A 144,179-nucleotide genomic window follows, 5' to 3' on the forward strand; every position below is an offset into this window, starting at 1 on the left:
AGTCTCCGGAGAGCTGGGTCCTAGCCATTGGCGCGGTCTCATGTCAGGTTGTGGGACACGGGGTCAGCCAAGGCTACTGTGAAGAGTTTCGTCGTGACATCTCAAGGGACGTCAAAGTGAGATTTGATCACATAGGTCCGCAAAAGTTCTACAGCGGGTCCAGAATTTCCATAAGGAGGAGGTTTGGGAGCGGCAGTCTGGTGGGATGCTGGGCCAGGGCACTGGCCATGAAGCTCTGTTTGCACAGCACCCTATGTTTTTATTTAGATGGTTTGTGGGGAAGGGGCTACAGTTCTTCCAGCTACTCCTTGACAACCGGCAAGATGAGGTATTACTTTGGTGACCTGGGAACCTAAATCGCGGTTGGAGAATAAATAACACTTGGAACTGCTTCCAGATTCACAAAGCCTTTTAACAAATATTCAGTTACTACGATACAGCCATTTGCTGAGCTCATGCTATGTGTCAGGCTCTGGGTATCAAGGAGCCAGAGTAAGACAACCCTGACTTACAAAAACTCATTTTATTCTAAGCTATTTCACGAAAGTAGTGAGGTAGGATTTATGTTCTTACCCACTTTTTACTAATAAAGAAAAGTGAGGCTCAGTGAGGTAATGTGCCTCTCTGCCTCTCGGAATAGGAGGTAGGGGGTACCTGATCTGGGAAAAGATAGACAGTTTATTACTATCAGGAACAAAAGGCCCAAATCCTAGCGGACCCCTGAGTCAATGAAAGTATTTCACTTACCCTTTTTGGGGTTGAAAAACGGATACTTGAACTTTCTAAAGCCATGGATACTGTGCTCTCTTGGTAGGTCTGTATGAGCAATCAAGAGAACAGTGTAGTAACCAATAGGAGAGTCTCAGCTTACATCATTATCTACCCAGAATGAAATGGAATGGAATGTGATGTCCCAGCGTTAGGATTGGCTAAAGCCCATCTGTACTAGATAATACCTATATTAAATATATTCTAGTGGTCACCTGTGCTTATGGCTAAGGTACCAGGATCCTTATATCTAAAGTTCTTCTGCAAATTTTGACTCTATTGACCCCTCCCTCATTCTTGAAACTGGATTTCTCTTACAGTGTATCATAGAGGTGTCTTTTCACCTGTAAGATTGTTCTTGGTCTTTTTTTTCCTATGATAGTTGACACTTTCAGTCACCTTTTCTTGCCACTCTTTCTGTATCTATCCTACAGGAGGAAGCTTAAGTGTTGCTTTTCTTCAATATTTCCGTTCCCTACCCTCTCCTCTTCTTACTCTTCACTTGTGTTTCTTTGGGGTACTTGTTTAAAAATCAAAACTAGTTTTGGGGCGCCTGGGTGGCTCAGTTGTTAAGCGTCTGCCTTCTGCTTCTCCCTCTCCTACCCCCCCCCCCAGCTTGTGTTCCCTCTCTCGCTGTGTCTCTCTCTGTCAAATAAATAAATACAATCTTTTAAAAAAAATCAAAACTAGTTTTAAAATGTCCTTTAATAGGCTCTATGACAGCTCTTTCCTCTGAGCTCCAGATCCATATCGCTCTGCACATCCCCAGTTAGATATTCAGTGGTATGTTGGGCCCTAAACTCAACAAGTCCAAAACAAAGCTTCCCAAATTTCTGTGCCCAATATCACTGAAACCATGATATTAGAGAGAAAACATTCAGTCTTTCATCCATAAGCTGTAGGTTTTTCATAGATTCCCTTCATCAAGTTGAGGAAGTTCTCCTCTATCCCCGTTTTGCTGAGAGTTTTGATCAGGAATGGATGTTGTCAAATGCTTTTTATGATGTGTCTGTTGACATTATTATATGGTTTTTCTTTTTTCAGTTTGTTAATGTGGTAGATTACATTGATTGGTTAATTTTTAAATGTCAAACCAGCCCTATATTCTTGGAATAAGCTTCAAGTAATCATGATATATTTTCCTCTTCGTTTTTTAAGATGTATTTATTTTAGAGAGAGGAAGAGAGGACCTGCATGCAAGCACGAGCATGTGCGCAAGTGAGTGGGGGGAAGGGCAGAGGGAGAGAATCCTCAAGCAGACTCCCTACTGAGTGTGGAGCCTGACATGGTCCAGTGTCATAGCCCTGAGATCATGACCTGAACCAAAACCAAGAGTCAGATGCTCAACCAACTGAGCCACCCAGGCACCCCCATACATTTTCCTTTTTATATATTGGATGTGATTTGTTAACTCTTGCTTTCAAATTTTTGCATCTCTATTAATGAGGAATATTAACTGGCCATTTTCTTGTAATGTCTTTAACTGGATTTGGTATCAGGGTAATGCTGGCCTCAGAGAATAAAGTTGAAAGTTTGTGTAGAATTATTCTTTCCAGAAGAGTTGGTATAGAATTGGTGTTATTTCTTTCTTAAATGTCAGGTACAATTCACCAGTGAGGACATCTGAGCCTAAAGTTATCTTTGTAATAAGGTTTTTAACTACAAAGTAAATTTTTAAAAGATATAGGGCCCTTCAGGTTATCTATTTTTTCTTGACTGAGCTTTGGCAATTTGTGTCTTTCAAAGAATTTGTCAGTTTTGTCTGAGTTGTCAAATTCATAGACAGAGTGTTATTCATAATATTCTCTTATCATTTTAATATCTAGACTCTGTAGTGATATCAAATTTCTCATTCCTGATATTGGTAATTTTGTTTTCTGTTTTTCCTCAACAGTCTGGCTAGAAAAAAGTTTGCCAATTTTATTGATCCTCTCAAAGAACAGCTCTTAGTTTAATTTATTGCTTTTCTGCTGTTTCATTGATTTCTACTTTAGTCTTTTTTATTTCCTTTCTTCTTACTTTGTGTTTAGTTTGCTCTTTTTCTAGTTTTTTAAGTTAGAATCTGAGATCATCAATTTGAGATCTTTCTTCTTTTCTAATATAGGTATTTAGCTCTATAAACTTCCCCCTAAGAACTACTTTACTGATATCCCACAAATTCTGATATATCATATTTTCATTTCCATTTGGTTCTAAACAGTGTCTAATTTCTCTTTTTGATTTCTTCTTTGACCGATGAGTTATGTAAAAGCATGTTATTCCATTTCCAAATATTTGAGGATTTTTCAGAGCTCTTTCTGTTATTGGTTTCTTTTTTTTTTTTAATTTATTTTTTTTATTCTTATGTTAATCCCCACACATTACATCATTAGTTTTAGATGAAGTGTTCCATGATTCATTGTTTGTGCATAACACCCAGTGCTCCATGCAGAATGTGCCCTCCTCAATACCCACCACCAGGCTAACCCATCCTTCCATCCCCCTCCCCTCTAGAACCCTGTTTGTTTTTCAGAGTCCATCGTCTCTCATGGTTCATCTACCCCTCCGATTTCCCCCGCTTCATTCTTCCCCTCCCGCTATCTTCTTCTTCTTCTTTTTTTTTTTCTTAACATATATTGCATTTGTTTCAGAGGTACAGATCTGAGATTCGACAGTCTTGCACAATTCACAGCGCTTACCAGAGCACATACCCTCCCCAGTGTCTATCACCCAGTCACCCCATCCCTCCCAACCCACCCCCCACTCCAACAACCCTCAGTTTGTTTCCTGTGATTAAGAATTCCTCATATCAGTGAGATCATATGATACATGTCTTTCTCTGTTTGACTTATTTCACTCAACATAATACCCTCCAGTTCCATCCACGTCATTGCAAATGGCAAGATCTCATTCCTTTTGATGGCTGCATAATATTCCATTGTATATATATACCACCTCTTCTTTATCCATTCATCTGTTGATGGACATCTTGGCTCTTTCCACAGTTTGGCTATTGTGGACATTGCTGCTGTAAACATCGGGGTGCACGTACCCCTTCGGATCCCTACTTTTGTATCTTTGGGGTAAATACCCAGTAGTGCAATTGCTGGATCATAGGGTAGCTCTATTTTCAACTTTTTGAGGAACCTCCATACAGTTTTCCAGAGTGATAATGCCTTCTTTTTTTAAAATTTAAATTCAATTAGCCAACATAGAGTACATCATTAGTTTTGGGTGTAGTGTTCAATGACTCATTAGTTGCATATAACACCCAATGCATATCACAACACGTGCCCTCCTTAACAATCCCATCACCCAATTACCCCATCCCCCCACCCACCTCCCTTTCCACAACCCTCAGTTTTTTTCCTGGAGTCAAGAGTCTCTCACAGTTTGTCTCCCTCTCTGATCTTCCCTCCCTTCCCCTATGATCCTCTGCATTGTTCCTTATATTCCACTGCCTTCTTAGGCTTACAATGAATACAATAAAATATAGTTCGGCAATGATATGTAGATTGTGGGAGTAGTAAATGAAGTTATTCTAGTGTCCTCATATTTTCTGGGAAAAGATCAGAGGCTCTAATTTATATTTGTCTGTAGTAAGTCAAAGGCATACTTTTTACCTTTGATTGTAGTTACTAAAAGAATAGTAAGTGAATGTATTACTTCTGTAGTGCATTGAATGGTGGCCCGCAAAATGATATGTCAACATCTTAACTCCTGGAGCCTGTGAATGTGATCATATTTAGATATAGAGTACACAGATGTAATTAAGTTAAGGATCTTGAGAGATCATCGTAGATTGCCCAGGTGCACACTAAATCCAGTGATAGGTGTCCTTCTAACAAACAGAAGAAGATGGACACACAGAAGGGAAGACTATGGGACAACAGAGGCAAAGATTAGAGTGATAATGTCACAAGCCAAAGAATGAGAACAGACACCAGAACTGAAGAGGCAAAGAAGGATTCTCTCCTAGAATGGCTGGAGGGAGCATGGCCCTGCTGACTCCTTGACTTCATGCTCTTGGCCTCCAGAACTGTGTTCAAGCCACCGTGTTTGTAATAATTTATTATGGCAGCCATAGGAAATTGAGAAGTCTTTTATTTTAATTTTTTTCTCTTTCGTTATTCAACCAATTTCTTACTTTATCAACTCTTTTTTTTTAAATCTTTTTTTCATTTTTACACTTACATTTTATCCTTTCATTGTATTTAATTTCATTTTTGTATATCTATAAGTTTTTCTTTCTTTACAATTTTGGGATGCACTTTCTTCTAACAAACAGACAAAAATACACCCAGAATCTAGCATATGGTTCTGTTCTCTTCACCTATCTGATCGTATTCTCTCTCTTTTTTGTCTTTGTTTTGTTTTGTTTTCTTAAAGTCATTTTTTTACTTTCATCTTTACACTTACATTCTATCCTTTCAATGTATTTAATGTTATTTTTGTATATATATGTTATTCTTTCTTTATAATTTTGAGATGTAGTTTCTTCAAACAAACTGAACAAAATACGCTCAGGATATAATGTATAGCTCTGTTCTGTTCACCTGTTTATATTCCTGTCTTCTTTTTTTCATTTTTTTCTTTTTTAATTTTCATTTCTACAGTTACATTCTATCCTTTCACTGTATTTAATTTTATTATTGTACACACATAAGTTTTTCTTACTTTACAATTTTGGGATCTAGTTTTCTAACAAACAGACCAAAATACACACAGGATCCAGTGTATTGCTCTATTCTGTTCACCTCTGGTTATATTCTCCTTTTGATTCTTTAATTTCAATTTTTTTTTTTTTTTAGTTTAAGATCTCTTCTGATTTGTTTAGTGTATATTTCTCTGGGGTCATTGCTGTCATTGTGGTATTTTGTTCTTTCATTCATCTATTCTTCCTGGACAAAATGGTCTAAGACAGAAAAACTCACCTCAAAAAAAGAGAACAAGAGGCAGTACTGACTTCCAAGGGCCTAATCAGTATGGGGGTAAGATGTCAGAACTAGAGTTCAGAATAATGATTATAAAGATAATAGATGGGCTTGAAAAAAGCATAGAAGACACTACAGAATCTCTTTCTGGAGAAATAAAAGAACTAAAATCTGCTCGTGTTGAAATCAAAAAGGCTATTAATGTGATGCAATTAAAAATGGAGGGAGATCCCTGGGACATTTGCAGACAGGACCAGGAGTCCCTGAAGCCAAGGGAAACTTCAGATCAGGAGAACGGGCCTTGCCCGGGAAGGAGGCCTGAACACTCTGCCCTGATTGTCTTGTGCGCACGGACGGACGTGACCTGGCCCTGCCTTGAGCCCCTAGGTTTGCTGTAGGGCCAGGTGGGCCTGAGTGGCTGAGCTCCGGGCCGGGATCAGCCCTTCCCACCGCCCCCAGGGCTTGTGTGATTGAGACAACTTTCTACTTCATGGCAAAGTCAGGGGCAACTGTTTTCTGGAACCTGGCTGGCCTCCCCTCCCCCAGCCCAACTGCTCTGCCCTGGTTGCCGGGCACCGTTGACCTCATAGGTGGAACTCTCCACAGGGTTCTGAGTGGTCCGTTGCGGCCACAGGACTCTGGCCCTTGGAGACAGAGCTGTGGAGCCCGACGCAGCCATGGAGGGCCCCCTCTTGGCCGCCAGATCCACTTGCCAGCTGGTGTTGGAGCACCTGTGGGGGGCGCTGCAGCTGATTTCTGAAAGCTGGGGACAGAGCCCGAGTCTCCCCGTGTTGCCCTGCGTGGTGCTCATATGGACTGTGCTGCTGGTTCTCCTAGTGAAGACACAACTCACTCGAAGAAGCGTGAAGGCGCTGGGCCACAGGGGCTCTGCCCGCCACGAAGTGTGTGGAGCCCGCCGTGAGGAGAGTGGCCCAACCACACAAGCCGAGGCCACCCTCAGGCTGCCCGCGGTGGTGGCCAGTCCTCCCTTGTTACAAGCCCTGTGCTTGTCGGCAATGAACACAGAACTGAGCAGGCTGGTGGATAGGGACACTGTCAACTTTCTGAGGAAGGCACTGAAGGAACTGGACCAGCCTCCCGACCTGCCCCAGGTCCCTGGGGAAAAACCCATCCTCAGAACATCGGAGAAGGATGGAGAACAGCTTCTGACGAAAAGAACGAAGGATCAGAGTGAAAACACTCCTTTTCCAGAAGGACCCAAACCGCTCAACCAAGAAGTTTCGAGATGGAGGCAGAAAGGGCAGGAGAAGGAGGGGGAAGAAAGGCTGGAGCCGTCGAAGGCATGCATGGAGCTGGTCCCGAAAGATCAAGCCAGCCAGTCCCCGTCCAGGGCCGGACCCGGGCTGCAGGCCATCCCCCCGCCTGACCTCCCTGCAGAGCACGACGGTGCCGGGACCCGGGGAGTCCAGCCAAAGAGGGGAGCAGGAAATGGTGATCAGCCCGCCCATCAGGCAGCAGTGGATCTGAAGGGCGTCCCTGAGGATGCTGGCTGCCCTGGGTCCCCTCCAAGTCCCGAAGGGGAACAGCAACACAGAGCCAGACTGTGGGCAGAAAGGCAAGAGATCGTGGAGCTGACACGACAAATCCACAGCCTGCAAACCCAGGAAGCCTCTTTGCAGAAGGAAACTTCACAGCTGGACAAGGAGATTCAGCCGCTGAAGCTGAAACTTCAGAACCCCCTGGATGAACAGGACCAATACATCCTGCAACTTGACCGAAAAGTGTTTCAAGCGGAAGCTCAGTGCTTGGAAATGAAGAAGAAACTGGCCAGCGCGCACAGAGAAATGAACTTCACGTGCCAGATTCGCAACCTCTACAAGAAGATGGCCCAAGACCTGGGCAAGGAGCTGGAGAGAACCACCTCCTACTATCGCAAGCTGGTCCTCTTCCATCAGGACAGAGTCGCAAAGAGCTGGGTGGGAGCTGCATCCAGAGAGAGGGAGTTCCAGGAGCTAAGGAAAGAGAATGATCACTTGAGGCGGATGCTAGCCGGTGTGGAGTCCAGCTGCCGGCCTGTCCTGAGGGACCCTCTTGGTCCTGCTGCTCCGCCCACAGCCCACGCAGGCTGGGAAGTGTCAGGGGGTCCCCGGGGTCATCGGGCCCCCAGGGGGGATGGAAGGCCCACCGTGAGGGCCCCGGGACCCGGAGTCGCCTGCAAGGGTGACCGGGCTCAGGGCAGCTGAGCTCTGAGCAGCCAAAGCCCGGCTCAGCATCTGCGCGGAGCTCCGTGAAGAACGTCTGATGGCTCTCTCTCTAGTGAAACGGCTACTATTTCGGAACTGACGCCACAGTGACTCTCTGCAGGATAGCGGTGGAACCCCATCACGGACTGTGTAACTAGAGCTTCATCCACATTGTCATGAATACACAGCTTCCCCGCCGGACGCTTTAGAACTCTCTGCTGTAGGTATGGTGGTCGGATTTAAATTAATGCCACTGGGACTGAAGACATCCTCTATTGTGGACATAGACAGAGACTTTCAAACAAGACCATTTCTGTGCTCTAGGACTAGGGTTACAGTTCCACAGAAATAACTCAGTATTTATGTGATTGCCTTCCTCCCCCGGGAGGAGCCGCGCGGGAGTGCACCGCAGGGATCTGCTGGGTTTGGAGACTCCACCCGGGGTCGGGTGCCAGAGATAGAGGCGCGTGGTCGCAGGCCGGGTGAGCACGGAGTGTGGCCGGAGACTGGGGAGACGGGAGTGACTGACGGCTTTTCTCTGGGGGCTCACTGAGGAGCGGGGCCCCGAGTTCTCGGCTCCTCCGGGGCAGAGATTGGGAGGCCGCCATTTTCACTCTCCGCCTCCAAAAACCTGTTATTGGTTTCTAAGTTAATTCCATTGTGATCAGAGAATATATTTTGTATGATTTGAATCCTTTTAAATGTATTGAGGTTTGTTTTATGGCTTAGAATATAGTCGATCTCGGTGAATGTTCTGTGTGTACTTGAAAAGGAGAATGTGTATTCTGCTGTTGTGTGGAGTGTTCTATATATGGCAAATAGGTCAAGTTGATTGATAATATTGTTCAAGACTATTATATTCTTGATGATTTTCTGTTCATTTATTCTATCAGTTATTGAGAGAGGGGTTCTAAAATCTCTTTGTGATTTTATCAACTTCTTACAGTTCTATCAGTTTTTGTTTCTTGTATTTTGAAACTCTGTTATTAGGGTCATACATGTTTAGAATTGTTATTGATCACTTTCTCATTATGAAATGACATTTTGTATCCCTGGTAATATTCTTTACTCTGACATTTGTCCAATATTAAAATAGCACGCCTGGGGTGCCTGGCTGGCTCAGTTGGTAGAGCATGCGACTCTTGATCTCAAGGTCTGGAGTTCAAGTGTCACGTTGGGCCTAGAACTTACTTTAAAAAAGAAATAAAAATAAAATAAAATAGTATGCCTGCTTTCTTGACTGGTTATTCGTATGATATAGCTTTTGCAACTATTTAACCTGTTTCTGCATTTATGTTATGTCTTAAAGTGTTTTTCTACAGGCAGCAAATAATTGGATCTTGCTTTTTTGTCTGATCTGCCAATTTCTTTTAATTGGAGTATTTAGACCATTTATATTTAATGTGTTTATTAATACTGTTAAGTTTATGTCTATAGAGATTCTCAAGGCAGTAAGCTGGGGCAATTGAAGGGCTCATCTCTGTCCTTTAATGCTTGATATTCAGTATTTCAAAACCATTGTTTCATATATTTTGTCTGATTTTTGTTGTTGTTATTGTTGTTGTTTCAGCAAGAGGGTAAATCCAGTTCCTGTTACTGCATCTTTGGCAAAAGGGGAAGTCTGGAAACCTCTCTTAATGAGTAGTTGAATAATCTTAAACCTGTAAGTCCTTTACCTGTCTCATACGCAGTTTTGTTAAGGGTGAAAATTGCCCTAAATTCAGAACAACTTAGGCAATATAGACTAGTGATGTTGATATTTATTAATGTAATTTTGTGGTTTCTGAGACCAACACATTTTTTAGATAACATTTGATAAAATCCACAGATAGAAATTTCACATGACTTTTCAGATTTGGTGAGTATCATATCATAAAATACTTCAGGTATAATCAAAGGTCATTTCATCTTTCAAACTGTAAAATATTTTAAACTTCCCATTAAAAAAATTAACTTTAAAGCTTATAAAAAATATTAGATGCCAACTTAATCCCAATGTGGGAGGAAGTATATAGTATTTCAAAATCCTTTTAGGATGGTATGTGAATTGTTTCTTTTTTAATTGAAGACAACTGTTCTAAAATGATTTTGGGGGGCGCCTGGGTGGCTCAGTCAGTTAAGCATCTGAGTCTTTGTTTCGGCTCAGGTCATGATCTCAGGGTCATGGGATCAAGCCCTGCATTGGGCTCCATGCTGTGTGGAGTCTGCTTAAGATTCTCTCTCTCCCTCCCTCTCTGCCCCTCCTGCTCATGCTGTCTCACTCTTTCTCAAATAAATAAATAAAATCTTTTAAAAAATGATTTTTGATCATATATCTCTTGCTTGGAATCTTCTTAATAATTCTCCGTTGCTCTCAGGATAAAGTTAAAACTTTTAACATTGTTCATTTGGTCCTTGTCTTGAGATTTGGCTATCCCCTGTTTACCTTGTTTCCTGCTCTCTTACTGCTGCCCCCTCACTCTACTCTAGCCATACTGCTTTAGTTCCTTAAACATGACATATTCTCTCTTGACTCAGGCCTTTTGCACATAAATATCTCCTGTCTAGAATATTTCTGTTCCCCTCCCCAAAATTCTTAAGCCTTAGGTTAGATGTCTTTTCCTTTTTTGTGCTCCCTCCCACATCCCTTTCCCTTTCATTAGTACTCACTACCCTCTACTGTATTTACTTGTCTCTGTCCACAGAAAAGCCCGAGAAGCCACCAGATACTGTTTCTAAATACTATTCTCCAACAAGAGGAACCATGTTTTCTTGGAGAAAAGGCTGATTTCGGGGGCAAAGCAGGGACAGGATGACCAGGAACATCTTTTTGGGCCAGGAAGTAAGGAAGTATTCAGAGAAGAATGGGGACATGTCAGAGGGATACAGAAGTCAGTTTGAAAGGACTTTTACTAGCCAAATCTGGGATAATATATCAAAATAAAAGTGATGGTAAACAAATCACATCCACTGATTAGATTAGGGGCCCATCAATCTTTGATGATATAAATAAATGGATGATTAAATAGAAAACCCTTCCTTGTAATACAATGTCAACTAATAAAAGTCAAAGGAATAATTGAATTATAAAATCATCATTTTGCAACCCTCATAGAAATAATAAATTCAGGCAAGAAACATCAATGGATGGCAAAACTTACAGATGAAAGATAGATCAAGAACAGGTTTTATTTACATTGTCTCAGAGTATCTCTCTACAAAATAATCATACACGAAAAAAAGAGTAATTTTATTGTGGAGAAACCTGAAGGCACATCCTTATTCAAGTGATCCAAGTTAACATCAACAGTAGTGGAACAAATCAACATCATACATTATCTGATGGATGCAGTGAGCCAAGCACAGAATTACTTCAGTGGTCTTGCCTAATATATAACCCAACTGTGAGTAAACATCAGGCAAACCCAAATGGAGGAACATTCCACAAAATAACAGGTCTACAATTGTTCCAGTTATCTACTGGTTTGTAACAAACACCCTAAAACCTAGTGGCTTAAAACAACACTATTTTGCTACAATTTGGACAAGGTTCAGCGGGGATAGCTCTTCTCAGTTCTAAGCTGTCAGCTGGTCCAGCCCAGAGCCTGGCTCCACTAGGCCTCACCTAGAGTGGCTCAAAGGCTGGGAGCTAGAATCATGTGAAGACTTTTGCACTCACATGAATGACACCTGATCTGGAAGACTCACACAGCTGAGGGTTGGAACAGCTGCAGCTCCTTTGACATGTCTACTTCTCTATGGTCTCTTCATCACCACAGCCTCAGGGTAACTGGATTTTTCTATATGTCAGCTCAGGAATCCCAGGGAGTGTGTATATGTGTCTGGGTGTGAAAGAGAGCCAGGTAGCAGTTGTATGGCCTTTCTAACCTAGCCTCATAAGTTACACAGGTCCACTTCTCTATATTCTGTTCATGAACCGAGGCACAGGGTTTGTCTAGATTAGATGACAGAATTCTAGAAGAGCATGTGGAACTGGAAATGTGGTGCAATGCTCAGAAAAATACAATTAGCACAGTAATCTTAGAAAATGAAGGTCACAGGAGGGCTAAGGAACTGTTTGAGATTGAAGGAGAGTAGAGATATGATAGCTGAGTAAATACATCCTCCTGGATTGAATCCTCTTGCTATAAAGGGTATCATAGGATAATGGGAAAAACTTGAAGGCCCTCTGTAAGTGAAGGGTATATGGGAGCTCTTTGTATAGTTATTGCAACTTTGCTATAAGTTTGAAATCACGTCAAAATTTTAAAAGATAATATACACCATAAAATCTCATTGTTTAAAAATCTTGCAGTTAGAGGTGCCTGGGTGGCTTAGTCAGTTAAGCCTCTGCCTTCAGCTCAGGTCATGATCTCAGGGGCGTGGTATCGGGCCCTGCATCAGGCTCCCTGCTCAGCGGGGCGTCTGTTTCTCCCTCTCCCTCTGTGTGCTCTCTCTTGCTCTCTCACTCTCTCTCAAATAAATTAATAAACTTTTTAAAAAATCTTGCAGTTAATCCTTTCATAAAAGAACAATTATATGATAAAAATAACCACCCATATATGATACATTCCTATTTTTAAATATCCTGTTTTATTGAAGCAGAAGACCATTGAATAAACCTGATAGAACACTTCATGTGCCAAGGCACTATTGTAAATTATTACATATATGAGCACATTTAATACAATGATCTTATGACATGGGTACTATCATTATCCCCTTGGCATCTTTTCATGATTGAGAAAACTGAGAGAGAAATTAACTAGCATAAGGTTATACAGCCAGTAAACCAGAGGACTGAGATTCAAACCTAGGCCAACTGGCTCTAGCCTTTTCATTGTTCATTAAGCATTCAAAATACACTTTGCCAAATAATCTTTAAAGCCACAATTATCACTGGGTATATATTAAAACAGTAATGGCCCTATTACCACTGTTTCTTCCATCTGTTTGCAGTGCTATAATTTTGATGGATTTTTTAAACTGGTATTCCTTTACAAAATTCATGGGTATAAATTCACTGGGTATTTATGTAATGTATTTAATTGTGGTAAAAACATGTGATGGAAAATTTACCATCTTAGCCATTTTTAAGTGAACAGTTCAGTAGTGCTAAGTATATTCACATTGTATACAGCAGATCTCTATATTTCATCTTGCAAAACTTGAACAATTCTTCATTTCCCCCTCTCTCAGCCCTGGTGGCCACCATTCCATTTTCTATTTCTATGAATGTGACAGCTTTAGATACCTCATATAAGTGAAATCATACAGTATTTGTCTTTTTATAACTGGTTTATTTCACTTAGCATAATGTCCTCAAGGTTCATCCATGCTATAACCTGAGACAGGATTTCCTTCCTTTTTAAGCCTGAATAATACTCTATTGTGTGTATGTATCACATTTTATTTATCCATCCATCTGTCCATGGACATTTGGGTGGCTGCCACCTTTTGGCTGTTGTGAGTAATATTGCTGTTGGAGTATTTGTGTATTAAAAATAAAAAATAAAAGAATGAAACACAGTAACTCATAAAACAGCTTGCAGTGAGGGTGAAGAAAATGAAGTCCTCCGGGTTTTGAATGCGGTATGCTTTCTGTTTTTGCACAAGTAATGATAACACTTTCCATGGAGTTTTTAATTTTTTAATTTCTTTAAAAGATTTTACTTATTTAATGAGAGAGACAGAGAGAGGATGAGCGGGGGAAGGAGCAAAGGGAGAGGGAGAAGACTTCATGCTAAGCAGGGAGCCCAGTGCAGGGCTGGGTCCCAGGACCCTGGGATCATGACCTGAGCTGAAAGCAGATGATTAATTGACTGAGCCACCAGGCACCCCTCCATGGAATTTTTAAGTTTAGGATTTTAAGCTGTTTTCATATATTTCATATATTAATATATTAAAATTGCATATATTAATTTTACCTATATTCACATAACATCCATGAATTTAGTATTCTGGCAACAGGCATCATAATACTTATACAAATGCGGGGTGCCTGGGTGGCTCAGTTGGTTAAGCAACTGCCTTCGGCTCGGGTCATGATCCCAGGGTCCTGGGATCAAGCCCTGCATCAAGCCCCGCATCGGGCTCCTTGCTCGACGGGGAGCCTGCTTCTCCCTCTCCCTCTGCCTGCTACTCTGCCTACTTGTGCTCTCTCTCTGTCAAATAAATAAATAAATAATCTTAAAAAAAAATAATACTTATACAAATGCAAAGCTCAATTTGTAACCAATAGTTTTATGTTTTTATTTTGACCTCTTCCTAGGAATCAGCTCTGCATTCAGAGCCTCAGTTCAACCAAGATACCACAAATTTGAGGTGACTAGAAAAAAGCAGCATGACCCCACTTTACTTAGGACATGTTACAAGAATAGACACTTTTCCTGAAATGAGAGACTTCACCAAGTTTGCCTTTCCATACCTACTCCCGTTTTATCTAAGATTTCTTGCCTTATTGGTAGTGTTAGTTGCCCAAAGTAAAATTCTCTCTCTGGGAATAACTTGTCGGAAAAGGTAGGTAACCAGTTAATTAGCATTTCCAAAGACCATAAAAAATGTGAAGAGACATTGTAAGGATACCCAAGGGAATTTCAGGGTGGGACAAACATGGTAACCCAATCTAGTACTCACTGAATGTCCTTCCTTTCTCCACTTCCCAACCTCCCCCTCACACATTTGTTACCTCTTTCTCCAACTTTCTCCATCTCTTAGCCAGTTAAACTCATCTTTTGTCTGTCCTATCATTCATTCTCATATTTCTCTCTGTACACACACACACACACACACACACAAAGAATGTTTGGTTGTGGGTGGTTGTATTTCTTTTTACCTTCATAGAATTAAATAATATGTATGAAAGCACTTTTTAAATGTTAAAGCACCATAAAAAAATATTGGTTATTTTCAGAATATGGTCCCACGACTAGCACATTGTGAGTACCCAATATATGATTGTGAAATGATTCACTAAAGCATTATGTACTCTGTCCTTATTTTGAAAACCATGTACATTAAAACATGACAAGATATGGGGAAATTTTTACAGAAAAATAACAGATATGTGACTCTCTAAAACAGAATTAAAATGAAAACAAACAACATCAAGACCCCAATCATGAAAGGGAGAGATAAAATTCAAAAATTAGGGGCACCTGGGTGGCTCAGTTGTTAAGCGTCTGCCTTTGGCTTAGGTCATGATCCCAGAGTCCTGGGATTGAGCCCCACATCGGGCTCCCTGCTCCGTGGGAGGCCTGCTTCTCCTCTCCCACTCCCCATGCTTGTGTTCCTGCTCTCTATGTGTCTCTGTCAAATAAATAAATCTTAAAAAAAAAAATTCAAAAATTAGTCACTACAAATAATTAATAAACATAGTATGTTACTTAAAATATTTTGGTATCATCTTCCCAATCTTCTAAAAATCCCACAAAATCACAGAAGAAAAAATTTAGGAGTAAAACATGGCAATATTGGAAAACCATGTAAGATGTCATGAGGAGAAAAAAAAGTGTTGCTGGTTGGAGTATAAAATGGCACAACCACTTTAGAAAACATTCTGGCAGTTTCTTAGAAAGTTAAAATATACACATATCACACAACTCAGCAATCCTATTCTAGGTAATTGCCCAAGAGAAATGAAAACATGTTTACACAAACACCTGTACACAGTATTTATAGTGACTTCATTCATAACTGCCAAAACTGGAAATAATCCATATGTCCTTGGACTAGTGAATGGATAATAAACACATGCTGGTAATCCATACAACAAAATACTACTCAGTCAAAACACAAAAAGGGGGTGAGGAGAGGGGAGAACTATCAATACAAGCGACAATTTCAATGCACTTTGCTAACTGAAAGAGGTCAGACTCAAAAGGCTACATATTATATGATTCTATTTATATGACATTTTAGAAAAGCAAAACTAGGGAGAGAAAACAGATCAGTGGGGGCTTGGGGACTGGAGGATGGGTGGAGAGATTGTCTTCAAATGAGCGCAAAAGACTTTTTGGAGTGATGAAACTTCCATATTTTGATTGTGGTGGTGGTTACATAAATATTTGTCAAAACAGTTTGTATTTATCAAAACTTACAGAACTGTAAAGTAAAATTTTACTTCTATAAATTATACAATAAACCTGATTGTTTCCCCACCCCCCAAAAAAAGCAATGAAAAAATTCTGAGGGATATATAGAAGATATAATTCAGATGATAGTGAGCTGGAAAACCAGTCAAGAAATCTGCACCCACACATAGGTGTAGGAAAGGGCCACTAGATGGTGGTGTTCATTTTTGTAACGGAGCCCAGGAAAAACTTCAAGTTCAGAGATCAAAGGCCTGCCAGAGGAGGTTTTTTTGGCAAATTTCCTATAACCCATAGCTGTAACACCTTCTGTCTAGCCTTGAGCTATAGTTCCTGTGTTTTTGCTAGGCCAGTTCCTCCATCTTTTTACTGATTCTGGGAGGCCATCAATATCCTTCCAGTAAAACTCTGTTTCTCTCTCTGCTTTTGTTTTTGTTTTCTGAAACGGACCGAATAGAAGTATTAATGGTTATTAACCAATTTATTTTTTGTTTGTTTTTCTTCGTTACGGAGAATTTTGAATATATACAAAATAAACAAGACTGGTAAGATGATCCCCCAATAAACCCATCAGTTTTGAGTCATTGATAATCTGATGTTCTTAATTCAGCAAGCTTCCACCACCCCCAATCCCCATGCAAATAATTTTCTACAGTCCTTCTTTTTAATGAGATAGAATTCACATATTTTAAAATAGCCTTATTTTTAAAATTTATTTTAGGTTCATAGCAAAATTGAGCAGAAAGTACAGAGATTTCCCATATATTCTTGTCCCCACTCATGCATAGCCTCACCCATTAACAACATCCCCCATCAGAGTGGTACATTTGTTACAACTGATGAACCTACACTGACACATCATTACCACCCAAAGCCCATAGTTTACATCAGGGCTGACTCTTGGGTTTGGACAAATATATTATGACAAGTAATTACCATTTTCGTATACAGAGTAGTTTCAGTCCCCTAAACATCCTCTGTGCTCCACCTATTCATCCCTACCTTCCCCTGAGCCCTACCAAAGTACACAAATTTTAACTGTACAATTCCAATTTATCAGGGCACCTGGCTAGCTCAGTTGGTAGAGCACGCGACTCTTGATTTTGGGTTGTGAGTTTGAGCCCCATGTTGGGTGTAGAGATGACTTAAAAATTAAAAAAAAAAAATTCCAATTTGTCTTTGAAAGACTTAGTTTGGAAGTTCCCAATAATGTAGAACAAAAAGAAAAAAGAAAGTTATGAGAGAAAACTTAAGAGAGAAATCCAGTCGTGGTGAAAATTCTGACCTCTAAGAAAAGGAAAATCCCATAAGCTTCCAAATGGAAAAACAAGATACCAGCAAAGGAACAAAAACTGGGTTGATATTAACAATAATATAATCATATGTGATAAGAACTTTTTTTAAATTTGAATTCAATTAGCCAACATACAGTACATCATAAGTTTTTGATGCAGTGTTCATTGATTCATTAGTTATGTATAATACTGTGCTCATCACATCACGTGCTCTCCTTCATGCCCATCACCCAGTTACCCCATCCCCCCACCCACCTCCCCTTCTGCAACCCTCAGTTTGTTTCCCAGAGTCAAGAGTCTCTCATGCTTTATCTCCTTCTCTGATTTCTTCCCATTCTGTTTTCCCTACCTTCCCCTATGATCCTCTGCGCTATTTCTTATATTCCACATGAGTGAAACCATATAATAATTCTTTCTCTGACTGACTTACTTCACTCAGCATAATATCCTAGAGTTCCTCCATGTCAGTGTAAATGGTATTCATCCTGATAGCTGAATAATATTCCACTGTATATGTGAACCACATCTTCTTTATCCATTCAGAACTTTTCTGATGTAATTCATATCTTATTTTTGAGAGCTTCAGCCTCAAATTGCAGGAAAAATAAATGAAATTTTAAAAATGAAATTTTTAAAAATATGTATACATATAATAAATGTGAACATATGCTTTTATCATTAAAAGAATACAAACTAAAATAACATCACATATTTGTACTTGTCATATTGGTGTAGACTGACAAATTTGACACGTAAAGGGTTAATGCGGGCAAGCAGACATGATTAATCACAGTTAAACAGTGTAAACTGGCACAAAAAATTTTTGTAGGGCTATTGACAATATTATCACTTTTTTTTTTTAAATATTTTTTAAGATTTTATTTGACAGAGAGAGAAACAGCCAGAGAGGAAACACAAGCAGGAGCGGGACAGGGAGAAGCAGGCTTCCCGTGGAGCTCTATCCCAGGACCCTGGAATCAGGACCTGAGCTGAAGGCAGATGCTTAAGGACTGAGCCGCCCAGGTGCCCCTATTATCACATTTTAAATATACATTTCACCCAGAAATTTTATTTCTAAAATATATGTGTGTATGTTATATATATATATATATATATATATATATATATATATATATATGGAGAGGGATAGTGAAAACAAACCATCAAACTAGAAAGAACCTAAATGGACCGTATCATCAATATGAGACTGGTTGGTAAATTTTAGCAAATCCATACAGTGGACTCTGATAGGCCTAGAACTGACCCTGTGTTCACCCTTCTGGTCATTCAGGCATCTGCAATGGAGAATGGGAAAGTATGGAGTGGAGCAATTGAAAGCAAGAAGGGATTGTAGCTACCACCAGGAAGGGTTTGTGTTTGGCAGCTTCACCAGCTTCACCAGAACACCTCAATCAGAGAAGACCAGGAAAAAGAATGATATTACCAGAAGTGAGTAAAGGGCATTGAGTATTCAAAAGGAACAGCTGTTCGTAATAGTAGTGGCTAAAGGTCCCATGCAGTGCCAGTCTTGTTTTCACGGTGAGAGTTGCTCCACATTTGCTGAGGTACCCTGAGAGCCTAGTGGGAGAGCATGCCTCAGTTGGCAGGGAAGTGTTTCAGTCTGTCCCATGAGATTACCATGAGGTCTTCTGAGAAAGAAACAACGATCTGGGCATGGCTTAGCAGTGAAGACTTATTTCTGCTCCATGTGGCATCAGCAAGCAGAGCTTAACTTGCGACTGGAGGATTCACTTCCAATGTAGCTCACACAGGGCAACCAAGTTGGTGCTGCTGACTGGCAGCTCAGCCAGCAATGAGAGCCATGGGCCTTAGTTCCTTTCCAAATAGTTCTACCCTTAGTGCATAGTACTCAGTTCCAAAAGAGATTGTCTCAAGAGACAGTAAGTGGAAACTGCCAGATTCTTAAGACCTGGACCTGGAAATTAGTTCAGCATCATCTCAGCTGTATTCTGTTGGTCAGTGGGAGAGCCTAGATTCCAGGGAAGGGACACAGTCTCCACCTCTCAAAGGGAGAAGTGATAAAGTGATAAAGACTTTGGAAGCTATGTTTTAAAACTGCCACATCAGGTTTAAGGAAATCAATTTCAGTTATTTATGGATCCTCCAGAAAGCCTTGAGAGTTTAAATATGGAGAATATATTATGTATGACCAGCATTACATTGTTACTTACACGTTAGTTAAACCAAGATTACCCCATATTCCATATCAGAATTTCCTGACCCGTCCCTCACCTCCAACCTCCTTTTGGTCAAAATAGGATAGGAGAGCACTTGACTGAAAAGGAGATGGTCTCTTTTTGAATGTCAGCTCTGGGTAGACATGTAGCAATATTTACATGTCTGGCATGGGGCACCTAACTAGCTCAGTCGGTAGAGCATGCAACTCTTGATCTCAGAGTTCTAAGTTCAAGCCCCATGTTGGGTGTAAAGCTTACTTAAAAAAAACAAAAACAAAATCAAAAACAAAACTCTGGCAGATGATGGGGAAAGGCATAAAGAATGAAGACAATCATAAATATCATGAGACATTTGGAAACTATCTTGTATTTAATTTTTTAGTCATTCTGCACCTAACTTGAGAATAAATATCAAGGATCAATTTGATCAACTTTAACCAAATGGCCTTTTAAAAAATTGACTAATTGTTTCACCTTTTTTTGATGGGTACAAGATATATTAGCTAGTGTATGGACTCTCTTGTCTGGCCTGTAAAAAGTCAAGGGCAATTGTTTTATTTTGAGTGATTTTAGATAACAAATTTTTATTAGTCTGTTGATTTTCTTAGTTGTGTCATAGTCAGTATGATCACAAGTTTTAGTTTAGAAACTTTTAGCCAGTGTTGACTCCTGTGTCCTGGACTCCTGGTAAGTTAACTGGGCTTTTAAAAATGATGAGTTACTGGGGCGCCTGGGTGGCTCAGTTGGTTAAGCGACTGCCTTCGGCTCAGGTCATGATCCTGGAGTCCTGGGATCAAGTCCCACATCGGGCTCCCTGCTCAGCAGGGAGTCTGCTTCTCCTTCTGACCCTCCCCCTTCTCATGCTCTCTCTCTATCTCATTCTCTCTCTCAAATAAATAAATAAAATCTTTAAAAAAAAATGATGAGTTACTGAGGTTTGTTTTGAATATCGGAAAGGCAGGATGACCAAAGTACAGTCATGGTTGGTGTGGTACATATATGTGATTTATAATACACCAATACCCTTCCATTGGCACCTCCACCAGAGCTGCACTATTTCCTTCATGAGAACTTCTCAATTTAAAAACCCTTTAAAATCTGCATATAGAAATAAAAATTACATGTAATTCTTAAAATAATAGAATACTTCCCTGACCTTGAGAAAAGATTTTTATATTCAGATTGAAATAATTCACTGATTCCCAGTATGACAATTTTAAAGTATATCTACAAGTTCTTTGATATTCCTCCCTTCAAGAAGTAAAACTTTATTCTCCTTCCCTTGAGGGTATGATGGGCTTAGTGACTTGCTTGTGATTGATAGAATATGATGAAGTATGTGACTCTTGACACTGTGTCTTAAAAGCATTGTAACTTCTTCCTTGTTCTTTCCCATAAATCACTTGCTCTGAGGGAAGCCAGTTGCCATTTCAGAAAGACACCTAAGCAGCTCTACAGAGACTCACATAACAAGGAACTGAGGCCTCCTGCCAACATCCATGTGATTGAGCCATGTTGGAAGTGGATCCTCCAGCTCCAGCCAAGCATTCAGATGACTAAAGCCCCAGCTCACATCTTTACTGCAACCTCATTGGAGATACTTAGCCAGAACCATCCAGCTAACCAGTAGCAATTATGAGATAAAATGATCATTGTTTTAAGGTGCTAAAATTTGGAATAATATGTAACCCAACAATAGATGATAAATATACCCAAGAAGGATTAAGATTTTAAAAAATAAGGACATATCTAGAAGTTAGAGGAAAAAAAAAAACCTTACAAACACCAGACAGAACAAGCTACTTACAAATAAATAAAATCTGATGAAAACTTAATAGTAAAAATGAGGGGCACCTGGGTGGCTCAGTTGGTTAAGCGACTGCCTTCGGCTCAGGTCACGATCCTGGAGTCCCAGGATCGAGTCCCGCATCGGGCTCCCTGCTCAGCAGGGAGTCTGCTTCTCCCTCTGACCCTCCCCTCTCTCATGCTCTCTCTCTCTATCTCTTTCTCTCTCTCAAATAAATAAATAAAATCTTAAAAAAATAATAGTAAAAATGAAAGCTGTAAGTCAACAACAACATTTGGACAAGCAAAGATTCAGTTTGCCAATACATCCTATTTACAAAAATAATGGAACTTATTTTTCTTCTCTAATTCTCTAATTATATAAAAATGGAATAGAATTTAATCGTGACTAACCCAAAGATACTAGGACAAGATAAATAATACAGAAAAATCTATTTTACAATATTTAAGTGGATGAGACAGTATGAATAATTTGTAATGAGTTTTGAAATAAAAATAATTCCCACTTACATAGCTCAGTAGTAAACTTTCTAATATATAATACATCATTCAACAAGTATTTACTAAAACTTACCATGCCTATGTACTTTAAAAAAACATTTCAGCAAGTTTGTGGACTTTGAAGCCATTCTTTAAAGAATGAAGTTTCAGGCCATCGGGGTGGCTCAGTCAGTTAAGCACCAGATTCTTAATTTCAGCTCAGGTCATGATCTCAGGGTCATGAAATCAAGCCCTGCTGGCCTTGAGCCAGCTTAAAATTCTCTCTCTCTGCCCCTCCCCACCACTTGCTCTCTCTCAAAAAGAAAGAAAGAAAGAAAGAAAGAAAGAAAGAAAGAAAGAAAGAAAGAAAGAAAGAAAGAGAAAGAAAGAGAATTAACTAATGTGTAACTTTTTTCGAGATTTATTTATTTGAGACAGTGTGCACACCAGTAGGGGAGGAGAGGGAGAGGGAGAGAATCTTGAGCAGACCCCCCCACTGACTGTGGAGCCCCACAGGGGACTTGATCTCACTACCCTGAGATCATGACCACAGCAGGAATCAAGAGTTGGGTGCTAAACCACTCACCTACCCAGGTGCCCCATAAATGTGTAACTTTTTGTATTCAAATTTTAATGTCCATCTTCAGGAAACCAACCTTTTCCTTCTTAAATTTTGAGATGGAGAAGTTATTGCAACATTTGACTATTTGGGAGAGGCCAGCAATAACATGTTTTATCTTTTAAATGGTGTGAGGTTTGGTATGTTTAACTTTCAAGCATATGTTGTTTTCAGTATTCGTTATCCAATGGAAAATAGTATGTAATATAAATAAACATTATATATAAAACTTTATAGGTATTTCCTATACAATTAATGCTATTGGTTCCCCAAGGTTATTTTCTCTTATCATTTCAATACTGCATATATATCGAGTTAACATGAAACAAAACTTTAATATTTGGCTCTTACAAGACCTTTTATCAACAGTAAGAGGGAGGGGAGGAATCTTATGATTCCAATCGACCCAATGTAACGAGTTAGTTACCCAGATCCCAGTTCCACTACATTTCTTCCACCACACTGGAAAACACGGACTACAGAGAAATCTAGCACCTCTGAGCAGTTTCAATCATGCCATAAAAAAGCAGGCACTGTTGAGACACGTATTTCTCCATTTAACCAGGTCTCTTCCTACCCTTTTGGGGGCACCCTTGCCTGCTGATAAAGACGTTGCGTAAACTTCAACCCTTCTCCTCCCCGTTTCTGTCTGGCCCACGCAAGCAGGGGCATCACACAATTCCCGGCCCCGAGTTTGGGCATTGCCCTATCCCAGGCTAGCGACCAGCGCTAAGCACGGCAGCCCCCACCTTCAGAAGCTCGACGGTGTGCTCACTCGACCACCTGCGCAGGCCTGCCTCAACCAGCCCTCACGTGGCCGCGCGGGCCCAATCACCGAGGCCCACGCTTTCCAGACGGCCGCATGCGCTCATAGAGTCGGAGCTCGCGCGGCGCCCCGCCCAGGCCGTACGGTGCTTCCGCTTTAATCCTCCCATGAGGTCCGGGTCGCGGGAGTAGCGGGTTCCTACCAAGCGTGGTTTCGGAACTCGGCCTCGGAAGCATGCCCTGATTGGCTTGCCCTGGAGGCGGGGACAGGACTCATTTGAGTCTAGGACCACTTCCTGAGAACACTGAGGCGCGAGGCAGGAAGTTATCTGGTCTCTCTGGAGTCCTGTGGAGAAAGTGCTGTCTGCTGCAGTGGTGGCGGCGAGAACTGGAGGTGGGTCGGGAGACTGGCCGTTCGGTCTCGCCGCAGCCAAGGACCCGTTTCCATCGTAGCACCACGGCCCTCTCCTCCAGCCCCGAGCCCGGCGCGGCTGCCCGGGGGGCTCTTTCAGGCTCCTTGACGCAGCTCCAAGAGGCGCCTATCTGGGCATCGCCTGGGCCTCCAGCCAGGGGACTGACTCCCGGCTTCAGCTCTCCGGGCCACTGTAAGAAGTGCCCTTATCACCCCTCGCCCTGTCCTCCTCCTCCCTGAACCATCGAGACCCTGGTCCAGAGCGATAGCCTTGGACCTGGGACTAGGCGGATCCAAGACGCTCAGCCCCGGCACTCCACAGACGGGGCTCTGCATCGTCTCTGATATGTCACCCACCATCTCCCACAAGGACAACAGTCGGCAACGACGACCAGGGACTTTCAACCACTCTCTGGATATGAAGAGCGGTCCTCTGCCGCCAGGCGGCTGGGATGACAGTCACCAGGAATTGGTGGGCGGGGAAGGGGACAAAGAAGCTCTGCGGGATACCGGCACTGGTGACTTCTCAAAAGCCCCACGGAGTTGCCGGGCCGAATTAAGCAGCATTCTGCTGTTGCTTTTTCTTTACGTGCTTCAGGGCATTCCACTGGGCCTGGCGGGAAGCATCCCTCTCATTTTGCAGAGCAAAAATGTTAGCTATACAGATCAAGCTTTCTTCAGTTTCGTCTTTTGGCCCTTCAGTCTCAAATTGCTCTGGGCCCCGTTGGTTGATGCAGTTTACTTTAGGAACTTTGGTCGTCGCAAATCTTGGCTTGTCCCTACACAGTACATACTGGGACTGTTCATGATATATTTATCCACTCAAGTGGACCGATTGCTCGGGAACACTGATGGTAGAACCCCCGATGTGATTGCTCTCACTGTGACATTCTTTTTGTTTGAATTCCTGGCCGCCACTCAGGACATCGCTGTGGATGGTTGGGCGTTAACAATGTTATCCCGGGAAAACGTGGGTTATGCTTCTACTTGCAATTCGGTGGGCCAGACAGCGGGCTACTTTTTGGGCAATGTTTTGTTTTTGGCCCTTGAATCTGCGGACTTTTGTAACAAATATTTGCGGTTTCAGCCTCAACCCAGGGGAATCGTTACTCTCTCAGGTAGTGTATTTAAACTATTATGCGGTTAGGTTTATTTTACGTTTATGAATCCTTTTGACAGAGTGCGTGACGTTGGAGGCAATCTCATAATTTAATTTGCTGGAAATTATTTTGAGGGAGATTATCCGAGGTTAAGTTTTCTGCTAAAATGAGCTTCAGCCAGAATGAGTACAGGAGAGCACGCATAATTGATGAGTACCCTGCAATGAGCAGGGAGAGGCAGCTCATCGGATTACATTGTTGTGTAATGGCAAACAAAACTCTCAGTCTAGGGAGCTGTTGATATTTGCTTAATACACAGATGCACATTTTTTAAAAGTCTGACTAGTGTGAAGCAATGAATCCAACCTGAATCCTGTGGCTTACATTTTCCTTTTACTGGATTGAGATTTCTAGTTCCATGCTTTCTGGTTCATTTCTGCCTCTGCTGATATACCAAGAGTCCTAGCCTTCTGGTGAATAGAATAGGGTTAATTTATTCAGCATTAATGAGTTGGCCGAGTGACAGAGTTCTAAGGGCCTTCTATGAATAAAGCAGAGTCCAACCCACAAGTAATGGGAGAAATGAACATTTATGGGGAGCTCAGGGTTGTTAGTTTGTGAGAGTCAGGCTTCACACTGCAGATAACATTTGACCTTGCTGAATTATAAAATTCCATGAAGTGGGTAAGTGGAATTCCAGAAAGCACAACACCAGGTGAAAGTGCACTGAAGCTGCAAAGTACAAAAAGGTGCAGGACAGTACCTACCGTGTTCAGAGTGCCTGAAGCAGTAATGTGGGGACCCGGTTTGGGAAATAGTGATGAAAGAAAAGTTGTGACCCAATTAGTAAGATTTTCTTGAATTGCTGTGAGAAAGAGTTTGAAGTTTATCTGGTAAGCAATTTTGTGTAAGTTCTATAAAATTTCCCCTTTTTCTGAATAAGTAAAATACATGTCCTTGGAAGGTTTTCTGAGTTTTTGTTTTTTTAAGCTTTCCTAACAATTAGGAAACAAGTAAAATTAGCAATATCAGGAATAACCAACATGAGGAAAATGGTAGAATCTTCATTTTGATAATGATGATGAATTTAAGTGATTCTCTTGAAATGTAAGCAGTTCAACTTTCTCCCATCTTCCCAGTACTAGCTTGGGGATTCCAGACAGAGTAAATGTCAGGGGTAGTTGTGTAGTGAGGGAAGTATAAGGATTATATAATAATATTTGGGGAGTGTGGAGGATGGAGGGATTCACAACTGCACTACTCATCTCTTGAATCTTACCTCCTCCATACCCCTACGCCCTGTAAGAGATCCCCTTTTCTACCTCCTCAAACTGCTAGTGAGCTACTATTACTGATGAAATGATAATTATACTTTTCCTTAATTGGGTTGGGGCCGAAAATGGTTGAGAGATACTGCTTTGCATTTAAACAGATTGGTCTTGAAGTGTTCTGGGGTCCCACTCCTGCTCTATGGATAGTTCTCTGCCTAGAAATATTTTGTGAATGCATCGTATTAGCACCTCATTGCTTTTTATGCATTTTTTCATTTTGTACTGGAACTGTTCATGTCAGCAGGAAGGACTAATGAAATGGTGTATTACTTAACATGGGAAAGCCTCAGAAGAGATGTCAAGATTTAAGAGGTTGTGGAAACTAAATTACTAACTAGGTAAATTAGAGCTTTCTCTAAGTACAGGAGTGATTGATAAAACATCATTCCACAGAATGCCATTATGCATTCAGGAGCCATGTTAATTATATCCTTTCTTAGCCACAACTGTTCCCCAATGGGAAGATCAAAATTGTGCCGCATTGGATTTTTATTTACACTGATTTGTTATTTTGAATAGCTGTTTGTTCTGTGGAATTTGAACTTTGTTTATAGGAAATTGTAAAAATAGCTTAGTATTTAATTTTTTCTGTGTGTAGTTTTTAGTTCAAACATTTTAGTAAGTTAAGAGTTGAAGAGTTTTCATTCTCTTCTTTATGATTGTACATATCATATTTATAGCTTCGATCTTTCTGGAACTTAGTAGCAGTATAACAAAAAAAAAGAAAGAAAAAAAACAGCGGTTTTTAGGAATTTTAAGAGCAAAGAAAGAATGATGAAATAAAATTGCTTAGGTAACAAAAGAGCCAAAACACTGAGGCAGATGTTTAGAAAATCAGAAAATTAAAAGCCTAATTATGAATTATAAATATGAATTATGACGTATTTTAGAATTGTAAAATATATTCTCTGATTAATACTTTGTTTTGAGTTACAGATAAATAGAAATGGAATATATTGAGAAAAGACAGTTTTTGCCATTTACAAAGCAGTAATCTAAATAATAAATTTAGAACATGAAGGATAAGATGGGAAAAATCCCTTAGAAACAAAACCTTGATTGTGCTGAGATTGGCTTTTTGGTGCTTCAGGGATCCAAGGCAGTCCTGAACTCAGAAGGGAGCTTTTTCTGTCCTGCCCCCTTTGGTTTTCAAGGATCTTTAGGAGCAAAAAGAGACAACCTTTTGAGCTGTAAGAGATGATGAAAGTAACCCAGAAGAACACAGATATTAGAACATAGTTTTATGACTTGGAAAGATAATATATTCCTTCTTTTTTTTTTATAATTTAGATTCTGATTTGTATTTTTGGGAGCTGATTTTTTTTTTTAATTGAGGTAAAATTGGTATATAACAGTATTAGTTTCAGGTGTACAACATAATTCAGTTTTTGTGTACAATACAAAGTGGTCACCACAGTAAGTCTAGTTACCATCTCAATTCATTCTTTTCTTTTTTAAAGATTTTATTTATTTATTTAGAGAGAGCGAGCGAGGGTGCACACACACAGGCTGGGGGAGGGGGGCAGAGGGAGAGGGAGAGAGAGAATCTCAAGCAGATTACCCACTGAGTGTGAAGCCTATCATGGGGCTTGATCCGATGACCCCAAGATCATAACCCAAGCCAAATCAAGAGTCGGACACCCAACCAACTGAGCCACCCAAGTGCCCCAACCATCTCAGTTCATTCTTACAGATGAAGAAACTGAGGTCAGCTGCCTAGTTGGAGGTAGAGATACAGGATTTCCCCCACTATCTGAATGTAGATCATTCTTAGAAAACTTGTAAGCTAAAATGGCATAAAGCAAAGAGTATCCACACTTTATTTTACAAAAGACCTACTGGTGTCTTTCTAACAGTTGGTAGGAAACTAGGAAAAACCTCAGGGAAAACCTTGAAACCTAAATATAATTTGTGCTGATTGGGCTTTTCTACCAGAGAAAAGTAGCACTCTAACTGCTGATGTCTAAAAACATCAGCCCACTTCTGGAATGCCTAATGGCATAGAAATGACAAAAAAAAATTTGTTTTGTTTTTTAAGTGACCTGTGGCATTTAATCACTCAGTGCCTGTTTGGTGCTAGCCATGTGATAGGTGTTAAAATTTGAGAATTCTCTGCTCCAAAGGAATTTATAATGGTACTTTGCAAACCAAAGTGATGGAATGGGTAGGTGGACAGTGTAAATGAATCAAGTGAGTTGGTACAGGACTGTAGGGTTTGGAGGGGACAGTAGTGACCTGAAAAACTCATGCCCATCTGAAGGTGGGGAGCTTCAATTTTCAATAAATTGTTGTCTTGTGGCAGTGGGATCTTAGGATTGCTGAATCTTATCGGTATTCAAGAGAAGCTAAAGCTTCCTTCTCTGTTTATTTTATAATTTTAAAAACATTTATTAGACTCATGAAATATGTCTTTAGTCTAGATCCAATCTGTGAACTGGTAATTGAGGCCTACTCCTCTAGAAGCAGTAATAACAATAATGAATAGAAGAAGTGATTGGGATAAGGACCAGGGTATTTGGGTTGGGGCAGGTTAGATTTGATACTGGAGAAGAGCGCTAAACATATTAGAGCTTAAGAATTAGTTTGTCATATAGATAGGCATGAACATATAAGAGTCAATGAGAAAAAAGTATTTTGAAAAAAACTGATGGTGAAAGAAAAGCTAATCAAACTGGCAATGAATATAGTTAAAACAGTATTTGTAAGATATTCTTAGAACTAGGAAGAGAGCAGGACCAATTAATTCTTACTTAGTGACAAATTTCTTTGTCGTGCTTTCTGAAGCAGGACTCAATATATTTTGCGTGACCAGAAATGCTATTTAGAATGTGGCCAGGACTAATTGACCCATTTCTAGATAGACCAGTTACTTTTAAATAGACTGTAATACATTTTTTAGCATGTACATCTAGACTTAAAACATTCTGCATTCTCAGAAGGTAAAATTATAGAGGTAAAATTATAATAGATGGGCAATTGCTAGAGATTGGATGAGGGGAAGGTGAGTTTAAGTGGATGATAGCATGAGGGAGTTTTGGGGAGTGATGGAACCATTCTGTATCTTGATTATGGTGGTGATGATTTGAAATTTATACATGTGTTAAAGTTCATAGAACTGTAAACCAAAAAAAATTTAGTTTTACTGTATAATAATTTTGAGTCTTTTTTTTTTTTTTAAGATTTTATTTATTTATTTGACAGAGACACAGCAAGAGAGGGAACCACAAGCAAGGGGAGTGGGAGAAGGAGAAGCAGGCCTCCTGCTGAGCAGGGAGCCCGATGCAGACAGAGAGAGATATAGCCAGAGAGGGAACACAAGCAGGGGGAGTGGGAGAAGGAGAAGCAGGCTTCCCGCTGAGCAGGGAGCCCAATGATGCGGGGCTCGATCCCAGGACCCTGGGATCATGACCTGAGCCGAAGGCAGACGCTTAACGACTGAGCCACCCAGGTGCCCCTAGGAGTCTTTATAAAAATTAAAAAAAACTAATCCATTACCTTAAAAGCGAATCTCTGGGTAAATATCATACAAAATATGTGATATAAAAATCCTTGAATTTAGCTATCTTTTTGCCTTGAATGGGACAGGTTCATAAATCTGGTGGATCTTACATCTCCATACACACAAATGGAGCAAATTTGAACTTACTTTCAAATATTGGGACCCTAGTAGTAAAGTGAGATAAGTGGAGGAATACTGGGGCTAGTAGATTCAGGAAGGATTAGATATTAAAAACTGGAGCCCACACTCCAGAAAAGAAGGTCTTAAATCCTTTTTTTCTTTTTAAAACAAAGCAAAGGAGAAATGGTACTAAGTGCTTTCTTTGCCCAGTAAGGAACTGTGAGATTGCTTTTTTTTTGGAAAAGTCAACTTATAAAATATACTCTAAACCAAAAAATTATTTGATTTTATTTGGCATATATTTTACTCGGAATTTCACTTCTGTTTTTATTAAAATTTATGTACAGGCCAATTGAATTAGCCTTTATTATAAATTTATCAATGATAGAATTATAGAACCTCTCTAATTATAGGCAGTCTCCTACTTTGATTTATAGTGTTCCTGAAAACTATAATTTGAGAAAGCGAAATAGACTTACCTTATAAAAGGAGATGTTCTGTTCCTAGAAAATTAGAAATAAAGAATATAAAACTTCCGATTTCACCTATTTTTTAAAGAAACAATCTTGGATAAATCTGGTATTTTATACATGTTCTTTATATATTTTTTTAAAGATATTTTTAAGTAATTTCTACACCCAGTGTAGGACTCAGACTCACAACCCTGAGATGAAGAGTCACATGCTCTACTGACTGAGCCAGCCGGGTACCCCATATGTGTTCTTTAATTTCATTCTTTTAAAAAATTACTTCATATTTTTTAATTTGGGGTTTATATTTTACATTGTATATACTATATTAGTATAGGAGGTCATAAGTATATAATTTATACATGAGTGTGCATGCTATAACTTTTTTATGGATGGGGTGCACATTCAAAAAGCAAGATGTTAGTTCTCTTCCACCATTTCTATTCCTTGGTTTAGTGTTGTCTAAGAATTTTTTTTTCTTTTTTAAATTTCATTCTTTCCCCTCACTTTTGAACAGAGTTCTTGCTGGCTGAAGTCCAGTGGTGATCAATTGAAGCTACAGAATGGGTGATTTCAACATACCTAAAGATTTCTATCTTTTGGGCGCCTGGGTGGCTCAGTTGGTTAAGCGACTGCCTTCGGCTCGGGTCATGATCCCGGAGTCCTGGGATCAAGTCCCACATCGGGCTCCCGGCTCAGTGGGGAGCCTGCTTCTCCCTCTGACCCTATCCCCTCTCATGCTGTTTCTCTCTCTCTCAAATAAATAATAAATAAATAAATAAATAAATATATATATATATATATATATATATATATAAAAGATAGAAATCTTTTTTGGTTGCTTTATATTATCTTACATTTGAGACCTACATTTCTTATTCCTAGCATGTTTTAGAATTTTTGTGTTCTAAAAAAAAAAAAAGAACTTGTGCATTCTTAAATTTCCCATTAATTTTTTTTAACATTTTATTTTAAAATAATTATAGATTCACAGTAGGGCAGAGAAATGTTTAGTGAAATCCCATGCACCCTTCCCCAGGCTCCTCCAGTGTTAACCTCTTACATAGTATAGTTCAATCTCAAAACCAAGAAATTGACATTGGTACAATTCATACTGTTATTCAGATTTCACCAATTATACATGTACTCATTTGTGTTTGTGTGTGTGTGTGTGAGTAGCTGTATGTAATTTCATCACATGTGTAGCCTTGTATAATCACCATTACCACAGTGATGAACCTCAACTATACCATCACCACAAGACTCCTTTTTTTTGTTGTTGCCTGTTTATAGCTATACCCATTTCCTCCTCTCCATCCCTAACCCCTGGCAGCTACTAATCTGTTTACCATCTTTATAATTACGTTATTTCAGAAATGTTAACAGGAATGAAATCATGCATATGTATCCTTTGGGGATTAGCTCTTTTCAGTTAGCATAATTTCTTTGAGGTTCATCCAGGTTTGTTGCATCGATCAATGATTTCTTGCTGAGAAGTATTCCATTTCTTACACATACCATAGTTTATTTCACCACTCTTCCATTGAAGGGGATCTGAGTAGTTTCCAGGTTTTGGCTATTTTTATGTGAAAATAAGTCTTCATTTCTTTGAGATGAATGCCCAAGTATGCAAAGGCTGGGTTCTGGTAAGTCTATTTTAAAAAGGAACTGCCAAACTTTTTTCCAGAATGGAATGAATATACCATTTTATCTTCCTATCAGAAATATATGGGGGCGCCTGGGTGGCTCAGTTGGTTAAGCGACCACCTTCAGCTCAGGTCATGATCCTGGAGTCCCGGGATCAAGTCCCGCATCAGGCTCCCTGCTCAGCAGGGAGTCTGCTTCTCCCTCTGACCCTCCTCCCTCTCATGCTCTCTGTCTCTCATTCTCTCTGTCTCAAATAAATAAATAAAACCTTTAAAAAAAAAAAAAAGAAATATATGAATGATCCAGTTTCTCTGCATCCTTGTCAGCATTTGATGTTATCATTATTTTTCATGTTAGCTCTTCTGAGGTACTCTTCATCTTCATGTGGTAGTTTGGAGTGTACATTGTCTGCGGTTTGATAAAAGTCTAAATTCAGCTTACAAAAAATGATTTAGTGGTGTCAGGATATAGGTTATATAAAAGCTGAATGCAAGAACCTATCATAGCATCAGAGTAGAGATATATCATATATGTTTAATATTTTAATTAAAATCCATTTTAGGATTTTGTGCCTTGTCAGAACATATTTTTAAAAATTAGGAGTGATTTACTTCCATCCATTCAGTGATAGAGGCGCAGAGTTAGCATGAGGTGAGAGCATTAAATCTGTTGGCTTCTCAACCTCGCATCTTGGACTGAGTTTGAGCCCAAATTTTGGGACAAAATGGCCCTTAATAGTAAGATAGCTGCTTAATCCAATCCTTAATTGCAGAAACAATCTCTTCTACCCCAGAGGAAAACCTAACATTGTTGGAGTTAATGAAAAGGTATGTGATCGCAAACATGGCTTTATCTTCCTAAGGGATTAGGAAGATTTCAAAATTTGCTTTATATTTACTTGATTTTTGCATTATATGCTATCTTTTAACATCCTAATCCCCAGATCAGATATGACTATATATATTGTATAATCAAATAGCATTTTCTGTGAGGGCTGTACAACAGCATGGATATTTTGAGTAAATGCTTCAGAGAGAGATTTGTGGCACAGAAAAGTCTGTTTCTTTTAAGAGTCAGCCAGTGACCCAGGGCCAGTTACACTATTTCTAGTTCAGTTTCCTCCACTGTGAAAGTGAGAGTCTCAGACTGGATGGTGGGTGTCTAAAGTCCCTTCATGCTCTAACTTGTGAAATAGATTGCTGTACCAAAAGCAAGATGGCGAAAGGAAGACCTGACATTTAGAACAAACTGGAAGTTTGCTTCCCTGTCACTGACTTCTGAAAAACTAAAGTTCATTTCCATAGTGTGAGAGTGCCAGGGAGAGAGAATTTGATCTGAGCCAAGGATATCAGACAATGCTTCTTAAATCTTCTGTCTTTTCTGATGGTGGCAGAGAGTGAACCTACACCTAGTCCCAAGGGTTTGGGGACCTAGTCCAAAGCCTTAAAAGCATGAAAGCTTTTTGAAGTCTGATGTTTTATCTTTAAAAATTCTTGGAAATTTTGCCTTCCCTGTAATGTATATTTTTTTTCATTAAAAAGGCTTCCCTCTAAACTATTGAATAAAATGAACTCTTTAAGAAGATGCGCCATGTTTATTTATCCTATTTGTTTGCATACCCTTTGCCATACTACCATATGGGGAGATGGAAGTGGGGAAGGGGAGTACAAGTATGCTGAAGTATCTGTGTTCCAGACTTTGTGTGGTTGGAGCTAAAATGGATATCTTCTCAGGCATATCTGGTTGATAGGAAAGAGAGCCTACTTGCTGTAGATAGGTATATCTGAGCATCTTGGTAGTAAAATGGAAAACATTATTGCTTTAGGATCAGATCTGAGTTTAGACCCACCTCTGGCATTTTCTGAAGTGTAATACTGTTTCACTGTGTGTAAAGTAGGAATAATAATACTTGTCTTGGAGAGTGAGATTTATTGCACTGTCCTGTGTTTTGCTTTGGCATGATAGGCACTCAGGTGCTAGCTATTATATCCTTCTTGGTTACTGGTGAATTGGCACATGCTCTTAAATTTTGCATTCATGGGAGCACTAGATAAGGTCTAGTAGCCACTTACGAATATTTAGTTTGACCTATGGTCTTTGACTAAAAATCATGTTTATGAAACTTGCACATCAGCTTTGACATCTTAACTATATATATGTATACACACACACATATACACACATATATACACACACACACATCATATTGTTTTTACAGATGAAACACATAAATCAAAATTAACCAAAATGTTAGTAGTGAAATACTTAGATCATTTTTGGTAACAATATCTTTAAAATGGTTGGTATATCAGACTATGGATGTTCTCTAGCATCAAAGCAGTGTTAATAAATAATAACCAGCAGTCTAATGATTATTACTGTTTATGGTAATTGTGTTCATAAAACTTAATATATTTTCTACAGTGGCTAAGCCTCTTTTTCTGAATTATTAGCTTCATTCTTCTTTCTGTGTGGGCTATTGGGAAAGCCTTTGAATTAGGGCTCTGAAGTGATGCATTGTCACTCCTTCCTTCTTTTATGTGTACTGTTAACTTTATCCAAAGAGCACAAAGAAATTAGAAATAATCTTATCTGCAAACAGTATTGAAACCTGTTTAACTTGTTCTTACATTTTTCTCCTGGTATTGGAGTTTAGATTCTAGATGAAGATTTTGTTCATGAAAATTAGGAAAATATACTAAGCAAACTTAAAGATGTTTTACTTAGTGAACTGGATCTGAAGTAGTATATAACTTAAAATTAAAATAAAAAAACTTTAATTTTCACTTAACGTTTAATTAGAGACCATTAATTGAAATTTCTAGTGACAGTGAAAGTAGCATAGTTTTTTTTTTCAGGGTTTCTTTAGTTCCTTTTTTTTTTTTTTAAGTAGGCTCTATGCCCAGTGTGGAGCCCAAGATGGAGCTTAAACTCAAGACCCTGAGATCAAGACCTGAGTTGAGATCAGGAGTCAGACTCCTAACTGACTGAGCCACCCAGCTGCCCCTCAGGGTTTCTTACATCTCTAATTTAAACCAAATGATGAACAAAAATTTTCTGAATGAGAATAATATTGTAAATGAAATACTGTAAACAAGTCATTATTTGTCACATTTCACTGTGACAACCCAAACAGTACTCTTCACAGAATTAATAATGCAAAAATAATGAAAAGTAGCCTCATTTAAAAGAATAATCTTTTTTAAAGATTTTATTTATTTATTCATGAGAGACAGAGAGAGAGAGAGAGGCAGAGGGAGAAGCAGGCTCCCAAGGAGAAGGGAGCCCGATACGGGACTCGATCCCAGGATTCTGGGATCATGACCTGAGCCGAAGGCAGACGCTTAACCATCTGAGCCACCCAGGCGCCCTAAAAGAATAATCTTAAATTGTTGTTCATTCCTTTTGAACCAGATTGCAAAACACTATATTAACATAAAGTAGAAATTGTTATTTTGATGAACCTTTTTTTTTTTTAAGATTTTATTTATTTATTTGACAGAGAGAGACAAAGCGAGAGAAGGAACACAAGCAGGGGGAGTTGGAGAGGGAGAAGCAGGCTTCCCGCTGACCAGGGAGCCCCATGAGGGGCTGGATCCCAGGACCCTGGGATCATGACCTGAGCCGAAGGCAGACGCTTAACGACTGAGCCACCCAGGAGCCCCTATTTTGATGAACCTTAAGCATAAGACTTGTATATATTACTGCATTTTTTGAAACGGATACCTTTGTGTTTAAGAATGTTTCATATGAGTTTTTCTTTTCATAACTAAAATTAATATAAAAAATAAAAATAAAATTATAGATTTCTCATGGTGGAGAAAAGAAATCACTCCAGAATACAAATTTCCACATGTGTTTAAAGACTTTGAGCTTCTTTAATTTGCATAATTTGAATAGCAGAGACTTGGTTTTGGTTAGGCTTGTGAAGACTAATTAGCCAATACAAGTAGATTCTTATTTCAACATTAACTTAAAAAAATCATTATATAGGCAGTATGAAATAACGGAAAGAATATGAAACCCAAATTCAGAAGAGTTAGGTTCAAATTCTGCCTCTTAATTATTTGTTCTTTGACAAAGATTTAAATATTCTGAGCTTCTTTTCCTTATGTCTACTTTCATAGCAATAATACTTGCCTTGCCTGTTTCACATGTTTGCTATGAAAATCCAATGAGATAACACACAAAAAAGAAGCATTTAAACAGTAAGATGAGGGGCATCTGGCTGGGTCATTTGGTAGAGCATGCAACTCTTGATCTTGGGGTTGTAAGTTCAAGCCCCATGTTGGGTGTAGAGATTACTTAAAAATAAAATCTTAAAAAAAAAGGTAGGGTGAAATTGGTCTAAACAAATAATTCCATATACCTCCATCGAAAGTGAGGTTCAATTCTAGAATGTTAGAACTAGCAAGCATCTGGGATTTTCTAGCCAAGTCCTCTTATTTTACAGATGAAGAAACTAAGACAGGGTTATCCAATAAGCTTTGTAGTGGCAAACTAAGATGCATTTCTCAGGGTGGTTAAGGAGATACAGGCTTTGAAATTAGTTGTATAAAGGTGTGAAATCACAATTTTACCATTGACTTAGAATAGCTTCAGGCAATGTAACCTAAGCCTATTTCTTTATCTGTAAATTGGGGCTTAGTATTAACCTAATCTATTGGATTGTTGTAGTAAAGGAGATATGCATATGCAAAATGCTTAGCACACTTATGAACATGATATACACCTAATAAGTGGAGCCTCTAATATTACTATTATTTTTAATTATTGCACAGAATCTTTCAGAACATTATTCACTCCCTGTGCTTAATTTGTTCAAAAAAAAAAAAGGCTAATGGCCAAGCTCTCTTTCGCTGAAACAGCCCAAACAGTACTCTTCGTGTGTCCCCATTGTGCATGTACAAGTATGAGGAAATTCCTTCTCTGTCACACTATTGAAGGCTATTCTAAACAGATTAAAAACATTAAAAAGCTTAAAAATAAAAAGTTGGAAGATCTAATATAAATGAGCATCTGTTTGTTGTCTAAGTGATAATTTAATAAAGAACTGAAATAGCTTATGCGCTTAAGAAGTATGACTGATGGGGGCGCCTGGCTGGCTCAGTTGGTTAAGCGACTGCCTTCGGCTCAGGTCATGATCCTGGAGTCCCAGGATCGTGTCCCGCATTGGGCTCCCTGCTCGGCAGGGAGTCTGCTTCTCCCTCTGACCCTCCTCCTTCTCATGCTCTCTGTCTCTCATTCTCTCTCTCTCAAAAAAATAAATAAAATCTTTAAAAAAAAAAAAAAAGAAGAAGTATGACTGATGGAGAAGAGCATGTGACTCCTGATCTAAGGGTTGTGAGTTTGAGTCCTACGTTGGGTGTGGAGATTACTTAAATAAATAAATAAACAAACTAACTTAAAAAAAAAAGTATGACTGATAGATCTTACGGGATATGAAAGTCATCAGTCACCCTTAGCACTTTCCTTGAAGAAAATGACACAACAGACTTGTTTCATTCAGCCCACAAATGTCTGTATTCCTTTTCTTTTTCCTTGTTAAATATCCCTGTCTATTTTGGTCTATGTAATGTATGTTCAACAGAGGCAGGACTGTCTTGTTCATCTAGTATGCTTGGTATGTTGCCTTGAACATGATAGGCACCTAAATGTTGATCTTTTAACATTTAGTGGAAGAAAAGTTGTATACAAAATTAAGTATCCATGCAGATATGGCATTTCAAAAGTTAGTTATAGATGTTAACATTTTTAATTTCAGATTTCCTTTTTTTCTGGGGAACTGTATTTTTGATAACAACAACTCTAGTTGCCCTTCTGAAAAAAGAAAACAAAGAAGTATCAGTAGGAAAAGAAGAAACCCAAGGGATCACAGATACTTACAAGTTGCTTTTTGCAATTATAAAAATGCCAGCAGTTCTGACATTTTGCCTTCTGATTCTAACTGCAAAGGTAAGATATTTATAAAACAAATGTACCACCCTGTTATAATTACCAATATCATGGAATACTTCCATTGCCTTTTCATATCATAAGTCCCTTTCCACTACTATTAGAATGTAACAATAAAAAACAGTATTTTCTGTTTATTAAATTTGTTTTAAAAGGTGTGATAATTTCAAAGTAACCGAAATGTCTTGGAATCTTGAAAAGAATTAAGCAAATTTGAAGTACTTCTAATAAATGTGAAATTTTACTTAATGATATTAATGCTTGGGATGGAAATGAATGCCTTGAAAAAAACAGCTCTGTACTGTTATAATGAGTGTACATTTAATGTCAGAGGTATCATAATTACTTAGAAAGTGATTTACAGACATATGGAAATATTTAAGTTTTAGAAGTCTATTTAAAAGTCAGTTGACTTATTTTTTTTTTAATGTTGGAAGGAAATATACCATAAATAAATGGGGGTTTTGGTAACTTTTATTCTTTATGTTTTCTGTATTAAGATGTCCTAGTTTAAAAAAAAAAAGTCCTAATCCTATAGTACAAAAACATTTCAAAGATACTATGCTAGAGGAAAGGTAAGTTTATTTCAGTATAGTAAGAGATTGCTAGTGTTGGAATTAGTATTGCTAAAATCTAAAATCCGGGGGCGCCTGGGTGGCTCAGTGGGTTAAGTGTCTGCCTTCAGCTCAGGTCATGCTCCCAGCAGGGAGCCTGCTCCTCCCTCTCCCTCTGCCTTTCTGCCTACTTGTGATCTCTCTCTCTGTCAAATAAATAAATAAAATCTTTTTTAAAAAATCTAAAATCTGTTATAGGAGTTTCATATTATAGCTCTAAAGCTATCTTTATAAATACTCTACAGCTGTCTTTACCCTGAAGTAAAAATTGGTAAAAATTATAGCCTCATTGTTTTTTTGTTTTTGTTTTTGTTTTTTTACGAGCCTCATTGTTTTTGAAATAGTGAATTTTTTTCCTCTCTAATGATAGGGTTACATTTTAAGGAAACATTGGGAAGGTTAAACTTAAGAAACTTAAGATTCAACTTTAGGAAATAATGAAAGGTTCAAGGAAGAGAGTAATATTCTCTAATTACATCATTTAGAGGTAATCATTGGTAACACTTTTGGTATATTTCCTTCCAGCCTTCTTTTTCCCCTTCGTGTGTGCGTGTTATGTGTGTGTGAGTGTGTGTATACACACTTTATATATATAAATATAATTAATAAGTTATAGTCAACAAATTAATATTAATACTATATATTTACATACAGATATGCATGTAAATAAAAATGGAATTGAATCATACCATATATAATTTTAATCTCATTTTTGTCTTATTACTCCATATTCCTTATCATTAAATAATTTCTGGAAACATACTTTTTAGGGGCACCTGGGTGGCTCAGTCAGTTAAGTGCCCAACTCTTGATTTCACCTCAGGTCTCCATCTCAGGGTCGTGAGTTCAAGTCCCACATTGGGCCCCACACTGGGAGAGGAGCCTACTTAAAAAAGAAAAGATACTTTAATAGCTATGTAATTGTCAGTGTATAGATTTGCTATAATTTACTCATTTTTCTATTGTATATTTGCTTATGTTTTTTAATTATAAAACTGCACTAGTGAATATTTTTGTGTATTTCCTTTCAATAGATTCTTAAATAGGCAATTAGTGGGTCAGTGAATATGATTGCCAAACTGCTTTTTAAAAGATTACAATTATACTGTTGATAGCAATGTATAAGGAGGTGCTTCAGTTACAGAATCTAGAATCTTGTGTTCCCCTTTTAAAGTAAATCTTGCCAAAAGTAACATCTCTCCTAACTTTTTTTTTTTTTTAAGATTTTATTTATTTAAGAGAGAGAGAGCATGAGAAGAGGGAGGGTCAGAGGGAGAAGCAGACTCCCTGCTGAGCAGGGAACCCGACGCGGGACTCGATCCTGGGTCTCCAGGATCATGACCTGAGCCGAAGGCAGTCGCTTAACCAACTGAGCCACCCAGGCACCCTCTCCTAACTTTTAATGTCATAGATTAGTTTTCTCTACTGTTTTTTTTTTTTAAGATTTTATTTATTCATTTGAGACACAGAGATAGAGAGAGAGAGAGAGCATGAGCCGGGAGAGTGGCAGAGAGAGAGAGGAAGAAGCAGGCTCCCCGCCGAGCCAGGAGCCCGATGTGGGGCTCCATCCCAGGACCCTGGGATCATGACCCGAGCCAAAGGCAGACGCTTAACCATCTGAGCCACCCAGGCGCCCCTATACTTTTGAGTTTTGTAATAAATGGAATATCCAGTATGCATTTTTATGTCTGGCTCTTGTATCCTTTCACTTAACATTATATTTGTATAATTTATCCATATTGTTACTTACAGCAATAGTTTGTTCATCTCATTGCTTATAATATTCCACTGTATATACATATGCTATAATTTATCCATTCTATCAACAAATGTTTAGTTATTTCTACTTTTGGACTATTATGAATAGTACTTCTATGAATATTCATGTACATTACTTTTGGTGAACATGAATGCACATTTCTGATGGGAAGAGAATTGTGGGTCATAAGAAATGTTTTATTAGATACTGCCGCACAGTTTTTCAAAAATGGTTGTTTCCCTTTTCCCTACTGTCGACAGTGTAAGGGAGTTCCAATTGCTTCACAGCCTTGAAAGACATATATTGTCCTTTCAAATTTAGCCTTTCTGGTGGGTGTGTAGTGGCATCTCATTGTGGTTATAATTTGCATATCCCTGATGATTAAAGCGGTTGAGCATCTTTTCTTATGGTTATTGGCCGTTTAAATATCCAGAGCTGCCTTTTTTTTTTAATTTGTAGAATTTTTATATATCCTGGCTGTTTTGTGTCTACAAATATCTCCTACTATGGCACTTTTAAGGTCAAGTAAATGTTGAAGTCAGTTTGTATATTTAAGTTTTACAAAGAGAATGGGTGAAATAGTAGTGAAATTCTTCTGTGGATTTAAGTAAAATATCATTGGCCTTTAATTTTTCTATGGTGAAATTTGCCCTTTGGCTCCATTCCAAGAAGTTAAAGTACATACTATTACCATTTCTTTTTTTTTTTTTTTTAAGATTTTATTTATTTATTTGACAGAGAGAGACAGAGTGAGAGAAGGAACACAAGCAGGGGGAGTGGGAGAGGGAGAAGCAGGCTTCCCGCTGAGCAGGGAGCCCGATGTGGGGCTCTATCCTAGGACCCTGGGATCATGACCTGAGCTGAAGGCAGATGCTTAACGACTGAGCCACCCAGGAGCCCCTATTACCATTTCTTTAAAGAATGTTTTTTAATATAGTTTCACACTTACTGAAAATTTGCTTATATAGTTGAAAGAATTCCCATATATCAAATCTCTAATTGTTAACAGTTAGTTCCACTTTCTGTATTCTTTTTTTTTTTTTTGAGACAGAGAGAATGAGAGAGAGAGAGCGCACATGAGAGGGGGGAGGGTCAGAGGCAGAAGCAGGCTCCCTGCCGAGCAGGGAGACCGATGCGGGATTCCATCCAGGGACTCCGGGATCATGACCTGAGCTGAAGGCAGTCGCTTAACCAACTGAGCCACCCAGGCGCCCTCCACTTTCTGTATTCTGTAGATTTATGCTCTATTACATATTTCTTCTGAAATATTAGAGTATTTGTACATATTATGCCCCTTTACCCATAAATACCTTGAGTATATATTTCCTAAGAACAAGGGTTTTCTTTTGCAATCCACAACTTAATCAAAAATTTAAGAATTTTAATTGATAAAATACTATTATCTAATCACAGCCTATACCCAAATTTCACCAGTTGTCCCAGTAACAGCCTTTATAACTTTACTCTTCCCTGGTCAGGGATCCAGTCCGAATCACACATTGGATTTAGTGGGTATCAGCCTTTTTTTGTCCTTCATGACCTAGATGTTTTAAATTTTTCTGTAGAATGGCCTTCCATTTATGTGTCTGATGTTTCTTCATGTTTAGGTTCAGGTAACGCAAATATGTCAGGAATATCATCCAAGTAATATAGGGATGACTTTGGGGAATTCTATGAGGAGCCTTATCATGTCCCTTTATCCCATTAACTGTTGTTAACTTTGATTACTTTGTTAACCCATTGTAAAGTTACTATTTTTCCTTTTGTAATTAAAAACTAATTTAGGGACGCCTGGGTGGCTCAGTCGGTTAAGCGTCTGCCTTCGGCTCAGGTCATGATCCCTGTGTCCTGGGATCGAGTCCCGCATTGGACTCCCTGCTCCGCAGGGAGCCTGCTTCTCCCTCTGCCTCTGTCTCTCTCTCTGTCTCTCATGAATAAACAAATAAAATCTTTAAAAAAATAAAAAATTAATTAAAAAAAAAACTAATTTATGGAGAGATACTCTGAGACTCTCTAAATACCTTATTTCACCCCAAACATTTACTCACTACTTTTAGCATCCTCCTTTTTGTTTGTTTTTAAAAATTAAACTACAGTTTTTCTTCCCTTTTATTTAATCCTTCAGATAGAATGTTTTCTCAAAATTACTTTTGAAATGTTAGATGATTTTTGGAAATTTTATTGTGATCAGTCAGAAATCATTAAAAACGTGTATATGTGGCAGTGATGCTTCATTTTAACCAGATTTTATTTGGAGTCAATTAAAGACTCTTTTTAAAACTTAAAACATAGAAATCAGTAAGTTTGGATTTGAATACTGTTTATTGTAAGAGATTGAACTTTTTGAAATTTAGTTGTAATTACAGCCATCTGCTGTTCCTAAAAGTGCTGAATTTTCAGTTGTTTTCACCGAGTATTGTCAGTAGACCATAGGACAAAGTATGCCTTCTGTAACTTGATTGTTGTACCAGGTAGAGTAATATATTTACTTGTAACTGCCGTAAATCAATAATGAGATTGAGGTTCTTGGAGAACTTACATATGCTTGAGGAAAATATTTTGTAAATCACAAATTAAAGTTTTGTTTTGTTTTTATATTGCAGATTGGTTTTTCAGCAGCAGATGCAGTAACAGGACTGAAATTGGTAGAAGAGGGAGTACCCAAAGAACATTTAGCCTTATTGGCAGTTCCAATGGTTCCTTTGCAGATAATATTGCCTCTGATTATCAGCAAATACACTGCAGGTCCCCAGCCACTAAACATATTTTACAAAGCCATGCCCTACAGGTAAAAATGAAATAAAACCTTACTAAATAAGAAAGGTTAAATGAGGAACATTCATCAGTATCACTAATAACTGTGTGTAAAGTATATATGGAAAAAGACTTGAAAAGCATCTTTAGCTTCAGCATCATTTATATGCACTTTTATCTCTTTTTAACCTCCTAACAGGTTTTAAATAACAAGCTACTTTCACATAGTAGGCATACAGATTTCTGTTTTTGTTGTTATTTTTTAACCTAAAATGGACGTCAACTCCATGTTTCTTTCTTTTTCTATAGATTATTGCTTGGATTAGAATATGCTCTACTAGTTTGGTGGACTCCCAAAGTAGAACATCAAGGAGGATTCCCTATATATTACTATATTATAGTGCTGCTGAGTTATGCGTTACATCAGGTAAGCTTGCTGTGGTTTTCTCAGAAGTAAACTTATTTTTGGAAAATAAAGAAGACATTTTTCTACAGTTGCCTTGAAATAATGATAATAAATTTTAAGACTTAAACATGAGTCTGACACTGAAGAAATTATTTGACAATGAACTTTAAACATTGTGGCTTTTGATTTATTGAGCTCTATTCGTAGAGAGTTTCTTCATTTCATTTATTTTGTTCATTCAACCAGTATTTGTTATATACAGAATTAATTACAAAGCTAGTAATTCTACCCTTCCTAAGTATTCCTCAGTCCATCCCTAGACTTGGGTTCTTTATTTCTTCAATTCCAGATGCCTTTTCTTTCTGAAAGTCTTGAAAAATAATGATGGTGGGCACCTGGGTGGCCCAGTTGTTAAGCGTCTGCCTTCGGCTTAGGTCAGGATCCCAGGGTCCCAGGATCGAGCCCCATATCGGGCTCTCTGCTCAGCGGAAAGCCTGCTTCTCCCTCTCCCACTCCCCCTGCTTGTGTTCCCTCTCTCTCTGTGTCTCTCTCTGTCAAGTAAATAAAATCTTTAAAAAAAAAAAAAAAGAAAGAAAAATAATGGTGGCTACTGGGCAACAGATCCCAGGTTTTTGGTTTCAATTCTGTACTGAAAGTTAAGACTTACTCTTTGTGATTTTGAAAATTGTGTGTTAATCTGCTTTCTCTTTCTTTATTAGCTATGTTTGTAATCCCTCACCTAAGCTGCTGTTGCAGAATGGGGTTGTGTTCTGGGGGCAAGTGATTTCAAGTAAACTTGTAGACACCCAGCAGTAAACTTTGGGACTTGAGTGCAGTTATTACAAATGTGTATCTAAGAGTCACTTTGGATTTTTCTATGGAACATAGTTTAAACTTATAATTACAAACTCCTCACTTGTTTTTAACTGAAACCTAAAAATGTGGCTACCAAGTAATCTCAATAATTTTTTACATACAGTTATATCATTTGGGAGAACTCCATAATGGATCTGTCCAACTAACTATATTTAAAGAAGTGCTTTAACTTAATAAATGTTTCGTTATCTGTGTAAGTAAAAGAAAACTACAGTGTAGTAGTCCAAAAATCGTTTGTTTGGCTTTGGATTTGATTAGAAAATTTTCTTAAGTGTAGCTATTGATGCTCAGACAGCCAGATGCTTTCTGGGAAAAACTGTACAAAGCCAAGTAAATTTGAGAAATGATACCTGACATAACCCTCCTTTTGTAGCATCTTAGTCATCAACAAATACTAATTGGACACTTGTTCCATGCCAGAAACCATTCTAAGCGCTAAAATAGAACTAAATAAATCATGCCAAAATCCCTGTCCTTAAGGAGTTTATATCCTAAAGGCTTTCAGAGGCCTACAGTGAAAGGGACCTGTTTATTATTTTGTGTAACTTAGTGTTTCTCAGTCTTTTTTGACTCTGGAATACCTTTTTCTATGAACGCCCCATGGAACAGTATTCAAAGGAAAGCGATTTTGGAAACATGGTTTGTTTCCATGTTTCTAAATGGAGAGTTAATTCTTGCCTCTTAAGTACTTTTTGCCTCTTAAGGAGATTTTTCTGTTCAGTTTGTCTCATAAATTTTGAAATGTTATCATTCTTCTGTATATGTAAAAGAAAAAATACATATACTTACATATTCATTCACATATATACTTATATATACACACAGGATATATTTAGGGACAATACAAATATGGGGTTTTGCTAATTGCTGTATGCATCCTTCAGTGCTACCCTGTTTGTCATTTTCTCTATTGAGCTTTCTTTGACTACTTACTGTAGAATTAATCTCTCATTTATTTAGATTCCAGTGGCATAATGTGTGTACTTCTACTTTCAATACTTACTGCATTTCATCGTAATTATTTATTCCTTATTTTCCCAGCCTAGAATAAGTTCTTCAAGGGTACATAGAGAATGTGTCTTTTTTTTTTTTTTTTAAGATTTTATTTATTTATTTGACAGAGAGAGAGACACAGCAAGAGAGGGAACACAAGCAGGGGGAGTGGGAGAGGGAGAAGCAGGCTTCCCACTGAGCTGGGAGCCCCATGCGGGGCTCGATCCCAGGACCCTGGGATCATGACCTGAGCCGAAGGTAGACGTTTAACAACTGAGCCACCCAAGCGCCCCGAGACTGTGTCTTATTCATCTTTTTATTGCCATGATCTGGCCTGGCCTATAGTAGGTGCTCAATATATCTTTGTTGACTTGAGTTTAATAAGGGTCATGAAAATTAATTTTCAGATTTATGATTTTGATTTTTTAAGTCAGACTCTTTTTTATAAGGTCTAATTATGGTAAAGGTGTTTTATATTTTCCTTTTAGGTTACATTGTACAGCATGTATGTTTCCATAATGGCTTTCAATGCAAAGGTTAGTGATCCTCTTATTGGAGGAACATATATGACCCTTTTAAATACTGTGTCCAATCTGGGAGGAAACTGGCCTTCTACAGTAGCTCTTTGGCTAGTAGATCCCCTCACAGTGAAAGAGTGTGTAGGAGCATCAAATCAGAATTGTCGAACACCTGATGCTGTTGAGGTAAGTATGTTGTAATTTGATTTATTTTTTATTATTTTTTAAAGATTCCACCTATTTATTTGGGAGAGAGAGAGCACGAGCAGGGTGAAGGGCAGAGGGAGAAGCAGAGCAGGGAGCCCAACGCAGGGCGCAATCCTGGGATCGTGACCCCAGCCGAAGGCAGACGCCCAACCAACTGAGCCACCCAGGCACCCCAGTAGGTTGTAATTTTAGATAACATTAAGCTAGTATTAAGATATCAATTTTCAGGGATGTCTGGGTGGCTCAGTTGGTTAAGCATGTGCCTTCAGCTCAGGGCATGTTCCCAGGGCCCTGGAATCGAGTCCCACATCAGGCTCCTTGCTTAGCGGGGAGCCTGTTTCTCCCTCTGCCCGCCGCTGCCCCTGCTCCTGCTCTCTCTCTCTTTCTCTGACAAATAAATAAATAAAATCTTAAAAAAGAAAAAAGATACTAATTTTCAGGGGAACCTGGCTGGCTCAGTCTGTGGAGCATGCCACTCTCGATCTTGGGGTTGTATGTTTGAGACCCACATTGGGTGTGGAAATTACTTAAAAAAATAAAATCTTAAAAAAAAAAGAAAGATTAATTTTCTTATTTTGCCTCTAGAAGTACTGTATCTTTTTAAAAAATCATATCTGCCCATAGTTTCTTCTTTTTTTTTTTAAGATTTTATTTATTTGACAGAGAGAGAGCACAAGCAGGGGGAGCAGGAGAGGGAGAAGCAGGCTTCCCACTGAGCAGGGAGCCTATTGCGGGGCTCCATCCCAGAACCCTGGGATCATGACCTGAGCCGAAGGCAGACGCTTAACCAACTGAGCCACCCAGGTGCCCCCTATAGTTTCTAGTGTAGAAATCTCTGTTTGGTTTTTTTTTCCTATCAGAACTGAGGGTTATAACACTTAAATCAGTAAGAGTAGCTCACGAAGATGCTTCTCAGCAAGGAAAGAGCAGTCTCTCTCCCCTTTACCTTGAGGATCCTATACAGTACGCACTTAATAAGTGCATAATTAACAGCTAAGTTTTATAATGATAAAAAAGGGAAATTCCATTGACTATGTAACAATTGTAGCTAAACCTGAATGGTTAGCAGTCTATTGTTAAATTATTTCAAATTAACATTAGCCCACTTCTAGAGTAGATTCATTGGAAATTTCTACACATTTCCCAAATATGAAAAGCTATATCTTCTTTTTTTTTTAAAAGATTTTATTTATTTATTTGACAGAGGGAGACACAGCGAAAGAGGGAACACGAGCAGGGGGAGTGGGAGGGGGAGAAGCAGGCTTCCCGCGGAGCAGGGAGCCCGATGCGGGGGCTCAATCCCAGGACCCTGGGATCATGACCTGAGCTGAAGGCAGATGCTCAACGACTGAGCCACCCAGGCGCCCCTAAAAGCTATATATTCAAAATGGAAAATGAGTATTGTTTACAGCAAGAGCTGAAAAATATTTTTAATCCTGTTAGTAGCATTAGAGAGATTAAGACATATTAGCATATTCACCATTTGAAATGAACAAAATGATGAAATGATTTAACAAAAATACATTTTGAAGGGAGCCTGGTTGGTTCAGTCAGTAGACCCTATGACGCTTGATCTCTTGGTCTCTGGGTTGTGAGTTCAAGACCCATGCTGGATTACTTAAAAAAAAAAAAATAATAATAATAATAATTAAAATACCTTCCAAAAAATTTTTTTTATTAATCCCTTAAATTACAAAGTAAAAACGTCTAAATTGCTGAATACTTCCGTTTTGAAATTGTGAAATATTTATTATAATTTTACTTTTACAGCTTTGCAAAAAGCTTGGTGGCTCATGTGTTACGGCGCTGGATGGTTATTATGTAGAATCCATCATTTGTGTTTTTATTGGATTTGGTTGGTGGTTCTTTCTTGGTCCAAAATTGAAAAAATTACAGGATGAAGGACCATCTTCATGGAAGTGCAAAAGAAGCAACTAATGCATTCACTACTGGACATTCTAGGAAGGTAACTGTAGTTTCATTTTAATTCAGACAGCTATGATAATCAGTGCACGGGAGTATAAAATAATATTTTAAACAAGGAAGTTACTAATATAAAATGCCAAATGATTAAAAAATAGAGACTCTCTGTATAGTTGATTATATTTTCCTTGCCTTGTCAGTGTATTTGAAGTTTACTTAAGGTCAGGAAATGGGTTCTTAAAACAAGTTTTCTGGCCTTGTTATTTGATTTATATCTTTTTAATTTACTGACCAAAATATGTTTTAACCTGCAGTGCAGTAGTCATGGGCGGTAACCATGCAGTCAAATATTGTTATCAGTACCTATCACTGAGCTGTATTTAAAATTTTAGTACAATATATTAAGTGGAACAGAGCTTGATATTCAGGTGCTAATTACAACTAGTCTGGCCTTGTTGGCAGTTAAATCTTATTTTGAATTGCAAATTGGTTAAATTCTATGTGGAATTTGCTGAGAAGAGAATGCAGACTACTGAAATGCCATTTTAGTTGTTATTTTTCTGACCATAACCACATTGTACTAATGAATCTGTGTTAAGAAGACTATTTTAAATGTATTTCCTGCTTTTGTAAGCATTAAAGATTTTTAAGAAGATTATTCAAACTATTTTTTTATAAAATGAAAGCTATGATTTTTAGTTTAATGATTCCCCTGTCCCCCTTTTTTGGAAGATATTCTGATTCCTTGTTAACTTTTACCCTAAAACTTACATGTGTTTTTGTCATAAGTGCTTCATGGCATACAGACAGCTCATGAAGGGATCTAATTTAGTGTTGTATGTATGTTCATGGCAAAGTTTTGAAAATAAAAAATGTTTTTCTTCAAGCAGTTTTTTTTATTACTGAGAGAAAAAAACAGTAAAGCTTTTCGATTAAATAAAATCTAAATGATTAATACCATAATTTTAAAGACTAATGCTTAGAGAGAGAGACAAAGACATTTTGTGCCTTTGACAAGTTAAATTATGTTGTGGAAGAATGTTTCTTAATTAAGCACTTTACTAGAGAGAAAAGATCTCACAGTTACTTTATATGAAATCAGGTACTGTATTCCCACTTATTAAAACACAACGTTCTGTTTGTAAACTGTAATGTCTGGTAGAGGATTGATATCCCAGGAAAATTAAACTTTTGAATACATTAGCAATTCCCAACATATTATGTACACCCAGTAATAAGGTTCTTTGCATATTTTGTGTTGTGTATTACTCTGACTCTTTAGGGATTATGTAAGTCATTCCAAAGTTATAGAAAAAGAAAGATTAAGTTGAGTCTGACTTATTTTTATCCTGTGGGAAAACATATACTAATTTTTGATTTTGTTAATTTTATAACATAGGTGGAATTTTAGAGTGGGGTTTTATATAAGTAATGGAGGATAAAATGGGTGGGAGAAAATGGCACTCAGCATCTGAAGATAGAGGCAGTTCTCTAGAACTCATGCATTGCCATTGGAAAGCCTGTGTTGGGCATCGATGTCAGATTCTGAAGAATCACCTGGAAAATCATCCTAGAAACAAGGAAGCTACACCAAACCATAGTCTCCCATACTTTGTCACATGGGTTGTCCATTATCATGTATTATAATCAAAATGTTTACTTGAATAAAGAAAAAAACCCACTTACTCTCATATGTGAAATGTATTTTGCTTTTTAAATTTTGGATTAAGAAGGTGACATTGCCATAATTACCTTTTGTTTCTTACCCATTCATATTAAAAATTTACATACTTTCAAACATACTTTGAAGTCAACAAATCTTTAATGACTTGAAGTATTAAAATATATTGTAAGCCTTTAACTATAAGGTAAAAGCCATTATTAATTGCATTTGCTCTAGAAATGAACATTTATTTTGAATTATAGTCCTTTGGTTATTTGGGTACACGCTTGTAACACATACCAAAAATGACTTCTTAATAGCTATGTGCAACTATATTGCATACATTGATTACTGATGGCATCTTACAAATGATCTACCTGAATCTGAGGATCTGTTCATGGTATATCAGTAGTACTAGAAAATACTACCTTTTTTGCATATGTTTTTCTTTACTGATAGATCCTGATAAACTCTGCCCTCAAGTATGAACGTTAACTCCTCCAGTTAATGTATTATACATTTACTAGCTAATATTCTTATAAATCTTACAATCTTATAAAAGATTAGCTAAGACTAAAACCAAAAATTCCTTCCTTTGTAAATATTTTAATTTTGCCTGATCAATCATAAAAAAAATTTGTTCAATACCTAAAATAGATTCCTCTATTTTTTTTAATATTAAACCTTTGAGATACAAATCTATTGTTTGATTTCATCTCTTTATTACAAGGATTTTTATCCTAAACAGGTGTCAGTGGGGCCTTGAAACCCCTGAATTGCTAGCAAAACTGGACATGTAATTATTTGTCTTTCTGGAGAGAGCTCTTGTTAAAATCATAAATGGTCTGTGATCCAAAAAAGTGTAAAAGCCATGACCTTATTGAATGTGGGCTCTGAATTGTAAACATAACTTTGAAATAATAATTGTGAAACTAATTGTTTAAAGCATCCTAAAAACAATGTTAAAAGAAAAATCTTATGATGAAAACTGGAAAATGTCTGCATTTGTAGTGGTGAAGTTGAACCTTGAACGGATTAGAGCAGGTAAGACATTACTGGTAGGGGAGAGTTATAAGGGTGAGTTCTGTCCCAAAAAAGAAATATCTTAGTCATTTAGTACTTCTTTCCTATTAATAATTTCTATTTTGTCCTGTTAACAGAAACCCAAAAAAGTATGTTGTTTTATATTAAATGGTTGAGCTCATTATTTAATATAACAGAAGACCAGGCTTGTTTTTATATTTTGGGGGATCATCTTTTTTCATGTGGTTGAAAGAATGAATAAAACTGTATGACACAGACCCTGCTAAAACTAAAGAACCAATTTGTTGGGGACATTCCATGCATATTTCCAAAATGTATTTTACCTTAGTATTAGAGAAAGAAAATAAGTTTTAAGAAATGATTCCATTATAGCTAGGATTAATATATTTAATAGCCATTTTCATTACAGGAGGAAAGGTGACAATAGTGTGTCGTACTACTGAGACTTCTTTTAACCAATGTCTTTGGTAGATAGCAAGGCGTAATTAATTGATTTTTCTCTTAGCAGATTTAAAATACCTATTATAGGCCTTATTTCTTTTTCCACTACAGCTTAATCTCTGCCTGATTTGACAGTGCCAAATGTTTAATGTAATCGCTATTTAATTTGGGACTGGGAGCCTTTTCATTTCCTACCTGTCAAAACTGCTATTAGAATCTTCGTTTTACTCCTTTAAATTGTTAGCAAGGTAAATGGGCACGGAAAACTTATATTTTTTCCTGGAATTCTGTTTTGGTAGAGTAAAGTCCTGATCAGGATGGAATAGTTAATGTGCAGGGCTCATGCCCTCTCCTTAAGTGAATAGAAACATTTTTTTATTTATCAGATTATAAATATTGCTTTTAAGGAGGGTTTTTTTTTTTTATGGAGTGGCAGATATTTTATAGGAGGAAATAGTTTTATGTAGCAAATGGAAAATTTTATGATTAATTATAATTTCTCTTTTAAAGAATTTGTCAGGTATATAATTTAAAAGATATTAAAACAGCAATATTTGCATAGTTTATATGAAGTCTTGAAGCATTGAGAAAAGGTTGCTACATTTTAATAGTTTTTTATTGGCAATATATAGAAATAACTTTTTATAACAGTTTTGTGTGAAGAGTAACAAATAACATGACTGAAATGAACAAGGTACCGGTATAATTCTTAGGGAATTATAAATCTCTCAGATCTAGTACTCTAGTCAATTACAATTAATCAGTCACTATTGTAAAATATAAAAATTAAAGACTATCCTTACTTTCATCAAAATGACCTTATATGTTGGAGAAAGTTTACTTTTTATAGCCTTATAATTAATGAAACTGAAATTTTTATCACGTGCATCTATAAAATTAGGAAAATAAATAATCGAGGCAAAAATCTGATATTTTAAAAAGTTAGTTTGGCATATTTGGTAAATTGATAGATTACCACTGTCAAGTTATATCAGTGAATCTAGATCTATTGTCCTCAGATACTGCTTTATGTAAGAATTAGTGTAAAATTGAAAAAATACGCAGTGTTAAAAGTTGTCATTGTTGGGGTCTTTATGAAATCACTGTATCCATGTACAGTTTTGAATTAAAAATGAACAACACAAAATAATTTATCATTTTTGAAAGATCTAACATTGACTTTGATAGTTTAGCATTATTTAAGTGTTTTAGTATATGTGAAATGTTTATTTGGTTAATTTATTTTCAAATGTTAATAATATTAAATATTTATGCAATGTTTAAATATTTGGAGTATATTTGAAATAAATTCTCCAGATTTTTGCATAAAGGATTATTTAAGTGCTCAAAATGATTGTTTTCACAATTGATCTCTAAAAAATAAAATATTGACAAAATATATTTGTTTTCATGTTTATTAAGTACTAGCCAAATTTACCTGCAAATGATTCATGTTAAAATTATACTAGATTGACATTATATAATTAAAAGCAAGGTAATTTCAAGAGGTGTACACCTACCACCAAACCGTTGTTTTTTTGTTTTTTTTTTAAATGAAGCCCTCCTGAATCATTGTATCTTCCATTAGTAACCTGGGTAAAAGGGACAATAGATGGAGGCATAACACTGTATGGATAGTTTGGGGTTATAAAGAATTTCACTGGGAAACTTTATTGTAAAATCTCTCTTTTTTTTTTTAAGATTTTATTTACTTGAGAGAGAGAACATGAGCAGGGGAGAGGGGCAGAGGGAGAGGGAGAAATAGACTCCCCGCTGAGCAGGGAGCCCATGTCTGGCTCAATCCCAGAACCCTGGGACTGTGATCTGAGCTGAAGGCAGATGCTTAACTGATTGAGCCACCCAGGCGCCCCTAAAATCTCTTATTTTTTAAACATTTGTTATTGGATATTGGCTTCTTTAGTAGTTACAATTTTAAAGAATTTATTTAAATTAAAAGACAGTTTGGGATTATAGAGAAAATACTGTTTCTCCACAGTTAGAACTTTCTGAGCAAATTTTACTAAAACTTGGGACCTGTGCTGAAAGAGAAGCCTTTGAAGCTAAGTTGTAACTGAATAGAGAGAAACCAGAGTGTATTAGTCTGCGAGGGCCATCATAACAACATACTACAGACTAGGTGGCTTAGACAGCCGAATTTATTTTCTCACAGTTCTGGAGGATGGAAATTCCAAGATCAAGGTGGCAACAGGTTTGGTTTCTCCCAAGGCCCATCTCCTTGGTTTAGAGACTGCCACTTTCTTACTCTGTTTACATGACCTTCCTCTCTGCACACACATTCCTGGTGTCTCTTCCTCTTATAAGGACACCAGTCCTACTGGATTAGGGCTCTACCCTTATTACTTTATTTAACCTTAATTACCTCTATAAAGGCCCTGGCTCCAGATATTGTGGGTTAGGGCTTCAACATATGAATTTGGGAGGAACGCAATTTAGTCAATAACACAAGAGATACTTCTCTGGTATGCACATTTCAAGGGGAATGAGACTTGGGAACATGGAAACATCTATGGGTTATAAATCTGGAGACATGTCTTGTTTTTCCCCTGAAGACATATCTATATTCCAAAAGGTAAGAACCCAGGATCCTTCCTAAGGAGAACTTGTTTATAGTAAGGACATAAGATTTCTCTTCCAGGCTCCTGGGTGGCTCAGTCTGTTAAGCGTCTGTCTTCGGCTCAGGTCATGATCCCAGGGTCCTGGGATCGAGCCCCGCATCAGGCTACCTGCTCAGCAGGGAGCCTGCTTCTCCCTCTCCCACTCCCCCTGCTTGTGCTCTGTCAAATAAATAAACTCTTTAAAAAAAAAAAAAAGATTTCTCTTCCTTTCTCTGAAAGAGAGGAGAACTTCCATATAGCTGTCCTGTGTAGTTCCCAGATTCATATTTTGAGGCTCCTCACCTATAGTGCAAACCCTAGAATATATAGTCTCATCAATCTGATAAGCTGTTATCAGTCTGGTTCTCATTTGTCACCACACAGGTGAGAATTGGTCTGTGGGGAACAAGTGTGGTTATTTTAAATAGTAATTAAATCTATTCCTGCTTAAGAAACGACATGTGTACTTCAGTACAATGTGAATAAATATAATAGTCATGTTTTATCTGATGCTTCTTGAATTGTGTTCTGTTTAATCCACATTTTTTTGCTTCTATTATGGTCAGAAGCCTAGAATAATGAAAGTCTGGGTGTTATTTTTTAAGTTTTATTTTTATTCTATTTTTTTACCCTATTGGCTATTCTTTATTTCTATTTTTTTAATTATTTTTAAAACATTTTTTTTAAGATTTTATTTATTTATTTGAGACAGAGAATGAGATAGAGCATGAGAGGGTCAGAGGGAGAAACAGACTCCCTGCCGAGCAGGGAGCCCGATGTGGGACTCGATCCCGGGACTCCAGGATCATGACCTGAGCCGAAGGCAGTCGCTTAACCAACTGAGCCACCCAGGCGCCCCTATTTTTAAAACATTTTTTAAAGATTTATTCATTCATTGGAGAGAGCAAGTGTGAGCATCGTGGGAGGGGCAGAGGCAGAGGCAGAGAGAATCCCAAGCAGACTCCCTGCTGATCATGACACAAGACTCTGAGATCATGACCTTAGCCAAAATCAAGAGTCTGACACTCAACTGACTGAGCCATCCAGGTGCCCCTTTAATTTTTTTTAAAATATTTTATTTTTAAGTGATCTCTATACCTGTCATGGGGCTTGAACTTAAAACCCCGAGATCAAGAGTTGCATGCTCTACCCACTGAGTTAGCCAGGTGCCCCTCTTTTATATATATATGTATATATATATGTGTGTGTGTGTGTGTGTATAAAAGTTTATTTAAGTAATCTCTACACCCAACATGGGGCTCAAACTCACGACCTGAGATCAAGAGTCACAGGCTCTTCTGAGCCAACCAGATGCCCCTTTATTTTTTATTTTTATTTTAATTCCAGTATAGTTAACATACAATGTTATATTAGCTTCAGTGTATAATATAGTGATTCAACAATTCTGTACATCAACCAGTGCTCATCAAGATAAGTATACTCTTAATATCCCCTTCAACTATTTGACCCATCCCTCCACCCCCCTCCCCTCTGGTAACCATCTGTTTGTTCTCTAGAGTTAAGAGTTGTTTTTTGGTTTGTATCTTTTTTTTTTCCTTTGTCCATTTGTTTTGTTTATTAAATTTCACATGGGAGTGAAATCATATGGTATTTATCTTTCTCTGATTTATTTTGCTTAGCATTTTATTCTAGATCTATCCATGTTGTTGCAAGTGGCAAGATTTCCTTTTTTGTGAATGAATAATATTCCATGTGTATATATACCACCTCTTTATCCATTCTTCTATTGATGGACACCTGGGTTGCTTCCATAATTTGGCTATTATAAGTAATGCTGCAATAAACAGGAGTGCATTTTTCATTTTGGATTAATGTTTTTGTATACTTTGGGTAAATACTCAAGAGTCAGTTACCGGATTATATGGTAATTCTATTTTTAATTTTTTGAGGAACCTCCATACTGTTTTACAAAGTAGGTGCACCAGTTTGCATTTTCACCAAGAGTACACGAGGGTTCCTTTTTCTCCACATCCTCGCCAACACTTGTGTTTTTGAAAGCCTGGGTTTTAGAACCAAGAGTTCTGTCTCAAGTGACTAGATGTTTCCTTTTATATTTTCTTCTGGTTCAAATGGGACAAATTATCCAAGTAGTTCAATTTAAAGTGATAATAGAAAAGTATACTCCTGTGGGTAGAAGACATTTTATATCTAGTATTTTAGTAGTAAGGTGTGAGTTGAAGCAAAAATTGGAGGTTTTTTTTTTAAAGATTTTATTATTTATTTGACAGAGAAAGACACAGCAAGAGAGGGAACACAAGCAGGGGGAGTGGGAGAGGGAGAAGCAGGCTTCCCGCTGAGCAGGGAGCCCGATGCGGGGCTCGATCCCAGGACCCTGGGATCGTGACCGGAGCCGAAGGCAGATGCTTAACGACTGAGCCACCCAGGCGTCCCCAAAATTGGGGGTTTTATCTGAAGGAATCTGACCCTATAAGTCAGGAAATGGAAATTATTATAAAAGCAGAAAGAAACAATTCTGGGTTAAAAAAAATGGTAAAAACCATTTCAAAATAACACTTTCACAGGTTTTTGAACATTTTTGTTTATTAGGTTAATAACTTCTGACAAAAGGAAAAATAAAGGTTTTGTATTTTTTTTGTCCTTTATTTCTTTCTAGTCCTCTAAAGAAAAAACAATTTTTTTAAGATTTTAGTTTTAAGTAATCTCTAAACCCAATGTGGGGCTCAAACCTACAATCCTGAGATCAAGAGTCGCATGCTCTACTGACTAAGCCAGCCAGGCACCCCCCAACATTTTTTTAAAATGCTGATCATGGGACATCTGGGTGGCTCAGCCTGTTGAGCTTCTGGCTCTTGATTTTGACTCAGGTCATGATCTCATGGTCATGGGATTGAGTCCCATGTTGGACTCTGAGTCTGCTTGTCCTTCTCCTTCCCCATCTGCCCTCCTCCCTCCCCCTGCTGTGTTCTCTCAAATAAATAAAATCTTCTAAAAAAAATGCTTATCAGATATTGCCTGAACTAAGAGACCAACTTATAGATGGGTAATGATGTATATATAGTCAGAGGTATACAAAAGCTATGGTTTTGCAGATTATAAGCATTGATTTATTAGGGATTACCTTTTTAACTGCCAATTTCTAATAAAATGAAATTGGAGGAGAAATAAAGACCATCAAAGTAAACAGGGTCTACACTAGAATATCAGCATTGGAAAGGAAAAGAAGAAATCGATTCTAGAGATTATGAAGTTGAATTACAAGGACAGGTGGTTGCTATAGGAAGCAAGGACATGAGCTTTTGAGTGTAGATGATTGTAGGAAATGGGGGTGGAAGAGTAGCTTTGAAAGAGGCAATTTTAATCAGAATATGGTAGAATGAATGTGAAAAGGGACTTGTTTCAAATTTATTTTCCTAAGTAATTGAGACTTGTCCATGGGAGGAGGTGAGTTCAGGATCTCCCTATGTCACCATCTTGAACTAGAACTTCTTGTGATTTTAATTTGCATTTTCCTAATGGCTAGTGATGTTGAACATCTATTCTTCCTCTAATACCATGTTCCCATTGCTTTTGTGAAGGTAGTATCCCATTGACTCTCCTGGAAGACATGTTCAGATAGAACATTCTCTGGTTTTATGTAGTAAGTCCATTCTAATATTGCGATCTTTCTTTTTGACGCATTCCTCATATTCTGCTAAGGTAGTTCTAGCATCTCCACCCTCATTTACTGTAGGCAACCATTGTGTCATTGCTTTAAGGAACCATCCCACTTGTGTAGTAGACTTGGCTTAGGTGTCCTTCCCAGAATGCCCACTAGCCATATATTCTGCTTCCTGGGTCCAACATCTATAAGAGTCACTCCCAAAGGTGTTTTCACAGTCCCTACTGGTACATTAAACCTAGTTCTCTAATTTTCTCCATGAGCAAGATTTTTCCTCCTCTCACAGGTTTGGTCTATCTCCACTCGGGTTATGCTGAGATTGACCATCTTATTGGCCTGGAAGCAATGAGTGGAGGCTATACAGGCCCCAGAGGCATTTGTCACTCCTAGTAAGCTGAAGTTACATGGAAGCAGAAACTGTGAGAGCTGTGATATGCATAAACTATGAGGTGGATAACATAGTTACTGAATTTCCTGTGTTGCTAGAATGATGCAAGTTTACATTTGTGGTCCCAGCAAAATTATTACCGGAACTTTTTTACAATGAAAAAATGTCCTGGTTTTGATCTTAAATTGTACGGTCCACCCTAGTGATAGAGAAGAGGGTAAGGAAGCCAATTTCGTAGTGGGAAGAATAAAAAGGGAAGTGTAAATGGAAGAAGAAAAAGCAAGGTCATGTTGGTAATGAAGCACTAGCATGAAGAGTGTCATGATGTGAATCCTAAACCTTTACTAGAGATATTTTACAATGTCTGAAGCCCTGCTCTGTTTGGAGTCCTAACATTTTGTGAGGTTCCTTTCTCTCCTACTTCTACTCTACTTAACACTGACAGTGCAGCTCCCCTTATTTGAGGTAGACAAAGCAAATCTCTGTTCGTGGCCAAGAGACGAGCTCAACTAAAACAAGTATTGTCATACCACAAATGCTGAACTAAAGGATATATGTTAATATATTTCAGATTTTGTCTGTTAATGGCCAGATGAATGCCCTGAAGTGAAAGTAAACTGTGCATGTAAATTTAATAAGCACTAAGTATTGTGGTGATAACCAGTAGGCAAATATTTCGGGGTTTTACCCTCCAGTTTTCTAAATCAGGCTTATAGGTAGATAGAGTGGAATGGCAGAGAAGTGGGCTATACACGTAGGACAATACTGTAAGGAATATTTAATTCTGTTAATGATATAAGGATCACAAGAATTGCAAGATGACGTTACAAAAATACATATATCCTCCTTATTATGTGGGTGAATCTAGCATAATCTTTGATTCTTACATTGATTCAACAAATTTTTTTATCGTCTTTTCTACAAAATGTACACTGAGGAAAGAATAAAAGTGTCTTGACATGTCTTTCTCCTTTAGAGATTCATAATTTTCTGAGCAAAGAAAGGGCAATGAAAGAACTGAGGAGACAAAGATTAATTGTGTTTAGGAGAACACTCTGGAGAGGGGGTTGTATCTTTTATATGCTTGCTTCATCCCTTTTTTTTTTTTTAAGATTTTATTTATTTGACAGAGAGAGACACAGTGAGAGAGGGAACACAAGTGGGGGAGTGGGAGAGGGAGAAGCAGGCTTCCCGCCGAGAAGGGAGCCCAATGTGGGACTCGATCCCAGGACACTGGGATCATGACCTGAGCCGAAGGCAGACGCTTAACGACTAAGCCACCCGGGTGCCCCTGCTTCATCCCTTTCTGAAGGCACGTGTCATGTTCAGCGCCCCAAGCTTAAGGCAACTCTAGCTTTTTTCTTAAGCTTAACTGGCCATGTTTTTGGCCACTTAACCTTGTCATACTTCAGCTGGTTGTGTTAGAGGAGTGAGCCCCTGACTGAAAGACAGCCAATAAATAGATCAGCTATCAGTCCAATAGGTGGGTGGGCATGAAAACTTTGCTTGATAATGTTAGGGAGCAAGAATTTCTGGACTAAGAATCAAATTGTTGTGAGACAGATTAACAGGATAAAATCAAATTTAATAGGCATATGTAAGGGGAATCTGCATAGACATGGAAATTCCAAAGACAGACAAAATGAATTATGTATGTCATTCTGAACTGAGAAGGGGGCAGGGGTCTGGGATTTTAGAGGAAAGGAATGCATTTCATAGGGCAATAAGAAGACCAGATGTTTGGTAATTAAGTGTTTGCCCTACCATACAGATGGGGCACTCAGATAAAATTTATCTCTGTTAATAACCCTTATTCTGGGAAAGACTCCCAATTTAGAATTTTCTGTGTGGTTAAGGGAGGAACAAACATTTCTCTTGTGCCCACAGAGTCTCAAGGTCCTTAAGCTCAAAATAATCCACGTGCCAAAGTGGCACATTCAGGGGGTCACGGGGGTGCTGCCCCAAACCCCTTCAATAAGGATGATAATGCCTGGACCACTCAGTTTTTTAGGAGGTTATGTGGGAGACAGACAAAGCGTGTGTTGGTAGTGGAAGGAGGGTCAGAAATACACAGTGAGGCAGAAATTGAGTTGCTGGCAGTAGATTAGTAATATTAGTAGGGATCAATGAGCTGGTCCTGAGAAAGGGGGCAATGTTGGTGGCTAACTCAAATAGAGCCATATTAGTGTCTGAATAACTTGGGCTCTCAAACTACATTCTAGACATAAGACCTAGCTATAGTAGAATTCCTGATCATTGCCTGGTAATTGGCTTGAGATTCCAGGGTTCCTAATTTCTGCAAGTTTCATTATGCTTTCAAAACTTCTCCCTCTACCCCATTTCAGAAAAAGCAAGGTACAATTTACATATAGTAAAATATACAAATCAATGTCAATGGTATTCAGTAACTTTGCTCCAATATAGTTCTGTTCCCTCATCTCTTTTGTGCTATTATTGTTATACAAACTGTATCTTTATATATTATAAGCACATCAACACAGTTTCATAATTATTACTTTGTCCAGTTGTCTTAATCATACAGGAGAAGGAAAGATTATAAACAAAAATACATTTATACAGTATTTTATATTTACCTATGTAGTTACCTTTACTGGTACTCTTTAATTCTTCATGTGAATTCATGTTACTAGTTTTACTCCCCCTAATAGCTGTGGGATTGAATTGGTCTGGAAGAAAATGGAAAGGCATGAAAGGAAAGAGTATGACAAAATAGAGGAGGAGGGAGGATAGGTAGAGATTTTGCCTTGTGGAGAATTAAAGAGGTTACCTCTCATTCAACTAATACTTAACAAGATTTTCCTATATATCAGGAACTATGCTCAGCACTGGCTCTTCAGTCATAGACACAGACATAGTAAGGAGACACAGTCCCTGACCTACAGGCCAGTGAAGAAGGAAGGGAATAAAAAGAAAGCCTATCTGTCAATCCATTAAATTACAAATTAAATTTTGTGTTGTGTATGGTGAGGACTACCTGAGTTAGAGTGTTTAGAAAAGACCTCATTGTGGATATGATATTTGTTTGTTTGTTTTTCTTAAGATTTTATTTTTGAGTAATTTCTACACCCAACATGGGGCTCGAACTCACAACCCTGAGATCAAGAGTCGCATGCTGACTGAGCCAGGCACCCGCTTGATATGATACTTAAATTGAGATTTGAAGGATAAAGAGGCAGCTTGGTGGGTGAGAGGGATGAGGATTTAGGGCATTCTAGGCAGGGCAAGCAGTAAATGCAAAGGCTCTAAGGCAGAGGGATGAACTTGCTATGTGTGAAGATCAGAGAGATCAATGTACTCAGGGTGCTTGAGGCAAAATGAATGAAGTGGGGGGTAGGAAAGAAGAGCTTGAGAGATAAGTAGGTCCTTGATTATGTAGCACCCTGGATATGAGCCTAAGGTTTTTTTTTTTAAGATTCTATTTATTTATTTGACAGAGAGAGAGAACACAAGCAGGGGGGAGCGGCAGGCAGAGGGAGAAGCAGGTTTCCTGCTGAGCAGGGAGCCCAATGTGGGGCTTGATCCCAGGACCCTGGGATCATGACCCGAGCCAAAGGCAGATGCTCAACGATTGAGCCACCCAGGCACCCCGAGCCTAAGGAGTTTTGACATTACTTGAAGCATAAGGGAAAGCCATTTAAGCAGAGGTAATAAACTGAAAGTCTGTAGTCTCTGCCTCAAGACATATTCTATACCTAGTACAGTGTTTTGCCAAAAATTTTAATTTCAAAACAGAGAAATTTCATATAAAAGTTTGAATTTGCAGCTTTTCTTGAAAAAAGCTGAAGATCTCTCCATATTGGACTCTGTTTGGTGGAGGTTGGGTGTAATGCAATGTTGGGGTTTTCCCAGGCAAGTGTAAAGGAGGCAGAGGGGGGTTGGAGTTGAAGCTATTTTTAAGGGAGTGATTATTATGCTAAACCACAGAGTCCAAGCTGAATAAGGTGGAAATCAAAGACTAGATGGGGCTAATGGTGGATGGACATGGTGGTTCAGTGGATTGGTCATCCTAAATGAGCTCAAAGAGTTATTGCCATAAGTTTCACTAGTGAACCAGAAAAACAAGAGGTTGTGGTGGGAGAGGGTGGTCTAGGGCTTTGATTACAGATGTGGCAATTTCTGGCAAGACAAGATCCAGAGTATAACCATGGGAGGGGATGGCTAACTTGGGGTAGAGGAAAAAGTCACTGGGTATGAGACAGTCAACCACTTGAGAAATCAGAATAATAACAGGGATTGAACTGAAGAGAAAGACTTTAAGTCAGATTCTAGTCTTCAATGAATAAGAGAGAGTGACCAGGAGATCGCAAGATGACAATCTTTTTTTTTAATTAATTTATTTTTTTTATGTAGTGTTCCATGATTCGTTGTTTGCATATAACACCCAGTGTTCCGTTCAATACGTGCCCTCTTTAATACCCATCACCAGGCTAACCCATCCTCCCACTCCCCTCCCCTCTAGAACCCTCAGTTGGTTTCTCAGAGTCCACGGTCTCTCATGGTTCGTCTCCCCCTCCAATTTCCCCCCATCCATTTTTCCCTTTCTACTATCTTCTTTTTTTTTTTTTTTTTTTTTTACCATATAACGTATTATTTGTTTCAGAGGTACAGGTCTGTGATATCAGTCTTACACAATTCACAGTGCTCACCATAGCACATACCCTCCCCAATGTCTATCACCCAGCCACCCCATCCCTCCCACCCCCCACCACTCCAGCAACCCTCAGTTTGTTTCCTGAGATTAAGAATTCCTCATATCAGTGAGATCATATGATACATGTCTTTCTCTGATTGACTTATTTCGCTTAGCATAATACCCTCTAGTTCCATCCATGTCGTTGCAAATGGCAAGATTTTGGTGTTCTGTTTTGTTTTGTTTTTTTGATGGCTGAATAATATTTCATTGTATATATATACCACTTCTTCTTTATCCATTCATCTGTTGATGGACATCTTGGCTCTTTCCATAGTTTGACTACTGTGGACATTGCTGCTATAAACATTGGGGTGCATGTACCCCTTCAGATCACTACATTTGTATCTTTGGGGTAAATACATGGTAGTGCAATTGCTGGGTCATACGGTAGCTCGATTTTCAACTTTTTGAGGAACCTCCATACTGTTTTCCAGAGTGGCTGCACCAGCTTGCATTCCCACCAACAGTGTAGGAGGGTTCCCCTTTCTCCGCATCCCCGCCAATATCTGTCGTTTCCTGACTTATTAATTTTAGCCATTCTGACTGGTATGAGGTGGTATCTCACTGAGGTTTTGATTTGGATTTCCCTGATGCCGAGTGATGCTGAGTACTTGTTCATGAGTCTGTTGGCCATTTGGATGTCTTCTTTGGAAAAATGTCTGTTCATGTGTTCTGCCCATTGTTTGATTGGATTCTTTGTTCTTTGGGTGTTGAGTTTGATAAGTTCTTTATAGATTTTGGATACTAGCCCTTTATCTGATATGTCATTTGCAAATATGGGAGAAGTGGAGAAAAAAATGGGAGAAGTCCCATTCTGTCGGTTGTCTTTTGGTTTTATTGACTGTTTCCTTTGCTGTGCAAAAGCTTTTTATCTTGATGAAGTCCCAATAGTTCATTTTTGCCCTTGCTTCCCTTGCCTTTGGTGATGTTTCTAGGAAGAAGTTGCTGCGGCTGAGGTCGAAGAGGTTGCTGCCTGTGTTCTCCTCTAGGATTTTGATGGACTCCTGTCTCACATTTAGGTCTTTCATCCATTGTGAGTCTGTTTTTGTGTGTGGTGTAAGGAAATGGTCCAGTTTCATTCTTCTGCATGTGGCTGTCCAATTTTCCCAACACCATTTGTTGAGGAGACTGTCCTTTTTTTCCATTGGACATTCTTTCCTGCTTTGTTGAAGATTAGTTGACCATAGAGTTGAGGGTCCATTTCTGGGCTCTCTGTTCTGTTCCATTGATCTATGTGTCTGTTTTTGTGCCAGTACCATGCTGTCTTGATGATTACAGCTTTGTAATAGAGCTTGAAGTCCAGAATTGTGAGGCCACCAGCTTTGCTTTTCTTTTTCAACATTCCTCTGGCTATTCAGGGTCTTTTCTGGTTCCATACAAATTTTAGGATTATTTGTTCCATTTCTTTGAAAAAAGTGGATGGTATTTTGATAGGGATTGCATTAAATGTGTAGATTGCTCTAGGTAGCATTGACATCTTCCCAATATTTGTTCTTCCAATCCATGAGCATGGAACGTTTTTCCATTTCTTTGTGTCTTCCTCAGTTTCTTTCATGAGTATTTTATAGCTTTCTGAGTACAGATTCTTTGCCTCTTTGATTAGATTTATGCCTAGGTATCTTATGGTTTTGGGTGCAATTGTAAATGGGATTGACTCCTTAATTTCTCTTTTTTCTGTCTTATTGTTGGTGTATAGAAATGCAACTGATTTCTGTGCATTGATTTTATATCCTGCCACTTTACTGAATTCCTGTATGAGTTCTAGCAGTTTTGGGGTGGAGTCTTTTGGGTTTTCCACATAAAGCATCACATCATCTGCAAAGAGTGAGAGTTTGACTTCTTCTTTGTCGATTCGGATGCTTTTTATTTCTTTTTGTTGTCTGATTGCTGTGGCTAGGACTTCTAATACTATGTTAAATAGCAGTGGTGATAGTGGACATTCCTGCCGTGTTCCTGACCTTTGGGGAAAAGCTCTCAGTTTTTCCCCATCGAGAATGATATTCACTGTGGGTTTTTCATAGATGGCTTTTATGATATTGAGGTATGTACCCTCTATCCCTACACTCTGAAGAGTTTTAATCAAGAACGGATGCTGTACTTTGTCAAATGCTTTTTCTGCATCTATTGAGAGGATCATATGGTTCTTATTCTTTCTTTTATTAATGTATTGTATCACATTGATTGATTTGCAGATGTTGAACCAACAATAAGATGACAGTCTTGATCACTCCTGATAGTCCTGAAGAGGGTAAGGAGGCAGTAGGTATTAGTTTGGACAGCAAGGAAGTGAATGAGCTTTACCTCCTGGTGCTGTGGTACATGGGTGTTTTAGTTATCTCAGGCTGCTACAACAAATTACCATAGCCTGGGTGACTTAAACAACAGATATTTATTTCTCACAGTTTTTAATGCTGGAAGTTCAAGATTAAGATGCTGGCAGATTGGATCCCTGCTGAGAGTCCTCTTCCTGGCTTGCAGACTGCCACCTTCTCTCTAGGAGAGAGGGATATCTGGTCTTTATTCATTTTTTATAAGGACATTAATCTCATCATTGGGGCTCCACTCTCATGACCTTATCTAAACCTGATTACCCCCCAAAGACCTCACCTTCTAATACCATCACATCAGGGGTTAGAATATCACATATTAATTTTGAAGGGATACAAACATTCAGTCCATAACACAATGGAATGGTTGACTTTGACTGGAAACCAATGCTAGAAACTGAGGTGTTCCTGTGAGGGGGTCCCCGTTAAATATTCATTTTTTTCTTTTTCTTTGGATCCTGGGAACAGTCACAATAATACTCAGCTAATTTGTTTTTGTTTATGTTTTTTGTTTTTAAAGATTTATTTATCCGAGGCACCTGGGTGGCTCAGTCGTTAAGCGTCTGCCTTCGGCTCAGGTCATGATCCCAGGGTCCTGGGATCGAGCCCCGCATCGGGCTCCCTGCTCCGTGGGAGGCCTGCTTCTCCCTCTCCCACTCCCCCTGCTTGTGTTCCCTCTCTCACTGTGTCTCTCTCTGTCAAATAAAAAAAAAAAAAAGATTTATTTATCCATTTTTATTTTTTAAAAAGATTTATTTATTTATTTATTTATCTATCTATTTTAGAGAGGCAGGGAGGGGCAGAGGGAAAGAATCTCAAGCAGACTCCCTGCTGAATGCAGAGCCTGACACGGGGCTCGATCTTATAACCCTGAGAACATGAACTGAGCTGAAATCAAGATTCAGATGTTTAACCGACTGAGTCACCCAGGCACCCATATCTATCTATCTATCTATCTATCTATCTATCTATCTATCTATCTATCTATCTATCTATCATCTATTTACTTAATTTACTTTAAGTAGGTTCCACACCTGGCGTGGAGCCCAACATGGGGCTTGAACTCACAACCCTGAGATCAAGACCTGAGCTGAGATCAAGAGTCAGACATTTAACTGACTAAGCCACCCAGGCACCCTCCAGTTAATTTTAAAAATTACCATTCCACATAGTTAATATCAAACTTTCAATAAAAGTCAAATATGGACTCAGTCTTTGTGTTCATGGTATTGTGGGAAATTGAGGGGTGGGCAATGAATGTAAGCGTGGCTTTTGTGCATACCTCTCTATTCACATAAGCAACATATCCATTGAGTTCTCAGAGGTCACCAGCATCAAAAAGAGCAGGGGTCCTTGGTGAAGCTACCCCAGGAGAATGTTACATCTCTGAATCGGCAGAAATCCTGGGGCAGGTACTACCCTTTCCACATCAGTGGTCAGTGGGATGATGCTGAAATGTTGAGAAGGACACTTTGAGATATCTGGAGGACTTGGAAGCACCCAGATGGCTGATACCTGGGGTATAGAAAAGCAGACTTTGGGGTGGAAAGTAGGGAAAGTGGACAGAGCTGTCTTCAACTTGGAAAGTGAGAGAGAGCAGAAAGGACATTGAAACAGCAAAGAAGAATTGGGGACAGAATTGCCCATGAAGAAATCTTACTTTTTTCTACTTACTAACTAAAGCTATTCAAAATCTCTTAATTTACAGAACTTTTGTTTTTATTTGAAATAGTAATTAAGGATTTTGATAGTGTATCTTTTTAGTTGGATTTTCCCCAATATCATTTGCATTGCACCCTCACTGGAAATTTATATGGATTTATATGTGTTAGCTGATTGCCTTTGTGGGAGGCAGTGTCGTGGTTAAGTGCTCAGACTGAGGCAATTGGCTGAGTTGAATCCCAGCACAACAGCCCAGCTCACCACTTCTTGGCTGGGTGACTTTAGCTACTGGCTTAATCACTCTACATACTTACTTTTTAAAATTGGGATTAATAATAGTGTCTGTCTTATAAAGTTGCTGTGAGGATCAAGGGTGTTAATACAAGAAAAGCATATAGAATGGTGCCTGGCACATAGTAAGGAAGGTCTAAGTGTTAGCTACTGTTACTAACCTTGTTTCTATTAGCTATAGTACTGAGGCACTATATTCCTTTTTTTTTTTTAAGATTTTATTTATTTATTTGACAGAGAGAGACAGTGAGAGCAGGAACACAAGCAGGGGGAGTAGGAGAGGGAGAAGCAGGCTCCCCGTGGAGCAGGGAGCCCGATGTGGGGCTCGATCCCAGGACCCTGAGATCATGACCTGAGCTGAAGGCAGACGCTTAACGACTGAGCCACCCAGGCGCCCCATGAGGCACTACATTCCTTGAAGGCACTACTTATAATATGTGTTAGGAATACAACATATTCCATTTTGACTACTAAAGGTAATATGTGCATAAGGTAAAAAAAAATTTCCAACAGTATACTTGCACAGTCCAATATCATAGCCGCTAGCCACATGTGACTACTGAAATTAACTAAATTAATAAAATTAAAAATTTAGTTCCTGAGGCTCCTGGCTGGTTCAGTCAGTATAGCCTGGGAGTTCAAGCCCCAGGTTGGGCTTAGAGCTTACTTTAAAAAAATAAAAATTCAGTTCCTCAGTTGTACCAGCTACATTTCAAACACACGACAGCCACATGTGGCTATTAGGTATGAAACTGAACAATGCAGATGCACAACATTTCCATCATTGCAAAATGTTCTGTTAGAGCTTGGTAGATAGTTAAACCTCTCAACCATTCCTACCCCAATCCCTCTCCCGAGGGGCAATCACTTGTATAGCTTTTCATGCTTCACACACACACATAATTTTTTACACAAATGTTACCGTATCATTTTTTAAAGGATTTTATTTATTTATTTGACAGAGAGTACATGAGCAGGGGGAGCAGCAGGCAGAGGGAGAGGGAGAAGCAGGCTCCCTGCTGAGCAAGGAGCCTGACCACCTTTTTGCACTGAAGACATCTCAAGAATTCTTTCTTGACCATTTGCTCCAAACCCCAATAGGTCCTCATCATCTCTCATTTATTCCTGCTCTTTCAGGTGACTCTGAGAATAGTAAAGATCCCAGCCAGTACCTCACACCGACCTGGTACATTTGCAAAACCCGCTTAGGAGAATTAACCACATCTGAGGCAAACAGATAATGTGCTAAGAGTTTTATCTTCTTCTGGATTTCTCCAGCATCATTTGGTTCCTCACCAAGGTGAAGTTTGTAGGGGGAAGGAAAAATAATTTTCCTTCTACTCTTCTAGGTTCTTGGCTGAGACACACCCGTAATAAAAAGACAGATTAACAGAAGAAAAACAGAATTTAATAACATGTATACCTCCTGTATACCCGGGAGATACCAAGGAAAACTGAGTAACTCCCCCAAATGGCCTAAGCCATCCCCTCAAATAACAGCTCCAGCTAAAGACTAGAAGATGTTGGGGGATGGGGAGGCCAGTTATGAGAAGTTACCCTGAAAAGCCCAGTAAACAAGGGTAAAGTGGTTATGCAGATTTAAATCCATGCCTTCTCCACTGATAAAGTTCTAGAGATTTAGAGTCAGATTTAGTTTCCCTGGTACACAGAGAGACACCTTTACAAATGGAGATGTCCCTTATAAATGTAAATTGTTCTGATAAAAGAGCAACTGTTACTTGGTTTTTAGAACTTCTATCTGCAGTTTCTTAAAAATAATCAGCTCAAGGTAATCTTTATGTCAAAGAGCCATATTTTGGGGTGACATATTTTGCTCCCGTACATTTGCATCTTTGAGACTTGAGTCTCTCCATGTGTTGTCAAGGGGCAGATTGTGGACAGTTTGTCCTAAATCCAATGGTTGTATATGGCATTGATTTGAACAGTGACTTTTCAAAGAAACAACATGATTCAGGAAGCCAAGAAACAACAGCACTTCAGAATTCATGGCACCAACGGAATGATTATTACTTAAGCCACCATTAATAGGGATGGCATACACTAAGGAGTTGAGCTACTGGGGGGATAGCTGGGGTGGATATGGTTTCCCGACTCTTCTTTGTGGTGTGGGGAGGAAAAAGTTTTCCTCTACCTTCTTTGGGTCCCTGGCTGGGTCTGAAAATTAAACTGATAAAGACAGAGTAACAGGAGAAAAGGATATAAATTGATTTAATACAAGTTTTATGTGACACGAGAACTTTCATAAGGAAATAAAGACCTGAAGAAACAGACCTCCAGCTATAGGGAAGGCACTTCTCTCAGGAGGATTTTGTGACCAGTTTCAAGGAAGAAGGGCAAGGGAGGGAGATCAGAATGACCTTCCTGCTCCTGCTGTTTTCTCAGACTCCTTCAGCTTAAAATACTCACTCTGCCAAGGTGCCACTTTTGGGATAGTGTGTCCTGAATCCCATCAGTGTTTTGGAGCTTTCCTAATGTCATTACCAATGCAACTATTTCAATGAAGGCAAGTCACAGGAAGAAAGTAATGCAAAAATTTTTTAAGATTTTATTTATTTGAGAGAGAGAGAGAGCACAAGCGGGGGGAGTGGCAGAGGGAGAGAGAGAAGCATATTCCTCTGCTGAGCAGGGAGCCCGATGCAGGACTGGATCCCAGGACCCTGGGATCATGACCTGAGCTGAAGGCAGATGCTTAAGCAACTGAGCCACCCAGGTGCCCCTAATATTACCATAGCATTACATTGTCCTGCATCTACATGTTGTTTAAAAATATACTAATATATACTACTAATAATATACTAAAAACTAATGTAGTCAGCTTTCTACATTTAATTAACAGTTTAACAATTTAGAGCACGTGATATTAGGCTTACAAAGCAACTGTGCAGACTTCAAAGCACAATTCAAATATAATATGCATCTCGTTATATTTGGGAGCAAGTGCAAGTAATGGACTACTTCAATTTCCTTTCTGCATTGCAGATGCGGAACCCACACTAAGGCTGGGTTAACTGAAGTCACGACCTGACCATCTCCCCTCCCCGCCAGGATGGCCGGGAGGCCTTCAGCCTCCGTCCCTGCCCCCCCTAGACGTCCAGCGCGACGGAAACCCCCTGCATAAATGCTGGGGTGGGGGTCACTGACGCACGTCTCCAACTCAGTTGCGAGGCCCGCCCACAGGCGACGAGCGAGGGAATAGCCAGCCGTCAGACCACTCCCAGGCGGCGGAGACTGGAGCCCCGCGGTCAGTGCGCGCGGCGCCCCACGGGAGCCCGGATCCGCGCCGTCCGTCCGAGGAGCGCGGCGCCCCCTGTCGTCCGCCCGAGGAGCGCGCCGCTGGCTCGCGGGGAGCCGGGAACATGGCGGGGCGGCCTGTGGCCCCGGCCTCGCAGCCGCCGGACCGGGATGCAGCGGCGCCCAATGTGGTGGCGCGGGTCTCGCAGTGGGCGGACGACCACCTGCGCCTCGTCCGGGTACCGGAGACCCGCTGGCCGGGCAGGCGGTTGGCCTGGGGCCGCGCGGAGCGAGCCTGAGGGAGACGGGCTGCGGGAAGCCCCGCGCAGTGGAACCGCTGGGGCCCGGGCGGGGCGGAGGCCCTTGTCGCAGGGCCTTGTCGCAGGGCCTTGTCGCAGGGGTCAGCGAGTGAGGGGCGGCGGTGGGAGGAGCGCGGCCGGGCTGGGCTCGCCGCGTGAGATGGGCGCGGCGGTCCAAGCAGGCCAGCTCTGCCTCGTTACCGCCAGGACCGTGGTGGGTCCCGGGGACACCTCGGAGACTGAGACGCAGCACAGCTTGGGGCGTCAGCGGCCCCCGAGAGCAGTTGGGGACGGCGAGGCACAGAAGACCGGGGGGGGGGGGGGGGCACGTGGTCCTGTAGGCCTTATGTTTTTTTTTTTTTTTAAGATTTATTTATTTATTTGAGAGAGCGAGAATGAGAGAGAGAGAGAGAGCACATGAGAGCGGGGAGGGTCAGAGGGAGAAGCAGGCTCCCCGCTGAGCAGGGAGCCCGATGCGGGACTCGATCCCGGGACTCCAGGATCATGACCTGAGCCGAAGGCAGTCGCTCAACCGACTGAGCCACCCAGGCGCCCTTTTTTAAAGATTTTATTTATTTTTATTTGAGAGAGAGAGAATGAGAGACAGAGAGCACGAGAGGGGAGAGGGTCAGAGGGAGAAGCAGACTCCCTGCCGCGCAGGGAGCCCGATGCGGGACTCGATCCCGGGACTCCAGGATCATGACCTGAGCCGAAGGCAGTCGCTTAACCAACTGAGCCACCCAGGTGCCCCTGTTTTGTTTTTTTTTTTAAGATTTTTATTTATTTATTTGAGATAGAGAGAATGAGAGACAGAGAGCATGAGAGGGAGGAGGGTCAGAGGGAGAAGCAGACTCCCCGCCGAGCAGGGAGCCCGATGCGGGACTCGATCCCGGGACTCCAGGATCATGACCTGAGCCGAAGGCAGTCGCTCAACCAACTGAGCCACCCAGGCGCCCCTGTAGGCCTTATGTTTTGAATGAAGTGAGAGAGCACTGGAGTTCGACCAAGAGTGGGACATCTTAGGTGACCAGGCGAGACAGATTGTGGCTAATCCCCCGGGGGTGGTGTGGTTGATTTGGGGTGGGGTGCAAAGAAAGAGGAGTCAAGGGGGCTGCCCACTGGGTGGATGGTGGTCAAAGTCGCTTCTGTGGAGGAGTTAGGGGTCAGCGATTTGTTGGGAAAATCTAGAGGACTCTTTGGACATGGGAACTTGAAGGTGGAGATATGTGAACTTGAAGATGGTCACTAAAATTCTAAAGAGAGTTGTAGATGTTATCTAGGCAACCAGATATAGGAATCTGACCTTGAAGGGAGATTGTAACTGGACATAGAACTTTAGGAGTGAACTGCATAAAGCTCCAGTAGTGTTTAAAGCTTGGATGGCATCATGGAACAAGTCAGAAAAGTTACTGAAGAAGTCCTAGAATTGAGACCTGGGACCTGAGGGATTCTCTTAACATGAATTTGGGAAATGAAAAGTCAGCAAAGACTGGGAAGAAACAGGGAAGGAGGAGGAGGAAAATCAGGAAAACCAGGTGTCCTAGAAGCCAAGTGAAGAGAATATTTTCAGAGAGAATGATTAACTTTGTTAAATTCTTCTGAGAAGTTGAGTACGACCATGAGCTTTGCAAATGCTCTGCAGCCATGCAGCACAAGGCCTGGGATCCTGCTGTTTCCTTCACCAGTACAGCTCTCATCCCTAGAATATTGCCTACCACTTAGCAAGGGCTAGATACGCACTGGTGGCATTAATGAATGGTAGATACACACGTGTTATTTGACAAGGCCTGGGTTCTTCCAGTGAAGCAGAAATTGGTGCATGGCTTATTTCAAATTAAAAAAATGACTTCAGTAGATTGAGAGAGGAAACGGTGTTTAAATTGGTACATGGAGGGATGCCTGGGTGGCTCAGTCGGTTAAGCGTCTACCTTCTGCTCAGGTCTTGATCCCAGGGTCCTGCTGCTCTGCCTACTTGTGCTCTCTCTTTCTCTCTATCAAATAAATAAATAAAATATTTTTAAAAAATTTTTTAAAAATAGAATAAATTGGCACATGGATACATTATTCCAAATATCCCAATCACAGGATGTATCCTTGTGTATATTTCCTTTTTTTTTTCTACAAATGGGAAATCCACAGAACAAACAAAAGGCATTATGTGTTGGTAATTATAAAATTTTCACTGCCTTGTTTTATGTTTGCCTGATGTTTAGAGCAAGATCAGAGTTGGATCTAAGTGGCTTCACTTGAACACTAAGAGCAATCTTAGCATCTTCATTTCTTTCCTTGTTTATATTTTCAGCTTCATTTCTTACATACCTAGTTGTATTTATTGAAGGAAAACATGTTAGATTATCACTCTTGTTGAGGGAGTCGCAGGTTCTTATTTTTAAATTAAACTCTTTTAAGTCTATTTCAGTTTTTATTTTATTTTATTTTATTTATTTATTTGACAGGGAGAGAGAGAGCACAAGCACGGGGAACAGCAGGGAGAGGGAGAAGCAGGCTCCCCGCTGAGCAGAGAGCCCGATGTGGGGCTGGATCCCAGGACCCTGGGATCAGGACCTGAGCTGTCCCAATCTATTCCAGTTTAAATGAAGCACTTTAAAAACATTGATAAGTTCTCCCCAACTGTTTACCCACATATACATCCATTATATTTTAAGGTTTTGATGGTAAAGTTTTCTACCAAATATTTACATTCCCACTGTAGACTCAGGGTTATGCAAGTTACTGTGGGCATTGTTGAAGTATTAGACCAATTCATGCATTTAAGGAATTCATGGTTAAAAGGAACAGTCAATAGAGAACAATACAATGTTACATATATAATTACTGTGCATGCCAGATTGGGAGAAAAGAGGGAAGATTAATGAAGAGGTAGGCAGTTAAAGTTTGTTGGGAGAAATGGGCCTTTAGTTGAAGGATGTGCCTTATTTGGACACTTAGGGAGGTCAGTCTTTTTTTTCCCCTTCCAGTTAGTACTTTAACTATCATGAATAATAACTAGTGAGAATTAATCATTTAATCTCTTTCTGAAGAACATCAGCACCGTAATGGCCATAGCTGGAACAATGTTACTTCTAAGAAGTGTTCGGATGGTAAGTTAAAAAATGAAGAAGGCACAATGAAAAGCAAGAGACAGTTAATTTTTTCTCACTTCAAGACCGTTTTCTTTCAAGCAGTGTATCATTTTGTTATTCATATTAGAAGCTTTAAATATTATTCTAGAACAACAAACCTATTTTAAGATCTTGGTTTAAAAGCAACACATCCACAGGAAAGTGATTACCCAGTCTGTATTTCCATAATCACTTTTCTTTGTGCTTAAAAAGGCATCTGTAAAGGATTTAGTTGGCTAGAATGCGATAATCACTAAATTGGCATTTCCGACATTGTGGCATGTCTCAAAACTGTTTTGTATAGTGGTTTTAGGTTTAGATTACAGTCGAATTATATCCTTTAGCACTGAATAATTTATACTTTCTTTGATTTGCAATTATCTGTAAGATCTATTTAATGAATAAAGCAAGAAGTATGATGTAAAAAAATAACTTATGCTTTCAGTTAGCATATTTTTTGCCCTTTCAATAATGTTAATAATAGATATTGTGGAATCTGTCTGACAATTCAAGATTTATAAATGTTGTTTATGTAGTTGATTCTTGTCACTGGGTGTAATTGTAGTATCATGTTACAACCTGGTATGGGTTTATTGCTTCTGTGTATATTAATGTCCTACATTTATTATCTCTATATTGTTTTATATTATCATTGACTACGTAGTGTTACCATACTATAGTACATCTTTTCTAACTGTTGCCTTTTCCGACTCCAGTGTCGGAACTTTTATCCCCCCTTTTTTTATTAAGTGCCTTGAACTCATTTTTAACCTTATATTTAATAATCTAATAGGTTTTTTTCTTTTAACACCTCCATGATTTTGTAAATCATTCACGTTTAGCTTATATATATATTTTTAGAATGGAACTTTTGAAACTTTAGCACTTTTTATTCCACTTTTTTGTTTATCTTACAATCTATGTTCCATGACATTTGTATTTTGAAGGTTTCAAAATTGTCAAAATACTAAATGATCTGATTAAGAATTTAGGTAAAAATAAGGGGCGCTTGGGTGGCTCAGTTGGTTAAGCGTCTGCCTTCGGCTCAGGCCGTGATCCCAGGGTCCTGGGATCGAGCCCCACATCGGGCTCCCTGCTCAGTGAGGAGTTTCCTTCTCCCTCTGCCCCTCACCCCACTTGTGCTCTCTCTCTCTCACTAGCTCTCTCTCTCTCTCTCAAACAAATAAATAAAATCTTGAAAAAAAGAATTCAGGTAAAATAATACTAAGGGATTATTTCTCTTGTTAGCCCTTAAAAATTACATAAATCGGGGCGCCTGGGTGGCTCAGTCGTTAAGTGTCTGCCTTTGGCTCAGGTCGTGGTCCCAGGGTCCTGGGATCGAGCCCCGCATCCGGCTCCCTGCTCAGTGGGAAGCCTGCTTCTCCCTCTCTCACTCCCCCTGCTTGTGTTCCTTCTCTCGCTGTGTCTCTCTCTGTCAAATAAATAAAATCTTAAAAAAAATTTACATAAATCAATTATAGATCATTTTAAGTTATACAATATTAGGTATGTTATTGATTTATGCAAATTACTTATTCATTAATATAAATTTATATTAGTATGTTATGAAGTTATTTATCTTAGACTATAGTTCTGGTGTCTTTTTTTTCTTAGATTTTATGGTTTTTGAAAATAGTGACTAGTGATGAGAAGAACAAACTAAGGAGGTGGAAAAAGAACATTGGGACATTAGGGGACAAAAAATTCTATTGTTTAACAGTTGGAGAACTTTGGCTACAAGTAAGAGAAACCCCATGCAACCATGGCTTAACCAAGTTAAAAGGCTTTTTTTCTCATGTCATAAGACTTCTGGAGGTAGGATGCTGCTGGCATTGCTTCTCTGGCTCAGTGACAGAGAGTTTAGGTCTGTATGATTCTCTGTGCCTTTCCTCATGGCACAGAATGGCTGCTCTAGCTCCAAATAGTGTATTGATGTTCAAAGCAGGAGGAGAGGGAAAAGGAAGGTGCCAGCCACATCTTTTCCTTTTATCAAGAAAGCAAAAGTTTTACCAAAAGCCTTCAGTATACTTTTCCTTACATCCTTTTATCATATGGCCACCTCTAAGTGGAAAGGAGGTTGGGAAAGTGGCCATTTAGCTTTTCCATCCCTTAAAGTACATGATGACAAGGGAGAGAGGCTTGGGAATGGATATTGCATTAACCAACCAAGGACCTGGCACAAGGAGCCTTCACAGCTCCCCTTCATCTTTCTTTTTGTATTGCTGTTTTTCTCCCCTTTTTCCTCCTCCTGAATTTACCGATCTCTCATATTCTTTCAATTACTGGTAGAAAAGTCCAAATTTCATATTAAAAAAAATGATTGAGTTCAGTACTGTGCTAAACACTTGATATACATAATTTCATTTAATACTTAAAATAATCCTACGAAACAGGTGTTCTATTTTCTTAAAAAAGATTTTATTTGTTTGTTTGTTTATTTATTTAGGGAGTGGGGAGAGAGGCAGAGAGAGAGAGAGAGAATCTCAAGCAGACTCCCCACTGAGCACAGAGCCTGACTCGGGGCTTGATCCCATGACCCTGAGATCATGACCTGAGCCAAAATCAAGAGTCAGATGGTCAACCAACTAAGCCATCCAGGTGCCCCGAAACAGGTGTTCTTATACCTAATTTTTATAGATGAGGAGATGGATGCTTGAAGAAGTTAAGTAATTTTCACAAGATCATCCAGCTAATATGTGGCAGAACTGGATTTCAAATTTCATCTTCCTTAATTTGAAACCCTTATTATTTTCTCTTCACAGTGCTTCCAGCTTTTGTCTGTTTGCCTTTAGGACATTTCCTTCACCATCTGAAGCTTAGGGACAATGTTCTTGTTAGTGGCATCATCTTTCTGCCTCTTCTAGAGAGCAGGATGTTTATCACAAGCTCAGAATTCACTTCCTTTAAAGATACCTTCCTCAAATGTTCTTATTCTTTCGATTTTTGACCCTTTAGCATTTATGACTTTATTTACTTATTTGAGAGAGAGGGAACATGGGCAGGGGCAGAGGGAGTGGGAGTGGGAGAGAGAATCTTAAGCAGGGGCTCAATCTCATGACCCTGAGATCATGACCTGAGCTGAAATCAAGAGTCAGATGCTTAACCAACTGAGCCACCCAGGAACCCAAGCCCTTTAGCACTTATACTTTATATATATTTTTTTAAGATTTTATTTATTTGACAGAGAGAGAGCACAAGCAGGTAGCGTCAGGCAGAGGGAGAGGGAGAAGCAGGCTCCCTACTGAGCAGAGAGCCTGACGTGGAGCTCGATCGCAGGCCCCTGGGATCATGACCCAAGCCAAAGGCAGACACCCAACTGACTGAGCCACCCAGGCACCTGCTTATACTTTATCTTAAACCTATTTATGTATTGCTCTGCTGTTGTATTCTGGTTTTATGTATATTGTTAGTTCATCTTCCAGATAGTGCCTGTTATATGACAGAAACACAGCACCGAACTTTCTGCTGTTGAGGGATTATTGGATGCAGGAAAGGTAGATGCAGTGGAATCTGCCTTTAAAGGTTCTTCACATAGACTGTGAGTTCCTTGAGAGTATGAACATGGATTCTATAGACAGTTTCGTCCCCTAGCTCCTTAATAATTTCTAAAACTCCAAACATCAAGGCACTCTTAGGTCTTTTTATGTATATCTGTCAATGAAACACCTAAAAATTAAAACGGGATAGATGTTTAGTAATTGAAGACATCATTAGTGACCCTCTCTACTTCTTCTAAGTCTCATCTCTCCTGTACAAAATATTCTTGGTTTTCTCATGTGGTGTGGTTTCCAGGCTCTTTATCATCTTTTTTCTCCTCTTCTAGCTTTGTTCCAGTTTGTTGAAGCCTTTTATGAAATGTGATACCCAGGGAAGCACAGTATATTCTATTAGGGCCTGATTTAGAGCAATCGCTTCCTCACTTCTCTTGTTTTGGATCCTGTTCCTTACAACGTTGCTTGGTGTTTGAACTTTGGTGGGGAGCAGTGGGGAGTCAAGAGGAGAGGGAGTTTGTACTTTTTTTTTTATAGACTTGTCACACTTTCATTTCATTTTGAGTTCACAATGAACTAAAAGTTCTTAATCTTTTTCATATGTGCTACAATTAGTTTATTCTCTTCTATCCTACATTAGTTTTGGGGAGTACAGGTGAAGAATTTTATATTTTATCCCATCATCCTAGTTGTCAGGATCTTTTAAAATACTAACTCTCACTCTTAGTATTCATACTTTTTTTTCCCCTGAAAGATTTTTTTTAAAGTAATCTCCACACCCAATGTGGAGCTCAAACCCACAACCCCAAGGTCAAGAGTTGCATGCTCCACCAACAGAGCCAGCCAGGTGCCCCCCTCCTATAAACACTTTGATTAAATCATAGTTAAATATTAATCTAAAATTAAGGACCAAATTAAAATTTTTCAGTGGTTATGTCTTCTTGTTAAATGTTTAGATGACAATTTGACATACTTAATTTTAAAATGAAAATAATAATTAAATGTTATATATATATTTTTATAAATCAACAGACATCAAAATTTACAAGTTCTTCAGATATTCCAGTAGAATTTATACGAAAGAATGTTAAACTACGTGGACGATTACGCCGAATAACTGAGAATGGTTTAGAAATTGAGCATATTCCTATCACTTTACCTATTATATCTTCATGGAAAAGTAAGTAAAGTGCAAGACTAATACAAGTATTTTAGTATTTGTTAATTAGAAGTTATTTGTAAAATAGCAAAAAATGTCATTTTAAGTTTTAATAACTTTGTGAGAAAAGTATAAACTCTTGGCTTTAAATACGAGGAACTATTTAATTTGGCTCCAGATTTCCTTTTTTCCCCCCTTCCTCCTTTTATTCAACCATTCAGTATTTCATTCAGGCGTTCATGAATTCTTTCCACAAATATTGAGCAACTGTTATGTTCTAGGCCCTATACTAGCTGTATGGTGTTGAGGGAAACAGACAAGACTGCCCTTTGGAGCTTACAGTCTAAGTGGAAAATAGACAACAGACAAATGAAGATTGTCCTAAAAATTATGAAGAAAAGGAGCAAAGTGCTAGTTTGAGCATTAGTGGAGTCATGTGAACAGGGAACCTACAGCTCTAAAGTGGTCAGAGAAAGCCTCATTGATGAGTTGTTATTTAATCAGAGACCTGAAGAATGAGAGAGGGCTGGCTAGGCAGAGGGTGTGTGGGAATGAACTTGGCCCCTTTGACAAGCCATATGAAGACTGGTAGGGTGCTGTGGCGTGCGGAAGAAGGGGACAAGAGACACCAAAGGAGACTGGAGAGCTGAGCAAGGGCTGGATGTTTCCTGCTGCTATTCCCATGTCTCCCTGCTTTGTGTCAAAGACCCCACCCACACAGACCTTCCGGCCTGCTGTTTGCTTGGGTTCTCATGCCCTGGAGCACAGTTTCCCCAGAGTGCCTTGCTCCTATTGAACTCCAGTTCTTTAGTATCCAGCTCAAATGTCAGCTCTTCTGTGAAGCTTTCCTTAACTCCCAAGCAGAATTAGCCTCTTTCTTTACTACACCCACACCAAGTTATACACACTGCGGTTACAGTACTTAAACACATTTTCCTATAATCATGTGTTTAGGCTTGTATCCTCCCACTAAACTGAGCGTCTGGTGGGCAGGGACCTTTTCCTACCTAGCTCATTATTCACAGTCCCTAGGGAAATAATTGTTAGCCAATTAAAACTTGTTGAATAAATTTAGTTATATTTAAAGATCTTCTTAATATTGTTTTAATTTTATAAAGAAAGGAGTTCTTATTTTTTACCCTCAAATGAATGAATATCATGAATGAATATCCTGTTCAACGAGATATGACTGTGAAGGAATCAGATTGATTTTTTTTCCCCAGACATACCTGACATGATTGATTCTTTTAACAAATCAAACAGAACTTAAACACTTTGAATGACTATTGTTCCCTAAAGAGAGATTACCTAGGATGTTTATTTGCTGGGCATTTCAATCTAAGCAGGATTTAGACTTCATAAATCCTCTACCTTCTCAGTTGAATCTCTCCTCTCTGAAATAGTGATGACTCTTCAGGGCTCAGGCAGCAAAGTCACTCCCTGGGTTTGTCCAGGCTGTACACTACACGACTCTGGGATGCTAGTCAATAGGAACCTGCTTCTGGAGGTCATGCAGTGACACAGCACTGTAAATTGCCATATATGCATATTATTATTAATGGCTTCTCCATCCTGTTCTGGAGTTTACTTTGAAATGGGTTTTTTACATTATTCCATCTGTTACATGCTTGGGTTGCTTTAAAAGAAAACTTGAATACAGATATAAATGGACCTACATCTAGAGAGTCTGGGTGTTGTAAAGAAACAATATATTCAGTTGTTTGGGAGAGGGGACATGTGACTTTGAAGTTTGCTTTTGCAACATGGTATTAAAGCTAGACAATTTTCTACCTAACCTTTTTAGAAGAGCCATGTGGTGTTTTGCTGGTTAAGCTGGCAGGAGTAGAACTCACTGAAACTGGGAAGGTGTGGTTACAAAAAGAGTTAAAACCTTCCCAACTGTTATGGTTTCAACTTCTTGGAAAGGAGAATTCAGTACTCTTTTGCTATCTTCTAGTGAATAAGGTAAGTAGAGTGAAGAAATAATGAGCAATATTTTATTCTTTTTATTTATACACAAACATCATTAATTAGAACCTTGAATCTGCAATGTGACTAAATTTTTGTCTCTCTTAACTGCTATTCATAGTGATCATGTATAGAGAACCAGGTGTTTCATATATACATTTTGTTATTAAATTTTATTCATATGTTTATTATAGAAAAAATGAAAAATTTAAAAAATGGAAGAAACTTAAAATTATTAATGACTTTGGACATTGCTCACTTAAGGATTATCTTTACACATTTACTTACACATGAGTATAGTGTATCACCCTTGTTATTAGAAACTGCTTGTTGAGTGAGCCCTGTCAACCGGAAACTACAAAGAGCAAGGGTGTTTTCTGAAGTAAATAGTGCTCAGTCTCTGAACTCTAAAGTCGAGCATTTTTAAATCCTGTTTATGATCAGTAATCAGTCATCTGAAGATTTTGCCTCAGAGTTTTCCTACCATTATGATTGACCATGGCCATTGTGTAACTGGGGATGCCATGGAGCTTCATCAGTGTTGCCGTGTCTCTGTTCTGAGCCCTTGCGTGAGCCTTACTTCGTACTGCTTTTGGTGGACGATTACTGAAAAAAGAATGTAGAAAACTAAATAGGTAAAGTGTTATGACAGGATTAAGAACAGTTTTCTTATTCTTAAAGTCCCTTATCAAACAAAAATAACCTGAAGAAAAAAATAACCTCACGTTAAAGTGATTAAAATTGTAACCATTTTAATTCTTTAGAGCTTTTTGAACTATTAATAGAAAGCCTGATGAAACCCATTAATTTCTGTATGTCCAGATCATATTCAGTGCTTTCAAAGTAAGAATTATCCAACACTGATTGGTTGAAGTGTTTTACAGTGAAAAGTAAGCTGGTAATACAAAATAAAGATGCCAAAGGCCTTATAAAAATATTACCTTCTCGGGCCACCTGGGTGGCTCAGTCGTTAAGCGTCTGCCTTCGGCTCGGGTCATGATCCCGGGTCCTGGGATCGAGCCCCGCATCAGGCTCCCTGCTCGGCGGGAGGCCTGCTTCTCCCTCTCCCACTCCCCCTGCTTGTGTTCCCTCTCTCGCTGTGTCTCTCCCTGTCAAATAAATAAATAAATTCTTTAAAAAAAAAAAAATCATCACCACATATAAAAAAAAAAAAATATTACCTTCTCTGGGCACCTGGCTGGCTCAGTCAGTGGAGCATGTGACTCTTGATCTTGGGGTCATGAATTAGAGCCCCACGTTGGGTGTAGAGATACTTAAAAATAAAAAAATTTGGGTGCCTGGGTAGCTCAGTAGGTTAAGTGTCTGACTCCTGATTTCTGCTCAGGTCATGATCTCAGGATCATGAGATCGAGCCAGGCATTGGGCTCAACACTCAGCAGGGAGTCTGCTTGAGATTCTCTCCTTCTCCCTCTGTCCTTCCCCCTGCTGGCCCATGTGTATGAGTGCTCTCTCTCTCAAATAAATAAGTCTTCTTTGATGAGCAGGGGCCAGCAGGGGGAGGGACAGAGGGAGAAGCAGGCTCCCCACTGAGCTGGGAGCCTGACACGGAGCTCATCCCAGGACTCTGGGATCATGACCTGAGCCTCAGGCAGATGCTTAACTGACTGAGCCATCCAGGTGCCCGCTAAATAAAATCTTTAAAAATAAATAAAATAAATTATAAATAATAAAAAATAAAAATTAAAAAAAATTTTAAAAAATTAAAAAAAATTCTAAGTTGAGAAGTATATTTTGTTTATCCTCAAAACCATCCTATGCAGTCATTGTTTTTATTCCCATTTACAGATGGGACTCAGGGTAACTAAGTGGAAGAGCCTGTATTCAACCCAGCTCTTTCTGGCTCCTGAGCTCATACTTCGCCTTATATACTTTAGCTTATATTGCTTCCTAGGTGACCAAACTATGCAGTATATGCACACGGTGGTAATTTACATCTGTTGAATTTTACTAATGTGTGAGGTTGAATTTTAGTTATTCTGATTTTGGTTTAAGGGAATGAGCTCTTAAAATTTAAAAGATTGAGAAAAATATGATAAATCCTTTAAGACTGTATTTATTAACTCATTATTATAACCAAAAGTTACTGCATTTAAGGGAAAAAAGGTTACTTCGTTCCTTCAGAAAGTCCTAAAAAATGTCTCCTACTTGAAACCTGGAGTTTTCACATTTTTAAAATTTAACTGTGAAGTACTTGACTAACAAAGCTATTAAATTATTAATATGTTGTTAAAATTAATCTTGTTAGGTTAAAATCCCACAAGGACTATATAAACAGCTAAGCAGGATCTCTTTTTTTTTTTTTATTTTAAGATTTTTAAAAATTTTTAAGTAATCTGTACACCCAACATGGGGCTCAGACCCACAACTCCAAGATCAAGAGTCTCAGGTCCGCTGACTGAGCTATAAATTAGTGGGAAAAAATCCCACTTACCCAGTTTGATTAGGAAGTGAGGTTTTCCTTGAAGGAAATTTCCTGAAGGATGAAGATTCAAAGTCCAGGACTATTTTTAATGTTAATTATTTTGTGGGAAGTCTTTTAAAAATGTATTTACATGCCAGCATCTTCTTACATGCTGGAATTCTGAAGCCTAATCTAACAGTTCAGTGATGATTCAGTTCAATCTGCATTTGTATACTTTTTAGTTTCTTTTTCTATGGCCTTCTGTTGTTTTGCCTATCCTGTGTGCTCCTTTCCCCCTCCAAACAGCAAACAAACCAAAAACACTTTTTATACTTTACTACTTCTACTTCTCTTTGGGTTAGAAGACCAGTGAGTCTGTGGAGAAACGATATGTTACAAAAGAAGCAATTAAGAGGCGTCTGGGTGGCTCACTGGGTTAAGCGAGTACCCTCTGCTCAGGTCATGATCTCAGGGTCCTGTGAATGAGCCTGGCTTTAGGCTCCCTGCTCAGCAGGGAGTCTCCTTCTCTCTCTTCCCCTCCCCCTGCTCATGCTCTCTCTCTCAAATAAATAAAATCTTAAAAAAATAAAAATAAAAGAGGGAATTGACTTCGAATAAGGATCTCTTCTAGTAATGAAATTCTTGGATTTAGCGTTAGCTGTTTTAAGCTCTTGGAGATCCCTTTGCTTTATGTTTTTTGGCTTTTCTCTGAAAGATAAGTTGCTGAATGACTGATTTATTTATTTATTTTTAAGGATTTTATTCATGTATTTATTTTAGGGAGAGAGAGAGAATGCCTGGGGGAAAGGGAGGGGCAGAGGGTGAGGGAGAGAGAGATAATCTCGCACAGACTGTGCACTGAGCACAGAGCCCACCGCGGGGCTGGTATCATGACCCTGAGATCATGAGCTGAGCCAAAATCAAGAGTTGGGCACTTAACCCACTGAGCCACCCAGGCGCCCTTCTGAATGACGATTTAATTTAAGTAAATAAATAAATTTTAAAGTGAAGAAGATGTTACAGGTATAGTGCAATTTTCTTTAGTAATTGGTTTGTGTTATTTTTTATTCAAGGGTAGATTTTTTAGTGTGAGTCTGAATGAAGAAATTTTGAGAAGAGGCCTTGGCAAAACTGTTCTTGTTGAAGGGCTAGATTATGATTCTAAAATCTACTGGACAATTCACAGAAACTTACTTAAAGCCGAATTAACAGCCTTAAAAAAAAGAGAAGGAATATGGAAGGAAGAATCTGAAGAAAGTTATTTGGAAAAATTCAAAGGCTCCTGGAGAGAAATATGGAAAAAAGACAGTTATTTTAAAAACATTGGATCAGATTTCAATTTGAAAAAAGAAGGTTATTATGACAAATTTAGAAGGACTTATGAAACATGGAAAGACAACATAAATAACTACTCCTTAATACTGAAATTCAGAGAACTTATGAATCGCATACACTTTCGTAGAAAAGGGTGAACTATTCCAAGAGGTCTGGAGGTGACCCACTCAGAAAAGAGTAAAATATGTAAATATATGGATGTTTTTCATTGAGTTGAAGTGGAAATTTCTCTGAATGATCGAAGTTGCACTCTAATGGTATTTAAATATTTAAGAGATGATTGTTTTAAATGTAGTATCAGAATAATTTAAGCAAATTGTGATTAATGTAATATGGTTTTAGGAAAAATTGAATACTCAATAAAGTTACCAGGATAAAGGATGTGTACCTTTAGTGTTAATATTTGAAGAGAGAGTTTAACTATTGGGCACTGTTATTGTAGTTATTTTCGGCATCCATATTTAATTTTTGTTGAAAGAGAGTATTTGTTTACTTTTCCAGTTTTATCAATTTTGATTACTTGTAATAAACTAACTCTGTACACATCATGGCTGAGGCTACTTTCTTCGCCTGATTGCTTTCTAACTGCCTAACAGTGTGGGGCAAAGCTCCATGAGAAGGTCACTTAAACCATTTCTAGTAATAAAGAACGGCTAATTTCTACCTGTTGTTAGATGAAGGGGATAACCCTCCAGACAGAACCATGAGGATAACTCTAAGGACGGAAAGCAATGTGCTGAGGGTGGCATCAACCAAAAAGAAAGTACAGGGATGCTTCAGACATTGTTGAGCCCCTAAAGTAGCCAATCTTTGAAGTATCTTGTGTCCCAGTTCCTCATGTGACATGTAAATTTCTTTGTTTTTAAAGCCAGTTTGAGTTCGTTTGAGGATCTGATATACACATATATTTGCTGCTAAAATCATCCTAACACTACAAGCTTCTCTTATAACACCAGCGATAATCCACTAACATCCACAATGTCTATAGAAGGTTTTCTTAATGATTTATGATGCTGACAAAAGTCAGAGGTTCCACGTGGTCTAAAGAGCTGACTACTGTTAGAATCAGTAATTCATCATGAGAAGCTTATTGCTGCTTCCTGACTGCTGGTGAAAACGTAAAGTAGATTTCCCAACATTTTCTAATTAAACAACATTAATTTTTAGTAAGGTCTCAAATCTTCCACAGGTTCTTGTTCTTGTGATTTTATTTCATCACTTTTGGGGTAGGATAGGATGTTACATCCTAGCTTTTATCCCCTGGGTCTAATGCCTCAATAGCTTTTCTCTTTGTTTTAAGGGGATGTTCTATCTTTATTGACAGAGAAGTTAACAGAGTACATTTAAAACTAGTTCTGTGGCAAGCTCGTGGGCCTGCTTCTTTCCCAGTTTGCCTCCCAGTGATGTCGGATCTCATCACAGTTACCACTGTAATCAGTTCTGATGACCTCTGCCAACGCAGTTGGTGCACCACTGTCTTTCCAGATAAGCTGTGTGAAGGTGAAGCTGGTGCAGGTCTTTTTGTGGACTAGATGAAATGACTTGTTCTAACCTTTGCCTTGATTATTTAGCAGGAAAACCCTGATTTTATGGACAAGGTGGACAAGAAGAAAAATAGACCAGCGGAACTCCTGTTGTGTGCAGTCACCATTTACTGAATATTCTTGTTCTCCACTTAGGTAGTAGCAGTATTAACATGTACTTGAAGGTTAGGAGGAATCCCATTGGCCAGCAGCTTTCTTCTGGGTCAACAATGTCTGTTTTTCTGGCTTTTGTCTCTGGTCTCTCTTGTAGATCAGCTTGTTTGATGGTCCAAGGGCAAGGTGAACTATACAGTTACAGAGGCTAGATCTTTATTATATGAGACAGTTATAATAAAGTCATCTGAAAAAGTAGAAAATTCCCTTTTAGGCTGAATTTCTGACCAAAGCCTGAGTTCTTTGCCTTTCTCAAATAAAGGATTTACTTCTTGGTCTCTTATCTTCAGAACAACAGGGTCTATGAATCATGGAACACTACATCAAAAACTAATGATGTAATGTATGGTGATTAAAATAACAATAAAAAAAGTAAAAAAAAAAAAACAGGGTCTATGACTGCCTTTTTCCCTTGGCCTTCTTTCCTTTTGGTATCTTGGGTATCTAGACCCCTTTACTTTTTTTTTTTTTTTAAAGATTTTATTTATTTGACACAGAGAGAGAGACATAGCAAGAGAGGGAACACAAGCAGGGGGAGTGGGAGAGGGAGAAGCAGGCTTCCCGCCGAGCAGAGAGCCCGATGCGGGGCTCGATCCCAGGACCCTGGGATCATGACCTGAGCCGAAGGCAGACGCTTAACGACTGAGCCATCCAGGCGCCCCTAGACCACTTTACTTTTTAAATATATTTCTATCGGGTGCCTGGGTGGCTCAGTTGGTTGGGCGACTGCCTTCGGCTCAGGTCATGATCCTGGAGTCCCGGGATCGAGTCCCTCATCGGGCTCCCTGCTCAGCGGGGAGTCTGCTTCTCCCTCTGACCCTCCCCCCTCTCATGTGCTCTCTCTCTCATTCTCTCTCTCAAATAAATAAATAAAATCTTAAAAAATAAATTAAAAATAAATATATTTCTATCAAATAAATTTAGTTCTTACTGTTTTTTCTAAATGATTGGATTCTAATGGCCCCTTTCAATATATTTTCTTTCAAGACTCACATTTCCTTTTTTGTGTTTTATTAATTTGTCATTTTCCAGTCATACTTCTTATATGTGAAATGTTGACAGCAACACTAGCTTTATCATAATTAATTGTGAACAAAACTTGAGAGAGAGTGAAAACTGTGCCCATACATATATGATCCAGCATTGTCATTATTTGGCAGCTAAAAGTATATTCCAACAACACCCAGAGAGAGAAAACATACAACCAAAGTCTCCTTACATTTTGCTTTCCTTGTGTTGACATGTGTTAGTTTCATTCATGAGACAGATGTCCAAATGCTGGTTCTTCTCTAACACATTTGGTCATGGTTATTCCTTGAGGGTTCTCTGGGGGCTCCCTATCATAGTCCCCTGGATTGAAAGATTCTTACCTCTTTCTCTCCCTACCTGCTTAACTCCCAAGGCAGTTTGTTTGTTTGTTTGTTTGTTTGTTTATTTATTTATTTATTTATTTATTTAATTTTTTAAGATTTTATTTATTTATTTGACAGAGAGAGACATAGCGAGAGAGGGAACACAAGCAGGGGGAGTGGGAGAGGGAGAAGCAGGCTTCCCGCCGAGCAGGGAGCCCGATGTGGGGCTCGATCCCAGGACCCTGAGATCATGACCTGAGCCGAAGGCAGACGCTTAACGACTGAGCCACCCAGGCGCCCCCCCAAGGCAGTTTAGTCCACAGCCTTTTACTGTTGGATCCCCACCACCAGGGATGGCAAGGACACATGAGTTTAATTGTGGAACGTGACTGGGCTTAATCACTCCATTCATGGGTATGTGTTGTGGGGAGTATTAGCAAGTCAGCTTCAGTCCTGCCACTTTCCATGGTGTCAATTCACCTTACAGGAAGCTTGTGCATTTTTTTTTTAAAGATTTTATTTATTTGAGAAAGAGCGCTTATGCACATGCACGAGTGAGTGGGAAGAGGGACAGAGGGAGAGGGACAGCAGACTCCCTGCTGAGCGGGGAGCCTGATGCTAACATAGGGCTTCATCCCAGGACCCTGAGATGACCTGGGTTGAAGTCAGCCACTCAACTGAGTGAGCCACCCAGGTACCCTGGAAACTCATGTATTCTTAAACTAAGTGGTAGGGATGTAAGCTATTCACCAGCCACTCTCTCTCTTTTGCTTCCCTCTTTTTATCATGCTTCTTTCTCCTTATCTCAGGTAAATGAAGTACTAGAAGGCTCTGTAGCTTAGCAAACATCAGAAAAGAGATAATCACTATTCCCTAACTTAGTGGAAACAGGATATATGGCACCCTCAGTCTAGTAGAAAAGGGAGTGAAGTGCTAATTTCAAATCTTCCTCCCCTGGGTGAACAGGAGAGAGAAGGGATGGTTGCTGCTCCACAAATTCTAACTGTTCAACTCTTCCTTATTTCAAGCCCTCTTATACATTTTGGTCCTGAAATCTTCTAAATCAGCTTGGTCTTTCCCACCACTGGGAAAGCCTGGGGAATCTGCTGCCAGAAATGCAATTTTTTATTTTTATTTTTTTTAAAGATTTTATTCATTTGACAGAGAGAGACACAGCAAGAGAGGGAACACAAGCAGGGGAAGCGGGAGAGGGAGAAGCAGGGGAAGAGGGAGAGGGAGAAGCAGGCTTCCCGCTGAGCAGTGAGCCTGATGCGGGGCTCGATCCTAGGACCCTGGGATCATGACCTGAGCTGAAGGCAGATGATTAATGACTGAGCCACCCAGGTGCCCCCAGAAAAGCAATTTTTAAAAAACACCTGACTCAAAGAAGAATCAGGGCCACTGATCTCAATAGTTCTGCTATCTCTTGATATGGAACCAAGGCAAATGAAAAAAAAAATGAAATTTTCTTACTACTTACAGCCCATTGACAAGTCCTTGAAACAGGCAGGGTGACATTCCTCTAGGAACTCAGCTGCCTCCCTGTTAATACTTTGCTAAGGGCAAAAGGCAATCTTGGCTTAACATTATCCCGACCTCTGGGATCCTGTAAGACTTCTTTAACATAAAAAAATTCCTTTAACTTCCCTTATCTCTATCCCCCAAGATATATGTTGGCAATCATCCCCTAAGCATATGGTCCACTGATACACATCTGAAGGGTCTCATGACTAAGGTTTTACTAGACAGTAATAAATGCCCTTTTCCTAACAATGGCTAACCCCCTCAAGGTCCTGGAAACCTTGCTTCCAAAATTCCCTATAGACTTACAATGGCCCTAACCCCCTTCCCACCTTGAAAGTATATAATCACCACCCCTCACAACCCTAATGCAGCTCTTTCTGCCCAGGGGTCCTGCCCCTGTGCTTTAATAAAACCACCTTTTTGCACTGAAGATAGCTAAGAATTCTTTCTTGACCGTTTGCTCCAAACCCCAATAGGTCCTCATCATCTCTCATTTATTCCTGCTCTTTCAGGTGACTCTGAGAATAGTAAAGATCCCAGCCAGTACCTCACACCGACCTGGTACATTTGCAAAACCCGCTTAGGAGAATTAACCACATCTGAGGCAAACAGATAATGTGCTAAAAGTTTTATCTTCTTCTGGATTTCTCCAGCATCATTTGGTTCCTCACCAAGGTGAAGTTTGTAGGGGGAAGGAAAAATAATTTTCCCTCTACTCTTCTAGGTTCTTGGCTGAGACACACCTATAATAAAAAGACAGATTAATAGAAGAAAAACAGAATTTAATAACATGTATACCTCCTGTATACCCGGGAGATACCAAGGAAAACTGAGTAACTCCCCAAAATGGCCTAAGCCATCCCCTCAAATAACAGCTCCAGCTAAAGACTAGAAGATGTTGGGGGATGGGGAGGCCAGTTATGAGAAGTTACCCTGAAAAGCCCAGTAAACAAGGGTAAGGTGGTTATGCAGATTTAAATCCATGCCTTCTCCACTGATAAATTTCTAAAGACTTAGAGTCAGATTTAGTTTCCCTGGTACACAGAGAGACACCTTTACAAATGGAGATGTCCCTTATAAATGTAAATTGTTCTGATAAAAGAGCAACTGTTACTTGGTTTTTAGAACTTCTATCTGCAGTTTCTTAAAAATAATCAGCTCAAGGTAATCTTTATGTCAAAGAGCCATATTTTGGGGTGACATATTTTGCTCCCGTACATTTGCATCTTTGAGACTTGAGTCTCTCCATGTGTTGTCAAGGGGCAGATTGTGGACAGTTTGTCCTAAATCCAATGGTTGTATATGGCATTGATTTGAACAGTGACTTTTCAAAGAAACAACATGATTCAGGAAGCCAAGAAACAACAGCACTTCAGAATTCATGGCACCAACGGAATGATTATTACTTAAGCCACCATTAATAGGGATGGCATACACTAAGGAGTTCAGCTACTGGGGGGATAGCTGGGGTGGATATGGTTTCCCGACTCTTCTCTGTGGTGTGGGGAGGAAAAAGTTTTCCTCTACCTTCTTTGGGTCCCTGGCTGGGTCTGAAAATTAAACTGATAAAGACAGAGTAACAGGAGAAAAGAATATAAATTGATTTAATACAAGTTTTATGTGACACGAGAACTTTCATAAGGAAATAAAGACCTGAAGAAACAGACCTCCAGCTATAGGGAAGGCACTTCTCTCAGGAGGATTTTGTGACCAGTTTCAGGGAAGAAGGGCAAGGGAGGGAGATCAGAATGACCTTCCTGCTCCTGCTGTTTTCTCAGACTCCTTCAGCTTAAAATACTCACTCTGCCAAGGTGCCACTTTTGGGATAGTGTGTCCTGAATCCCATCAGTGTTTTGGAGCTTTCCTAATGTCATTACCAATGCAACTATTTCAATGAAGGCAAGTCACAGGAAGAAAGTAATGCAAAAATTTTTTAAGATTTTATTTATTTGAGAGAGAGAGAGAGCACAAGCGGGGGGAGTGGCAGAGGGAGAGAGAGAAGCATATTCCTCTGCTGAGCAGGGAGCCCGATGCAGGACTGGATCCCAGGACCCTGGGATCATGACCTGAGCTGAAGGCAGATGCTTAAGCAACTGAGCCACCCAGGTGCCCCAAGTAATGCAAATGTATAAAAAGAATGAAAAAAATTAAAAATGCAAGATTAAAAATTAAAATATTAAGAACAGGGGCGCCTGGCTGACTGTTAGTAGAGCATGTGACTCTTGATCTTGGGGTCATGAGCTCAAGCCCCACGTTGGGCATAGACCTTACTTTAAAAAAGTTAATTAAAAAATTATTAAAAATATTAAGAACAGAACTTTAAAAGGGAAGTAGTAAAAAAGCTTTAAAATGAACGAACTCTACTTCTGTTTCAAGATGGCCGTTGAGCTCATTCTTTTAACTTCCATTCAAATTACATCAAAATATCAAATATTAAATAGAAAAAAATGGTATCAGTGATAGAAAACGGGAAGATGCCATTAATTAGCTAGATAGTTTTGCAAACCATGATGAAGTGGAATTGGATTGAGATACGATTCAACGGTTCAGTATTCTTCAGGAAAGAAGGTGATGTTCAGCTAGGAATTAAGTCAATGCCCTAGTTTGGGATCTCTGAATGATATGAATTCCTTTTGGTCTGGGCAGAGTCATTCTTCATGATCTGGAAGTGTAAGGCCAAATGTGAAATCACCCAGTACCTAATGTGGAGGGAAAATAGGATGTCACAAGTTCATAGTATATATCTTATTCAGCCAGACAAGGATAATGTTGTCTCCCAGTCCTGCAGTGTGTGAATTTCTTGGTCAGTCTGTCTGGATGTTCCAGCTCTGCTCTCCAGAAGATTTTTCCTTATCCTCCACAGCTCTTCAAAGTCTCGTCCATTAGAGAGGATCTACCCTTTGAGGGCTGGACAACTTTAGTAGCTCCTTTTTGTTGATGTGGGTTCATGGTCAAAGGGTTGAGCAATCACAGGCCTTTTTTTTCTCCCAGAGACTTGATCTGTTTGCTTTGAGATCTATCAATTTGCTGGACAGAAAGTGTGCACTGTTGACCACACTTGTTTCTATTCTAAGCACTACTGCTTTGCTTCTTCATTTTTAAAGGACATACTGGATCAGTGTTTTTCAACTATTGGCCGTGAACTATTAGTGAGGCGTGAAGTCAATTTAATGAGTTGCCACCAGCAGTTAAAAAAGAAAGAAAAAAGAACAGAATAGGGGCACCTGGCTGGCTCAGTGGTAGAACATGCAACTCTTGATCTTGGGGTCCTGAGTTCAAGCCCCAAGTTGGGCTAAGAAAAACAGAACAGAATAAAATACATCAAGTGCATTGCACATAGCAAGATAAGTGTTGTTTTGTTAATTTTTTGCATGTTATAAATATATTTGAATACGTGTACTGGCTTGCAGTGCAAAAGTATATGGGTTACTCAAAAATCACTGCAGATCTCATTTCTTAGCACTCTTATGAAGAAGCCTGATGAAAAGATTTCCACAACTAAATTGAGGACAAGTAATTCAGACAGAAGTAGAGTTTTTTAAAAATTGAGGTATTGGGATAATTCTATTTTCTGTTTTGTTTTGGTTATCAAAACATAGCTTGTAGATACTTTAGCAATGAAATTGAAAAATTAGTGCCCTCTTCTGTTCTTCCATAACACTGAACACCTATCTATTTTAGCACTTGTCACATTATATTATAATTATTTACCTGTCTTCTCTCTCTTCCAAAGTAGAATGGATCCTGTAACTCAAACCAAACTTTATAAATATTGGAGCATTTCTGCTTTGTCCACAGCATTTAGTTCAGTTTCTTGCTCATTGGCAACTCTAGAAATATTTGTTAAATAAAGGTATGAAATAAAGAATGAAGTAGACTGCGGGGCCTGGCTGACTTAGTTGGTAGAGCAAGCGACTCGATCTCAGGTTTGTAGGTTCGAGCCCCATGTTGGGTATAGAGATTACTTAAAAAAAAGGGGGGGTGCCTGGGTGGCTCAGTCGTTAAGCGTCTGCCTTCGGCTCAGGTCATGATCCCGGGGTCCTGGGATCGAGCTCCGCATCAGGCTCCCCGCTCAGCGGGAAGCCTGTTTCTCCCTCTCCCACTCCCCCTGCTTGTGTTCCCTCTGTTGCTGTGTCTCTCTCTGCCAAATAAATAAATAAAATCTTTGGGAAAAAAAAAAAAAGAATAAAGTGAACCATTCCTTTTGCCTACTCATTTTGACCAGAACCTATTTTTCCAGTCTCATTTTCCTCTATACATCTTATGATCCTACACTGTGAAGATTAATTTGCCTTCAGTGGTCTGAAAGAACATTTTAAAAACTTGTCAATTTTGAAAATGATACTTATTTTGGGTAAACCACGCCCCCTAGATACATATTTAGTATAAATATTTAAACAAATGAAACAAAAACTAACATGGTTTTTAAAATGCAGTTTTTCCTTTTACTATGTTTGTGTGGACAAACCTAAACATTTGTCTTCTGGTTAAAAAAAACAGGTGTTAGTAATAAGAGAAGGCATACCCCATTAGGATTCCAAATAGTACAGAAGTAGAAGAATTTTCCTTATGGTGTAAATTGCCTTACCCCCTCCTCAGCTTTCAGAGCTTTAGAAATTGGTTTCTGGCTTACCAGTTTCTTCATTTTCTCTTCACAGTACAATTTGCTCATTTGCATAAACTTTTGTTCAATGTCTATAATAATGATTGCTGTATTAGATGACTAATCCACAATTGGATAGATTATGAAGATACGTTTTTCTCTTAGTTGTATTATGGGATTCTGAAGGAATTTTTAATGGTACAATATATTCCATAATGAAAATATGTAATCCTAAAGTTTCAATATTATTTCCTGGGGCCAAGAAATTACTTCAGTTATGTTGGTCCTGCCCAGCAGGCTCTGACCATCTTGAAAGTTGTAGATACTGGCTCTGTGGGAGGTCTTTCTGGAACAAAACTCACAAAGCTGAGTTGTGAAGCTCTTAGGAGGCAGGAAATGGAGCTCTGTCCTCTGACACTATTGTTTTCTCTAAAATACTTTATTCCCTGCCCCCCAACCACCAGGAGAAAACAATGAAACGAGCTGGAGAAAAATAGAAAATGGAATAAGTTTACTTTAATTAGCATGTTTTCTGCCTTTAAAAAAAAGTACTCATTCTGGGGGTGCCTGGGTGGTTCAGTCGTTAAGCGTCTGCCTTCGGCTCAGATCATGATCCTGGAGTCCCTGGATGGAGTCCTGCATGGGGCTCCCTGCTTGGCAGGGAGTCTGCTTCTCCCTCTGACCCTCCCCCCTCTCATGTGCTCTCTCTCATTCTCTCTCTCTCTCAAATAAATAAATAAGATCTTTAAAAAAAAAGTACTCATTCTGGGGCCCCTGGTTAGCTCTTTGGGAAGAGCATGCGACTTTGACCTTGGGGTTGAGTGTGACCCCCACTTTGGGTGTAGAGACTACTAAAAAAAATATACTTAAAAAAAGTATTCACTTAAAAAAAAGTATTTATTCTGTGGTGGGAACTGAACATCTTTTAAGAAGTATAACTGGGGTATAAGAAAATCTTAGTTGAATTGAAGGACTTCACCTAGACAAGCACAATTGTATTTTGTCTTCACCCAGCATTGACAGGCTGGATTATTTTGCCAAGTTATTAAAGTAGGGAACCTGGAGTTCAGAATTCCGATATCTAGTCCAAGCTCTTGTCTGAGCTTGACAAACAATTTAACCTGTATCTCCTTATTTATAAGGTGAAAAGTGCATTTGCTTGTAATATATATATATATTTTTTTTTGATTTTTATTTTTAAGTAATCTCTACACCCAATGTGGGGCTTGAACCCACAACCCTGATATCAAGACCCACATGTTCCACTGACTGAGCCAGCCAGGTGCCCCTGCTTATAATATTTTTGATATTTCCATATAGAAAGGGAAAACAATTATATAGGCTTGTTCTAGAAAAAATATGAATAGCCCATTTAAATGGAGCACTTCGGGGTGCCTGGGTGGCTCAGTCAGTTAAGTGGTAGACTCTTGATTTTGGCTCAGGTCATGGTCTCAGGGTCCCAGGATAGAGCCTCATGTTGGGCTCCCCGCTGGACAGGAAGTCTGCTTCAGGATTCTCTCTTTCCCTCTGCCCCCCCTTTCCCCCGCCCCGGTCTTGTGCTCTCTCTCTATATAAAATAAATAAATAACTCTTTAAAAAAAATGGAACACTTAAAAATGTTGCCTACTGGCAAAGAGTTTAGCCTTAACTTTTTTTTCCTCTGTAGGCCAAATACATTTCAATGTGTAGACTTTGCTAGCATTTAAAAGCTTTAAATAGGTTACCAATAATAATAGTAATTTTTTTACTGAGTAATCTCTACCCCTAATGTGGTGTTCCAACTCACAACCCCAAGATCAAGAGTTGCATGCTCCACCAACTGAGACAGCCAGGCACCCCCCAAAAAACTGACTTTTTTTTTTAAGATTTTATTTATTTATTTGAGAGCGAGAGAGAGAGAATGAGAGAGAGAACAGGAGAGAGGGTAGGGTCAGAGGGAGAAGCAGACTCTCTGCTGAGCAGGAAGCCCGATGCGGGACTCAATCCAGGAACTCCAGGACCATGACCTGAGCCGAAGGCAGTCGCCCAACCAACCGGGCCACCCAGGCGCCCAATAACTGACATTTTTGAGAGCTCATTTTGTGCTAGGCATTTTACTAAGAGCTTCACATGTAGTAGTCTTATTTAATTTAGTTATTTTGTAGGCAAGCATTCCTTCCATTAACCAAGATCCCAGAACTGCAAAAATGTGTTAATTTATGAAATTAAGTATTTCAGGGGCACCTGGGTGGCTCAGTCAGTTAAGCAACTGCCTTTGGCTCAGGTCATGATCCAAGGGTCCTGGGATCGAGTCCCACATCGGGCTTCTTTCTTAGCGGGAGCCTGCTTCTCCCTCTCCCTCTGTTGCTCCCCCTGCTTGTGCTCTCTCTCTCTCTGACAAATAAAATCTTAAAAAAAAAAGAAAGAAAGAAACAATTTCAGTGAATGCCTCACATTCCTGAAGAGACAAAAGATTATCAAAATATTAATAATTGTTGAAACTGGGTGACCAATACTTAGGGCTTCATTATACTATTTTACTTTTGTTTACATATGAAAATTTCTGTAATAAAAAGCGAAAGACACAAATATGAAGCAACTCTTCCCAGGATCAGCCATCCTGCTTATGTTCCTTTCTCTCTGTTTTCAGCTTAGTATGACAGTTGCCTACATATGGGGATGAATGTTTCTCTAGTCAGGGAGGGAAAGATTGGTGGCATTTACACTGTGACCCATCTCCCCAGTTCTTCCTAATGGACACAGGAAATTTCTTTTCTCACTTTTTTTTTAAATCTCTGTCATACACATAAGAATCTATACAAAAGTGTTAATGGCTTTCTTTGGTGGCAGGTTCAGGAGATGGCACAGTTGGGGACCTTTGCTCTTTTTATCTACCAGGATCCACTCCTACCCTCATTTGGGAAGAGCAGCTTCCTTCTTATGGGGACCAAATCCTCCCTGATTCCTTATAGTTCTGGTGGGGCTGCTACTCAAAGTACCCCACCTCTTGGCTATGGGGTTGGGTGTATATCAGAGACTGGCTATACATACACTCTACTTGTTGTTGACCACATTAGTTGACCTATGGATGGACGCATGACCTGAACCAGGTCAATTAGGATCCTTTCCTATAATCTTATTTACAGATGGTAAAACCAGAAAAAAAAAAAAAAAAAAAAAAAAAAGCCTCTCTTTTCCCTGCGATCGCTAGCTGAGGTCATGGAGCTGTCCCTGGTAATGCTTTCTCCACCCACCACCCTGTAGAAGAAACTCGTATATAATAGGAAAGAATAAGGTTAAAACATTGAAAAAAGCAGGGAGAGAAAGAGTAGGATCAAAAGTGAGAATGAATGTGGGAAAGAAATGATGATTCTGAATTCCTGGATCTAGTCATTCCTGAAGCCTTTATTCTTTCCTCTGTTGTAAGGTGGGAGTCGGTTCACTGGCTACTTTCCTCCAGTTAGTTTGAGTTGGGGTTCTGTTATTTGTATCTAAAAGTAAGGCCATGAGGAGAGCTACTGCTATCTGAATTCCAGCTAAGAATTACCACCTAGTGTAGTGTCTGGTACTTGGCAAGTACTCAAGAAATAAGTTGGGAGCGATATAACTCATCCTTGATAAGTGCTAAGCTCTTTGGTTATTCTTGTGACTTTTTGGTGCCTTGATTAAAATAGAGATAATGTTCATCTCCTTCACTTTCTTGCTTTCTGGATGTAACTTGAAGATTATTGCTGATTAAATTTGACTATCGGCTATTTTTGCCACTGAAAGCACCATTTTTGCTCAGCTAGAAAAATCGACTTTCAACACCGATTCCTAGTGCAGTTTTCTAAGAAACCCGTTATGATGTGCAGCGCAGCGGGCCCACCTCAAAGCACATCAATCATCTTACCAGCTATCAGGCACCTTTTACAGGATTTTCTGTGATCCTGGTGTCAGCGCACATTCTGTATCAAGGCAGAGGTGATATGTGGAAATCTGGCAGCTATTTAGAAGGGAGGCCAGGCAGTGCTGTGCCAGTATAATTAATGAGAGTCATCGCTCTGGAAGCCAGGGCAGAGTGGGGGCGGGGAAGGATGTCTTTCACCAGTAAATGGCATTTAAGAAAAATCGGTGCTTTCATAGCCCTTTTACTGCACAGAGGAGATTAAGTCAAAGGACTGCTGTAAAGGGCTTTCCGTAACTCTCTGCACAGATGGAGGTCCCCGGGTTCGGGGAAGCAAGGAAGATGCAACCCCAGACTTTTCAGCAGGGCTGATTTCAACCTTGAATTAAGCTGCCAGCAGGAGTCCCTTATACTGGGAAAGGGGGTATTACAAAAAGATTGTAGTTTAGGTGACCAAGAGACCATTCAAAAAAGGTACTACTATATAGGACTTTCGTTCTATCTGCCCAAAGAAGTGTTCATCTAGATCCCATTTTTTCCAATTCCCTTATACGCAGTGAAGGAAGGGGGTATTATTTGTTTTGTTTTTCTATTGACTATTCAGTAACCATGGAAGGATTTGTGTAACCTAGAGAGGCTGTTTACTACCCACTGTCTAATCCCTTTGTTATCATTCCCTCTGTCACCAGCAGGGAAAAATAGTTCTGTCTAGCTTCTAAACACTTAGCAATGTAACAATATTTTCTTGGTTTTAGTTAGTGATTTTTCTCTGATTAATGGTGTTAAAAAAAAAGCTCAGAGGGAAAAGATACCTTAAAAGATTTATGGATCTATCCATATGTCCTAAACACTTAAGACCATGATTAAGTATGATTCACATGAAGGGAGGGAGAAGGGCCGGGAGATGGGGTTTTAGCTGTTATCTGTAATGCTTTACTTAAAAAAGAAGGGGTAGGAAGCAATAGTATTATATGGATATTTGCCTTGATTTTGGTAGGTTTGAAATATTGCATAGTGAAAAAGTTTTGAAGTTCATATAATTATGGAAATTGATTAAAACTTTCAAAATAAAGACTGCATAACAAACAAGTGCTCTTGTTGTGAGCTTTGTGTCTGAGCTTATTTTAACACGTGCATCTGTGGTTTTTCCGGTGTAAGAGGTTTGGAGTGGGTAACTTCTGTGCTTGCGTGAGGGGTTGTCTAAGTGTGTGTATGTCTCTCTCTTATTCTCTCCTGTTGGCCTTCCTATTCACCAGGGAGATTACCAGCAAAACAAAGCTCTAAAAAGCGTATGTTTGTGTGCAAAGCAAGAAGCATTTTGGGGGTAGAAGAGTAGTTACCTGTTTAATTTCTTATAAATTGAGGATTTTTGTATGAGCATGTTAAAAAAAAAATAGGGAGCTTTCTTTTTTTGGAGACAAAGGACCTTATATATCTTTTCCCAAATTGAATTTTTCCTGGTACCCTGGCATGAAGAAATTCAAGTGACTATTCTGGTGGCTTTTTCCTTTTTTTTTTTTTTTTTTGAGAGTCCAGGATTGCTTTCAAGATAAAGTTTCTTCTTGCCCATGGTGCTTTGCTGTGACATTGTAATTGCCTCTGTTGAATTGAATAATACAAATGGGTTGTTTCTATGGTATCGGCTAAGTGGGATGAAAAGGTGAAACCCTAGATCTTGCGCTGAGAGGTCACGGTGCTACCACCCCCCACACTAACTGTCCGTCAAAGCGGACGGGCAGCCCGGCCCGGCTCCCCTAGGCTCCCCTAGCTCGAGCACTCATTTGTAACTTCCTGAGCAAATTCACGCATGAAAAAGAAAATGACTTTAGTTTATGTTGTCACTAAGCCCAGAAAATCCCTGCCAACCCTATCCTGCCGGCTTTTCTAAGACCTTCTTATTGGTGGAGAATTTTAAACTGAAGGTGAGTGAGGAGCTGAGTCTCGAAGTCCCTCCCAGCCAGGCTTTGAACTAACAATAGGGCAGGTTGAACCAAGGCTGATAAATGCAAATCCTGGAATCTTGAGACCGGATCACACGGTGGCTGCCTAGGCCAGCGGTTGTCAGCCTTCCAGCCGCTGCACCAACCTGGTCAATCAGCCTGTCTTTGCGCCAGTAGATCTCATCGTTTCCGCACTATTTGAGTGCCTACTGTGTGCAGGCTTTCCTCCCCCGTGGCTGTGCTCTTACTCACCGCAGGCTGGACGCTGGAGTCTGCCAGCCATTAAGTTAATTTGATTGCATAATTGACCCGTTAACATGTAGGAGAAGCATCTGGAAGAAGAGACGGCGGGGGAAATAAGAGTGTTACCTCCTACACTCCCTCTTGCTCAGTCTTAGCTGCACTTTACTCAAGGCAGATCTCCTTGATTATAACAGCATAGTAAGTGCTATTTTCTTAGAATGGCAAGAGAAGGTGACATAAGATGGGCGGTTCGAGATTTTCTTTAAGGTGTGGTTCTGACACTTTTTTACTTTAGTGCAAGCTGCAAACCGTTCCCATTCTCTGCTCTCTCACTTCCAACTTTATTTCTCCAAACTCCTTTATCCTACAACCACGGAGGCTCTTGGGAACACAGCCTGAAACGGAGTGTCCCTGGGTTTGGGAAGCTTTGAAACCTACGCGGGAGAAAAGAAGACTTTATTCTCAGAGCTTCTGGCTTTTGGCTGCCAGAGAGCCTCGCAAGGGCGCGTGGCCCAGGGGTGCCGGTCCAGGCCTCGGGCCCCTACCCCTGGAGGGCTGGGGCCCTTGGAGGCGGTGGGAGCTCCAGTCCACTCTCTGCGGCTCCAGTTCCTGATTTCCTCGGGAGCTGCGGGGCTGGAAGGGAGGGGGCTCCAGTGTGAGCGTAAGGATTTGAATGAGAAAGCAGGTTGTGGCGGCGGCGCCCCGCTCTTCCCAGCGCGTCCCGGGGGCTTCTGCTGGCTGTGGGGAGAAGTGCGCTTCTGGGGGGCTTTTCTGGCCCTCGACAGGGTTTTCGACTTGGAAGTCACAGGGGCCCACAACTCATCACCCCCGCACTTTGGAGGTTGCTCCTGTGCCAAGGACTCCCAGGAATCCTTCAACTGCTGAACACTCAAAGTTGGGCAGGTCAGTGCTTTGGGGGGAACTAGGCGGCACGAGAAAGAGGACTGGTAGACCAGACCAGGTGTGCAAAAGAGCAGGTGGCCCGAGTTCCTCTCTCCTGTCCCGGCGGGGACACGCTCTTTAGGACTGTGTCAGTATTGTGCGTGGGGAACCCCCAAACCCCCTGCATGGAGAACTGGACCACCGCTGGGCTTGTGTGTGTGTGCGTGTGTGTGTCTCGTAATTCAGAAGATGTGGGTATGCGTGTGCCCGCACCAGAATTTAATTCGCGAGTCGCCCGTAGTGGTGAGCGGGGTTTCGCCCGTTGGAGGGTGAAGCTTTGCTGCAGGATGCTTCACCCACACGAGGGGTCCAGGAACCCGTCTCTGACCTCCCGACAGCTCCGAGAGAGCAGGTCCGCGTTTCCCAGCAAGGGGAGTGCGGTGTCCATTACACTTGGGGAGTCTCACGGCTCTTCCTGCGCTCAGTGACCCCACTCAGGACCCTCTCGGAGAAGACCGGGTACGCTCAGCGCCAGGAGGATTTACTCCATTGCCCTTTCCTGGAATAAACGAGAGCACCGGAGCGACGCCGCGCGGGGCGGTGGGGGCAAGTCCCGGCCGCGCGGCGTCGCTCTCTGCGCCTGCGCCCGGTTCCCATGGCGACGGCGCCGCGAGTCCGAGACGCCACCCGGCTCGCCCCTAAGCCCAGTCCCCTGTTGAGCGTTGCGGGGGAGAGCCCCCTCTCTCCTCCTCCTTTTCTTTGTTATTTGTAACTCGGGATGAGTTTATGATCTCATTTTTACGTTAGCAGTTCAGCATTAAAACAATAACTAAACTGAAATGGGAAACTGTCCCCAACCCCCCCTCCCCCCCCCGGCCATTTCGCATTACCATTTTGATCTTAGACGGAAGAAAACGGTGAGAAATTGCTTATTGCGGGCAGTAACTGAGACTTTACTCCCATGAATAAAATATATTTCCTTGGAGGTGAGATATTTAAAAAAAATCAGGTGCTTGCTCTTGAGCGTTAAGGTTACAGATTTGTGCCTCCTTTATGCAAGTGGTGAGTGGGATGTGTGCAAACTCGAGCACCTGTGTCCTCCTTACGGCATGTTTATGAAAAGAGATGAGCTCCAAAATGGACCGAAGTAAAGTGCCAGTGAAAAGAAACAAAGGCTTTCGCAGAAGGGGTGATTGTTTTTCCAGTTGCCCCTCAGTTTTGGTCACTTCTGGGGCTAATCTGCAGGGAATGTTTCAAGAAGCCTTGATGGAACCAGTCAGATTTCTCAAGCCTCCTGTTAAACGTGTCATTTTCCTTTTCTTGAAATTGTGAGTCTTGACAGCGCTGTCCCTTTCCAGAAATCCCATTTGTTTACACACAGGGTAGCATTTGGCAAGGGTACACACCTTAAGGGTTATGTAGAAGGAGCTGCATCTTGTTGCTCATTTTTCTAAGGCTGCAAGATTTCAGTTTTTGGCAGCAGGACTAATATGGCTACTCGCTATTAAATAAACTGGTTAATATCAGCATAACTAATAAAAGTTTAAAATGGAGTTACTCTTTCTGGAATAAAGTGTGGCATAAAAATACCTTAGATGAAGTACTAGGGGTACTGTCTTGATGTTCTCTACTTTTAAACAATTTGCCTTCAAGAACAGCAAATGTTTGTGAGTGGTAGTTTTCAGACAATATCCTTCCACCACCAGCAAAGGAAGTCAACCTAATATTACTTTCCAGATGATTAGCAAGTAACGTGCTGTTAAAGTTCTCTCCCCCATCCCATTCATTATAAATGCCTAGACATGATGTAATCCATCTAGTTCAAGTGTTAAAAAGTGTCCAATTGAGTTTTTTCCCCTTTTCTCATAATTAAAAAAATAGAAAAACTCTTAATTTTCAGGTTCAGATACTTTGTGACCCTATTTGGCGGTTTGTAACTGGCTCCAATTCCCTAATTCTCAGTGACATGTGTTTCTGCTGGTTCCAGGAGGTAAACTGCAGTTTAGCAGATCACGGGATAATGAGATTGCGAGTGCTGGGGGGAAGGCTGGGGAAAGGCAATGGGAAGGAGACAAAGGGAGGGAAGGAAGGTTGTTGGGCAAAGACAGGATTTATAGCTGCACCAGATTCTGCATAAACGCTGTGAAAGTCCTTGCGTCTGTCTTCTGGATACATTTTCTCACATCATCAGTATCAATTAAACTTATTTTTAGAATCAGTCTTCTAAATAATTGGATAGACTTATAAAAATAGAATATTATAATGGTCCTTTATGTTAGTGTGCCATGATGGAATATACCGGAAAAACTCTTAATGAAATGTTTTCTACGTAATTTATTCATTTAATCCAAAAACATGTATTGAAAACTCTATGTAAGGCAAGATAAATCAATCCAGAGTCCTGCCTTCAATAAACTTAGAGTTGAATTCTGAAATCATTCTAAAGCTGTTTCAGGTTTTCAGAGTAGGTACTTACAGTACCCTTAAGTAGAACAGTTGATTTTAGTGTTGAGCAATCACACATCTAGATTCAGAAACAAATGCTTAAACTTCGATATAAAAAATATCCTGAACACTGTTTTTGAGTATTTTAGACAAAAAATATAAATAGTAAGAAGCATTGTGCGCACCTTTTTTTTTTTTTTTTTTTTTTTTACATTTTTGTAGTACAGACTGGGCCCTAAAATTTGCTGTCTTCACAAGTGCAGCACTGAGTTTGGGAGGAACAGAAAAACCCTGTAATTCTCAGGTTTCTTAGATGAAGATAAGGTGAGTGGTTCAGTAGTCCTTTGTTCTTGCTCCATGTTTCGTGACATCATAAACCTCCTGCAGCTCCCTTCTAAGAATAGTGTTGGTCCACACGCTTGAAGGATCATGACTATTATTTCTCTGGGGGAAAAAAAAAAGAGAGATGTAAAATTATGATAGAAGGATGAAAGGAATACAGTAGGGCATTTACACATTTTAACTTTTGAGCTGGCATACTTCTAGGCATTTTTAGTGAATTTAGACTCTACTGAAACCCACTAGAGCCATGACACCTCCCCTGGCATAATACTGACCAAGGTTGACAAACTCTTCCTCTTTAGTAGAACACGGAAAGGTAGGGAGGTGGTAGTCTCCTTTTTTCCCTACCACCTCATGGGTTTAACAATAATATCAGTTCCGAGAATCTTGCTGAAGAGCATCCCCATTTGGTTATTGCTCTTTGTCTAGGAAAATCAGATTCAGCTGTGAAGTGTGGACCAAGTGGTGCAGAACTCATTACTTTGAACAATGCCGCCTTGGCCTGGGAAGAATGTTTTCTCTTCTAACTCGTAGGGGCTTATTCCAGGCTGGCTTTGCTCACAAGGAAAATCATTTAGACACAGTTCAGTGGACACTCACTCACATCTCTCTGACACCCGTGACCATTTTTGTTTAAGGAGAAATCGAGGACTGCTGTGGTAGGGTGTGCCGAATTAGAAGTGCATTTGAAGAAGCCCATGAAGAAGTTTACACAGCTTTGTCTTATTATCATCAGAGTCTGTTTTCTGTGCTTCAGAGTGGAAGAGGACAGGACGGGTGCAGCGGGGACAAGCAGGAGAACTTTTATAGCAAAGTTAAAACCATTCTCACCAGCTCTGTATTTTGGCTGCACTAAGCTAAGCACCTGTGCCTCTCTATAGTCATAAGATGACAGAGCCACGTTTCTGATTTCTAACAATCCTGCTGTTTCTGGTAAATCAAGGGCAGGCTCCTATGAAATCCTTGCTCTGGACTTGAAATTACTATCGTTGTAGAGAGAAAATGGTCGACAGCAATGTCATATGATTTAATCTAATAATCATTGGGTGGCATTGACTGTGGGCACCTTCTGATTATGTATTTGGTTATACACATGTGTATCGCTTACGAACACATGGCTTGCATATATGCAAAAGAGTCTTTTTTCACTTAGTATCTATTTTGGCCTGAGGAATTCTGGCATCATTGTGATTTAATAGAATAGGGAACAGTTCTTCTGGCTATGCATTAGTAAATATCTTAAGGAGTTCTGGAAGAAAAGGAGAAAATGAACATTAATACGTTCCAACCATGTGCCTAGACATTTACGGTCTCTTTAAAGCCCACAATAATCAAGAGGCAGGAATTATGTAACTGATGAGACTCACAGAGGCTTGTTTCTTAGCCCAAGACCTAAGCCAGCGTGGAACAGACTTGGAATTTGAAGTCTTTCTGCCTGTACGTTCTATCATATCATGTTGCTGCTCAGGAAACAAAGACTAAATTTACAAAAAATACGGAGTTGGTTTTCTTTTCGGACTCACAATTCTATCCAAAGTACAGATAGCTAGAAATGTTTCTGATCGGCTTTTGGGGGGTGGAGAAGCTGCGTTCACTATATGGAGTTGAGAAGGTTATAAATTCAGGCCTGGTTCCAGAAAAACAGTCAAGACTTTGTTTATAAACTGTGTTGGCTATTTGTTTAGAAGTGAGGGGTGTTTAGGTTCTCTTCTGCAGGGGCTTTTCCACATCAAAGTGGCCCACTTATTTATCGCTTCTGGATTGTTGTCAAATTGCGGTGGGTCTAAGAGGACCCCTCATGATCTTAATGTGTGTTTTCTGGCATCCCAAGACTTGGATATTGGCTTTATCATATATAACCTTTGTCCACCTATTTCCTTGAAATAGTATTGAGAGACTTACTGCTGGAATGAACCAGAGGGTGTCTTCCAAATTAGAGATCAGAATTATCTTGGATAGTTGCTGAAAATTTATAAACTTAAGCTGGAGTTTTGGCGCTCCTAAGACAGCTCGGCTTTGTTGTTGGGAAATTGAAACTGGATTATACTGGGCTGGTTTCAGATCTGTAGTATTTTTGAGCTGGTTTATCCACGCAGAAAATGAAGCTTAGGAATGTCCACACTTACACGGCTGAGCTGGGGCTTGAACCTGGACGTTGCCCACAGACCTCTGGTCTAGTGTCCTTGGTAGCAAGCCATGCTTGAAAAGCACACCTCTCTCCCGGGCCTTCTTTACACCCTATGTCTGACGCTAGTGGGAAAGCGAAGCTTGAGGGTTTCAGAAAATGGGTGCTGGACTCCACTTTGGAAATCACTCTCGGCTTCAGGTACCAAACGGGACCCTGGAGGGTTCTCTGGGTTTCCCTCTTCTTGAGTTTCTGTGGCTTCCGCTCCTAGCGGCCTCTTTTCTCTGTGGCTGGTTCTTCTGTACTTCACAAGGGACTTAACGCACCTGTCCAGCCGTTCAGGTGCCAATGAATATCAATTCCCACCAAAAGGCAGAAGGATTTAGTTTAGCACTAGCATATGTAGGTTACTGATTAACTGATCTGAGGCAATCCTGGTTTCTTTTCATCTGCCTTCGCTTCCTTGTTGCTAATCCACAAGAACCAAACATTCGAAGTCAGCTTCCTACTTCCTTCTTCTCTCCCTCTTTAATTTCATTGAAGGCGCTTCTGGACGGTGGAACAGAACAGGTCTCCAGGGGGTGTTAATATTACCTCTGCAAAACTACTTTGAAGATCTATACAGTTTTTTTTCAGGAATCAGAATCCTGGACCAGAAATTCAGTGAGTTGATTTGTTGTGTAATTGTATGCAATTTAGTTCTGTAGATCTTTTTTTTTTTTCTTCCAAACAACTCTTTCTTAACTTTGAGTGATATGGGAGATATTGAAAAGAAACTTATCTGTTTTTTTTTAAGATTTTATTTATTTATTTGACACAGAGAGAGACACAGTGAGAGAGAGAACACAAGCAAGGGGAGTGGGAGAGGGAGAAGCAGGCTTCCTGTGGAGCAGGGAGCCCAATGCAGGGCTTGATCCCAGGACCCTGGGATCATGACCTGAGCCAAAGGCAGACGCTTAACGACTGAGCCACCCAGGTGCCCAAGAAACTTATCTTTTTAAAAGAGATTTCTTTATAGAAAAGAGTAATGTGTTCATATAAGGAGTTAAAATTATGTAAAGATCCCTTGATTTTTATATCAATTTAAAGACTTGGTTCCATACAACCATTTGTGTAAAAGAGAAGAAAAGGGAAGGTTGAGGAAAAAAAAAAAAAGGGAGGGATTCCTTGTATGCATATAGAATATCTCTGGAAGAATATATACGAAACTAATAATGTTGGTTGCTTGGAGACAGATATGAGGTAAACTATTATTGTATACCCTTTTGTGCCTTTTGTTTTTTTTAAAGATTTTATTTATTTATTTATTTGACAGAGAGAGGCACAGCGAGAGAGGGAACACAAGCAGGGGGAGTGGGAGAGGGAGAAGCAGGCCTCCTGCAAGCAGGGAGCCCCATGTGGAGCTCAATCCCAGGACTCTGGGATCATGACCTGAGCCGAAGGCAGACCCTTAACGACTGAGCCACCCAGGCGCCTCCCTTTTGTGCCTTTTGAATTTTGAAACTTAAACTTACTAAAAGTAAAAAAAAAAGAAAACACTTGGGTTTCAATAATAAAGAAATCAATAAGTAATCACATGTTGACTCCTAAGTGGTAGAAGTAGGAGACTGGGAAGAAATTTTAAAGAAAAGTAATTTTCTTAGGGTACCTGGGTGGCTGCCTCACTCCCCCTGCTTGTGTTCCCTCTCTCTCTGTGTCTCTCTCTGTCAAATAAATAAATAAAATCTTAAAAAAAATAAAAGTAATTTTCTTACTATCTTTTTTAATTCCAGTATAATTAGCATACAGTGTTATATTAGTTTCAGGTGTATAATGTAGTGATTCAACAATTCTATACATTACTCAGTGCTCATCACAATAAGTATACTCTTAATCTCCTTCACCCGTTTCACCCATTCCCCCTATCTACCTCCCTTCCAGTAACCACTAGTTCTCTTAAGAGTGTTTTTTTAGTTTGTCTTTTTTCTTTTCTTTGTTGTTTGTTTTGTTTCTTAAATTCTACATATGAGTGAAATCATATGGTATTTGTGTTTCTTTGACTTTTTTTCACTTAGCATTATACCCTCTAGATCCATCCATGTTGGTGCAAATGGCAAGATTCATTCTTTTTTATGGCAGGGTAATATTCCATTGTATATAAAGATACCACATCTTTATGGGTTGCTTCCATAATTTGGCTATTGGAAATAATGCTGCAATAAACATAGGGGTGTGTATATATTTTCAGATTTGTGTTTTTGTATTCTTTGTGTAAATACCCAGTAGTGGAATTATTGGATCATATGCTAATTCTGTTTGTAATTTTTTGAGGATCCTCCACACTGTTTTCCACAGTGGCTGCACCAGTTTGCATTCCCACCAACAGTGCACAAGGGTTCCTTTTTCTCCACATCCTCGCCAACACTTGTTGTTTCTTATGTTTTTGACTTTAGCTGTTCTGTCAGGTGATATCTCATGGTTTTGATTTGTATTCTTTTTACTATCTTTTTAAGTCTCACCAAAGTTTACATTTAGTAATTTTTAAAAGCAGTTTTCCTTAAGCTCTTTTGGATTTCAATAACAGGGCTGGGGAAGTTTTTTGATTTTTTTTTTTTTTTTTTTAGTTTTCTTCCCTCTCATAAAACATCACCTATTGGCTGCAGCCAGACTCAGTGGGCCGGTGGGACTCAGACTTGTCCCATCCCTGAGCAACTAAAACCGTCTTCTGCTGGCAGTGTGTCTATTGCGCAAAGGCTAGAAAGTACCCTCCACCCCCTGCCCCATTGTTTTCTCCCATAGAGGAATCCCTGCAATGTGATTATTTTTTTACTTTCCTGAGCAGTATCTGAATGTAAATGTCAGAGGAATCTTTTCTTCTCCAATTGAAAAAGAAAAAAAAAAAAAAGCTTGTATACAAATGTCTTATTCTGAACCCTAGCTTTTTTTGTTTGTTTTAAATGGGTTGTGAATTGGAAGTATTTTTCTGTTTACCGAGTGAGTCATTAAAATACAGTCTTGGAAGAGAGTGAACGCAAACTGTATACAAACTTCTTTTTCACTTGTCAAAAGAGAGAAATGTGAAAACTATTATTTAGCATCCAAGTTTCAGTCAAAAGCAAAAACTCAAGTCAAGACCAGTTCTTGACGCATTCTTAAGTTTCTCCTCTCAAATTTGGTGAAGTAAAAAATTATATATCTGCTTACAAAATTCTTCCTTTTTTTTAAGTTTTTTTTTTTTTAAGATTTTATTTATTTATTTGACAGAGAGAGAGACAGCGAGAGAAGGAACACAAGCAGGGGGAGTGGGAGAGGGAGAAGCAGGCTTCCCGTGGAGCAGGGAGCCTGATGCGGGGCTCGATCCCAGGACCCCAGGATCATGACCTGAGCCAAAGACAGACACTTAAGGACTGAGCCACCCAGGCGCCCCCTTTTTTTTAAAGTTAACTATTTTTCTTTTTCTTTTTTTTTTTAAGTAGGCGCCACACCCAGCCATGGAGCCCAGTAAAGGGCTTGAACTCACGACCCTGAGATCAAGACCTGAGCTAAGATCAAGAGTCAGACACCCAACCTACTGAGCCACCCAGGCACCCCCCCAAATTCTTCTTCTTTTTTCTTTTTAAAAATTTTATCTGTTTATTTATTTTAGAGAGCGAGGGGGGGAGAGAGAGGGTGAGTGGGGGAATGGGCAGAGAGAGAGACTCTTAAGCCAACTCCCTGCTGAGCTCCAAGCCCCTTGATCTCATGACCCTGAGATCATCGTGTGAGCCAAATCAAGAGTCGGCTGCTTGACCACCTGAGCCACCCAGGTTGCCCCCCCAAATTCTCCTTGCTATGTTACTTTTTGTTAGAAAAAAATGACTGACTAGATCATATGTTCTTATGCTTAACAATTTAAAAAACTTAGAAGGGCATTTAGTGAAAATTCTCTCTCACATCTGTCCCTCAGCCATCCAGCTGTTTCTCTAATAGACCAACAGTATTACTCATTTCTTATGTATTTTTTTTCAAAACAACATATGTGTAATTATGTGTATAATATACAGAGTAGTCCCTCTTTTTCTTTTTTTAATTTTTTAAAGATTTTATTTATTTATTTGACAGAGAGAGAGATAGCGAGAGAGGGAACACAAGCAGGGGGAGTGGGAGAGGGAGAAGCAGGCTCCCCGCAGAGCAGGGAGCCCGATGCGGGGCTCGATCCCAGGACCCTGGGATCATGACCTGAGCTGAAGACAGACGCTTAATGACTGAGCCACCCAGGGGCCCCCAGAGTAGTACCTCTTGTCTGCAGTTTCGCTTTCCTCAGCTTCAGTAACTGGAAGCAGGAGATCCCCCTCTGACTTTTTGTCAGAAGGTGAGTCATAGCCTAACGTCGGTCACACTGCCTACGTCACTCACCTCTCTTCATCTCCTCACATAGTCGTCACGTGAGTAAGTACAGTACGAGATATTTTGAGAGACCACATGTATTACATAACTTTCATTACAGTATATTGTCATAATTGTTACACTTTATTAGTTATTGTTAGTTTCTTACTGTGCTTAATTTATACATTAAACTTTATCATAGGTATGTATAGGGGAGAAAACGTAGGTCTAGAGCACATAGTAGGTATATCCACCATTTTAGGCATCCACTGGGGGTCTTGAACATCTTTTGTGTCGATAAGGGGGGACTACTCTATATGCAAATACATATGGATGCTTTTTTCCTCCTCTTAAAAATAGTAGTGCACTAGTCACTTGATTTTGCATTTTTCTTCTAACAATGTAGTTTATCATTCTATATCAGCCTATAGAGCTTCTTAATTCTTTTTTTTAAAAAAATGATTTCTTTAGAGCAGTTTTAGTTCATAGCAAAGTTGAGGGGAAGGTACAGAGATTTCTCACATACTCCCTGTCTCCACGTGTGCACTCCCTCCCCCATTATCAATGTTCTCCACCAGAGTGGTACATTTATTACAATTGATGAACCTACATTGACACATCATTATCACCAAAAGTTCATGGTTTACCTTACGATTCACTCTTGGTGTTGTAAATTCTATGGGTTTGGACAAAGGTATAATAACATGTTCCCATCATTATGGTTTTGTACAGAATGTTTTCACTATTGTAAAAATCCTGTGCTCTGCCTATTCATCTCTTCTCCACCCTTCAACTTCTGGCAACCGCTGATCTAATTTTTTTCACTGTTTTGTCTTTTTCAGAATGTCATATGGTTGAAATCCTATAAAATGTAGCCTTTTCAGATTGGCATCTTTACTCAGTAATACACATTTAAGGTTCCTCCATGTTTTTTCATGGCTTGACAGTTCATTTCATTTTAGCACCAAATAATATTCCGTTGTCTGAATGGACACAGTTTGTTTACCCATTTACTTGCTGAAGCACATCTTGGTTGCTTCCAAATTTTGGCATTTATGAATACAGCTGCTATAAATACGTGCAGGTTTTTCTATGAATATAGTTTCTTTTTAAAGATCTTATTTATTGGGGCGCCCAGGTGGCTCAGTCGTTAAGCGTCTGCCTTCGGCTCAGGTTATGATCTCAGGGTCCTGGGATCAAGCCCCGCGTCGGGCTCCCTGCTCCATGGGGAGCCTGCTTCTCCCTCTCCCACTGCCCCTGCTTGTGTTCTCTCTCGCTGTGTCTCTCTCTGTCAAATAGATGAATAAAATCTTAAAAAAAAAAAAAAAAAGATGTATTTGTCAGAGAGAGAGAGAGCACAAGCAGGGAGAGAGGCAGGCAGAGGGAGAAGCAGGCTCCCCGCTGAGCAGGGAGCCCGATGCGGGGCTCGATCCCAGGACCCTGGGATCATGACCTGAGCCGATGGCAGACGCTCAACCAACTGAGCCACACAAGCGTCCCTCTGTGAACATAAGTTTTTAACTCCTTTGGGTAAATAACAAGGAGCATGATTGCAGAATTGTATGGTAAGACTATCTTCAGTTTTGTAAGAAACCACCAAAACTGTTCCAAAGTGACTATACCATATTACTTCCTACCAGCAATGAATGAGAGTTCCTGTGTTCCATATCCTTGCCAGCATTTGGTGTTGTCAGTGTTCTGGATTTTGGCCCCTCTAATAGTTATGTAGTGGTATCTCATCATTATTTTAGTTTTCATTTCCTTGATGACATATAGGGATCATCTTTTCATATGCCTATTTGCCATCTGTATATCTGCTTTGGCTGGTGCCTGTTAAGATCTTTGGCCCATTTTTAGTTGGATTATTTTCTTGCTGTGTTTTGAGTTTTTTGTGTATTATGGATAACACTCCTTTTTCAGTTGTGCCTTTTTTTTTTTTTAAAGATTTTATTTATTTATTTGACAGAGACACAGGGAGAGAGGGAACACAAGCAGGGGGAGTGGGAGAGGAGAAGCAGGCCTCCCACGGAGCAGGGAGCCTGATGTGGGGCTCGATCCCAGGACCCCGTGATCATGACCTGAGCCGAAGGCAGATGCTTAACAGCTGAGCCACCCAGGCGCCCCTCAGTTGTGCCTTTTACAAGTATTTTCTCCCAGTCTGTGGCTTGTCTTCTCATTCTCTTGTCACTGTGTTTCACAAAGCAGAACTTTTTAATTCTAATGAAGTCCAGCTTATCAATTCATTCTTTCATGGACAGTGCTTTTGGTGTTGTATCTAAAATGTGATTGCCACGCTCAAGGTCATCTGAGTTTTCTCCTGTGTTACCTTCTAGGAGTTAAAAGTTTTGCATTTTACATTTAGATTTGTAATTTTGAGTTAATTTTTGTGAAGGATGTAAGGTCTGTGTCTGGATTCATTTTTTTACGTGTGGGTGTCCACTTATTCCAGCACCATTTGTTGAAAAGACTGGTTTTGCTCCATGGTATTGCCTTTGTTCTTTGTCAAAGATCAGTTGATTCTATTTTTTTTTTTTTCTTAGTGAGCTCTATATCCAATGTGGGGCTTGAACACATGACCCCAAGATCAAGAGTCGCATGCTCTACTGACTGAGCCAGCCAGGTGCCCCAATCAGTTGATTCTATTTATGTGGGTCTATTTCTGCACTGTCTATTCTGTTTCATTGATCTGTTTATTTTTTTGCCAATATCAGACAGTCTTTCTTAATTGTTGTAGCTTTAGAGTATGTCTTGAAGTTAAATAGTGTCAGTCTTCCAGATTTGTTCTTTTTCAATATTGTGTTGGATCTACTGGGTTCTTTAATTTTTTTAATGGCTGCATATTTTCCACCAAATGGGTGTACTGAAATTTTAAAAAATATATTATTTTTAATTTCTATACCCAATATGGGGCGTGAACTCACAACTCTGAGATAAAGAATCACATGCTCTATGGACTGAGCCAGCCGGGCACCTCTGGATGTACTAAAATTTAAACAGATTAAGGGACAATTAGGTTGCTTCTGATATTTTGAAAACAATGGTGCAATGATTAACCTTAAATATATACCATATTACACATGTCTAAGTACAGCTATAGGATATATTTTTGGAAGTAGAATTGCTAAGTTAAAAGTATGTACACTTGTAATTTTGATAAGTATTGCCAAATTGGCCTCCATAGAATTTGTATGTTTTTTACTTTTACCAGAAATGTATTACAATAACAATATCTCCACACTCTTATCAACACAGTTTGTCACCAAACTATTGATTTTTGCTAATCTGATAGGTAAAAATTAGCATCTTGGTATAGATGAAATTTGCTTTTCTCATACTCACTTAGGGATGTGCAGAGTGTCACAGTAAAAGGTGTCACTTCTTTTTTTCCAGTAGAGATCAAAAGATCAACTTTGAAAAAGAAACAAATGAGGGGCACCTGGGTGGCTCAGTCGTTAAGCATCTGCCTTCGGCTCAGGTCATGATCCCAGGGTCCTGGGATCGAGCCCCGCATCGGGCTCCCTGCGCCACAGGAAGCCTGCTTCTCCCTCTCCCACTCCCCCTGCTTGTGTTTCCTCTCTCGCTGTCTCTCTCTCTCTCTCTGTCAAATAAATAAATAAAATCTTTAAAAAAAAAAAAAGAAAGAAATGAATAGTTTTTTTTTTATCACTGCCTTGTAGAAGAACAGGGTCAGCACACTTAACTTTTCTTAGATAATATGCATTTAGTTGCCTTTCAAATCTCAACGTTTCCCTTATCTCCCTAGGGCTAGGAGAATTATTCTTTTTTTAATTTTTTTAAGATTTTATTTATTTTTCAGAGAGAGAGAGAGTGTGAGCATAAGCAGGGGGAGCAGCAGAGGGAAAGGGAGAAGCAGGCTCCCTGCTGAGCAGGGAGCCCGATGCGGGACTTGATCCCAGAACCCTGAGATCATGACCTGAACCGAAGGCAGACGCTTAAGTGACTGAGCCACCCAGGTGCCCTGAGAGTTATTCTTTGATACCCGAAAGCACCTCCTGTCACACATGCTGGCAGGATGGTATGAACATCCTATATATTGGCTGTGGCCCTGCTTGGTTCCAGTCCTTGGAATCGAAGCTAGCTTGAATTCCTTATTGTCCTTTGTGGCTGCATAGGTTCTTATCTCCTAGCATTACTGAAGGAAAAGATGAAATGTTGGACATTCAGACTTCAGTGGATTCTGATGCTGTTTGCTTGGATACTCAGGAGATCCCTGCTCTTCCTTGAATGGAGATGAGATTCTCATGGAATAATGGAAGATTCTGAGGGCAGCTGTGAACAAGACCCAGCCACTAGAATATTGTATCCCCACTCCAGTTCCCATGATTTTAAAGTGAACATATTAGGTATTCAAGGGGAGGAAACTATGCAAGAGAATATAATAAATGAAAACATAGAGGCCAGTGACAACCAGGAGTTAGTTGCAGTATCTTTAAATCGTTTTTTATAGTAGTTTAAGAAAAAACCCACCAAAATCCATATTACAAATTTCATTTAAGGAATTTATAATACTGTTTGGTTTTATTTCCCAATTTTTCTCGTTAATGTTTTCTCTGACACCTTTTTTCAGATGACAACTTCAGACAAGTTGGTTATTAGACTTGAAAAGAATGAAGAACTTACAAGCTCGAAGAGATCAGTTAATGTGAAGTTCAGAGGATGTATTTAACTTGCAGTACCTTCACTAGCTTCCTATTTTTCCCAGAGCTGCTTTTTGTTTTGTTTTGTTTTTTAAGATTTATTTATTGGGGCACCTGGGTGGCTCATCCGGTTGAGTGACTGACTTTTGATTTCAGCTCAGGTTGTGATCTCAGGGTTGTGGGATTCTCACGCTCCCTCTCCCTCTGTCCCTCCCTGCTTGTGCATGCGCTGTCTCTAAAAGAAAATAAATAACAAAATAAAATTAAAAAGGATTTATTTATTTTAGAGAGAGAGAGAACGTGCGTGCACATGCATGCGTGGGGGAGGGGCAGAAAGAGAGGGAGGGGAGAATCCCAAGCAGAGCCACCCCCCACCCCAGCTAAGCGCAGAGCCGGTCAGGTTTGTTCCCATGATCCTGAGATCACGACTTGAGCCTAAATCAAGAGTCCTGGTGCTTAACCGACTGAGCCACCCAGGCACCCTCCCAAAGCTTCTTAAGAATTAAGATTTCAGGGGCGCCTGGGTGGCTCAGTCAGTTGAGTGTCTGCCTTTGTCTCAGGTCATGATCCCGGGGTCCTGGGATCGAGCCCCGCATTGGGCTCCCTGCTCAGCAGGGGAGTCTGTTTCTTCCTCTGCCACTCCCCCTGCTTGTGCTCTCCCTCTCTCTCTCAAATAAGTAAATAAAATCTTAAAAAAAAAAAAGAATTAAGATTTCAGCTCATGTAAAACAAAGCTGATTTGCCACAACTTAAAAATATTTGACTAGATTTTTTTTTTATGCTCTCTTGAGCTTGACAGTGCTTATGGCCAACTCAGGTTTAATATCCCGTCTCCTTTTGTAACTATTGCTTTGAGGACTTTTTATATTTCCTTCTTAAAATTTCTTTGAAATTCTTGGGGTGCCTGGGAGGCTCAGTCATTAAGCATCTGCCTTCGGCTCAGGTTATGATCTCAGGGTCCTGGGATCGAACCCCACATCGCGCTCCCTGCTCTGCGGGAAGCCTGCTTCTCCCTCTCCCACTCCCCCTGCTTGTGTTCCCTCTCTCACTGTGTCTCTCTCTGTCAAATAAATAAATAAAATCTTTAAAAAAAAAATTTCTGAAATTCTTATATCTGCATATAGCAGGAGCTTTCTGTTAATCAGTTAGAGGGTTAACAACATCTCTGCTGGCTTTAGAGAAACTAAACTTTAACTTTATTACTATTACCTTAGGCTAAAATCTTTATAAAAACGTCTTAGTATTGCCATTATCCTTCTTTAGAGAGAGGTCTTTCTCAGGGCTTGCATTCTGAATAATTTATGTTTAAAACATCCTTGGTGAAATGTTATTTTTACCAGTTTCCTTATATGTTCTTTGTTATATCACATTGCATTTAAACAGCATACTAATAATGTATGTTAGTAATTTTTACCTTGATAGCTGAGAGCAGTATTTTGGGCATCTACCATTCCTTTCTACTAAGATGTCCTTTCCACCTAACCCTCCCTTACCTTCTTCCCTCTTTTATTATTATTATTATTTTTTTAAGATTATATTTTATTTATTTGTCAGAGAGAGAGAGATAGAGAGTGCGTGAGCATAAGCAGGGGGAGTGGCAGGCAGAGGGAGAAGCAGGCTCTCCAATGAGCAGGGAGCCTAGATGCAGGACTCCATCCCAGGATGCTGGGGTTATGACCTGAGCTGAAGGTAGACGCTTAACTGACTTAGCCACCCAGGTGTTCCTTATTATTTTCTTAATTATTTCTTAAGTATGTTCTACGCCCAGGGTGGGCCTTGGACTCAAGACCCCCAAATCAGGAGTCACATACTCTACCAACTGAGCCAGCCACTCGCCCCTCCTCTTCCCTCTTTTAAACCAACTGATCCTGTGAGATCGGGCTCTAACCTTCCACTCCAGGCACTCTTTCCTGACTGCCTTGGCTTCTTTTTTTCAACTCCTACAGTATGCTTCATTTGCCATCTTTCATATATCCTGCCCTCTTCTGTGTAGGTTTTCTATCAGTCATTTTTGTTTCTATGTATGTTCTGTTTTCCCATCTGGACTGTTAGTTTTTTTTTTTTAATTTTTAATTTTATTTTTTAAAGTAATCTCTACTGTCAACGTGGGGCTCGAACTCATGACCCCGAAGATCAAGAGTTGCATGCTCTACCAACTAAGTCAGCCAGGCTCCACTGGATTGTTAGTTTCTTGATGGCTGGTACTATGTTTAGGCATCCCTCCATCCCCTCAGTATCTATAGTGCCCATTGTAAGGTCCAGAGCATACTTGTGGGTTATTTGATTCATAAATTGATTGGGGCAGTTTATAGCCTTCTGCACCTTAAAGGCTCCTGGACTCCTAGTTTTGGGCAAAAAAGGGGATGCACTTTGCTGCTTGCCCTGCTGTCTAATTGGGAAGGAGAAGGAATGTTGACTGAAAGTTTAATTGACCAGTTGAAAGTAGGTCTCTTATTGGAGGTGCAATCATTGCTGGGTGGAAGGGGTAGGGAAAGCAGGCAAATATGAGAATCCAACACATTCCCTGTGATAAGTAAGCTTCCTTCTTTCATTGTTGGGTGCGGAAGTAGAAGAGGGTAAGATGAACTCAGGAAAACTGGGAGATCTGCCCCTCTTTGGGGATGCCTTTTCTGAGAATTTTGGGCATCCTTAAAAATGAATGAATTGGGGGCAGAGCTATTCTGAAGTCCATTTTTAATATTTAAAAGGTTTGGAAATTTCTGGTTTAGAGACTATTAGTATGAATCAAGCCTTTTTAGATGTTAGACCTACACATAGTAGATGAAATTAGAACTGTAAACAAAACAAAACAAAACACCTGGGGCACCTGGGTGGCTCAATCAGTTAAGCGACTGCCTTCAGCTCAGGTAATGATCTCAAGGTCCTGGGATCGAGCCCCTCATCGTGCTCCCTGCTCTGCGGGAAGCCTGCTTCTCCCTCTCCTTCTCCCCCTGCTTCTCCCTCTCCCCCTGCTTCTCCCTCTCCCTCTCCCCCTGCTTGTGTTCCCTTTGTCGCTGTGTCTCTCTGTCAAATAAATAAATAAAATCTTAAAAAAAAAAAGAAAATAGGAAAGCCTGGATTTCATTAGTGACTCTGTCCTACCTAGTAGCGTGTGCCATCTCTTTTGATCTTTCTGTCCCTCTCTCTCTTATGTTATTTATTGAGAAGCAAAATTACATGGATCTTAAGAGTGCAATCTTTGGGGGGAAAAAAGTGCGATTTTTGAAGTTAGATTTTTTGAATTTAAATCCCAGTGTTGTCACTTGATAGCTGTGGACCTTAAGTAATTACTTAACATCTCTGTGCTTCTGAAAAATGGGCCCTTAGGATCATTGTAAGGATTAAATAAAATAATACAAAATATTTACCACAATATCTGGCACATAGGAAGTGTTAAAAAAGCAGCAGTTATTCCAAAGTGACAGGCACCGAATTAATACATTTTTCGGCTAGATCAAGTCCTGATTTGGCTGTCGAACTCCAAGGCTCTGTGGCTTTAAATGTGAATTCCCAGGGTTGAGTTCTGTTTCTAGCAATATAGTTTACCAACACTCTGGCTGAAATAATTTAAAGATGCTGGATACAATAGAATGTTAAATGCAATGAACCAGTATGAAAGTAATGAATATTTAGGTCAAAAGCTAAGTGAGGAGGGATCTATTGCAAAGAAGCTGGCTTTTTCCTTGAGGGCATTTGCCAAACCAGTTTAACTTGTACTTCTTTTTTCATGGTCTTGAGGACACAAGGGATAAGAGACTAGGTAAGAGACCTGAGTGGGACCCTTTGGTTATAAACCTGGGACTTGGGTGAATTAGAGTGAAAAACAAAAAACTCCTCTCTCTTTCAAACTGTTTAAGACTGTAAGAAAAATCACCTATCAAAAACTCTGGTTCTGAATAAATGCTTGATATTTGGTCCTGAGAATTTGTGAACCTAGACCAGCTCTAATACAGAAGTGTATGTAGAATTACAGTAACTAGGTGGTCAGAAAAACCTCAAGATGAAAATTTGATTTAAAGGAGTTCCTATAGGGTGACTGGCTGGCTCAGTCGATAGAATATGGGACTCTTAATCTCAGGGTTGTGAGTTCAAGCCCCATGTTGGGCATGGAGCCTACTTAAAAAAAAAAAAAAAAATCCTACATCTCAAGTGTCCCTGATACTGCGCAAAAGTCAATTTCCACCTTTCTTTTGGAGGAATCTATTTTTGTCCTAGACTTCAGAGAATCCCCGTCAATACAATTTGAACAAAAATAAGCATTTCATAGTAAAAAAAAAATGACTAAAAACAAGATGTGAGGTGAAAAATAAGAAACTGTAAAGATGAACCAACCTATTTGAAAAACAACCCTACAGAGCTTGAAAAAGTAAAGATAGAATAATTGAAAATCAGAACTCAGTGAATGGATTTAACAATAGACTAATCCAAGCCGAATAGGGAAATAGTTAACTGAATGATCCATCTAAAGAAAATTTCCAACGGCAACACAGAAAGGCAAAATGATGAAAAACCCCAAAGAAAGGTTAACAGTGTGGAAGTTGGAGAATTCAGGTCCCACACCACAAGTTTATAGTTTCAGAAAGAAGAGAGAAAATGAGAGGAGGCAACATTTAATGCCTGAGAATTTTCAAGGACCAAGAAAACACATCACTGCCCGTAATTCATGAAGTCATATGAATCCTAATCATGAGTAAAAAGACTTCCACACATAGATAAGATATAATTAAATTATAAAACGTACAAGTTAAGCAAGGCCAGAAAGGAGAGGCAGTTTATCTTTAAAGACATTATAAGGGGCACCTGGGTGGCTCAGTCAGTTAAGCGTCTGCCTTCAGCTCAGGTGATGATCTCAGGGTCCTGGGACCAAGCCCTGCATCAGGCTCCCTGCTCAGCGGACAGCCTGCTTCTCCCTCTCCCTCTGCCGCTCCTCCTCCTTATGCTCTCTCTCAAATAAATAAATAAAATCTTAAAAAAAAAAAGACATGATAAATTATCCTGATAATGCAGCAACAGAAGATAGAAGAGAATAAAATATTATCTTGTACTGACAGAAATTAACTGTCAGTTTAGAATTTTATTTCCATTAAAAATATCTTTAAAAAATGAGAGCAGAGTCTTTGCAGACTTCACAAAAACCTAGAGTTTGTTCTAGCAGATTGTTACTAAAAGGGTATACTTTAGGCAGAGGAAAATTATTCCCAGATGGATGGTCTCAGAAACAAAAAGTAATGAAGAGCAAAGAAAGGGAAAAATTTGTATAGATCACATACTGATTGGATAAAATAATAGTGTCTTCAGTGGGAACTAGATAAAATAAATGATGTAAGTTGGAGAAGTAAAAGGAGTTAATATCTTTTTTTTTTAAAGATTTTATTCATTTATTTGACAGAGAGAGAGACACAACGAGGGAGGGAACACAAGCAGGGGGAGAGGGAGAAGCGGGCTTCCCACCGATCAGGGAGCCCGACTCGGGGCTTGATCCCAGGACCCTTGGATCAAGACCTGAGCCGAAGGCAGACACCTAACGACTGAGCCACCCAGGCACCCCAAAAGGAGTTAATATCTTATAAAGTTCCTGCATAGTTTGGGAGGAAGTTAAAGATACTGGTTAAATTTAGATTTTGATTAGTGAAGTATGCATGTTAAAATTTCTGAAGCAACCACTAAAAATGACTGAACAACTTTCTAGCTAATGGGGAAAATTGAAATGAGCTGATAGACATGAAAATCACTATATCTCAAAACTGCATAATATGCATTTTTTTCAAACACACATAGAACATTTATAGAAAGTGACTTCAAACTTTGTTACCAGGCAAGCTTAACAATTATTTATTTATTTTTAAAAGGTTTTATTTATTTATTTGACAGAGAGAGAGAGCACAAGCAGGGGGAGGGGCAAGCAGAGGGAGAGGGGGAAGCAGGCTCCTCGATGAGCAGAGAGCCTGATGCGGGGCTCGATCCAAGGACCCTGGGATCATGACCTGAGCCAAAGGCAGAAGCTTAACGACTGAGCCACCCAGGCACCCCGAAGTCTTAACAATTATTAAATAATTGGTATCATGCAGACCAGATCTGTGACTACAATGCAATTAAGCTAGAAACTGATAAAAATAGAACTATGAGTAATCATAGAAGGCTTCAAAAGACCTTTGCTTCAAAGAAGAAATCATAATGGAAATCAAAGTATTTTTAACTGGAAGATGAGGAAAAATACTAAGGGTCAAAATTCGGGGTTGGGAAAGTAGCTAATGAATGTATAAATGTTTATATTAGAAAAAAAACCCTGAAAATTAGCTAAATGTTGAAGTTAGAGAATTCAAAAAAGGTGCAAAAATAGATTCAAAGAAAATAGAAAAGAATAGTAGTAATAATTTCATGTTAGAGAGGATCAGTAATGACATTTTGGCTTTTGTAAAAGCTAGTAATGTTCATAAACATATGGTAAGATTGACTTAAATAGAAGAAGAGAACAGTATAAATAAACAATGTCACAAATGGAAAAGCAGATGTTGTAGATACTAAAAAGACAGTATTATGAACTAACATGCTAAAACATTTGAAAGCTTAGAGGAAATTAATAAATTACTAGACAAATATAACTTACCAAAACTGAATTTGAAAAAATAGAAAGGCTAAATAATCCTAGAATTTTTAAATAAAATAAACCGGTAGCCAGGGATGCCTGGGTGGCTCAGTTGGTTAAGCGACTGCCTTCGGCTCAGGTCATGATCCTGGAGTCCCGGGATTGAGTCCCACCTCAGGCTCCCTGCTCAGCGGGGAGTCTGCTTCTCCCTCTGACCCTCCCCCCTCTCATGTGCTCTCTCTCTCTCTCTCATTCTCTCTCTTTCAAATAAATAAATAAAATCTTTAAAAAAACAAAACAAAACAAAAAACCGGTAGCCAAATATTTCTCTGAAAGGGAGGTCTAGCCTGAGATGAATTTATGGGCGAGTTCTACCAAACATTCAAGAAAAAGATAATTTCAAACTTGCATAAATCCTTCTGGGGACTAGAAATGCATGTTATAAAACTGTAATAAGTTCAATACAAAAAGTGTCAAGAACAATAAGAGAAATGGAAATTATAGGCCAACGTTAGGAATATACATGTAAAAATCATAAAACATGAGCAAGCTAAATCATCAGTGTATTAAAAATATAATACATTTTGAACAAATTGGATTCATCCTGGATTCGCAGGGCTGGTTTAACATTAGAAAATTTACCACATTAACAGATTAATGCTGAAAGATCATATCACATACAGAGAAAGTGTGTTAAAATGTTTAATGTCATGTAAAAAAATTGTTCAAGAAATTGAAATAGAAGGGAACTTTCTTAATATGATAAAGAATATTTACAAATAATCTACAACAAACATCACTGTTAATGGTGAAACGTTGAAGTATTTTTTTTTTTAGGTTTTATTTATTTATTTGGGGGGGTGTGGGGCGAGGGACAAGCAGACTTGGCTCTGAGCACAGAGCCCAACTCGGGGCTCGATCCCATGACCCTGAGATCATGACCTGAGCCAAAGTCAAGAGTTGGAGGCCTGAGTGAGCCATCCAGGCACCCCAGGATCCATTATTCTATGCAATATTGTTTTTCATACTTTGTGTTTTATATGCTGTTTTTTTTCATATAGCATTATATCATGAGCGTTTTTCTACACTGATTTACAAAGCCTTTGCAAACACAGTTGTTACTATCTACATGACTGTCAACGCTAACCCAATAGTTGGTTATTTAGAGTTCTGATTTTTTTGTGTGTCATAAAAAATGATGCAGTGAACATTTCTATGTATACATTTTGGTCTGTATCTTTAATTATTTTTTTTTTCTGATGTATTTCCAGAACACCAGTTGCTGAACCAAAAGGTAGGGACTCTGTCGAGTGCTGGATACACATTATATTTTAAGCCAGTCTTTTCAAACGAAGCATCCATGTGTCTTTGGAGGGTGGACTGTATCTCATTGTTCAAGTAGCTCAGAGCATATTCAGCTCCTGATTGCTGTAAAGAAATAAAACACACCATGAACTTAGGGTTTAGTGGTGTCCCCTGTGAGCCTTAAAAAAAAATGAACAAAGTACCCTTTTATTTCTCTCCCTTTGTGTACATAGCCGGGAGGGGGCTAGCTATGGAATTAGGCTGTTTGTAGAGCCCTTTAACAACCAGTTTGGCAGTGCTTGGAAACCTGTGGGAAGAGGGGAGGGAGCCTGTGACAAGGGGTGCGGGGAAGGATACAGGACAGAGACCTGCCAGCTGAGAAGTGGAGTGGGGCCCCTCTGACCAGGGCCCTCCATGCTTCACCCAGGCAGGGTTCTGAACTGCTTTGAAAAGCTGGCAGTTTGGGTCTGGTCCAAAGGAAGAGGAGTTGTGGCCCTTCATACCCCATCCTTGCACTGTGTAATTATCGTCGCTTAAAAATAGTGGACAAATGCAAAGGGAGCAGCTTTCTTTGAAATCTTAGCTTTTAACTGGATTTGGTTTGAATTCTCAACTTCTAGGGATTCCTGGGTACAGAAATTCCCAAACGCGTTGTTAAAAGCCATGAGGTGCAGGACGCAGTTTTGGAAACTTCTCCCCTATGCCTTCCTGTTTTTTTGTTTGTTTGTTTTGTTTTGTTTTTGTTTTTTAAGATTTATTTACTTATTTTAGAGGGGGAAGGGGCAGAGGGAGAGAGAGAATCTCAAGCAGACTCCCCGCTGAGCGCGGAGCCCCACATGGGGCTTGATCTCACAACCCTGAGATCATGATTCGAGCCGAAATCATGAGTTGGACACTTAACCAACTGAGCCACCGAGGCGCCCCTCTGCCTTCCTGTTTCTAAGCACTTATTATTTTATGAATATTACTGTCAGAGCCTATTAATTATGTCTTTTATCTCCCAGTGAGGCTTTAAGAAAAGGAAATCAGTACTTCTTCATATAAGTTAAATGCTATACTGCTAATGGGAATTAGCTGTGCTTTCTCAGGGCTATTTTAATTCATAATTAAAGACGAAGGGATTGGGATATTAGGGAGGGGTGGCCCATAATCCTTATGAATAGAGTGTGGTATATTAAAGGTTGGAAGCCCTGAGAGAGCAGCTCATTCACCACCACCCCTTTTTTGTTACACAGATGAGGTCGCTGAAGTACGGGGGAGTGAAGAGATTGACCTGACAGTTTAGTTAGAGGTAGGGCTGGTTTGCACCTCTAGCCTCTTAACTTCCAGTCAGGCATTTTCCCAGTGCCCTTTCATGCCTTACTACATCCTGTGAACTAGTTACTCCTTTTCCAACGGCAGGGTGAGTTTATGCATTATGTTTTAATTTCTGGCTATCGCCTTCTTCCCTGTTGTTAGCAATTCAGAGAATACACAGGTCTCTCAGACAGTTTTCACAATGCTGGCTGGCCAGTAAACTTGGCCTTGGTGTTTCTGAACTTGGTCCAAGTAGCTCCAACTCAAATTTCATTGCTAAGAAACCTCCCACCATTTGATAACCAGAGGACTGACACTTTACTCTGATCCCTTGCAACCTGTCTACGTCAAAGTCTCCTGGCTGGAGGAACAGGGTATGCAGGTTTTTGAAGTAACATTTCATTTAAGCCTCTCCTCCTGCCTCCTCTCCTTCATTGATTGGCCCCTAGTGGAGTTGGATTGAAGGGTTGGGGTGGGAAGAATAAATCTTCCTGCCTATCACGAGTAACACAGCTCTAGGCTCCTTCCATGGGGAAGCAGAGAGTCAGGGAGGAACACTGCAGGACAGAGTATAGCCTTGGACTGGGACACTGGATTTGGAGTCAGAAGACATGGGTTTGCAACCTGTTGTTGCCTATTAACCTCTTTGAACTCAGGCGTAATAATCAATGACTCCTAGGGCTATTGTAAGTGTCAGTTTTTTCTTTTCTTTTTATTATTTAAATATTTATCTCAGAGAGAGAGAGAGAGAGAGTGCGCTTGCACAAGCGGGGGAGGGGGAGGGAGAGGTAGAGAGAATGTCGAGTGGACTCTACACTGAGCGGGGAGCCCACCAAGGGGCTCCATTCCAGGACCCTGAGATCGTGACCCAAGCTGAAACCAAGAGTTGGAAGATTAACCGACTGAGCCACCCAGGTGCCCCAGTAAGTGTCAGTTTTTTAAAAAGGCAAGATATAAATGGAAATATTGTATAAACCATAAAGTGATTTGCAAATAATATTAAGAGAGAATGGGAGGAATGAGATTGGGAGTGGCAGTTCTTATGGAAGAGGGGTGCCAAAGGAGAATGGGCTGTGGTGGTAGCAGTTGCAGTAGGTAAAGAGGTAGAGGTAGTAGTCAGCATATAATAGACAAATCCCTCTATTTAAGGGAGAGAAAAAACAACAACAACAACAGAGATGGATCTAGAGAGTGTAATGCTAAGCGATATAAGCCAGTCAGAGAAAGACAAATACTATATGATTTCACTCACATGTGGAATTTAAGAAACAAAAGATCAGAGAATAAAAGATACAAAAAACCAGACTCTTAACTATAGAGAACAAATGGGGTTACCAGAGGGGAGGTGGGGGGGCATGGGGGAAATAGGTGATGCAGATTAAGAGTACACTAATCATGATGAGCACTGAGTAATACATGGAATTGTTGAGTCACCATATTGTACACTCATAACTAACACTGCATGTTAACTCTACTGGAATTAAAAGAATTTAAATATTATATATGTATGTTTGTGTGTATATATATATTTATGTGTATATATATATATATATAATGTTCCCTTCATCCTGCAAAGTTCTTTTAAAGATTTTTCTATTTCTTTTGATTCCTTTAGCATAGTATTAGAACTCTGATTTCCATATATGAACTTGAGTAGTTATCTTTTTTTTTTAAGATTTTATTTATTTATTTGGCAGAGAGAGTGAGAGCACAAGCAGGGGGAGCGACAGGCAGAGGGAGAAGGAGAAGCAGGCTCCCCGCTGAGCAGAGAGCCTGATGTGGGCCTTGATCTCAGGACCCTGGGATCATCACCTGAGCTGAAGGCAGACGCTTAACCAACTGAGCCACCCAGGTGCCCTCCTTACTGAGTTTTTGGAGTGTGGAGTCTTTGAGTAGAGTTAATTATAATTTCTTTTTCAAATTACATTTATTTTATAGAAATATGTTGATATGGCTATCCCAATATATTAGTAAGTTACTAAATAAAAAAAGCATATTGAAAAATAGTAGGGCCTGATATGTGTTTTAAAAAAAGAAAATAGGCCACAGTGTCCATGGCAGTTGTCTCTGGGTGGTAAGTGACATCACAATGTATGTTTTTTGAGTTTTTCTGGGTGTTTCAAACTCTAAAAATGGATAAAAATAAATTGTTAAAGGTAAATGCATTTATATAGCATTTCTTGTAACTTTACCATCCACTAAAAAAAGAAAATTCTTATTAATCTTGTTCTGGAAGCAGAATCTGAAGCTAGTTTTAATAGCAATCAGTTACTTCCCTATATAATGTTTCTTAGTCACAGTAAGTTATTAATTTTGTGAGTCATTGCAAGGATTAGGTATCTATATGTTTTATAAAGAGTTCTAAATGTAACATGTATATTCCATAGACCTCTTAGGAGGTGGAGTGAGCATTTTGTAAGTCCCAAAGGAAAGTTGAATCAATTTTTAAACATCCCTGCTTTTGCTTGAATATTTTTTTTTTTAAAGATTTTATTTATTTATTTGACAGAGAGAGACACAGCAAGAAAGGGAACACAAGCAGGGGAAGTGGGAGAGGGAGAAGCAGGCTTCCCCGCGGAGCAGGGAGCCCGATGCAGGGCTCGATCCCAGGACTCTGGGATCATGACCTGAGCCGAAGGCAGACGCTTAACGGCTGAGCCACCCAGGCGCCCCTGCTTTTGCTTGAATATTAACCAAACAATTTCGAACTGAGTACATGGTGCAATGGAAACACATCTGTAATGTAATCTAAATTGGTATTTTTTAAAAAATCAATGAAAGTATATTTTAGTAGATATTTTCATGTATTGTGTTCACACAAATGGGACCATGAAACACTCAAAGAATCTCTGCTTTGAGACTCCTGAGGCTGGGTTTCCTGCCAGCTTTATCTTAACAGCTATGCTCTCTTGCAAGTTATGCATCCTTTTTGGGCCTCAGATTTTTTTCTGGCTTTACCATGAGAGGTTTAGCTTAGCCAATTTCTAGGGTTTCTTTCAGTCACTTCCCCTTAGTGAGGACTGGGTCCTTGGATTATCTAAATCTGGTGGAAGCCAAGATCGGGTTTATTGTACAACTCTCCTCTTTCTCTGCCCCAGGCCTACTAATTCTATTAATCTCCACCTCCATCATCTCTAAATTTTGAAATCATTTGCTCTGATTCTAGAGGCCAGAGAGAGCCCTTTCTTCCTTCAGTTTCCACCAGGCAGGAATCCAGGAAATGGGGCATATAAGGAAGGCGTCACTGATGTTTACTAAGGGCCTGCAGTGTGTGCATGGCCTAGGTCTGGCACTCAGAGGCAGCTTACAGCCTTCCCCTACCCTTCAGCAGCAAGCAGATGCCAGGAGAGGTAAGACGTGCGAGCAATTAAGCAACATAAGGAGGCAAACAGTCTGGGGGCGCCTGAGTGGCTCAGTCGTTGAGCATCTGCCTTCCGTTCAGGTTGTGATCCCAGGGTCCTGGGATCGAGCCCCGCATCGGGCTCCCTGCTCGGTGGGAAGCCTGCTTCTCCTCTCCCACTCCCCCTGCTTGTGTTCCCTCTCTCGCTGTGTCTCTCTCTGTCAAATAAATAAATAAAATCTTTAAAAGGAAAAAAAAAAAAAAAGGAGGCAAACAGCCTGGAAGTCATAGGGTTCAATTACTTATACCTTTGTACTCTAGCTCAGTCGTTTACATTCTCTGTGCCTCCTCTTAAAAACACCTACCCAGAAGAGTCACTTCAAGAAGTAGAGATAATAGACATAAAGAATGGTTTTCGGCTTTGGTTGTATTTAGAAATCACCCTGTGGAGCTTTAAAACCCACTGATGCCCCAGAGATTCTGATGTAATTGGTCTGGGGTGTGGCCTAGGAGCCTGGATTCTATGGCTTCCCAAGTGATTGATTTTAATGTGTAGTCAAGTTTGAGACCCCATGATGTAAAGCCTTATAGTTCCTGATACGTCATAGATACTCAATAATTGGTATGTAGGATTACGGTAGTTCAGTGCATGAGAGAGTTTTAGGTAAATTGGAGGGAGAGATCCTGGGGGCATTTCAGGAAGGCAGTAGCTTTTTTTGTTTGTTTGTTTGTTAAGATTTTATTTTTTTAAGTAATCTTTACATCCAACGTGGGTCTTGAATTCATGCCCCTGAGATCAAGAGTTGCATGTTCTACTGACTGAACTAGCCAGGTGCCCCAGGAAGGCCATGGCATTTTAACCAGTCCTTAAAGAAAAGGGCAATGATTATAGTGTGAGCAAAAAGATCTGGAAGTTGGAAAGGTGGGTCCATAGAAGACCAGTGCTCAAGTATCTCAGTATTACATACATCTGTGTCAATTTGTTTTCTGTCTTCAAAGAGTTGAAGGTCTTAGTCCTCACTGAATGTGTCCAAGGATGTTACCTATATTCATTATCTATTGCTGTGTAATCTTAGTGTCTAAGGCAACAATAATTATTATCTTTCATTATTTCTGTGTGTCAGAAATATAGATGGGGTACAGAGGGGATGGCTTGTCTCTGTCCCTCTGTATGTGGAGCTTCATCTAGAGGATTTGAAGACTGGAGTTAGAATGGTTTATAGATTCATTCACTCACATGTCTATGGTTGATGTTGGCTCTTGGCTGAGGGCCTAGCTGGTGCTATCATTTGGAACACTCATATCTGGGCTTTCTTACATGGTGGTAGCTGGGTTCTCAGGGTGAGCATCCTGAGAGAGCTAGGGAGCCAGGCAGAAGGTGTATCCTTTTTATGGTCTAGTTTTGGAAGACTCATAGCATCAATTACAACTGATTTTGTTAAAAATGAGTCACTGAGTCCAGCCTGTATTCAAAAGAAGGGGAATTAGATTCCACCATTTGAAGGGAGGGAGGAATGTACAAGAACTTATCGGACATATTTAAAAACTACCATATTGGGGCACTTGGGTGGCTCAGTCGGTTAAGAGTCCCACTCTGATTTCGGTTCAGGTCATGATCTCAGGGTCATGGGATCTAGCCCCGAGGCAGGCTCTGTGCTCAGGGGGAGTCTGCTGGAGATTTTCTCTCTTCCTCTCCCCCTGTCCCTCCCCTAACATTCACCTGCATGCACTCTCTCTCCTCTCTTTCTCTCTCTCAAATAAATAAATCTTAAAAAAAGAATAAAACCCCACCATATTGTATAATAGTCTAGTTCCTTCTAGCCTGTCATGGCTAGAATCTTGGGTTTGGAATCCGAAGATATGATTTCAAGTCCCATTGCTACCCTTTCCTAGCAGCATGGGTGAATCACTTATATTAATATCCTCTTCTTTCCTTCTTCCATCTTGTTAAGAGGAAGCCAAGTGAGAGTCAGGTATGTTCATGTGTTTTGCTAACTATATACAAATGCACGTTTTTCTTTCATCTTCTCATTCCACTAACCTTTCCTGGATTGAGAATGAACAGAGTACAAAAGAAAGAATGACACAGGAAACCATAAGATCAAGTGAGTAAGGAAAAATGACCATAAATACAGACAGGGTTCTCTTTAATTCCATGCAACTCAAAATATTTCTAATATGAATAATCAGGGCACCTGGGCGGCTCATTTGGTTGAGCGTCTGCCTTTGGCTCAGGTCGTGATCCTGGGGTCCTAGGGTTGCGTCCCGCATTGGGCTCCCTGCTCATCAGGGAGTCTGCTTCTCCCTCTGCCTTGGTCCCTCCCCCCAGCTCTTGCTCATTTTCTCTCTCTCTCCCTCAAATAAATAAAGTCTTTAAAAAATATGAATAATCAATACACTTTGGTAGAAAATAGGTACTATTGATCACACTGAAATTATTTCCAATTCTTGCAGAAAGGTGTTATTAAAAATACAGATGTCTTTGGGGTGCCTGGGTGGCTCAGTCAGTTGAGCATCTGACTCTTTGATTTCAGCTCAGGTCATGATCTCAGTGTCCTGGGATCGAGACCTGCATCAGGCTCTGCGCTCAGTGGGGAGTCTGCTTGAGGATTCTCTCTCCCTCTCCCTCTGCCCCAGCCCCCGCTTGTGCATGTGCACACACACACTCTCTCTCAAATAAATATTTAAAAAAATATAAAGATGTCTTTAAAATTGCATGTATGTATATGTATTTTATACATACACACATATATATACGTACACATACATATGTAAATGCATAGAAAAAGAACTGGAATGATACACACCAAACAAAAGAGGTCATTCCAAGAGAGGGGCATGGAATGAAGGAAGAAGGGTCTTTAAATTTTTAAGGATTTTTGATGAATTTTAGTGTTGACTTTAAAAAAAATAATGAACATATATAACTACATTATATATATATAACTAAAAATGCTTTTTTAAAGGAGAGCTCTTTGTAGTATTCAGTATTGGGTGGGAGGGGATATTGTCTCCAATAATCAGCTGTTTGCTGTCATCTTTTACATTTGGATCCATAGGTGATTTTAACTTAGATTTGTGGGACTCATTCTTTTTAAAGATTTTATTTATTTGACAGAGAGAGAGAGGGAGCACACACAACCAGGGGGAGAAGCAGAGGGAGAGGGAGAAGCAGGTTCTTTGCCTAGCAGGGAGCCCGACATGGGGCTCAATCCCAGGACCCTGGGATCGTGACCTGAGCCAAAAGCAGACGCTTAACTGACTGAGCCACCCAGGTGCCCCATCTTTAGCCTGAGGAAGTAGGAGTGACAGCCAGACTTTGCTAGGTAGGAATGAGGCAAGGAGAAGTAGGAGTTGAGGCACAAAGCCAGAAAAAAGGTAGGATAGGTTGGAGTCAGGTAAGATTGTTGCTGGAAAGGGTTAAGAAGGAGCCTTTGAGCCAAGGAGAAGCTCTGGCGAAAGCTTTGGGAGCCTTCACCAATTATTCCATTGATGAATAGACAAAGCTCTGATTATTTTTTTCACCAAGTGTCTGACTTCATTCTGGAGTATCTTTACAAAACTCTAGATTGTTCTAATAGGACAGATAACAAATCGTTTCCCACCTGTGGGTTTTCCCTCTTGCCAGCCCCGCTTGGTGTTGCCTGGCCTTACTCTGTGACAAGAAAAGAAGCTGGAATTCTGAAAAGTTGCTTTAGCCAAATCCTGTGAACAATGGGGGCCTTGTTCAGGGTTTTGCACATCAGCTTTTGGAGGAGTTTAATTCATCAGCTCAGATCTCTGCTTTTGAAGCCCTTGCTCTGGTTAGCATTGTGTTTCTCTATGGAGGGACAAGCCTGATGGAGGGGTAGGCACTGCTTCTTATTCACCCAGCTGGAGACCTGGGCCCAGTTCTACTTACACCAATAAGTGCAGTGTGGGCTGATCCAGGCCTTAATGGTCCTGAATGGACCACCAGTGAATCCAAAAGAGGGAGACAAGCTTTGTTACTGTGTTTGGCTTATCCATGGCTACATGGACACTGTTAAAATTTCTAAGATTTCGGTGGATTGATTGCATAGTCTACCAGAGGGGTACTGGGCCAAAATTCAGGAACTGGGAATGATGGCCACCTCCCCTCCTATAGATGAAATTTCCTGAGAAGTTACCGGCTTTGGCTGGTTTGGGTCCTGACCACTTATTCTCTGATGGTAGACTTATTCCGCCTTTAGACGGCAATAACTGAGTCCTGAAAGGTGCTGTTTGAAAAAGCTACTGTTTTGGTGCATTAAATGATATTCCACCCTCTGGGAAGACTTGTGGGAAATTTCTTAGGACTTAGGGGATTCCAGTTCCACGTATGGAGAAGTTGTATGCCGCCTGTGTTGCCTCATGAAGCTGGGTAACCGAGGCATTATGTTACCAGGGCGAGCGTGTGGCTGCCATTTTCTTCATTTTTGTCTCATTCTGTTTCCCTCGACAGAGCAATTTGGTTTTGATGCTGTGCCAGAAATCTTCTGACAATGAGCTACTGGAACTTGGAGAAAAGAAATTGTGTGCAGTACCGCAGGCATTTTCTGGTGGACAACAGTGTGTTTCATGGTGAGCCGCCTTTTGTGTTTGTGGGGCTGGAGCTTTTATTTTGTTTCTGACAGCACTTTTATTCTAGCACTTTGGATGCAAATACGGTGTCATCGTCGGGTTGATCCAAGAGCTTGAGTTCACTTGTTTATGGATAATTTGCCTGAGAAGCCCCACTGGTCTCCTGCCCTATAGGTGTAAGCAATGTGCCCACCCCAATAACCATAATGGTGTCACCACTTTCTTCCTTACAAATCAGTTTCGATCAGTGCCTTTCCTTTTTTATGCTGTCAACTCCAATAATATCCCTTTCTGATGTCTGAAATTTTGGGGGGCTCGACCCATAGTAAGTGTTCAGTTAATATATGTGGGTCATCAGTCAGTGCTTGTTACCAGCATGCTGTGTGTCTACTATCAGGTCACATATAAAAACAGAACAGCATTCACAGCACTTACCTATCATACTCAGGGTGGATTACTGCAGCCACAAATCAGAGAGGAATCAATACTTCTAATTTTTCCTGGCAAACTAAGATGAATTGCCTTTACCCTGCTGGGGTGTGTGTTTTGTGATATAAAGTCAGGGATAAGCTCTGTCAATCCTGCTATCAGGATACCCTTGAATGAAATTTGTTTAAGAGTCAAAGATTTACATGTGGTCCGTATTTCTGGAGTAACCTCCACCAAAAGCCGGGGGAATTGTAGAGGGTGGACAGAGAAATTTCCCAGGAGGGATCAGAGTGCCGTTTAACAATCCTATAATCTAAGCTGCCTTCGATTTTCCAAGCTTAGTGTTTCTTCCACAATTTGGTGACAGACTTATGCTTTATTACTGCTTTAAATGAAGTTTAAGATAAACTCAGCCTTACTTTATTAAAGTACTTCAGAGGTTATAATTTTTTTTTTTTCCCCACATTCATTATGCTACCCCACTACAGGACTTTTCTAGGTAAGGTGTACTTACGGGTCAAGAAAGGGAAGCAGAAATGAAATGACTAGACCAAGTTGACCTCGTTAATTAATAGCAAGGTCAAAACTAAAATTTCTGCCTCTACCTTTCCAGACTGGCTCTCTGGCATAACAGTGGTGAATGTAGGTGAACGTCTCCTTAGCAAAAGAGACAGGGGAGTTGTGACCTTACCTTGTGACCCTAAGTTCTGCTTTATTTTTCTGTGAACCTTAGCTAAGGGTTCTGATCTTTGCTTCATCTCTCTCTCATACGCAGCATTTGCTTTGGGGTATTTTCTGTTAGAATTTTTTATTTGTTATAAAAGAATAAATATGATAAGTGAAGAAACACAGGAGTTAGAAAAACTAGCTGTATTTTTTCAAGTTTTATTTTGTGCCTGTTTGGACAAAGTTCAGATTTAAATGCCTTCATATAGTATTTTAGAATGCCTTTGTCCAGAGATCTCAAAGGCTTTAATGATTTAAAAACAACTTTCTATGTATTTTTATAGTTGTATTACACTTAGTATATTACTATATTATGCCGATGGCTTGATGAACATTTGTATTGCTTTCTTTCGACACCTTTGCAATTGTTATTATTCAATCTGTTTCACAAAGAGGAAGCTGAGGCTCAGGGAGGTGGTGAAATGGTGATCTAAATTTCAAACTCTGATCTTTCTAACTCTAAAATGCCATCATTTCTTTTATTCTAGGCTGCTATCTCCATTTCAAGAGAGAAATTAGCACTCAGAGCCTTAAGTTCCATCCAGTAGTATTTGCTCTGCTATTAACTAGCCTTTGCTATGATCTGGAGCAAATGATATAATCCTTCAAGAGCTCCATTCTCTCCTTGTGAAATGAGCATACTGTTCTTGATGATTTCGAGGTTGTCTCTGGTTCTAATACCTGAGATGCTATTGAAGTACTTCTGAGAATTAAAATGATGGGATTTTGTGAGCTACCTTTTCGCTGAACACGAGATACACAAGGGGGCAGTAGAATACTTAAAATATGAATTGGTTGCTTACATGTTAGCACTACTCTTTTGGGAACGAATTAGAGATACTAGATTTTCCCAAGATTAAAAGGATTAAAGCCAATTAGAATTATGATTTTATTCATTTATAATAAAGCAATAGCTTTAAGTATTTCTGAGAGTGTAAAATATCATTTTGGACTTCTTTGCCTAAGGATATGTAATTCGGGAAAGAATGATGCCTCTACTCTTCCTCTTTATTTACCTCTGCAAAAAGGGACGTCTGTTAAGATAGGAACTTTATTTACCTCTGCAAAAATGAACGTCTGTTAAGATAGGAACTTACTTATCTTAAATGGAGAGCTGTGAGAAGTCTTGGTATATTTTAAGCCAAGGGAGCTCTAGTGATAATATCAGAGGATATTATAGAGGATTTCAGAATGTGCCTGAGAGAAGAAAGAGGGCAGGACCTGTTGAGTCAGAAATGTGGGATATCTTTTGGAAGGGGCTTCTGGAATATGGGATATGCATTTGGATGCTTTTTGTCTACTCTCTTGGCTTCTCCCTGTCTATGTTGATAACTCTTCTCCTATAGCCAAATCAATCAAAACAAAAAGAGAAATCTCTTCTATTGCAAACAGAAAAAAAACCACTTCTGCTGCAAGATAATAGACTTTTAGACTGTGAAGACTTCACTGTGCAAATTGTGCTGGTCAGACTCTTGACATACAGATTTAAGCAGTAGTCCGAGGAGAAAAGAGCTACATGAAAATAGATTATATAGGCTACAGTGATCAATAAAAGTAAAAATTACTTTTTTTAAAAGTAAAAAAGTAACATTTGTAACAAAAAGTAACAAAAGTAACAAAAAAGTAAAAAGTAACAGTTGTATACTGTTTCGCAGTTCATAAAACATATTCATTCATATCCTCATTTTCTGAGTATGGAGGTGGTATGTTTCATTACCCACAATCCCACAACCCAAAGAGAAACACTGTTAATAGTCTGTTTCTGTCTAGTGTTTTATCTTCTCTTTCGTCTTTGCAACAATCCTAATGGTAGGATTGGAATAGCGGGAAAAGTTAGGAAATGATCTATATTGGCTGACAAAATGACCTGGTTGAATTGACATAATTCTGTGTTCAGTGATGTGAGGAACCCAGATAGGGATTATGAAAAGCTGTTTCTTATTTCCCACTCATCTGTCCTTTGCCCAGATTTTTAGGGAATCTGTTGATCCAAAGGGATTGTGTACTTACTGAAGAAGCCAATCGCTGAGGTTTTTCTGTACTTGCTTTTATTCACCTGCTATGTTTGAAATGGGGGGAAAAAAAAACTTGGGCAAAGATGATTTGTGTTGTATGAATCTTGTTTTTTTTTTAATATTTTATTTTTAAGCAATCTCTATACCCAATGTGGAGCTCAAACTCATAACCCTGAGATTGAGAGTTACATGCTCTACTAACAGAGCCAGGCAGGTGACTCTCAATCTTATTTTAATAGATTGTACTTGCATGAGTTATTCTTATTTGAAAATTACCTACACTGTCTCCTGTTTCTCTTGGTTGTAGTGCATTGTGGTGTTTTTTTCTGACCTGGGACAGATTCTTAAACCAATAAACAGTGTATTTGCAATTAATATATACATTTTTTTTGTGCACCTAAGTTTTCCCACACATTTGAATTCCTTAATAGAATAAATTTAGAGGTGACTTAATTTTTGTTTTCATGCACTGTTAATTATAATTGTGATGTTGGAAAGAATTATTAGTTCCATAAGTTATTATGGTATCATCCCAACTTATACTGAAATTTATTTCTGCTGCTATCATGTTATATTGAATGTTTCTGAATGACCATCACAAATCTAGAGTAGAAAGGTTTTGAACTGAATTATGAGTCTCTCTTACTACCTAGGGATAAAGTGAAGGATAGATCTCTTATTAAGTGTGTAATATGTCTTTTCAAAAAGTGCCTTATATGTACTTTTACTTTGCCTCAAGCAACCCTCTAATGCAACGGATTCATTTAGTTAATTAATTTAATGAATTACTTTCATCTGACCTCCCTTTCTTGGCCAGAGGCCTACTCAGTGATGTGAATTTAGAAACTTGACTACCGTTTGTAAAAGAAAGTAGGCTCGGATGGGATCCTGGAGACTAGTTCTGTTCCTAGTTTCACTACTAACTTGTGTTGCCTTTGTCACCTTTGGGGATCCTCAGTTTCCTTCTTTCTAAAATGAGGGTTTCGCCAGCTTCCAAAGTTCCCAGTAGCAGTAACGCTTGAGATCTTTGTGTAATCAGACATGAGGATGGGTATGTAGTGAATGAGAGTGTAGGATGGAAAGGCGGGCAAATGGGGATCAGGAGGAGGTAAGATTGTAAACTTTGTAGTTAGCTTTGCACTGGCAGAACCTTACATTTCTCTTTAGGGAGAGGGTGTGTGTGTCTGTGTGCGCGTGTGCGCACTTTGTAGTTAGCTTTGCACTGGCAGAACCTTACATTTCTCTTTAGGGAGAGGGTGTGTGTGTCTGTGTGCGCGTGTGCGCATGTGCGCACAAGCACGCACACGCCCATAAGCGCTCATGAGTTCTCCTGACCATCGAGAGACCCGTAATTAGGACTGATAAGCAAGCTTTCGGGACAAAGGTCTTTATATTCAAAAAAGAAGAATGGAAAAGTTCACTCCCCCTACACTGGAATTCCATCTTTACTGGAAAAAGAAGGAAGAATGCCAGATCCTGCCTGGTATATATGAAAGGACAATGAAATTACTCAGAAGTGAATTATGGTTCTCATTAAAGAGGCTGTTTTATTAACATGTTATGATTTCAGCAGCAGCTTTAGGGGTTTGGGGGCATTACTAGATTTTATATTAGTGTTATTACTGAGCTTAGCTTTTCCATCCAATGATTGTATAAACATCTTCTAGGTCCAGAAAATACTAGTACACATAGAATTACTATTAATGCGGTGACAGTCAAAATTTTGCAAGCTTCATTAAGATGAAAAGTATTACCTCTTGGGAGCGCCTGACTGGCTCAGTTGGTAGAGCATGCAACGCTTGATCTTGGGGTCATGAGTTCAGGCTCCACATTGGGCATAGAGATTACTTAAAAAAAAGTATTATCTCTTGGAGAGTAACACTGCATGCAAAAAATGTCAAGCATGAGTTGAGAGAGAGGGTGGGAAAAAAAAGTAGACCATAAGGGAGAAAATGTATTGAGTCGTTTAAATTTTATAAATTGTAATAGAAGTAATTCTGGAAGCAGCCTCGCCCAGTAAATTCCTCTTTAGCCCTCTTCTCAAGTCTCCCCTCCCCCATCCCTCACCCCCAAAGGATGGCCACCAAGGCAGAAAGCATCTAGTGAGGTATTCTTTTGGGTCTGTGATGTTCTGGTGCACCTTGCAAATATGCCAGTGGCAGTGAAGGCCTGGGCAGAAGCAGGTGTGGCCTGACCCAAGTGTGGCAACTTGCAGGGGCTGCCCTCCAGCTGGGTTGCTTTGGGTGACTTCTCCCTCTAGGATCAAGTTGCCATGTCAGCAAAATGCTGTGACTTAGGACAAATGACTTAAACACTTCTTTCTAAGTGCTTGTGTTTAAAAACTTTTTATTTTCTTTTTAACCTTCTCTCCTCATCCCACTTTTTTTTTTTAAGTACATGTTTTAGCATCTTAATTTCTTCTTTTTTTTTTTTTTAGATTTTATTGATTTATTCGACAGAGAGAGACAGCGAGAGGGAACACAAGCAGGGGGAGTGGGAGAGGGAGAAGCAGGCCTCCCGCCGAGAAAGGAGCCCGATGCGGGGCTCGATCCCAGGACCCTGGGATCATGACCCGAGCCAAAGGCAGCCGCTTAATGACTGAGCCACCCAGGCGCCCCTCTCCTCATCCCACTTTTAAACAGAGGGTAATTGGAGAATTTGCTGTGAATTAACTGACCAAATTGATTTATGCACTTCCCTCTTCCCATTGTATGAGACAAATTACAGCCAGCCTTACAAAAGTGGCTACTTATGTACTAGTTATAACACAAAGGAAATAACCTTTAATATGAGCTGGTATGAAACAAAATGATTCTATAGCTTTTTGGGAACATGTGCTGTTCTTTCATTTCCTGCGCTTAGAGAAAAATTCTCAAGGAAAGCCTCAGTGAAATGCTATTTACTTTATGTTTTGAAATTTGAGGTTCATTTCTTTTTTGTCCTTCTCTATGATGGACATTCCATCTGTGGCGGGTTTATGGCGTATTCTCAACTGAGTGTAGCATAAGCAAGAAATTGTTTAATTTTTCTCTAACAAATGATTTTAAAAGTACTCTTTGCAACATCTTGGGTGGATTCTATAACTTTCTGGCTACTTTTTGGTTATTGAGGGTCTAATCTAATTTAAGACATTCATCTCAAACACCTTTATGTCCCATCTCCTTCCTGACCCCTAGCACAGGCCTGAGCTGTCTGTTGGGGGTTGAGGGTGGAGGCTCAGGGGGCTCTGCTGTACATCTTCCCCTTGAGGAGGAATTCAGGCCTGGCTCCTCAGATTTTGGTACAAGGAAGAGAGATGGGGAAGCCAAGTTCTAGACGCCACAGCTGGGCACCTGGTTTGTATGTCAGTGGTGGTGAGGTGACCCAGACTCCCTCTGGGTCCATCCTCTGTGAATGTGTAATTGGCCCCTCACCAAGGGACTCTGATTCAGAGAGGACCGGCTGTCTCCCTCCAGCCCCACCCAATGTCCCTTCCTAATTCCTTCTGGCTGAGGCGTGGTTCCCGTGCCCCGAGGAAACTTGGGCAACTGTCTGGTCTCCGCCCTTCTCTTATTTCCATGTTTGTTCTCAAGGAGTTTGCAGACTGCTGTGGGCTGTGGAGGACGAGGTGCGGTGTGAAGGTTCTGCCTCTTCTTTCCAGATCTACTGACTGTAGTCTCTTTTGTTTCTTCTCATGCTATTATAGGGGTGACTCCCAGAAGCCTAAAGAAATCTCTGAATCATTCTTTGGTAGCTCTTACCCTGCTTGTCTCTGGGGGTGAGGGGTAGTTCCTCTGATTTCGGTCCTCAAGAGGGCCATCCTGCCACTCCAGGCTCGAGGCTGTACACACAATAGGGGATCAGGGAATGTGACTTTGAATGGATGGACTGCTATCCCCCTAACCCCTGATAGTTCTCCTTGGACCCCTCCAGAGCCACTCCATTCTGGTTCTTGTCCACTAAGATTTTGAATTAGGGTGACTTAATTTCTCCAAAGATTCTGGTGTTCTTCATTGTGCTCGCTTTGTGCAAGGTTATGTAGCTGGATTGATCGGAACCAAGCAATCATCGAGACTCATATATGTAAGTCCATGCCGAGATGTCTTAGCCTCTTTTCTCCATTCGGGAATCTAACGATGGGGAGATTTTGCTGGGTAATTGAATTCACTGTGATCTTCTTTCTTGTCATGCTTTCTATGTTGAGGCCACTCACATTCTGTAATGACAGAGGGGATGAAAAGATCTGGGTAGAGTGCAAAATGGTACAGAAGGTCTGGATAGTTGGGAAGCCCAGATGGACGAGAAGTAACAACGTTCAGTCTTTGAAGCTTTATGTAGCTTTAGTTGTTAGAAGCAATGAGCCTGTTGCCTTTAAGTGAGATCCGTGGTGGGCCCTTCCTGTTGGACTCAAGTTCCTTCTCTTAAACCGTGGCTGTTGGGAATCCAGCCAAGCAGAAAGGCCCTTGATTGTTTTATTCCTTTATGCTTGGGAATACCAATTTTCTGATTACTAAATTAGAAAGAAGAAATAACATGTCTAATAATTAAACAGTCACCGTTTCCTTCAGATTTGCAGACTTCTCAGGTTTTAAATGCTCATGAGAATTATTTCCCCATAGACCTGTGTTACAAATTTAAGCCTTTGTTCTTTAAGCTGCATTTCCATAATTATAATTAATTTTCCCCTGCTCTCTCATTTTCCCAATTGTCTTTTCCTACTCTGTGCCTAATATATGCACAGAGATTGATGGGAGGATGAAATGTCTTTCCATGAGTAGATTCAGGGTTCTTTCAGGGCAACGTAATTATTTAATTTAGTTGCACAAAAGATCCAGGTTTTTTTTCTTGGACCACAGTAATCATTATTAGTGATTGCATTTGTAGTCACAAAACCTTCCTATTTCACATTTATCAAAACAGAGGTTAAAAAAATGCAGTTTGTCCCTTCATACTGTGTAAATGAAAAGTCATCCCAGTGGACCTGTGATAGTTTATATTTTCTTAGGATTCGTTTCTCTCAGCAAGTATGTCTGAGGTTATTACGAGTGCAAACTCTTGGTGTCAAAGGGATGTTCAGATTTCATATTTAAGGCTCGTGGCCTAGTGTGAAGTGGTTTCACCCTCCCACAGCTTCAGCTCCTGTCCACACGCTGGTAACTCCCAACAGCACCCCCTGGCTTAGAGGGCCCCTTGGTGTTCCATACCCCGATGTCCACCCTCTCACTGGACACGACTGATGTGGTGAGGACCAGGTCCTCAGACTCAACACACCTGAAGCAGAATTCCCTCCCTGGTGCCCCTCAGCCTCGCCAGCCTCAGCTTGCTCTTCCCCTCCCTCATTAGGCCCTAGCTATGCTGACCTTTGCATTCCTTGCTTCCAAAACTTCTTCCCTCGTCCGGCTTTCAACTTGTCCTTCAGACCCCAGAGTAAAGGTCCTTTCTGCAGAGAAGCCTCTTCTCACTTCCTTGCCTACGTCAGGCCCCTGTTTTAGGCTCTCCTGTCACCCTACACTGCTGCCTCACTGCCTCATCACTGTTGTAATAAAACAGTTTCATGAAAACCAGTTTAATTTCTGTCCCCCCATTACCGCTAAGTTCCAGGAGAATAGAGACTTTTCTGACTTCTGTTTTCAGTACATAGTAGAGTGCATTGCATGCATTATAGTAGGTGCTCAGTAAAATACTGCTGAATGAATTCGCTCATTTAATAGGGGAGATAAGAACCATCTACCCTTTCAGTATTTTTGCACTCTAAGCTTGGCTTTTAATCTTTGTGCTGTGGAATGTATCCGTTCTTTGGCCGCAGACCCTCTTCTTTCCTTCACTCATGCTTTTGCCAGGGAGAACAAAAGAATACCCATAAACCATCCCTTCCTGAGATTGAGAAGGAAAAGGCCACTTCTGCTGAGAATCCTAGTGTGCTTTAGAAAAGATGATTACAGATGTATAATGCCTTGAAATGGAAAAGGACAAACTCATTTCTTTAAAAGAATTTTAGACTTTTTGAATTCATTTAATACTACTTTCTAGAATTTCCACGTTGGTTATATGTGTGTTGAGTTTATATGGAGGTTTCACTCATTAAAATAACACTATCAGTAAAACCTGCCTAATTGCGGTATTTTGCATACGATTAAAATTCTCTGCTGCCTGTGTCTGAAAAATCTTCAGTCCACAGAAGTGAGTGTTGTCTGTGAACTAATTCTTACCCCAGAAGAGCATAGAATAGACCTGCACCAAAACAAAAGCACCAGTTTTCTCCGTAAAAGAGGAGGATAGGAGGCCTGGGGTACATGAGAAGAATAATCAAACAGCATTGGGCTTCTTTAAAACTTAAGGAAATGCACTTTTATTTCAGATTTACAAACAAGAAAAATGGTCAGCATCTAGGCGTTTCATCTAAGAATCCCAAGCAATAGAAGAGTACATACTCCTGACTTCCAGGTAGCAAAGTCACTCAGAAATAACACCTACCTGGGTAAGATAAATGTAGAATTTGAGAAGACATTTTTTGTCCCATTTTGTTTTGCCCATTTCTGATCCTGGTCAGAATATGCGACATATCACAGTGTTCTTAGGATTTTTCGTATTTAAATATAAAAGATGGCGACTTATGCCCAATTAAAAGGGAGAACAGTGAACACATTTATTATCTAGTGCCTATTTTTATTCCTTGCCAACTTGCAATTGAACATCGATGGATATTCACAAATGACCATTCTTTGAAATTACACCAGTGTCAGAATTTCAAGGTATTGTGCTTTTAAGCTGGTAGGAGCTTATCTCTGGCTGTGGAGGCTTGTATTAATTAACTCTTTTTTTTTTTGTAAAGATTTTATTTATTTATTTGACAGAGAGAGACACAGCGAGAGAGGGAACACAAGCAGGGGGAGTGGGAGAGGGAGAAGCAGGCCTTCCGCTGAGCAGGGAGCCCGATGCAGGGCTCGATCCCAGGACCCTGGGACCATCATGACCCGAGCCGAAGGCAGACGCTTAACGACTGAGCCACCCAGGTGCCCCTGTATTAATTAACTCTTAAAGCCAGTGGTTCTCCCAGCCTCGGCTGCACATTGGAATCACCTGAGGATATAAAACTGTTGTCCGCGCCCTCCGAGATTCTGATCTAATTGTCTGGGGTGTGGCCAAGGTGTGGGAGAAGTTTTAGAACTCCCTGGGCGATGCCAATGGGCAGCCAGTTAGATTCTGGTGGGTTGAAAACCCCAGACTTAAGGTGACAAATACATATTGTCTCAACAGAGCCACAGAATTCATGAGTTTGATAATGGTTATTTTCTATGATAGCCTATACTGTACTAAATCTTAAAAGTATGGGAAGAGGGGCATCTAATAAGAAGAGTCTGGATACAGGGCGCCTGGGTGGCTCAGTTGGTTAAGCGACTGCCTTCGGCTCAGGTCATGATCCTGGAGTCCCAGGATCGAGTCCCGCATGGGGCTCCCTGCTCAGCAGGGAGTCTGCTTCTCCCTCTGACCCTCCCCCCTCTCATGTGCTCTCTCTCAAATAAATAAATAAAATAAAATAAAAAAAAAGAGGAGTCTGGATACAAATAGTGTGAGTATAGAGGAAGCAGGAAAATGGAGAAGGGTCATTTATGCTTGGGATTTTGTGGATGCTGGTTTTCTTAAAAAAATTTTTTTTCACTTTATTTTTATGATGATAGCAATACAGGCTCACTGTAGGAAAGTTGGATAGTACAGAAAAGACCAGAGAAACAGGGAAAACAATCGATAATCTCAGTATGTGTTTCATTTTATTTTATTTGTTTATTTTAAGCAAGCTCTCTGCCCAACGTGGGGCTTGAACTCACAACCCTGAGATCAAGAGTCGCACGCATGCTCTACCGGCTGAGCCAGCCAGGCGCCCCTCAGCACGTGTTTTATGCTTGCACTTTCTTAAAATGATTTAACAACCAAAGATTAAGTAGCAATTCTCAACTCTGTTTATACATTAGAATCTTCTGGGGTGCTTAAAGAATACTGATGGTTGGGCTCTACTCCAGTCCGGTAAAATAATCTCTTGGGTATGGGACCCAGATGTCTTCCTCATTCATTCATTCCGTATATCTACATTTTTATCTGTATACATATATCTATACCTCTGTAGCTCTATATGTTTATCTTTAAGTGGTTTTGATGCACTGGGAGGGGTGAGAATCGGTGAGCTAAGGTTGCTGATTGACTAAAACATCGATCAGTAAACTACATCAGGTATTAGTTTATATGAAAACCTTGATTTTTATGCAGATTGGGGGGCAAGTGATATGCTCACCTTCATATCAGTATTTTCTTTCCTAACAGGTTTCCTATTTGTTTATTTATTTATTTTTTAAGATTTTATTTATTCATTTGAGAGAGACAGAGACAGAGAGAGCACAAGCAGGGGGAGAGGCAGAGGGAGAGGGAGAAGCAGACTCCCCGCTGAGCTAGGAGCCGGATGTGGGGCTTGATCTCAGGACTGAGCTCATGACCTGAGCCGAAGGCCGACGCTTAACCATCTGAGCCACCCAGGCGCCCCTCATATTCTTTTTAATATCATGCATTCTTAGTGTCCTTAAAATGCGGTTTGTCTCATAGTCAATAGATCTCTTACATGAAACAAAGATAAACCTTTGAGCATTAACTGATCTCACAATGTTATCCACGGCCTCCTGGTGGTGAACAGAAATACTTCGGGAAGGCAACAAAGAACATAAAAATGGTGTTTTGTTTTGATTAATCCATGATGGGGACTACACAGTTCACAGCAGGATAATTTAAGAATTGATACAGAAATAAACATGAAACACAGGAATTGGGGGAACAGTACCATCATTTGGAGTACATCAGAGGTAACCCTGAGTGTCATTAAAATGGTTTGTAGGTCTACCTTGGCGAAAGGGGAACCTAGAGACTTAAGAGAATCGCTCACATTTTATTGTAGAAGGCAAACTTCGTCAGACATCTGTTCTACCCCCATCACTCTGCATGTGAGAAAACTAATGCTCAGGACCCCTTTGTTATTTCTAGAAGTTTCAGAGTTAGAAAGGAGAAATCTTGTTTTAGATTACTCTTATGTTGCGTGATACCTCCTTCTTTGCACATGGGGTTGTATGGGGGACACAGGAATTTGGGGCTGATGTTAAGATAACCCAGTTTAGACCTAGTCAGGAAGAATCAGTGGGATTCTTTTTTTTTTTTTTAAAGATTTTATTTATTTATTTGACAGAGAGAGACACAGCGAGAGAGCGAACACAAGCAGGGGGAGGGGGAGAGGGAGAAGCAGGCTCCCCGCAGAGCAGGGAGCCCGATGTGGGACTCGATCCCGGGACTCCAGGATCATGACCTGAGCCGAAGGCAGTCGCTTAACCGACTGAGCCACCCAGGCGCCCAGAATCAGTGGGATTCTACATTGGCATATTCTTGGGGCACCATCAGCAAATTTTAGGCTTGATCCTGAATCAAAGTCGCCACTAGGATTGGCAATGTGGTTGCTTTACCAGCTTACCTCTCTTGAGTCTTTCAACAAGACAGTTTCACGGTCAATAATTTGCCACAAAACACATTGTTAGATGATGGTGTTCAAACCAGGTTTGTCAGCCTCTGAAATCCGGGTTTTCTCTATTGTGATACAATGATGTGTTATACAAACTTGTTTCTTTTAAAGCAACTCAGGGTGTGGGTTTGAGTGTTTTAGGAGAGCTTCAAGACCCTTTAGAGGCCACTAAAGGACTCCACAGAGGCACCGATGTGAGTTGCCTTCAGCCTGAGAAGGGCTATTAGGGTACTGCGTGTGGGGGCTGGGAACTGGTATGAACTGGAGTGGTCCTTGGGAGCATGTGGAAATGCAGACTCTTGAGTCGCACGGGGTACTTACTGAATTGGAATCTGCATTTGAACAAGATTCCCAGGTGGTTTGTAGACACTCTGAAGTGTAAGCACCACTTCTCTGAGAGATCCACGGGCTTCGGTGTGAGCACTTGAGCATGAGGGATTGGTTCCTACCTCCAAGGAACAGGTAGGACAGGGAGGCAGTTAGGGGAAAGAGAAGAACTGTTTCCCACCAAACAACACATTTAGAGGGTAGAAACTTGTGTGTGAGGGGAATAGCTAAAGACAGAGACCCCAGATGCTATCCCAGTGCTCAGATTTCCAAGTGGGAGACAGGAGGGCTATAAATGCCCAGGTAATTTGCTTTGTAGAATGGACTTAAAAATGTGAACCTCCTTTGTCTAAAACCTAGGAAGGTATAGCTAAGGACATAAACAGTACCCTGGTCTGCAATGATGCATGACGTATTAGAACTAGAAAGGACTTGGGAAGCCATCTGATTGAAGGATTCCAAACCGAACCCGTAACTGGACTTTAGGACAT

The 144,179-nt window shown here is 39.9% G+C and overlaps 2 protein-coding genes and 1 long non-coding RNA gene across 12 annotated transcripts; 2 read left to right on the forward strand and 1 right to left on the reverse strand.

The window, feature by feature from the left end:
- Nucleotides 1–14,263: 14,263 nt before the first annotated feature.
- On the reverse strand, nt 14,264–23,204 carry LOC135363829 (uncharacterized). Its single transcript, XR_010409974.1, has 2 exons — nt 17,680–23,204; nt 14,264–15,189 (listed from the first exon to the last, which is right to left on the reverse strand). It is a non-coding gene; the product is annotated as an uncharacterized LOC135363829 (long non-coding RNA).
- Nucleotides 23,205–23,288: 84 nt separating this feature from the next.
- Nucleotides 23,289–69,622, forward strand: SLC33A1 (solute carrier family 33 member 1). 6 transcript variants are annotated; one of them, XM_064586016.1, is made up of 7 exons: nt 23,294–24,647; nt 37,461–37,651; nt 42,628–42,812; nt 43,088–43,205; nt 45,542–45,757; nt 47,549–47,744; nt 69,487–69,622. In XM_064586016.1, the coding sequence occupies exons 1-6, from the start codon at nt 23,876–23,878 to the stop codon at nt 47,714–47,716; spliced, it is 1,650 nt and encodes a 549-aa protein (XP_064442086.1). In that variant the 5' UTR covers nt 23,294–23,875; the 3' UTR covers nt 47,717–47,744; nt 69,487–69,622. The 6 variants fall into 6 exon arrangements, with proteins under 6 accessions (XP_045759457.1, XP_045759454.1, XP_045759455.1 ...); XM_045903497.3 differs by lacking the exon at nt 69,487–69,622 and adding an exon at nt 49,101–52,241; XM_045903498.3 differs by lacking the exon at nt 69,487–69,622 and having other exon boundaries at nt 23,293–24,647; nt 45,542–45,589; nt 47,549–48,587.
- Nucleotides 69,623–69,703: 81 nt separating this feature from the next.
- On the forward strand, nt 69,704–85,590 carry CUNH3orf33 (chromosome unknown C3orf33 homolog). 5 transcript variants are annotated; one of them, XM_064586035.1, is made up of 5 exons: nt 69,704–69,977; nt 73,079–73,138; nt 77,683–77,830; nt 79,614–79,774; nt 83,273–84,079. In XM_064586035.1, exons 1-5 carry the CDS (start codon nt 69,864–69,866, stop codon nt 83,669–83,671), a joined length of 882 nt encoding a protein of 293 aa, XP_064442105.1. In that variant the 5' UTR covers nt 69,704–69,863; the 3' UTR covers nt 83,672–84,079. The 5 variants fall into 5 exon arrangements, with proteins under 5 accessions (XP_064442105.1, XP_064442107.1, XP_064442100.1 ...); XM_064586037.1 differs by lacking the exon at nt 83,273–84,079 and adding an exon at nt 85,106–85,590 and having other exon boundaries at nt 69,771–70,251; XM_064586030.1 differs by having other exon boundaries at nt 69,771–70,251.
- Nucleotides 85,591–144,179: the final 58,589 nt, after the last annotated feature.

Source organism: Mirounga angustirostris, unplaced genomic scaffold, assembly GCF_029215605.1.
Source record: "Mirounga angustirostris isolate CCGP_5_RB_7025 unplaced genomic scaffold, mMirAng1.0.hap1 SCAF_1, whole genome shotgun sequence".
In the NCBI taxonomy this organism is placed as follows: Eukaryota; Metazoa; Chordata; class Mammalia; order Carnivora; family Phocidae; genus Mirounga; species Mirounga angustirostris.

What these genes read in the sequence shown, in the direction of transcription:
- SLC33A1 (XM_064586016.1), top strand. Translation starts at nt 23,876, where the DNA reads ATGTCACCCACCATCTCCCACAAGGACAACAGTCGGCAACGACGACCA. An exon ending in TTCTGATTCTAACTGCAAAG is followed by an intron (nt 37,652 to 42,627) that starts GTAAGATATTTA and finishes TTTATATTGCAG; the next exon opens with ATTGGTTTTTCAGCAGCAGA. An exon ending in GAACACCTGATGCTGTTGAG is followed by an intron (nt 45,758 to 47,548) that starts GTAAGTATGTTG and finishes TTACTTTTACAG; the next exon opens with CTTTGCAAAAAGCTTGGTGG.
- CUNH3orf33 (XM_064586030.1), top strand. Translation starts at nt 69,910, where the DNA reads ATGCAGCGGCGCCCAATGTGGTGGCGCGGGTCTCGCAGTGGGCGGACG. An exon ending in TCGTTACCGCCAGGACCGTG is followed by an intron (nt 70,252 to 73,078) that starts GTGGGTCCCGGG and finishes CTCTTTCTGAAG; the next exon opens with AACATCAGCACCGTAATGGC. An exon ending in GCTATCTTCTAGTGAATAAG is followed by an intron (nt 79,775 to 83,272) that starts GTAAGTAGAGTG and finishes TTTTTATTCAAG; the next exon opens with GGTAGATTTTTTAGTGTGAG.